The 144,179-nt window shown below is 35.1% G+C and overlaps 7 protein-coding genes, 2 long non-coding RNA genes, 1 other non-coding gene and 6 pseudogenes across 11 annotated transcripts; 5 read left to right on the plus strand and 11 right to left on the minus strand.

The window, feature by feature from the left end:
* Positions 1-909: 909 nt before the first annotated feature.
* On the minus strand, positions 910-2,622 carry LOC120158125 (annotated as a pseudogene).
* A 4,385-nt stretch (positions 2,623-7,007) lies between these two features.
* Positions 7,008-8,930, plus strand: LOC120158121 (annotated as a pseudogene).
* Positions 8,931-29,380: 20,450 nt separating this feature from the next.
* Positions 29,381-30,234, minus strand: LOC120158131. The gene is made up of 2 exons (XM_039169052.1): positions 29,881-30,234; positions 29,381-29,389 (listed from the first exon to the last, which is right to left on the minus strand). The coding sequence occupies exons 1-2, from the start codon at positions 30,232-30,234 to the stop codon at positions 29,381-29,383; spliced, it is 363 nt and encodes a 120-aa protein (XP_039024983.1).
* A 598-nt stretch (positions 30,235-30,832) lies between these two features.
* Positions 30,833-45,104, minus strand: LOC120158124. The gene is made up of 3 exons (XR_005519202.1): positions 44,972-45,104; positions 36,189-36,193; positions 30,833-30,845 (listed from the first exon to the last, which is right to left on the minus strand). It is a non-coding gene; the product is annotated as an uncharacterized LOC120158124 (long non-coding RNA).
* LOC120158122 (cell division cycle protein 48 homolog) lies at positions 42,204-68,913 on the plus strand. Of its 2 annotated transcripts, XM_039169048.1 has the most exons (12): positions 42,204-42,358; positions 42,447-42,612; positions 43,120-43,348; positions 43,638-44,404; positions 44,504-44,725; positions 44,826-44,897; positions 45,002-45,283; positions 45,412-45,771; positions 45,865-46,155; positions 47,440-47,449; positions 68,640-68,643; positions 68,902-68,913. In XM_039169048.1, exons 1-9 carry the CDS (start codon positions 42,330-42,332, stop codon positions 46,153-46,155), a joined length of 2,418 nt encoding a protein of 805 aa, XP_039024979.1. In that variant the 5' UTR covers positions 42,204-42,329; the 3' UTR covers positions 47,440-47,449; positions 68,640-68,643; positions 68,902-68,913. The 2 variants fall into 2 exon arrangements, with proteins under 2 accessions (XP_039024979.1, XP_039024980.1); XM_039169049.1 differs by lacking the exons at positions 47,440-47,449; positions 68,640-68,643; positions 68,902-68,913 and having other exon boundaries at positions 45,865-46,294.
* LOC120158123 lies at positions 54,921-57,751 on the minus strand (annotated as a pseudogene).
* TRNAL-AAG lies at positions 62,155-62,235 on the minus strand. Its single transcript has one exon. It is a non-coding gene; the product is annotated as a tRNA-Leu (tRNA).
* A 6,627-nt stretch (positions 68,914-75,540) lies between the features above and the next one.
* On the plus strand, positions 75,541-76,337 carry LOC120158128 (annotated as a pseudogene).
* Positions 76,338-82,040: 5,703 nt separating this feature from the next.
* Positions 82,041-103,764, minus strand: LOC120158132 (annotated as a pseudogene).
* On the minus strand, positions 85,323-86,234 carry LOC120158138. The gene is made up of 4 exons (XR_005519203.1): positions 86,150-86,234; positions 85,963-86,014; positions 85,802-85,873; positions 85,323-85,456 (listed from the first exon to the last, which is right to left on the minus strand). It is a non-coding gene; the product is annotated as an uncharacterized LOC120158138 (long non-coding RNA).
* An 8,213-nt stretch (positions 103,765-111,977) lies between the features above and the next one.
* Positions 111,978-115,527, plus strand: LOC120158130 (DEAD-box ATP-dependent RNA helicase 57-like). The gene is made up of 12 exons (XM_039169051.1): positions 111,978-112,128; positions 112,216-112,333; positions 112,422-112,549; positions 112,634-112,725; positions 112,817-112,913; positions 113,084-113,164; positions 113,247-113,479; positions 113,788-113,982; positions 114,061-114,151; positions 114,584-114,706; positions 114,826-114,976; positions 115,076-115,527. The coding sequence occupies exons 1-12, from the start codon at positions 112,048-112,050 to the stop codon at positions 115,282-115,284; spliced, it is 1,599 nt and encodes a 532-aa protein (XP_039024982.1). The 5' UTR covers positions 111,978-112,047; the 3' UTR covers positions 115,285-115,527.
* Positions 115,528-116,295: 768 nt separating this feature from the next.
* On the minus strand, positions 116,296-117,285 carry LOC120158133. The gene has a single exon (XM_039169053.1). It carries the CDS (start codon positions 117,283-117,285, stop codon positions 116,296-116,298), a length of 990 nt encoding a protein of 329 aa, XP_039024984.1.
* Positions 117,286-131,982: 14,697 nt separating this feature from the next.
* On the plus strand, positions 131,983-132,710 carry LOC120158136 (annotated as a pseudogene).
* A 466-nt stretch (positions 132,711-133,176) lies between these two features.
* On the minus strand, positions 133,177-136,150 carry LOC120158134. Its single transcript, XM_039169054.1, has 8 exons — positions 135,992-136,150; positions 135,528-135,620; positions 135,243-135,443; positions 134,824-134,858; positions 134,592-134,746; positions 134,413-134,522; positions 133,684-134,288; positions 133,177-133,566 (listed from the first exon to the last, which is right to left on the minus strand). The coding sequence occupies exons 1-8, from the start codon at positions 136,101-136,103 to the stop codon at positions 133,177-133,179; spliced, it is 1,701 nt and encodes a 566-aa protein (XP_039024985.1). The 5' UTR covers positions 136,104-136,150.
* A 1,194-nt stretch (positions 136,151-137,344) lies between these two features.
* LOC120158135 (60S ribosomal protein L4) lies at positions 137,345-139,494 on the minus strand. The gene is made up of 2 exons (XM_039169055.1): positions 138,303-139,494; positions 137,345-137,594 (listed from the first exon to the last, which is right to left on the minus strand). Exons 1-2 carry the CDS (start codon positions 139,407-139,409, stop codon positions 137,481-137,483), a joined length of 1,221 nt encoding a protein of 406 aa, XP_039024986.1. The 5' UTR covers positions 139,410-139,494; the 3' UTR covers positions 137,345-137,480.
* Positions 139,495-140,159: 665 nt separating this feature from the next.
* Positions 140,160-142,612, minus strand: LOC120158126 (ABC transporter G family member 20-like). The gene has a single exon (XM_039169050.1). The coding sequence runs from the start codon at positions 142,509-142,511 to the stop codon at positions 140,298-140,300; it is 2,214 nt and encodes a 737-aa protein (XP_039024981.1). The 5' UTR covers positions 142,512-142,612; the 3' UTR covers positions 140,160-140,297.
* Between the last annotated feature and the right edge of the window lie 1,567 nt (positions 142,613-144,179).

Raw genomic sequence — 144,179 nt, forward strand, 5'->3', positions numbered from 1 at the left:
TCCTTTAATTGAGTGATAAATTACATTTTTTTTTTGAAAAAAAACATAACTTGTTTGTAGCTGATTTAGTAATTGAATGACATGTAGTTCAACAAAAAAAAAAATTAGAAAAGCTAAAAATAGTTTTTGAGTTTGATTTGATTTAATCTTCACAGATCGCTAACTCTAATGTTTACCTAGCAACATTTTAATTTACATATTTCATATCTAAATAATTATATTTATTCAACATAAAAATAAATAGATATGTTTTTTTTAAAATATCTATAATTAAATTAAAAATCAAAGTGTTATGGTAAATAATTGAACTAAACCCAATTTTTTTCATGTATATAATTTACACTGAATAATATTTTATATATAACATTAAATGGATAATGAATTCGGGTCGTAAAATTAACTATACAATAATTCAAAAGAAATCAAAACCTCAGCCTGATTCAATCTATAGACAAGTCTAATGAACGATGTGATCTTTTAACGAGTATCTTTTTCTCCTTTTTTATTAATATGAGGTAAGTATAAGATAATATTTTTTAAAGGTAACTTTCAACTGAACACTCAAAAGTCATGATATTCATGATGCTCGAACCTAGAAAACCTCAAAGAACAACAACAATTATTTTACTATCGAAAATTTAAATACACGAAAATTTAATATATATATATATATATATATATATATATTGTGAAATATATACCCTTATCTATTTATTTTTTGAGAAAACAAAGCATGAAGTAAAGAAAAAAAAATACAGAATGAAAAACAAATTACAGATGTCACCTCTGATCTTAGTATGTATCAGTATCAGTATCATTACATATGCATATATGCATGTATGGATGGATGCATGCATGTAGGTACGTATGCCGGAATCATAGTTACGACAGTAAACTATTTGCAAACTTATGGAGCTAAGCCCGTGTTTGTGCCTTTGGTTTAAGAGGCTTAACCCCAAGTGAAATCCAGGTCATCGCGTCCGAAATGTCCGTAAGCCGGTCTTTTGGTACCTAAACTTGCCTCCTCTCTTCAAGTCAAAATTGGTAGAGATCATTCTCCTACTAAAATCAAAATCTTCTTGATTAGTCGCAAGATGTCCTTGTCCGAGGACTGGAATCTTGCCTGTCGTGTATGTGTCGACGACGACCGACAATGGTTAAGCGACACCAATAGCGTAAGAAACTTGCACGATACAGCGACGTGCAAGCCCCGATGCTACCACACTCTTTGCAGCTTGCCTAACAATATATGCACCACTACGGTCCACCTTTATAGGGTCCTTTCCTGAGAAGGCACCTCCACCATGAGCACCTCAGCCACCATTGGTATCGATTATAATTTTTCATCCGGTGAGTCCGACATCTCCATGAAATTCACCAATAACGAACCTACCGTAAGGGTTGAGGTGAAAAATGGTTTTGTCATCAAGATACTTTGCTGGAATAACAGGCTTAATGATCTTTAAGTCCCATGCAATTTTTTCATTGGTGAGGTCTCATCTTGTTGAGTATATCTCGTTTCGATACTTGACCGTCACTTGGGTCTTACTGTCGGGCTTCAACAATGGACATGTCCTGTCCTTTCTAATTTCAGTGAGCTTGGCACCAAGCTTAGTTGCAAGCACGTGTTAGAGGCATCAATAGAGGGTTTTCATATGTGGCATAACCGATCATGTGACCTTGGTCATCGGCTCCGATTTCCTCCGGTCTCTTCTGAGGTGACTGTGAACTTCTTGAGCGATATCGGGGCTCTGCTGTTCGATATTAACGAGAACGTTGCAATTGTCGGCATCAAGGCCAACATCCGCTGATGTGAACCCAATACCTCTGCAAGTATCTCGAACAATCTTGTCGTAGTCGACTTTGCGATTGGTCGTGATATCGCCAAAGACCATAACCATGTTTGTCTTGGTGCAAGTTTCACAAGCCACTTTGCTTTCTGGGTATTGTGTTTGAAATATTGATTATAAAATTACGTCGTTAGCACTAACTGAAAAATAAATAATAATTTAAATATTGAAAGTGTCCTGATAAAACCACTATCTTATAAATTAATTCGTTCCAATGTGTGTAATTTCTTCAATAGACGAATCGTCCCCTGAAGTTAGTACGGTCACTCCGAGATTTCGTACACCCGAAATCGAAGTGAACTGTCGGCGATATTACTCTTCTTGATTGAAAAGTAGAGAATAACTTAGAACACTTTTTGATGGTGGATTGTGAACTATGGAGAGAATTGAAAAGCTAATAAGGCTCAGGCTTGAAATAAAGGTATGAGGGTCTAATGAAAAATCAGAAATTAAAACCCTTATTATTATAACTTTTGAAATAAACAGCTTGCCTCTCCTTTAAATAAAGCTGGCAAATTAGGTTAGGTACATCTTAATGCATCGCACGGACGGTCAAAGTCACGTATTGCCACAGACAGTGGATTATGAAAGTCTTAAATATTCATTCCAATTGTATTCGCCATTCCGTGTGGGATTCAACATTACTAACATCCTGTTCTAGGCAAGCATCAAGGATTGCATATGAAACCTTGTCGCAAATCTTGTCGGGATGGTCTTCGTTCACAGATTCGGAAGTGAATAGAAAGGTACCCCATATCTGCAGTTCATCGCAACACAGAAGTCATACTATCATCATCAGACTCACATTTCACTTCAATTTCACTTAATGAATAACTAATCCTCCATTTCATTGCCTTATTCACCTCTTCAAACCTTACAATTTTGGACAATATAATTACATACCAGTATAAAATTAACTAAAACACGACATAATACAAACTAAAAATCGACGAGAATTCAAGCATCTGAGCGTACCTTTTGCTGAGATATTTGTTTGAAGCTTAGGTGGACACTCGAGTATTTTTTATAACTTTAAATATTATTAATACGAAGTAAAATACGTTACAATGACGTTACCCCAATATTACAATACTACGACATTAACTGCGGCTAGTTTACAAACACAACTTCGATATTCTAAGCTTTACCCTCTCTCTCATAGCTTTGCTAAGCTATTTCTCATTTTGGGTTTTCTAAGTTTTTCCTCATAATCATTCTCTTCTCACTTGTATTTTTTTCTTTACATTACATATATTTATATTAATGCTAAAGACATATATTTATAAGGGTATTTAACCTCCTTAATGAAAGATCTAGGCATTTCCAAATTCTTCTTGTATTACCACATGGAGTTCCTTGTCTTAATAAAATTCTCTTCCATCATCAATTGTCACATGTTTATTTTTCATGCTTAGTTCTTAAGTAATTCAAGATCATTCTTCATTAATCAAGAATCTTCTAGTTTTTGCCACCTTTTGCCAAGTGTGTTGTCAACTTTGATAATTTCAAACTTCATGCAACTTTATCATCTTGTTGCCTCTTTAATTTCTTTTCTTTTGTCAATATTAATTTTCATAATGTTAAAGAATTATCCATGCCTTGCCAGCTATTTGTCATATGCATATTTTCTAACATTCTAGAAATTTCTAGCACTCCCCCTCAAACTTGATTTTCCATTCCAAGCTTTTCTCCGCTTATCATCTCTAATCGATTCTTCATTTCCTGGCAAGTGCACGCTGCTACGGTTATGTATTCTTCTTTGTTTTTTCGGCACCTTGGAGAGATTTTTGTAAAATCTCTTACGCTTGTTTTGCAGTTTTCGCATCAATTTTTTTTCAAAGGTAGATTCGTCTACTCCTTGAAAAATAAAGAACAACGCTCTTTTATCTTTTTTCCAGGATTCCTTCAATGTCTTTTTTTATTAGTCAGGACTGCTTCTGCTGTTGTATTTTCAGGATCGGTGTAACCATCCTCGATGATATCCCAACAATCTTGGGAGCTTAGTAACGCCTTCATTTGAATGCTCCAATTGTCATAATTCGTCTTTGTCAATCTCATGATTTGAGGTTGAATCATGTTAGCCATATTCTCCACCACGTTAAACTCGAACCAAGCTCTAGATACCACTTGTTGGAAGCGTAGGTGGGCACTCGAGTAATTTTTATAACTAAAAATATTATTAATACGAGGCAAAATACGTTACAACGATATTACTCCAATATTACAATACTACGACACTAGTTGAGGCTAGTTTACAAACACAACCTCAATATTCTAAGCTTTACCCTTTCTCTCATAACTTTTCTAAGCTATTTCTCATTCTGGGTTTTTTAAGTTTTTCCTCATATTCCTTCTCTTCTCACTTGTATTTTTTTCTTTACATTGCATATATTTATATTAATGCTAAAGACATATATTTATAAGGGTAATTAACCTCCTTAATGAAAGATCTAGGCATTTCCAAATTCTTCTTGTATTGCCACATGGAGTTCCTTGTCTTAACGAAATTCCCTTCCATCATCAATTGTCACATGTTTATTTTTCATGCTTAATTCTTAAGTAATTCAAGATCATGTTTCATTAATCAATAATCTTCTAGTTTTTGCCACCTTTTGCCAAGTGTGTTGCCAACTTTGACAATTTCAAACTTCATACAACTTTATTATCTTGTTGCTTCTTTAATTTCTTTTCTTTTGTCAACATTGATTTCCATAATGTTCAAGAATTATCTATGCCTTGCCAGCTATTTGTCATATGCATATTTTCCAACATTCTAGAAATCAAGTTTGATTTCTAACAATATTGAAGAAACAGATGAATGAGAGAGGACGAGAGATGAGAAACGGAATTGAATTTCAGGAGGGAAAACTTGAGATTAAATTATAGAACAGGAAGACGAGTCGTTTTGACTCGGTCGTCACTGAGTTATTGAAGACTCGCCGTTCTTCTCGGTGGGCTTGGATCTTCCCTGCTTTTTAGTTAAAAGGCCATAATGTTAACGCTTATATTTATTGAATAAATTATATAAATAGTCACTTATGATTGAGTGTATTTCTCTTTTTTCCCACATATATAACTATACTACAAGACTTGGAATTATCAAATTAGAACAAATGAACGAAATATACAACACTTATATAATATAGAGATTAATAGCATAATTTGATTTAATAGATATCAAAAATTACAATTTGATTCAAGGTTAAAAGTTTAAAAATATAAAACATAAAATAATTCACGTTAATTTCACAAATATATTACCTTTTTGATTAAATGATTCAATTTGATAAAAGTAAAAATTCAAGAGTCAAAAACCAAAAAAAAAAATTATCTAAGTGAACAAATATCTTTTTCCTGATTCCAATACTATTCTATAAAATAATTATGGATAAGATAATACTAAATATATTTAAGATTTCAGATTATTTTTTAAAAAAAATATCTTTAACCGGCTAAAAACACTGAATTTAAGCTACTGTCAAACTCTCTAATTTTAATTATAAATATAACTAGAAAAACAACCGAAAAAATCAAAGAAAAAAAATCAACAAACAAAGTTTGTTTCCATCATTAACATGTATGTATCTTTCAGTGTTTTGATTTACTTTACCAGTTATATGGCACCTGGATGTTTAATTTATTTGAATATTTTTTAATTTAGATTTAGATTTAAAATAAAAAAATCGATTTAACTTGATTAGAATAGTTAAATATGAAAATTTTTAATTTTTAAATCGAGTTTAAATTAATAAAAGAATGACGATCGAGTTAAATTTTTAGATATGAACAAGACCATTTGTTTTTTTTTTCAGGTTAATTTATCATAGAAAGGAGATGAAGAAAATATATGACTGTAGGTGGATCGGTTTACTCTTTATTATATCAAGCGTGGTTTCTGGTGACTTGGTTTGCTGCTATATTACTCATGAAAGCATGTCTGCAAAAACATTCCTTGTGGTTTAGAATTCCGCTGGTGTTTGCCTCAACACTGTGTTTTATTGCATTAGTCGCCGTCGCTTCTTTTCCGGTCGCCCTAGCCGGCTTCCGTTCGCTCGGTTATATTTGTAATCACACGCGGTTTAAGAAGTTAAACACCCTAGTGTACTCCGGTCATGCCGGGACAAGAGAAACCAGGCTGCCGGTTCTGTTAACGGCCATGGCATCCGTTGTGTGTTGGATCTTGGTGTCGTTATCCGGCTGGCTGTTGTACGATGTCGTGGAGAAGATGGTGATTCTTACGCTCGGACAACAAGACATGTTTTTTGTGTTTGATCCTCGGATTATTTTTTGTTCTTTGGGGTTTAACGTCTGCTTTATCTCCGCTGTTTTCTTTTCGATGTGTAACCTACAAGAAATTAGGAAGCAATCCCTTGGGACTTCGGACAATGCAGAGAGCATTTAGCCTAAATCTCCGACTTAGAGGACTTAGTATGTGTCAATAATTTTCTTAACGAATTGATAATATACACACACCTTGTAAACCTAGTTATTCAAACTCAGAAGATTTTATATGATGAATTTCTTTTATAAAAGAAGAACAAAGTTACTAGAGAAGAAATAATGAAGAAAGAATTTCAATGAATGGAAGAGAATCTTAGTTTATAGGAGAAGAAAAGAATAAAACATTATCGTTTTGCCTCTAAAATCATAAATTTCTTATCATCACTAATTTTTCATCTTTAAAAAGTGTTGAGGTATGGTTTAAGATTGAACTTCTATAAATTTCTTGTTAAATAATTGGGATTATATATTAGATTATAATTTTTTAGATTGAATTTTAAAATAATTTTAAAAATATCTAAAATGTTAGAATAATAGAGACCGATGAAATATATTTATCAATATTTATAATAATCAAAATAAAAAAATGTAGTGATAACATGATATAATAATGAAATTTTAAAAATACTCTTTCGTTAAAAAATAATAGATAAATTTTACATTAACAAAAAATAATAATTTATGTTGTTTTTTATTTAATGTCTAAATGATGAAAATAAAAATAATTTAAAATTGTAATGATAAAATTTAATAATTTTAAAATTAACTGATCAATATAGGAGAATGGTTAAAGTTGAGTGATGAAAAAGAGTAGTTTAGCCATTAGTTAAACTAAAAGCTCTATAAATATTAACGAAAGAACTTTGAGTGCACCAATCCCTTCACTTAACCTCTCGAATTTTGATTTTGCTTAAATTGCCATAGTTTTCTATTTATCACATTTCCGTAATTTTCCCTCCATTTCCGTTGACCCATTTTTCCCTGGAAACTCTTAGAAACCTCTAGCTTCGTTTTCGTTTCCTTTTCGGTTCGCTTCAGAATCTGGCTTTGTTTCTTTGGTTTCAGCTCAAATTGTTATTTTTCATTGAAATTCTTGGATGACTGGTAAGGTTTCAAAATCTGGTATTTCTCTAAAATTTGATTCTTTTTTTTATGTAGAAGTAAAAATTAAGACCATTTCTAGGATTTCTTGGAATCAGCTGTTATTCTTCGTTCCTTTTCTACCTGTTTCCTGAGAAAATATATATTGAATGAAGTTATTGGTTTGTTTAGTTCTTGGGTTTTACGAGTAATTAGTTGGGGATTAATAGCAAGAAAGAAAAGACAATTGAGAATTTTGAGGGCAGAAAAAGAAAAACTGTGAGATTTGATATGAGTTTTTGAACATGAGCCATGGATGCGTGGAGAGTACAAGAGATACGGGGAAAGGCGAAGATGAGCCTTGCTCTTCGCTGGGAAGACCGAAAGCTGATGATTTTGTGAGATTGGTTTCGAAGATTGTGGTTGCGCAGATTTGCGATAGTGTCGGTTTTCAGGGATGTAAAGAGTCTGCGTTGGACGCTCTTGCGGATATTTTGATTCGGCATCTGTGTGACTTAGGGAAAAATGCTAGTTTTCATGCTAACTTAGCTGGTAGGACAGAATGCAATGCGTTTGATATAACTCGGGCTTTAGAAGGTTTTGGAGATTCACATGGGTTTCCGGGTGATTCGGAGATTTGGAATTGTCTTGTAGGCTCTGGCACAGTTAAGGAAGTAGTTCAGTTTGTGGATACGAAAGAGGAAATCCCATTTTCTCAGCCAGTGCCTAAGTTTCCAGTTGTTAGGAACAGGAAGCTTATTCCTAGTTTTGAGCATATGAATGAAACCCCATCTGGAAAGCATATCCCGAATTGGTTGCCTGCTTTCCCTGATCCCCACACTTTAACCATACACCTATGTGGAATGAGAGGGCATCTGATCCTTGTGCTGATAAGATCGAGCAAGCTAGGCAGCGGAGAAAGGCTAAGAGGGCATTGCTGAGGTTGCAACAGAGACTGGTGTGTAATGGCTCTACCGGAACTTCGGCTTCCATGGTTTTGGATGCTAAAACGGAGAACATACAAGAAGCTGGAAGTAACCCATTTCTCGCTGCCCCATTGCAACCTGGGGAAAAAGATGTTTCGGAGGTTTCTTTGTCAGTTAAGCTTTCCAATGAAGTGAGCAAGGGCGATCATGTTTCTTTGCTGGGTGCATTTGTTCCTGTCATTGAAGCAATGAAAAATGGCCTATCTGAACGAGATGGTGAAAAGACGATCGTGCCTGAAAAAAGGCCTGCTGTTCAATTCAAATTCAAAACTGGCAAGAAAATCTTGGGTGAGTCGCTGGATTTGAGCTTGCAGGAAAAGGGTGAGAGGAGTGCATCATTCTTTCTGCGTGACGACGAGGGACAATAAGAAGAGGAGAGCTGAGTTTATTGTTAGACAAACTACAGAATATCCGATAGAACTTAACCAGTCTTAAAAGTGTACGTTAGGTAGTTCTTTCTCGAAATCTCTTTTTTTGGCAAACAATTATTTTAACGGGCTGACGATGCTTTATCCTTGGATCATACTAACTATTGCTCTTGCATGGACTGTAATGACACTGTTGGGAGACTAACAAATTTAGAGGTATGAAAGCTATTGTTTTGACATCACTAGCTCTTGTTTCATTTTAATTCTTTGGGAATGACTAATGAGGTTCCGATTTCTTCACCATTTGTGTTGTACTGAATACTGATACACTGTCGTTTTATATCGGATTATGCACTGAAATATTTCTGCCTATGTTTTCAAGTAATATATTTTTAACTGATATGTACCAAATTGTATCCGTTCACAATATCATCATTCAAAGTTAGACCAATTCATGCTCTTAATATGCTCTTTTTTATGGGGACTAATTCATTTTCTTGATGTTGGTTAAAGAAGGTCGGATTCATCTCTCCATTTTGGTCAGCAGCAAAAGTAGTTATTTAAGATTTGCTTGAAGTCTAAATCTATTATAGTTGTGAATTTGAGAAGGGAAGATTGTTTGTTATTTAATTTTGTCGTAACGTCCTTTGGGTGGGCTCGTAATCGGATTCTAACTTAATTTCGATGTGATGGAGCAGCCATCAATCATTTAAAATTAGGTTGATCGGATATCATTTTATCTGATTTACGTTTTTACCAGAATTGAATCGGATTTGGAGTCGATTACAGTCAATGAATGATTAGCACCCCGTACATCCCTTTCATATTAATTTAATTTTTCGCTTGTCTTAATTGTTAAAATTAAAAGTTAAATTAAAATTTGAAATTCAATCCGAATTATTTATCATTGATCGGTTAAAATTGTCCTAAAAAAGTAAATATTAGGTTGTAAAAGTAAATAAATAAATGAATATTAAATAAATAAAAGATAAAAAAGGATTAAATAAGAAATTATTTAAATAGGGGTTAAATCGAAATGAATTGAAAGCTATAAAAAGAAAAACAAAAGGTTAGGGGGTTTAAATTACATAAATATAAAAATACAAATAGAGACTAAATTGAATTAATTTAAAATTCCAGAGCCAATGTATAACAGGTGACCAAAATAAATTATACATCAAAACTGTAGGGACTACAGAAATAATTTAAGTATTTACTAATTACACCAAGGTCCCCCGATTATAAATACCCCAAAAACAAAACAAAAAATCATTTTAAACCGATTCTAAAAAAACTCTCCAACCCTCTCAAACACTCTCCCTTCTTCTCAACCGGTCCCGATGGCCGACCACCATTCCGACGAAGCCCCATCATGCCGACCGCTGCTCTGGCCACCACCACCGGTGGTCGAAAAATCCAAACTTACCCACTAACTTCCTCTTGACCCCCGATACCGAATCTAGCCTCAAAACAATGAAATAATCTTTAGATCGGAGTAGATCTAGCCTAAAAGTCACGGGTTTTTACCTTTTTTGTGAAAAACCTCTCATTTTCCAGCGACCCTTCCTCTTCCGACGCTAAACCGAAGGCTATTTGTGATTATGGAGCTTATTGATTGCCTCGAATATTTTTTTTGCTTGATTTGCTTTGGTTCTTGTTTTGGGTATTTCGGCTTTTTATATGCTTTGCTGATATTTCTTGCCTTCTTTTTTGGATTTTGCTGCTCGATTGGTGTTTTGGTTTTTTCCGACAATGTCTTTTCTCTGTATATCTCTTGATGTTTTTTGGTGTGCCTCATTGGAGGTATTTATATGGCTCCTTCCATGGATTTGTTTCCAACTTTGACGAGGTTGTTTCCCTTGTTTCCGATTTACTTGGACTTACTGTCGTTCATGTGCCCGAAAATCCCAAGATGGTGCAGTCCCGGGTTTCTCGGCTGGCTGGTTTCTTTGACTAGGACTTGGTGTTGCGGCGCCTCTTTGCTGAACATAAAATCCTAATCGGTTTAGGGTTGGGTTAGGCCCCTTAACCAATTGGGCTTCTACGGTACCCCTTGGACTGTTGGACCCGGTTTAGGACCTTGACTCTTTCGGACCTAAAATAATAAAAGAAAAATAAGAATAAAGAATAAAATGAAATAAATAAATAAATATAATGCAACAATAATAATAAAAACTATATAATATATTTCAAAAATATGTTTTCAAAAATTAAATTATATGTTTCAAAAATCGCTTTTTAAAAACTATATATTATACGTTTTTAAAAATATTTTTAAAAACTATATATTATATATGTTTTTAAAAATGTTTTCAAAACTATATTATATTATCATTATATACTAAATAAAACTCGGACGAACCGAAGCAACACATCTGGAATGCTTAGAACCTACAAAATGGTGTATTCCAATATACTGATGTGAATTTTCAATGTCTAAAGCACCCTTTTGGTTGAATCCGTATGTATTCTTGTTCGGCTGCATATCTCTTGCGTTTGCCACCATTTTCGAGCCCTACAACTTATAGGGGTGTTTCTCATTCGAAGCTTCTGATTTTCTTCTCTTCTAGTGCTTCTATCATCCTTGGTGTTGCAAAAGGCGAGTGCTTCATTGCAGTCTTTTCAACCTTATCCATTTGCAATTGTGCTCTGGATTTTTGTTGTCTTGTCTGTTATGTGATCTTCTGTTGGAAATATACGTAAATGAGGCAAAGAATTCATTGTTGAGATGCATGTTGTCTTCCTCCATCCTGTGGGAAAGAATTTGTTGGTGCATTTTTATTCTTTTCCGGTTCAATAAATGATGTGACGATGACGACCGGAACGACGGTGGTAGTTGCATTGATAAGCCTTCGTTGTTTTTCTCGGTAATGGTTTGTAGTATTTCTTATGGAAATGTTTGAGCCCTCGTATGAGGAGAAGTATAAAATCGTATTTAGTTCATGAAACTTGCAGATATTCTGTTGAAGAAGCATTGTATTCTCTTGGAGGAAACATATGCATTTGGATCTTTTTGCTTTTATTTTAACACAGTTGTAATATGAAAAAAATACAATATAAATTTAGTAAAAATAAAAATTAACTAACTTAATAGCCATTTTAGCTCATACTTTTTAGAATATTTTGGACTTAATGTTTCATTTTAGGATATAAATATCTTTAATGTTTAACAAAATGATCACTTTGGTCTATTTTCATTGTTTTTGAAGTATTTTATCTCCAACATTTTATTTTATGGCAAAACCCTTCTATTTTAGAGTGTTAACTATTGACTAATGATTTCCATCAACGAAAGGGTTTTTTTGTCTCAACATGAAACGATGTTAAAACAATAAAAAAAAATTAACGTTCAACCTTACAAAATTATTTAATTAACTTTTGGGAATATTTTTTTGGGTATTATGCTAAATAATTTATAAGAATTGTTTACAAAATTAGAATAAATTAAATGGCATTTATCAATTATTTTTCTTAAAACATTATCGAAAATATTAAATAATAAATATTTTCATTATGTTGATAAAATAAATTTATCATAATTTAATTACAAATTATCTTTAGCGGTGATTAGTACTTATCAATGAAAACAAATAAATTCAAACTAAAATTGAAAATAAATAAACTAAATAAACGTTAATGAGAGGTTTAATTCTAAATTCAATCTTAAAATAAATATGTTATAAAAATAAATAAAATTGTCTACTATTTTTATATGAAAATAAAAAATTTAATAAACAAAGTAAATTACATAATTCAGATAGGTAAATATATAAATATAATAAAAGTTATTGTAAATATGTTGAAGAACAATGGTTAGAAATAGGGAATAGCGATCATGAGAGATCGTAACCTAGGGCTCAACGATATCCATGAAACAATGTTATCCGACAACCTACCCCAGCCAAACACAGAGAGCACAGTCGTTCTTGTAGGTCTTGAAGAGTTACGCGCCACTAAGAAAGTCAAGAATCACCAAGGAGACCAAGAAGCCAAGGGCGTTATCGATGGAATAGATGCCGTTGAAGGAATCGATAACAAGCAACCGCATGACACCGATATTCTAATGCAGTCTCTGGAAGGGACAAATGTCGGGGACAAGGAGAGAGCTCCAAAACATCCTATGCAGCGATGGTAAATGGAAATCAAGAAAACCAAACCAGGAATTTCATCGAGGAAGACATCACTTTTATTGGGGGGGGGGTGTAACTATAGACAACAGCGGCTCTTACCCGAAGATCAGGTTTTCCAACAGAGTGCATGACATCATAGATCGCAACATGAAGAACACAATTATCGTCCGACTGCTATGGAAAAAGATTGGTTACAGAGCACTCTCAAATAGGTTACAAATCATGTGGCAACCCCAAGAAAAAATAAACCTAACAGATATGGATAACGATTACTTTCTAGTAAGGCTAGAAAAAGACTACATCAAAGTTCTTACGGAGGATCCTTGGATGATTTACGGGAACTATCTCACCGTGCAACCATGGAGCAGGGGATTCTCAACATCTAAACAACATCCATCTCAGATAATAGCCTGGGTTCGTCTACCTGGATTTCCCTATAGATATTACTCGAAGATGTTAAAACAATTGCCAATACCATCGGGAAAGTCAACAAGGTTGACTACAACACCAAGTTAGGGTAAATAGGACCCTTCGCAAGGCTAGCAGTTGCAGTAAACCTTAACAAACCCCTAATTCCATGTCTCGGCATCGACGGATTTATTCAAAAACTAGAATATGAAGGCCTCAACCAAATATGCTTTCACTGTGTCGTGTATGGTCACTCCAAAGAATGCAGCAAGAACCCAGAAACGACAATTAACAAGGCTAATGTAGTGACCAATTCCAGCATGAATGTGGACCATACCGCAGAGGGCGATGAAAAAGACCTGTTTGGACCATGGATGGTCCTGTCTAAGAGAAATAGAAAACCGGGAAGACCAAATACTCGTCAGAAAGGTAAAGAAAAGAACATAGATAACAAAAGGACGTCGAGATACTCGATATTGAAAACTTTGGATGACCAAATCGAAGATAGTCCTCAAAATCAGACAATGGTGAACAACATGATGGAAACAAACTTAGATAAGGATCAAAGGCAGCCACTGAACAAAGCACAAAATGAATGCAGAAGAACAAGCAAAAAGATCAATAAGGAGAAAGAAATAGTGCAAGTCGTATCGCCACATCTGAAAAAAATTAACAACTTACCGATGATGTAAACAAGGGACTTGTTGACATTCCAATAATGTCGAGCTATTTTACAAACGAGGGTTCATCATCCAGCACACAAATCCAGGAGCACATTCGAGTTTTAAATAATGAGACAAATACAATCATAGAACATACACCAACCATAAAGAAAGGAAATCATAGAGCAATAATCATCAGATAAGAAGGCTTATCCCAAAGAGAGGCTAAAATTACAAGGGAAGCAGAATGACAAAACCAACATTAAAATGACCCAAGAAAAGGTTTACAAGTCAAAAGAGCCAAGGAATACATACCCCCAAAAGCTCCTATACTTTCTGAATGGATGCAAAACAACCTTTCTTCTCAGATTGATAAAATGAAACCACCTGATGGAAATAACCATATGATGATAGAGGAAACTGGCAAGGCAATAGAGGGAACCATGAAACCAGAATCTAACCAGGAAGAACTGGTGAAAATTACGGTCAAGGATGAAACGGCTAACATCCTATCCCAACAACCCTAAAGATCATCATGGTTGACATTATGTTTTGGAACACAGGGTGTAACTCACCCAAATTTCAGAAGACATTTAAAAGAGTTTACAAAAACCCACAAACCCAGAATAATTGCACTGTTTGAACCACAAGTCAGCGAAACTAGAGCGGATAAAGTCTTATCAACTTTCAATCCTCATAATTCATTTAGGGTAGAAGCTCAAGGTTTCAGCAGCGATATTTGGATCCTATGGGACAATGATACCAAAATAGAAATCATTAAGTTCTCGAATCAATTTGTGCACGGGAAATTCCGTAAAAGAGAAACAGCAGAATGAGCTTTCTTTATTGCAGTCTATGCGAGCCCTCACATCACCATTAGGAAGCACACATGGTCTCATCTATCTGAGCTAAACCCAGGTAACTATTGAAAGTCTTTGCACTTTCGGTGCATTGAAAATGGCAGCATAATTGGACGGCAAATGTGGTCACCAAATTTTGAATTTATGTAATAGGTAAATGACAAATTTAGTCATTGTAATTTAGGGTATTTATAAGATTAGTCTTAAGTTTTCAACTATAAATACCCTACCTCATTTAGCTTCAAAACCATCCCAAAGCATTCTAGCTTTCTTCCAATACTAGAGAGAATTTAGAGAGTTTCTTAAGAGTTGTTTTCTCATTTTTTATTAAGAGAGAATTATCATTGTTTTCTCCTTAGTAGATCGAGAGAGGTTGTAATTCCTATTTTCTCATAGTGAAATTCTTCTAACGTTGCCGGTGGTTTTTACCCTATATTATTTAGGGGTTTTCCACGTAAATTTTGTGTCTTCTTTATCTTCATTTTTATTTTCTCAAATTATCAGTTACGATTTTGCTCTATCCGATAACCGTCTTCCGCAACAATTGGTGTCAGAGCCAGATTTGAGTGTGTAATATCTTCTTATTGTCTTTGTGGTTGCCATCAAAAGGTGGATCCTCCAACATAAGAAAATAAGAAGTTATTACCCATTTTTTTTTGAAAGTTCCAGAGAATTATTCACGATAGTAAAATAGTGGGAGCTATCCGTAAAAGAAGCTATGGCAACGAAATTTGATATTGAAAAATTCAATGGGAGAAATTTCTCATTGTGGAAATTGAAGATGAAGGCCATCCTGAGGAAAGACGGTTGTCTAGAAGCTATCAGTGAAAGGTCGGTGGATTTCACAGATGATAACAAATTGATCGAAATGGACGGGAATGCTATGGCAAACTTTCATCTAGCATTAGCAGATGAAGTATTGTCAAGCATCGAGGAAAAGAAGACAACTAAGGAGATATAGGATCATCTCACCAAATTATACGAGGCCACATCGTTGCACAATAAAATTTTCCTTAAGAGAAAATTGTAACTCTCCGTATGCCAGAATTTACTTCAGTGACGGAGCATTTAAATACACTGAATACTTTATTTTCTCAGCTTACATCCTTAAACTGTAAAATAGGAGAACAAGAACGTGCTGAACTTCTACTTCAAAGTCTACCGGATTCGTATGATCAACTCATCATCAACTTGACAAACAATAATGTCACCAGTCTAGTCTTTGATGACGTTGCAGCTGCTGTTCTACAAGAAGAAAATCGGCACAAGAATAAGGAAGACAGACAAGTAAATCTGCAACAAGCAGAAGCATTGACAACAATGAGAGGGAGATCAATAGAACGTGGCCAAAGCAGCAGTCACAAACATGATAGATCGAAGTTAAGAAGCAAGAAGAATTTAAAGTGCTACAATTATGGAAAGAATGGTCACTTGAAGAAGGATTGTTGGAGTCTAAATAAAAACTCCAATCCACAAGGCAATACTGCAAACACTTCAGATGATGGAGATGCTCTATGATGTGAAGCGTCAACCATATCACATGACCTCAAGAAGAGAATAGCTCCATCATTATGAACCTGTCTTAGGAGGATCTGTGTATAGTTGCAATGATCATGCCTTAGAGATCATTGGCGTGGGAACCATCAAATTGAAGATGTATGATGGAACAATTAAAGTAGTTCGAGATGTGCGGCACGTGAAAGGCCTGAAGAAAAATTTATTATCCTACGGATTGTTGGATAATAATGCAAGCAAGATTGAAACACAGAAAGGAATCATGAAGGTGTTCCGTGGAGCGCTTGTGGTGCTGAAAGGTGAAAAGATAGCTGCAAACTTGTACATGCTGAAGGGAGAGACTTTGGTAGAAGCAGAAGCCTCTGTTGCCTAATGTAGTTCAGATTCAGCAATACTATGGCATCAGAAACTTGGACACATGTCAGAACAAGGAATGAAAGTCCTTGTGGAGCAAAAGCTACTTCCAGGCTTAGCAAAGGTATCACTTCCTTTGTGTGAGCATTGCATAACAAGTAAGCAGCACCGGTTGAAATTCAACACATCAAATTCTAGAGGCAAAAGTGTTCTAGAATTGGTTCACTCTGACGTATGGCAAGCACCAGTTACATCCCTAGGCGGAGCAAAATACTTTGTCTCATTTATTGATGACTACTCCAGGAGATGTTGGGTGTACCCTATTAAGAAGAAGTCAGATGTGTTTTCCACTTTCAAAATCTTCAAAGCACGGGTGGAACTTGATTCTGGAAATAAGATCAAGTGTTTCAGAATAGATAATGGAGGAGAATACACAAGCGAAGAATTTGATGACTTTTGCAGGAAAGAAGGCATCAAAAGACAGTTCACAGTGGCGAACACTCCTCAACAAAATGGAGTGGCAGAGCGGATGAACATAACCTTGTTAGAAAGAACAAGAGCAATGTTGAAGGATGCAGGCCTAGAAAAATCATTCTGGGCAGAAGCAGTCAATACCGCCTGTTATTTGGTGAATCGAGCTCTATCAACTGCAATAGAGCTGAAGACACCAATGAAGACGTGGACTGGTAAACCAGCTAATTATTCAAACCTCCATGTATTTGGAAGTATTGTGTACGTGATGTACAACTCCCAAGAAATCTCAAAGCTGGATCCAAAATCCAGGAAATGCAAATTCTTTGGATATGCTGATGGTGTAAAGGGGTATCGCTTGTGGGATCCCACTGCCTATAAAGTGATCATTAGCAGAGATGTTATCTTTGTAGAAGATAAGCTACAAAGAAAAGAAGAAGATGATAGTGCTGAAAAGTCAGAGACTGCACAAATACATGTGGAAAAGGAGTTTGAACAAGGAGATTCTTCTGAAGAACCAGCACATGATGAACAAGAACCATAGAGTTCTGAAGCTCCAACAACTCGTCAATCAGATCGTGTGAGAAGACGTCCCAATTGGCACTCAGATTATATTATAGAAGGCAATATTGCATACTGCCTTTTAACAGAGGACGGTGAGCCATCAACATACCAGGAGGCAATAAACAACTCAGATGCTTCACTATGGATGATGGCGATGCAAGAAGAAATCGAAGCCCTTCATAAAAATAATACATGGGACCTTGTGCCACTACCACAAGGAAGGAAGCCAATTGGTAACAAATGGGTCTTTAAAATCAAGCGAAATAGTGACGATCAAGTTGAGAGGTATCGTGCAAGACTGGTGGTCAAAGGATATGCTAAAAAAGAATGTATTGATTTCAATGAAATATTTTCTCTTGTGGTTCGACTAACAACAGTTCGAGTAGTTTTGGCAATGTGTGCTACATTGGACTTATATCTAAAGCAGCTAGATGTTAAAACAGCTTTTCTTCATGGAAATCTTGAAGAAGAAATTTATATGCTCCAGCCTGAAGGTTTTGAAGAAAAAGAAAATAAGAACTTGGTTTGCAGGTTGAACAAATCTCTGTACGGTCTAAAGAAGGTGCCAAGGTGTTAGTATAAGAGATTTGATTCCTTCATTATGTGCCTTGGATACAACAGACTTAATGCAGACCCTTGTGCTTATTTCAATAGGTCTGGTGATAACGATTTTGTTATATTGTTGTTGTATGTGGATGACATGTTGGTTGCAGGACCCAACAAAGATCATATTGAAGAATTGAAGGCACAAATGGTTAGGGAATTTGAAATGAAGGACTTGGGATCAGCAAACAAGATTCTAGGGATGCAAATTCACCGAGACAGAAGTAATAGGAAGATTTGGCTTTCACAAAAGAATTACTTGAAGAAGATCTTGTCACGATTCAACATGCAAAATTGTAAGCCAATTTCTACCCCTCTTCATATTAACTTCAAATTATCCTCCAGTATGAGTCCTAGCAGTGAAGAAGAGATGATGGAGATGTCTCGAGTACCGTATGCATCAGCAGTGGGAAGTTTAATGTTCACTATGATATGCACAAGACCAGACATTGTATAAGCAGTGGGAGTGGTTAGTCGGTACATGGCGAATCCAGACAAAGAGCATTGGAATACAGTAAAGAGGATCCTGAGATACATCAAAGGGACCTCTCAAAGGGACCTCAAATGTTGCATTATGTTACGGATGATCAAACTTACTAATCAATGGGTATGTAGATTCTGACTATGCAGGAGATTTGGATAAAAACAAATCTACTACAAGATATGTGTTCAAAGTTACTGGTGGAGCTGTAAGTTGAGTTTCAAAATTACAGTCAATTGTGGCTACGTCAACAACAGAAGCAGAATATGTAGCAGCTACACAAGCCAGTAAAGAAGCAATTTGGTTGAAGATGCTATTGGAAGAGCTTGGGCACAATCAAGAGTATGTCTCTCTATTTTGTGACAGTCAAAACGCCTTGCATCTAGCAAGGAATCCAGCATTTTATTCAAGGACAAAGCACATGAGTTCAGTACCATTTCATTCGTGAAAAGGTGGAAGAAGGGACGGTAGATATGCAGAAGATCCATACCAAAGACAACATAGCAGATTTCATGACGAAGGCAATCAATGCTGATAAATTTACCTGGTGTTGATCCTCTTGTGGCTTGACAGAAATATAAGCAACATGAATGTACAAGGTAGAAAGAATGGTGTGAAGATATGATTGTTCCAAATCAAATCTTAAGTGGGAGATTGTTGAAAGTCTTTGCACTTTCGGTGCATTGAAAATGGCAGCATAATTGGACGGCAAATGTGGTTAAAATTTGGCCACCAAATTTTGAATTTATATAATGGGTAAATGACAAATTTAGTCATTGCAATTTAGGGTATTTACAAGATTAGTCTTTAAGGTTTCAACTATAAATACCCTACCTCATTTAGCTTCAAAATCATCCCAAAACATTCTAGCTTTCATCCAATACTAGAGAGAATTTAGAGAGTTTCTTGAGAGTTGTTTTCTCCTTTTTTATCAAGAGAGAATTATTATTGTTTTCTCCTTGGTAGATCGAGAGAGGTTGTAATTCCTATTTTCTCATAGTGAAATTCTTCTACCGTTGCCCGTGGTTTTTACCCTATATTATTTAGGGGTTTTCCACGTAAATTTTGTGTCTTCTTTATCTTCATTTTTATTTTCTCAAATTATCAGTTACGATTTTGCTCTATCCAATTGCCGTCTTCCGCAACAGTAACAACAAAGCGTGGATTCTTGGAGGTGACCTTAATTGTAACCGAAAACTGGAAGAACAAAAAGGTGGCATCACGCGAAATATAGGAAGTAGCAAACTTTTCAACAGTTTTTACTTCGAAAACGGCTGTTGGATATAAATTACCAAGGGCAATAATTTGCCAAGAAATAGGAAAATATCTGGCAAAGACTTGATCGTTGCCTAATGAATATCAAATGGCACGAAAAACGTCCAGATTATTTGGTTATTCACTTTGAATGGGTGGGTTTCGATCACTGCCCATTGATCCTAAAACCAACCACCATCCTAATCCAATCGCGGACCAAACCTTTTCGATTACTAGCATCATGGCTGGACCACCCAGACTTTGAAAGATTCCTCCACGCAAACTGGGATAATGAGGAAAAGATCACAATCAACCTAAATATCTTCAAAAACAAAGTCAAAGAATGGAACAACCAAACCTTTGGCCTTATTGGTAAGAAGAAAAAAGAACTAAACGCACGGGCATTGACAAAGCACTCCAATCATACGACTCTGATTACCTGCTCCATTTGGAAAAGGAGCTTAAAGTCGAACTTGATACAACACTACAACAAGAAGAATACTTGTGGTCTCAAAGAGCAAGAAACGAATAGATTCAGAAAGGTGATAAGAACACTATTTTTTTCCACATCAGTGCTATCAATAAATATAAAAAGAAGCAGATCACAACACTCAAACTTCAATCTGGGGAATGGTGCAATAATCCAAAGTCCCCAGAACTACACGTGACAGACTTTTTCAGACAATTGTTTACGAGCTCCATGCAAACCCCGAAGGATTATGAGATCAAAGGATACTTCCCAACCATACGGCCTGAACTATTCCAATCACTTGTAAACCAGGTTAGCAATAGTTAGATTAAGGATGCGATTCATGTGATGGGACCGCTCAAAGCCCCGGGATCGGACAGAATCCATGTTATCTTACACCATACCATTGGAATCTTATGGGGGAAATATCTGCCACCTAGTAAAAAGAAAGCTAGAATGTGAACCTATTGAAGATGACCTCAACAAAACGTTACTAGTGCTTCTACCCAAAGTGGATAAACCAACAACAATCACACAATACAGGTCCATAAGCCTATGTTCCGTCCTTTACAAAACCAATACCAAAGTGATTGTTAACCAACTCAAACCACTTCTCCCGGAGCTGGTTGCTAGCAATCAAACTAGTTTTATCCCCGGTCGATCCATCATGGACAATATAATATTGGCTCAGGAAACAATCCATTCAATAAGAAACAAGAAATGCAAGAAAGGTTGGATAGCTATCAAAATAGACCTAGAAAAAGCCTACGACCGGCTCGAATGGTCATTCATTGAGGAGACATTACATGACATAAGACTGCCAAACAATTTAATTGAGGTGATAATGGGGTGCGTTAGCACGGTTTCAACATAAATCATACGGAATGGTTCCCTTACCGAACCTTTCAAACCATCAAGAGGTATTAGACAATGTGACCCTCTATCCTCGTACTTATTCATTCTATGAATGGAGAGATTAACACACGCCAGGGGATATGGAAACTGATAAAACTTTCCAAGGACCCGGTATAACACATCTCTTCTTTACTGACGACCTAATCCTATTTGCAGAAGCAGATATCGAACACAGAAATTATAAAAAATGTTCTCCAAAAATTCTGTGAAAGCTCTGGTCATAATGTAAGCGCAACTAAAACCAGTATATTTTTCTCGAAGAATGTTCCTGACCAACAACAAAAATATAATCAAAAGGGGATTTGGTTTCAAAGAAGTCCAAGACTTGAGCAAATACCTCAGGGTACATCTCCTCTACAAAAGGGTTACTAAGGTAACATACCAGCAAATTATTCAATGAGTGAGGGACAAATTAGCTGGATGGAAGTCGAAAACACAATCTCTAGCTAGAAGAATAATGTTAGCAAAATCGTTTCTCTATATCATTCCATACTACGCCATGCAGACCACACCCCTACCCAAAAGAGTTAGCAGTAAAATAGAACAAATAATCTGCAACTTTGTCTGGGGCCATAATAAGGAGAACCAGGGAACAAATCTAGTCAAATGGAAAATCATGTGTAATCCCATTAAGGAATGAGGGATGGGCTATAAAAACCTAGAAAATCATAATAAGGTTTTTATAATGAAAGTAGCCTTCAATCTAGTTACCAAGACTGACAAACTCTGGGCAAAAGCAATCTGGGCTAAATATAAGATGCATGAAAAGCTCCCAGAATCCTTAACTCGTAAAAATTGTTCACACCTATAGAAGGGACTATGCGCAGTGTTGAACTATATTTTATATTGTTTTGATATAACAAATTAAGGAAAAATGTTTTTGGACTTGATTGAATTTGTTCAAAGTTTTCAAAAATAATTCAAAGTCAATTAAAATAGAATTTGAGCACAAAACTATTTTTCTAGGTATGTGTACCGATATTGTTCTTACATATCGATATTATATGAACAATATCAATATTGTTAATGTGGTACCGATACCAAATGTAAGAGAAGTATCAATACTTTCTAGGTAGTATCGATACTACTAGTTGTTTTTCAACTTGCTCAAAATCCAGAATGCAAAATATGTACTGATACCCAAAGGGGTGCCAATACTGCTTTATACAGTATTACTGATACCATGAGCATAATATCGATATCGGTCAAGTCTAATGGCTAGTAACAACTAGTTTATTTAAATATTATAAAGGAAGTACCAGTACTCATTAAAGGAGTTTTGATACTCCCTGTCCTGAGCAGTTTTAATTTACAGAAAAATTATCAACAATGGCTATAAAAAATCCTCAACGGCTAGAAACGGCCATAAACTCATTCTAACATATAAAAACAAGTTGAGGACACTTGAAGAAAGGTTAGAACACCTATCCAAGCAATCAAACATAAGAGAAGAGTTTTCATTCTTATTTTCTTTTCTCTTGTAAATATTAGTGTTTTTTTAGCTTAATTTTGTAAACACCTACCTTGTAAGGGTTTTCTTGTATACATTTTTTTTTACATTTTGTAAAGAGAAGTGGTTCTATCTTAGCCATTGAAAAAATAGGGATCTGTAAAGGTTATCTCTTTATCATGTGAAAAGAAAGAACAAATTAGTGAAGTTGTTAGAAAATCCTTGGTGAGGAGCTAAGGTAGTGGATGTAGACTTAGTTGAGAAGTCGAACCACTATAAATCATTGTGTATCAATTTGTTTCATCTTTAAATATTTTTAATCCTTAATTTTTTCTCAAATCCACTTCAACCCCTTTTGGCAAATATCGGTTGTTCAATTGAGCTTCATCGAAAATCCCAATAATTTGTATCAAAGCTTAACTCATTAGAAGTTTTAACAACCTTGAGACGATTCTTAAAGAAGCTCTGTCCATTTCCGACGCAACCGAGAAGATGTTTTCAACTTTTGGGTCCTACTACATTGAATACTCAACTGGTCAACAAGCCACCTTATTTCAATGGAGCAAATTATACATATTGGAAGAATAGGATGATGCTCTTCATTCAAGCCAACAATCTAGGAGCTTGGAACACAATCACGAAGGGATACTCGATTCCAATCGATGAGATGGATGATTGGAGTGATGGAGAGAATAAGAAGTTCCAACTCAATGCAAAGGCTATGCATATCATCTTTTGTATATTAGGCCAGATGAATATGTAAGAGTCTCATCTTGTTCTAATGTCAATGAGATATGAGACAAACTTCAAGTCACTCATGAAGGAACTGATGAAGTGAGGGAAACCAAAATTAGTCTTCTCAACCATAGCTATGAGAAATTTCAGATGAAATCGGATGAAGACATCAAAGCTATAACAATAGATTTTTCGCGATTGTCAACAGTCTCAATGGATTTGGAGAAGTGATCTCTAATGAGAAGCTTGTGAGGAAGATGACCTACTCTCTTCCAAAGTCTTGGTAATCGAAGAAGACGACGATTATCGAAGCTAAGAACCTAAAGTCACTCACTCTTGATGAGCTTATTAGTTTTCTTTTCACTCATGAGTTGATGGTAAAGGAAGAAGATGAAGATGAAGAAAAGAAAAACAACAAGAAGGAGGAGGTAGGCATTACCTTCAAATCCACCAATAAGAGTGATCAAGACTCAAGTAAAGAGGTGGATGAAGATGATGATGAAGAAGAATAGATGACCAACTAAAAGATTCAAGAGATTCATGACTTCTAAGGAAGTGAAACATGAATCAAGGAAAAATAAAGGTCCCCTGGTGTACTTCGAATGTCAAAGAACGGGGCATGTCAAGTATGATTGTCCCCTCCTAAAGAAGAATGTATCAAGTAAGAAGAATGCATTTGTGTCGGCTTGGAGTGATGAAGATGACTCCAATGATGAAGATGAAGTAGTCAATCTATGCCTCATGTCCATCGAAGAAGATTCAATGGTAACTTCTAGCTCTAGTGAATCAAATTCTTATTCTTTTAATGAGTTACAAGTTGACTATGATGAATTGTATTTGGAATTCAAGACCATGAATTCCAAATATAAGAAATTGATTTCAAAATTCAAAGTTGAAAATGATTTCCTTTTGAAAGCAAATTTAGATTTTGAAAAGCAAAATGAAATTTTGAAAAACTATTTGGAGCTTTCAAAAACCAAAATTGAAGATTTGGAAAAAAAAATCTTGAATTGAAAGTTAAGCTTGAATGCTTAACAAAACAAAAAGAAATAATTTCTAAAAAATAATTCATCTATGTCAAAAATGGCAAGATGCTCACATTGCCATTTTCATGGATATATTTTTGACAAGTATGGTTGCTAAAGGAACAAGGGACATTGAAACTAATGTTCAAGGATCCAAAGAAATTTGGATACCAAAATCCAATAAATATCTCATGTAGGTGTGTGGGAGCAATGATGATGAAAGTGAAGATATTCAAATGATCTAGCCACTTTTGAAAAGGAATGTGTAATATCTAAGCATATTTTAATTATCTTGCATAATTGGTTGCTCGTTTAGTTTAAGCATGCATGAGTTTTGATTTTAAATAATTTTATGTTTTTCATCTCATGTATGTTGAAAACTGTATTATGATGAACATTTTAAAGTTTTAATAATTTTCATAAATGTTTGTTCATCATTGTCATAACCGTTTTTAGGCTGTAACAATTGTTTATTGTTTTTAAAAAACAGTTATGACTTTAATTTTGAGAAATTGGTGATTTTGAATTAATTTGAATTAAATTGAAAAGGAGTCGCCATCGACCTTTGGGTTAGGTGGGTCGGATACCTAAAAACGTCTTTTAAAAACAATTTTAAGAAAAATCATCTTTTAAGACAAAAGTTGGTATGCGTTTACCAAAGATTCGATTAAAATGGGTTCGGGAGTCTGTTACGCATAGGGAATGATTAGCACCCCCAATAGCGCCCAAAATTGGTACTGTGTCACTTACACGTTGTCGTAATGGTGAAATTTATAAATCGAATATAAAATTAAAATATAATCATTTTATTGAATGTGGATTAATTCGCTTCGAATTAAGTATTTAAAGAAAATCCTTTAACTTGATAAAAAATCTTGAAATTTGCAATCCTCCGTCGGGAAAGCTATTTCAATCATTTTCTATTGTTAAAGAATATTCCCTTTTCGATAAAACGCTAAGTGAATATAAATTAAAATTTGACATTTTACTTAAAATACAATGAAATAAATTGTGAATTAAAATAACACATATTGTATCAGTAAAATAAATTAATTAGTAAAATAAAATTGATTTATTTCAAGTTCGTATTTGTTCGAATGTCGTATTGGATTGTACCACTTCGATCAAGTGATACTTTCCACGCCCGTTCTACAAATCGTTGTTCTTGAAAATATTCAAATAAATAAAATATATTTAAGGAAATATGATAGAAACAAATACGATGTAAAATAAAATATTTACAACATATAATAATAATATTTACAACATGTACATACATAGGGGACTGAAATAAAAATAAACAAATATTACAAACCGAAACACAAATGAATAAAAGTAAGTATTTGAACTTACAAGGACTAACATGGTAATTACAGGAACAATGACTCTTTAATAACAATAATTATTATATTACTAAAATCATTTAAGTAAATTTAAATGTTATTTAAAAAAACCTAATACGTGATCTCATGAAAGTAAGTGATAGTTGGTAGAATAATAGTGTTGAATAGGTGCAAAGTTCCATATTTGGTAGCTTTTTCTTAGGATTCCATTTACTTGCGCATCATCATATTCTCACTAATCAAGAATTCGAAGCTTTCTACTTCGCTAAAATAACAAATAATATTAATAAAACTTAAAGGAGTAATATAGTATTAATAAAAATTAAAAGAACTAAAATGGTATTAACAAAATACACTAAAGCTAAAATCACAAACATTAAATAATACATGTACTAAATATAAAAATAACCCATTAATAATATATACTAAAATAAAATACCCTAAAAACATGGAGGATCAGATTATAATTAAACCTAAAACACTCAATATTAAAACAGTGACCAAAATAAAACAGACATAAATCCTGGGCCAAATTCGAATATTAGTAAATATAACATAAAACATAAACTAGTGACTGAAATTAAATTATTGAAAACTAAAAACTCGAAATAAAACAATAATGATTTCATTAATGACCAAAATATAAGGTTACAAGGGAGGAAGGACTTAAATAGAAATTACCCCTTGCGCATGCATCAGACCCTTAAACGGTGTCGTTTTGATTAATATATATATATATGAAATATAAGGCCAAAAATGGCCAAAGCTTCCCATTTGATTCATTTCCAAGTAGAGAAGAAAGAGAGAAAGAATGAGAGCTCCAGAGAGCTCTCGGGAGACGGCGAGCCTCCGTCGTGCCGGCTGCCACTTACTGGCGGTCACCGTCGTACGTCGGTACCGGAATGGAGAGAAAAGGACGCTATTCGACGCATCTCCAGGCCCTAAGCAAGGACCTGGCCTAAAGTGGCTCAAAAGTAATGGATCTAAGGAGAAACCTTTCGGTTTCTCCATCTCCGGCGACGAGGTATGCTATATCCTCTCTCTCCTATTTTCTTTTATTTTTTAAACTTTGTGTTTTGGGGTTTTTTTTTATTCACTCTATGTTTTTTTCGAATCCTCCTCTCACCGTTCTCCTTTTTTCGTTGTTGTCTCTCATTTATTTTATCTTTGCATACATCATTGGTAAAGACTAATGGGTTTAGGTAGATTTATTCGGATTTTCTGGGGTTAGGTATGACTTTGTTTTGATTTTGGGATGATTTGTCGGTTGTTGATGATTTGTTGGTGCAGATTTATCAATGGTTCGGTTAATGTCTCAGCAATGACTTCGGGATGGCTTGACGGTGATGAGGGCAGCTTGGCTTGAACGTTGAAGACGACTGGGTTGGTGGCTGGAGTTGGCTCGGCTGGAATCTGGATCATCGAAGGCGGCTGGAGGCTTTATTTTAGGGTTTTAAACCCTAATTGTGTTTAGGTCACCTCCGTGTCGGGTTAGATCCGAGCCTAAATCTTGTAAACGGGTCGATTTTTGGGTTTGCATATGTTAGGCTGAACCGGGTTTGGACTCCACATTTGGGTTTCTGAGTTATAATTGGATTGGGTCTACAAAACAGTGTAATGCACTAATTAATAATAAATAATACTAATAATAATATTTTTATTTCTAATAATAATATAATAATAATAATATATAATATATAATAATAATAATTTTAAAGTCTGGACAAAAACGGGTGTCTACAGCTGCCCCTCTTTGAACATTCTTGTGTTAACAAGAATAGGGCAAAGAAAAAAAAGACAACCAGTTTTTGTCTGATTTTTTTGTTTTTTTTAAGATTTGTTGTTTGATTTGGGAGACGACACTGCTCATACTTGATGAAGAGTTCGGGTCGTCTAAGGGTGACAAGACTCCTACATAATGAGGAAATATAGTTAGGGGATGACACTGCTCATACGTGATGAAGAGTTCTTGGCCATTTTTAGGAAGGGTGATAACTCGGTTCCTACGTGATGAGGACGACTGGTTATCTAGGTTGACATAGCTCCTACATAATGAGGAAATCTGATCATGTGATGACACTGCTCATATGTTCATGAGTCTTGGCCATCTAAAGGTGATAACATGGTTCCACTCTGATGGGACGACTGGTTATTTAGGTTGACACAACTCCTACATAATGAGGAGATCTGGTCAGGGGATGACACTGCTCATCTGTTCATGAGTCTTGGCCATCTAAGGATGATAACACTGCTCATATTGTGATAAGTCTTGGTTATCTAGGGTTTACAAGGTTCCTACGTGATGAGGAAATCAGGTCGGGTGATGACATGACTCATACGTGATGAAGAGTTCTGGCCATCTAAAGGTGATAACACGATTCCACTCTGATGGGGACGACTGATTATCTGAGTTGACACAGCTCCTACATAATGAGGAGATCTAGTTAGGTGATGACACTGCTAATCTGTTCATGAGTCTTGGACATCTAAGGGTGATAACACGGTTCCACTCTGATGGGGACGACTGGTTATCTAGGGGTGACACGGCTCCCACGTGATGAGGAGATCTGGTCAGGTGATGACACTGCTCATCTGTTCATGAGTCTTGGCCATCTAAGGGATTTTGGTTTCAAAAGAAATCGACTCAGAGATGATGCTTCAAAAGAAGTTGTCTCAAAAGAGACAAAAATTTGTTTCCTAAGAAACAAACTCAAAGGTTTTTTATGTCTCAAATGAGATAAAATTTGTTTTGAAAGAAAATTGTCTCAAACGAGACAATATTTTGTTTCGATAGAAACAACATCAAATGATACTGATAGTATGCTTGTTCCTGCTGGTGGAGGAAATGCCTTCAGAAGATATGATAGTTCGCATCAGGATGTTGAATCCCCAAAGATGCCCCAATATTCGATGTTAATTGCCTCAAAGATGCTCCAATATTCGATGTTGAATTTTTAAATATGCCCCTATTGTTCCTCATTGCTTGCTTCAGCGCTGATTCTAAACATGAGCTTTGTGTGAGAGAGCCACATGTCATTTACCAAGATTTACTCTAGAGAGTTTGTCTTGTTTGAAAAGTTTTTTCTTCTTCTTTTATTTTCAAGATCTGAAAATATCAGTTAGAAGAGTTTTGAAAAATGTTTAATCAAAGGTTTTGAAAATATTGCCCCTTTCTAGGTTTTAAATTTGACAAATCATAAAAATAGAGTTCATTGGATATCAAAGAATTAATTACACTGTTAATCCTTCAATAAATTATAGCTATTTGACAAATGTCAAGATCAAAGCTATCTTTGGGAAAAGTCTCATATTATTATGTTTGGTCAATGGTTTGAATGTCTCAGGTTTTTTTGGTCAATGGTTTGATGGGGTAGCTTGTATGCTCCTCAATTGGAAGTGTTCTCCGATTCCCAGCTCTCATGATCACACTCAATTGTGCGATGACTTATCAAGGAATTTGTGCGATCGTGTCAGCTGCACCATTTTTATATTCGAGCCACCTTTTCAGGTTTTCAACTCGAATCCTCCTTTGATTTCAAAACGTCATTCAAAATTTACGTCTTGAACTCTCCTTTGCTATTTTTCCTATCATGCATTAAAGATTTTAGAAAACATTTTGCAAATAAAGATTAATCCTGATGGGCGGGATGAAATATGAAGATAGTCTCTTTTGTTTGGAAATCCATGTATGATTATAAGGGACTTTTTAAGGCATGTAATGTAGGCCATGGTTCACGGTTATGAAAGAAAAGGATAAATAGGCCCAAACAAGTGTTTCAGGGTATTGAACCAAGGATCAATTCATTCTGATGTCTTCAATACTGTCTTGCTCAATTTGAATCTGCTCATATGTGTCTCTATCTTGATGCTCTCTGGATGCTCCATGATCTTCGAGTGAAGTGATTTAGTGATTCTAAATGATTGTGCTAAATCAATCTCATAGTAGACCAGTAATATCTAAACCTCATGATCTGTCTAACTATTGTGAATCCATTTGCATGTGTTCCACAAACCCCTTCATGCACTTCTTCAAGTATTTTCTTGGTCTCAATTCTATCTACACATCTCAAAAGAACCTGATCTTTTCCTTTTTTGTACAAAATGTTTCCATCGAGAACATACTCTATTGCCAATCTTCTCAAAGTTCGTTTGTCATTCTCAGTTGCTTCAGCTGGATAAGCTCGATACTTCACATACTGAAGAATATTGTAATACCAAGGGAGACCATATTCCTCATCTTTCTCAATGTTACAGCAATGAACTGACATTTCTCTTATACTCATTCGAATAGGCATCATCTGAAACTGATCATCAATCTTAAACATGGCTGCTAACGTAGCCAGAGCATCCGCCATTTGACTTTCTTCACGGGGAAGATAAGTGAAAGAAATTTCTTCAAACTCTTTGATCAAATTCATCACCAAGTCCATGTATTCTATCAATTTTGAATCTCGAGTCATCCATTCCCCTCGAAGTTGATAAATAACCAAAGCAGAATCGCCAAATACTTCCAGGCTTTTAATTTTACGCTCAATTGCAGCTTGAATACACAAGATACATGCTTCATATTCTGCCATGTTGTTTGTGCATTCAAATGCGAGCCTACTAGTAAAAGGATAATGATCTCCTTCTGGTGAAACTAGTATTGCCCCAATTCCATGTCCCACAGCATTCGAGGCACCATCAAAGTTCATTTTCCAAGCTTCATTATTCGGAGCATCTTCTTCTGTCGCAAATATACTCATTAAGTCCTCATTTGGAAAATCAAATTTTACTGGCTCATAGTCTTCGAATGTTCTACTTGCCAGGAAATCAGCAATATAACCTCCTTTTAATGCTTTCTGATTTATATAACTATGTCAAATTCGGACAAAAACATTTACCATCTTGCCATCCTTCCAGTTATAGCCGTTGATTCCATCAGGTATTTAAATTACCCATCTTGCACTTCTTGTTGAATATGAATTTTTGAACTGATTGCACTTGATCAACTTTGTAATTTGAGGTTCAATGAATCACCCATCTTGATTCAATTTCTTTTCTTTTTTCATCTTTTTTTTCTTTTCTTCTTTTTTTTTTCTTTTTTTTCTTTTTTTCTTTTTTTTGATGGATGAGCATAAGACTTCAATTGCCTTGCCTCCTTTTACTCTTGCATTTATTATTCTTGATTGAATTTGATCTTTAAGCACCTCATATTTGACATGCCTTGTGCTTCAAAACTCTCTTTACTTCATGGAGATTAGTGTTGGTAATAAAAACTCCAGGTGGTGTGATACATCAAATATTGTCTCAGCCTCTTAGTAGTACATGCTAAAGCACATTACATCTTTTCAATCGAGGAATATCGACTCTCACAGTCAGTGAATTTCTTACTGAGATAGTAAATAACTCGTTCTCTTCTTCCAGTTTCATCATGATGTGCCAGTATACATCCCATTGACTTCTCAAAGACAGTCAAGTATAAGATAAATGGTTTGTTTGGGATGGTGACATTAAAACCAGAGCAACATTCTTGGCAACTATCATCCCATTCTTCTGGGTTTTTCTTTCTCAATAATCGGAAGACTGGAACACACTTCCCAATTAACTGAGAGATGAATCTGGCAATATAATTTAATTTCCCCATAAATCCTCGTACTTTTTTTCGTTCTAGGGGTTGGTAATTCCAAGATTGCTTTGACTTTATCAGGATCGATCTTATCCCATTTTCACTGACTACAAATCCCAATAATTTCCTGAAGTAGCTCCGAAAGTGCACTTGGTTGGATTAGTTTGAGCTGGTATTTTCTCAATCTTAAAAATAGCTTCCTTAATACCTTCACATGTTCTTATTTAGTTTGTCATTTGGCAATCATATCATCCATATATACTTCTATTTCTTTATGCATCAAGTTATGGAACAAAGTAATCATGGCTCTTTGATATGTTACCCCAACATTCTTTAGTACAAATGGCATCACCTTGTAACAAAATGTTCCCCACATTGTCACAAATGTTATTTCCCCCTCATTTTTAGGGTTCATTTTGATTTGATTGTATAATGAAAAACCATCCATGAAGGAGAAAAGAGCATGACCAGATGTATTGTAAATCAATGTGTCAATATGTGGCAATGAAAAATTATCTTTGGGACTTGCTCGGTTGAGATCCCAGTAGTCTACACACATCTGGACTTGGCATTTATTTTACCTTTCGGTATCTACTCTGGATTGATGTCTTCACTCATGTGAGTATATTTCTTCCACCTTGTCCCCCAGTGTGGAGGGTGATCCTTGGTTAGGGTTGAATCAGAAGAAAAAAATATATTATAGGCTCAAAAGGGACAACAAGGGATATACATATACATATATGGATAAATGAAACAAAACCGTTCATCATCTCATACACAAAAGTCCTCGCAGAAGAGGTATCCCCAAGGGATAGATTTTCAGGATTAATTTTATTCACATAAAGAAATGTAATTAATGCATGATAGAATTATTTCGAAGTAATTCTCCTTTCTGCTTCTTGCTCCCAGCATGTCTCAATTGTTTAGGCTCATCTTCAGGAAGTTGATACCAGATGCCCCACGTTGTGTCTTCTGGTAGGAAGGTTCATGCTCAAGTGAACAACTCAATGCCTTAGGTTTTATTGGTATAAAGATGTCAGTGTTGCGTCTAAAAAGATTATGGTGTGACTTTATTGAATCAAAGGTATCGGTATGACTCTTTGTATCTCCATGGATTATTCTGGGTAAAGAATCAAGGGATTGTTTTTTGTTTTGGATAAGATAAGAAAGGTCTGATCTTACCATATGTCAAAAATCTATAATTCTAGAATAATTAAAAGAATCCTTAATTCATTCGATATTAAAAGAACTAAAGATTAAAATTTGTTTAATTATTCCACCTTAGAATGTATCATAAGTTCAGTAATTTAAAAGATTAAACAATTATGAAAAACATAACAAAAATGTGTTAAAAAAACAATGTTCTCATGGCAATGTGGTAAATGTCATGGCCCCATTATTCTTCGATTATCCATGCCCCTGAATCCATCAGGTTATGGATCTTGTGGTTTCATGCCTCACAGTTCTCAGAGGAATGTCTTGAGCTTCCTATGAGATCAATTTCGTAACCCTCGGGATATGGGGACTCTTTTATCAGATCATTCTGGAAGGCTTAGTCCTACAACCAGCTGAACAAGCTCCAACTTGATTGATTTTAGCATATCGCTTCCAAGTGGTATCATGTGGTTAGGATCACTTCATCGAATCCTCCATGAATTAGCTCTATGTTTTTTAAATGCTTAAAAATTAAAATGTAGATGCAAAAATGCAAAGATGCAAATGCAGATGTAAAAATATTGATCCCAACGATGAATATCGTAGAACAATTTTCACCAGTGATAAAAGCTTTCACATTACAAGATAGTCCATTTTACAGACATGCCTTCGCTTAGATGGTTAACTCTAAAGTAAACCACTATTTCATTTAGATCCTCGTCCTTAAAAATGATGACCATGGCAATCGGATCTCACAAGCTGTCTCAGCAAGGTGCTATTACCAAGCGAATGATTGCCCTTGAAGAAATGGCCGGTATGGATGTCTTTTGTAGTAATAAGATAAGAACATTGACTCTTAACAAACTTAGTGTTGATAGAAACTTAATTGAGGTGTTTGTAAAGGATGTCGATAAGGAGCATGTTGTCCTGCTGTAAGCAAGAGCCTCTAGAACTGAAAATAAAGATGACATTGATATTGCATTGTTGGAATGCTTGATTGATTCAAATGGTAACTGGCACCGAGCATGCAAAGGTGCTCATGAACATATCTTAACCCTTTGCAATGCAAAAGAAGATGTTAAGAATAAAGTTCATTCTATCAGTTTACAGATCGTGGACTTCAGTCATAGGGTGTTGCAAGACACAACTGCCAGAAAAACAATAGAAGGTGCTGGTACTCCTTGGTAATTTGTTGGTTTGTTGCCTCTGGTTGGTCCTCCAAGGCATGACAGTGTAGAGACCATTCGTAGAGCTCTTAATCCTAGTGTCAATGTTAAGATAATTACGGGTGATCAACTTGCCATTGCAAAGGAAATTGGCTGACGACTTGGAATGGGAACAAACATGTATCCATCTGCTTCTTTTCTTGGTCATGACAATGATGCAAGCATAACTGCCCTCCCCATAGAAGAGTTGATTAAGAAGGCATATGGGATTGCTGGCGTCTTTCCGGAACACAAATACAAAATTGTGAACAAGTTGCAAGAGATGAAACACATTTGTGGAATGACTGAAGATGGTGTTAATGATGCTCCTGCTTTTAAGAAGGTTGATATTGGTATCGCTATGGCCGATGATACTGATGCGGTATGGAGCGCTCCATATATTGTTCTTACAGAACCTGGATTAAGCATTATTATTAGTGCGGTGTTAACTAACAGAGCCATTTTCCAGAGGATGAATAACTACACTATCTATGCAGTCTCAATCACTATCCGTATTATGTTTGAGTTGTGTTTATTGTTCTCATCTGGAAGTTTAATTTTTCACCATTTATGGTTCTGATCATTTACATTCTAAATGATGGAACCATCATGACAATCTCAAAGAACAGAGTAAAGTCGTCTCCCTTGCCTGATGCTGGAAACTGAAAGAAATATTTGCCACCAGAATTGTGCTTGGAGGCTACTTGACATTGATGAGTATCGTTTTCTTCTCGGTTATGCATGATACCGACTTATTCTCAGAAAAATTTGATGTAAGGTCTCTAAGGGATATGGAGGATCAAATGATGAGTGCTTTATTTTACAAGTGAGTATTGTGAGCCAGACTCTAATTTTTGTGACTAGATCACGTAGCTAGTCTTATGTTGAGCATCCCGGACTGCTACTGGTCACTGCCTTTATTATTGCACAGTTGGTTGCCACTTTAATTGATGTATATACAAACTGGGGATTTGCAAGGATTCAAGGAATAAGATGGGTGTGAGCCGCTTTACAGTGTTGTTTTTTTTACATTCCACTTGATCTAATGAAGTTCACCATTTGTTACATCTTGAGTGGAAGTCAGTGCATAAATTAGTGTGTCACTCCTAGCGATTAGATGATCGTAGATAAGAATCTACTGTTGGGTTACTCCTCGGATCAGTGAATCATTATTTCAGTCTTGAATGCTGCACAATCTTCGAGCTCACTACTTCGTCTCGGATCTTCGTCCTTGAAGATGCCCCTCAAGTGTTCTGTAATATAATTCTGTTACTGCCCCGACGGTGCTGAAGTTAGTACGTCTTATTCTTGTAACATAATTATGTAACATAATTTTTGTACGATGCTGCATAATTCTTTTAGCTCACTGCTTCGTCTCGGATCTTCGTCCTTGAAGATGCCCCTCAAGTGTTCTGTAACATAATCTATTGTTGGATTACTTCTTGGATCAATGGATCATCATTTCAGCCTCGAATGTTGCATGATCTTCGAGTAAGTCTTATTCTTGTACTTTGAACTTCTTTTAGCCCTCAGTGCATGTCTGTAAACGCAACTGCTTGATTGAAATTTTATCTCTTCTTGTGAAAATTTTCTCTTGAATATCCATTTACGGATCAATACTTTTCGCATTATGTCATGTCGATGCAATACAATGTAAAGAAAGATGAAAAAATGACACAATCAAAAGAAAAGAAATAGGTTAGTGTATACAAACAAAAGAAGTGAAATTGGTTAGTACAGGTAAGATAATTGATACATATAAATGTTATTCAAAGATGAATATAACACCTACCCTGTCATGATATCTACCCGAACATGCTTTAATTAAATAACATTCCTATCCGACATGTTATCTACCCAAAATGATTGTATTTACAAGAAATTAATCCTAACCGCATGGTATCTAGTTCGCATGTGTTATTCAATAAAATTTAAAGTAAAAAGGAAAGGTTCAGAAACGCTTCTCCTTTGTGTACACTTAATTAGGGTACCTACTGACGGACAGAGGTTCGATATAACTATATCTAGGGTGACCATTCTACGGTTCACTATATGCATGGTTTCAGCTCTATGAGGGAAATATACTCGAATTATCCTTGATGTCAGTGCCCCCTTGGGCTGCCAAACCCTCGATCCTCACCCATTACAGGTTTCGAACGGAATGAGTTCAATTCGAGGGGATTCACTACCTTATACCCATACGAGGAATAAATTCCTACGAAGGTATAAAGTATGTATCCGTGGGTTATTTGCTAAAACTCATACGAAGAATAAATTCTTACGAGAGTAAAACATTAACCCCGACTTATTTGGATCGAAGCTCGTGTCTAGAGCTTATGTCATGCAAATGTTCGTGATGTGTGTGAGGAGAAACATACCTACCTTTGACTCAAAAACGACAAGGATAAAACTCGACAAAAACTTGGATCAATCTGAAAACAAAAATTCAAATGTTAGTATGACAATTAAAATGAAGCAATTAAAAACTTCAATAAATTGATCATAAGTTAACAAAAGACTCGAACTCATAATTTCGACCACAACTTGACTCTCTAAGATAATCCCCAGTGGAGTCGCCAAGCTGTCATAACCGTTTTTAGGCTGGAACAATTGTTTATTGTTTTTAAAAACAGTTACGACTTTAATTTTGAGAAATTGGTGATTTTGAATTAATTTGAATTAAATTGAAAAGGAGTCGCCATCGACCTTTGGGTTAGGTAGGTCGGATACCTAAAAACGTCTTTTAAAAACAATTTTAAGAAAAATCGTCTTTTAAGACAAAAGTTGGTATGCATTTACCAAAGATTCGATTAAAACGGGTTCGGGAGTCGGTTACGCATAGGGAATGATTAGCACCCCCAACATCGCCCAAAATTGGTATTGTGTCACTTACACGTCGTCGTAATGGTGAAATTTATAAATCGAATATAAAATTAAAATATAATCATTTTATTGAATGTGGATTAATTTGCTTCGAATTAAGTATTTAAAGAAAATCCTTTAACTTGATAAAAAATCTTGAAATTTGTAATCCTCAGTCGGGAAAGCTATTTCAACCATTTTCTATTGTTAAAGAATATTTCCTCTTCGATAAAACGCTAAGTGAATATAAATTGAAATTTGACATTTTACTTAAAATACAATGAAATAAATTGTGAATTAAAATAACACATATTGTATCAGTAAAATAAATTAATTAGTAAAACAAAATTGATTTATTTCAAGTTCGTATTTGTTCGAATGTCGTATTGGATTGTACCACTTCGATCAAGTGATACTTTCCACTCCATTTCTACAAATCGTTGTTCTTGAAAATATTCAAATAAATAAAATATATTTAAGGAAATATGATAGAAACAAATACGATGTAAAATAAAATATTTACAACATATAATAATAATATTTACAACATGTACATACATAAGGGACTGAAATAAAAATAAACAAATATTACGAACCAAAACACAAATGAATAAAAGTAAGTATTTGAACTTACAAGGACTAACATGGTAATTACAGGAACAATGACTCTTTAATAACAATAATTATTATATTACTAAAATCATTTAAGTAAATTTAAATGTTATTTAAAAAAACCTAATACGTGATCTCATGAAAGTAAGTGATAGTTGGTAGAATAATAGTGTTGAATAGGTGCAAAGTTCCATATTTGGTAGCTTTTTCTTAGGATTCCATTTACTGTGCGCACCATCATATTCTCACTAATCAAGAATTCGAAGCTTTCTACTTCGCTAAAATAACAAATAATATTAATAAAACTTAAAGGAGTAATATAGTATTAATAAAAATTAAAAGAACTATAATGGTATTAACAAAATACACTAAAGCTAAAATCACAAACATTAAATAATACAGGTACTAAATATAAAAATAACCCATTAATAATATATACTAAAATAAAATACCCTAAAAACATGGAGGATCAGATTATAATTAAACCTAAAACACTCAATATTAAAACAGTGAAGATTATAATTAAACCTAAAACACTCAATATTAAAACAGTGACCAAAATAAAACAGACATAAATCCCTGGGCCAAATTCGAATATTAGTAAATATAACATAAAACATAAACTAGTGACTGAAATTAAATTATTGAAAACTAAAAACTCGAAATAAAACAATAATGATTTCATTAATGACCAAAATATAAGGTTACAAGGGAGGAAGGACTTAAATAGAAATTACCCCTCGCACATGCATCGGACCCTTAAACGATGTCGTTTTGATTAATATATATATATATATATATGAAATATAAGGCCAAAAATGGCCAAAGCTTCCCATTTGATTCATTTCCAAGTAGAGAAGAAAGAGAGAAAGAGTGAAAGCTCCAGAGAGCTCTCGGGAGAAGGCGAGCCTCCGCCGTGCCGGCTGCCACTTACCGGCGGTCACCGTCGTACGCCGGCGCCGGAATAGAGAGAAAAAGACGCAATTCGACGCATCTCTAGGCCCTAAGCAAGGATCTGGCCTAAAAGTGGCTCAAAAGTAATGGATCTAAGGAGAAACCTTTCGGTTTCTCCATCTCCGGCGACGAGGTATGCTATCTCCTCTCTCTCCTATTTTCTTTTCTTTTTTAGACTTTGTGTTTTGGGAGTTTTTTTTATTCACTCTATGTTTTTTTTCGAATCCTCCTCTCACCGTTCTCCTTTTTTCGTTGTTGTCTCTCCTTTATTTTATCTTTGCATACATCATTGGTAAAGACTAATGGGTTTAGGTAGATTTATCCGGATTTTTTGGGGTTAGGTATGACTTTGTTTTGATTTTGGGATGATTTGTCGATTGTTGATGATTTGTTGGTGCAGATTTGTCAATGGTTCGATTAATATCTCAGCAATGACTTCGGGATGGCTTGACGGTGATGAGGGCAGCTTGGCTTGAACGTTGAAAACGGCTGGGCTGGTGGCTGGAGTCGGCTCGGCTGGAATCTGGATCATCGAAGGCGGCTGGAGGCTTCATTTTAGGGTTTTAAACCCTAATTGGGTTTAGGCACCTCCGGGTCGGGTTAAATCCGGGCCTGAATCTTGTAAACGAGTCGACTTTTGGGTTTGCATATGTTGGGCTGAACCGGGTTTGGACTCCACATTTGGGTTTCTGAGTTATAATTGGATTGGGTCTGCAAAACTGTGTAATGCACTAAATAATACTAATAATAATATTTTTATTACTAATAATAATAATATAATAATATAATATATAATATATAATATATAATAATAATAATTTTTAAAGTCCGGGCAAAAACGGGTGTCTACAATCATAATGAATTTTGGTCAAAATTATTTTTAATGTTTTATTTTTACAAATTTTAATATTGACCTTAATTTAAATGTTTATGCATGTGATTTATTGTAAATGATATCTCTCTAACAATTAATATCAAATTTTCAAATGCATAATATTTTTAGATAGCTTTATCCACATGCACTTAAATACTATAATTGGTATTGCATAAAGTTTATTAGACTTAGATATATTGAATTTCATGTGATACTAACTTGTTTATTCATTTTTGTTGAAATTAATTTTTTTAAGTATCAATCTTTTAAAGTCAATTTTTTTAGAATGCTTTTATTGAAGGGAAGTTTTGATTTTTCAAATGAATGTTAAAGTTACTACTTACTCTCCATTATTGTTTTGAACTTTAAAGTTGAATTATTTTTTATATAACAAAAGGGGGAGAAATATGAGTTTAAAAAAATCAATTTCTCAATGAAAAATGGGAGCTTTAATATTTTCCAAAATATGTATTTTTTTCATTAAATATTTTATTAAGGGAGAGTTTTGCCAACACAGTTTTTCAAATGTTTTGTTATATTAAAAAGGATATTGTTGAACAATATTTTGTAATGTTTTGATATAACAAATTAATACAAACTATTTTTGGACTTGATTGAATTTGTTCAAAGTTTTCAAAAGTTTTCAAAAATAATTCAAAGTCTATTAAAATAGAATTTGAGCAAAAAATTATTTTCTGGGTACGTAGTACGATACTGCTCTTGCAATATTGATACTATATGAACATTACCGATATTGTTCATGTGATATTGATACCAAAGGTAAGAGAAGTATCGATACTTTCTAGGTAGTATCGATACTACCAATTGTTTTTCAACTTGCTCAAATTCCAAATACAAAATAGGTACCGATACTGCTTTACACAGTAGTATCGATACCGGTCAAGCTCAACAACTAGTAACAGCTAGTTTATTTAAATATTATAAATCGATAGTCATTAAAGGAGTATCGATACTCCTTGTCTTGGGCATTTTTATTTTGCAGAAAAAATTATCCACAACAGCTCCAAAACATCCCAACGGCTAGAAACGACACAAACTCATTCCAACATATAAAAACAAGTTGAGGACACTTGAAAAAGGGTTATAACACATATCCAAGCAATCAAGCTCAAGAGAAGAGTTTTTCATTCTTATTTTCCTTTCTCTCGTAAATATTAGTGTTTTCTTGTTTACATCTTTTTACATTTTGTAAAAGGAGAGTGGTTCTATCTTAGCTATTGAAAAGATATAGATTTATAAAGGTTATTTATTTATCTTATGAAAAAGAAAGAATAAATTAGTGAATTTGTTAGAAAATCCTTGATGGGGAGTTAAGGTAGTAATGTAGACTTGGTCTCAAACACGCAGTGTGGGGAGAATTTCGAAAAGGAATAATCTGGATTATTAGGAATGGAAGATAAGTGAGCTTTTGGAATGAAGAATGGCTTGAAGGAATAGGGCCCCTCCGAAACGTATGCATCCATCCAGATGAACCATTGGACTTCTATACGAAAGTTCATGAATTAGTCGATGATAGAGGAGAATGGAAGTGGGATAAAATGAGAATTGTGCTTCCGAAAACGGCCTTACAAAGAATAGCAGCAATACCCCCAACCGACAATGTATACAGCGACATACCAGGATGGAAAGGTTCAGACAAACGAAATTTTACGGTTAGATCAGCATATAAGATGATGAACACCAACGAGGATCATATCGATGACAGCATTTGGAATACAATCTCGAAGCTTCAATGCCTACCAAGAATAAAAATATTCTTGTGGCTCACCAGCAGAGAGCGCCTTCTAACAAATAAAGAACGCGTTCGACGCCACATGTCAATGGATCCGGAATGTGGAGTTTGTGGAGCTGAAGAAGAAGATATTAGTCAATGCCTTAGAACTTGCCCATCGGCACTCTCAACATTGAATCAACTTATAAAGCCAGACATGTTTGAGACTTTCTGAACATGTGATATAAGAAGTTGGGTGAAAGGAAGCCTAAATGGTAACATATTTCCAACCAGAGACGAGGAAAAATGGGACACTTTTTGCAGCGCTTACGTCGATCCTTTGGGATAGAAGAAACAAAAAACTCTTTGATCCAAACTTTATTGAAAAAGAAATAGTCCTAGCAAAATCCAGAAGAATTTTGCAGAAAATACGAAGGGCGAATCTAGTACAACCAACGATCACATCAAACTCCGGGAAGAGAACACAAACTGGACTCCACCCGAACCAGGATGGTGCAAGGTGAACACGGACGGGGCACGACATATTTCAACCGGTGAAGCATCATGCGGGAGGTAATACGTGACAATAGAGGTAGATGGAAACTAGGATACGCAAAGAATATTGGAATCTGTTCAACTCTTGAAGCTGAGTTATGGGGCATCTATATAGGGCTCCGATGCACTTAGAACAGCGGAGAGAAACAGGTAATCGTGGAAGCGGACAGCAGCGAAGCCATCAAAATGCTGATCGTGAACAAACCAGAAAATAACCAGCTTGACATATCCAGGTGCATAAAGGAAACGATTGAACGTGATTAGAGAGTTTCATTCAAACTCATACGCAGGACTTTGAACAATATAGCCGATGCCTTAGCTAAACTTGCAAGAGGAAGTGGATTTCAAGAGTTTCAACGGCCTCCTGGAGTAGTTGCAGATCTAATACAGAAAGAAAGCCTTAGGACTCACCAGGACTAGTCAGCTCCTGTTTGTTTTCTATCATTCTAGAACCAAAAAAAAAGTTATTGTAAAGATCAAAGAAAGTCAAAAGAGAGAATGAAGTAAAGAAAACAGCAATAATTGACTATTTGTTTAAAATTAATGTTATTATTAATGATGATGAAAAAATATACGAAAATTAATGTTACTATTAGGTGAAAAAATATATTAATTTTATTGTTTATGATGACATTCAAACATTCCACTCTTTAAAATTTATATTGAAATTTGCACCATTTATTAAATATTTGTTTTATTTAATAATAAATATATTTATTTATATCAAAATGTATTGTAAAAATATTTTGTTGTTTAATTTAATTTTAAATAGTATTATGAAAAAACCAATACTTTTCTTTCCCAACAAGACACGGAGCTTCCTCTAGTTCCATCCTTAATAACAAATCTTGCTCCTTATTTAAATAACCCAACGCCCCCTTCCTCAGATCCCACGCATTGTTCAAACAAACCAACATCCAAAGCCAATTTATTCTTTTTGTTTCTCTGTTCTTCGATCAACCAAAACTATGTCAAACCAAGCTGAATCATCCGACTCGTAAACACTCAGATCTCCATTTCCCCCCTTTCCCTTCAATGGGTTTGTTTTAGATTTCGATAATCTGATTTCGATTTGTGTTTTTCAGGAAAGGGACTAAGAGGGATTTCAGCACTGCGATCTTGGAAAGAAAGAAGGCACCAAATCGGCTCGTTGTCGATGAGGCAGTCAACGATGATAACTCCGTTGTTGCTATTCATCCCGATACCATGGAAAAGCTCCAGCTTTTTCGCGGTGACACTATCCTCATCAAGGTTTCTATTTTAGGATTTGGGTTCTTTTGTTTCGCTCGATTAATGGGTATTTGTTCATGTTTGGTGTTTGTTGTGGTTTCACGTGATTATTCCCATGGGCTTTTTTTTTGCTGTTTTGAATTGATAATCGATCTGGGTCTCTCTTGCGCTAGGTTGGATGAATGATGAGAGTTTATTGTAGGTTGTTTATTAGGTTCTTTTTATTATTATTATTTGGTTAATGAAGATTTGCTTATGTTAATTGTTTGTTGTGTTTTAGATATTGGGGTTTTGTTTGACGAATTATGAGTCTCATTGGCATTTTATGTTGTCTTGTAATCGATATCTGATTTGGGTTTCTTTTGCTGTAGATTGGAATTATGATTATGTTGCTGGGTGGTCAATATTGTTTCTCTAGTTGTGTTATTGGAATTGCAAATTTTTCTGTACAAGTTTAAGAAGTTCAATGTCTTTAAGCTTACAAGTAACTTGCAACCACTGTTGTTTTTGTTTGTTTTTGGTCCATAGGGAAAGAAGAGGAAAGATACTATCTGCATTGCTCTTGCTGACGAAACATGTGATGAACCGAAGATCAGGATGAATAAAGTTGTCAGGTCAAACTTGAGGGTTAGACTCGGTGATGTTGTCTCTGTGCATCAGTGTCCTGATGTTAAGTATGGGAAACGGGTGCACATCTTGCCTGTGGATGACACTATTGAAGGGGTCACTGGGAATCTCTTTGATGCTTACCTTAAACGTGAGTTAGTTTTAATACTTTATTCCTGACTTATATATGGATTTGTCTTTTGTAATTTATTATTAGTAGTTTTGGTGATCTAAGCAGTTAAAGAGGTAAAATAGTTCCTTTGTTTTTTAATCGATCACAAGCCCACTGGTTCATTGAATAACATAAATTAGCCTATTGAGTGCATTTTTTCACATCATAGAGTACATTTGATTGTGCATTTTTAATTGATCACTTGTTTATGTTAATTGTTTGTTTATGTTGACTGTAAATACTGACTACGGTAGTTTTGCATTTACAGCTTACTTTCTGGAAGCCTATCGCCCTGTGAGGAAGGGTGATTTCTTCCTTGTCAGAGGTGGAATGAGAAGTGTGGAATTCAAGGTTATTGAGACTGACCCTGCTGAGTACTGTGTTGTTGCACCAGACACCGAGATATTCTGCGAGGGAGAACCTGTCAAGAGGGAGGATGAGAATAGATTAGATGAGGTAGGTTATGATGATGTTGGTGGAGTGAGAAAACAGATGGCACAGATCCGTGAATTAGTGGAGCTTCCATTGAGGCATCCACAGCTCTTTAAGTCAATTGGTGTGAAGCCACCTAAAGGAATTTTGCTCTATGGACCTCCTGGATCTGGAAAGACTTTAATTGCCCGTGCTGTTGCTAATGAAACTGGTGCTTTCTTTTTCTGCATCAATGGTCCAGAGATCATGTCAAAATTGGCCGGAGAGAGTGAAAGTAATCTCAGAAAAGCATTTGAAGAAGCAGAGAAGAATGCACCGTCCATTATCTTCATTGATGAAATTGATTCAATTGCTCCCAAACGAGAGAAGACAAATGGTGAAGTTGAGAGGAGGATTGTCTCTCAGCTCCTGACCCTGATGGATGGGCTCAAATCCCGTGCTCATGTTATTGTTATTGGGGCCACAAACCGTCCCAATAGCATTGATCCAGCTCTCAGAAGGTTTGGAAGATTCGACAGGGAGATTGATATTGGTGTCCCCGATGAAGTTGGCCGTCTTGAGGTGCTTCGTATCCACACAAAGAACATGAAGCTGGCTGAAGATGTAATGTCAAAAATCAAAACTTATTTTCTTTCCTCAATGATTGTACTTTTTTCTGTCTAAACAAGTATCGAATCTGATTAGTTTCCCAACTCAATGCAGGTTGATTTAGAAAAAATTTCTAAGGAAACCCATGGTTATGTCGGTGCTGATCTTGCAGCCCTCTGTACTGAGGCAGCATTACAGTGCATCCGAGAGAAGATGGATGTGATTGACTTGGAAGATGATTCTATAGATGCGGAGATATTAAACTCTATGGCAGTTTCAAATGAGCACTTTGCAACTGCTCTCGGAACAAGCAATCCATCTGCTCTGCGTGAAACAGTGAGTATAATGAATATGTTTGATGTACATATTCACTGTCAATTATGATCTTTTTGGGTTAATTTGGTTTTTAATATGTTTTTTCCTTGCATCTGGTCAGGTTGTCGAAGTGCCCAATGTCAGTTGGGAAGATATTGGAGGTCTTGAGAATGTTAAAAGAGAGCTTCAAGAGGTAATACGGTTCACCGATTTTGGTTACTGCTTATTTTACTCTCCCTTTTAAACTTTTTTAAATTTCATCAATACTGGGATTAATTTGTTACTTTTGGCAAGTAGACTGTTCAATATCCAGTGGAGCATCCCGAGAAGTTTGAGAAGTTTGGAATGTCGCCATCGAAGGGAGTACTATTCTATGGCCCTCCAGGATGTGGGAAAACTCTTCTGGCCAAAGCTATTGCCAACGAATGTCAGGCAAACTTCATTAGTGTCAAGGGTCCCGAGTTGCTTACAATGTGGTTTGGAGAGAGTGAGGCCAATGTCCGCGAAATTTTTGACAAGGCTCGTCAGTCTGCTCCTTGTGTCCTCTTCTTTGATGAACTTGACTCAATTGCTACCCAGGTATGTTCTAAGGTTAATTCATTTATCCGTTTCTGGCTTTGAACACGGATTACTCTAGCAATGAAATTATGCCTGTGGTGCACGGTGTCGGTTTTTCGAGAAATGCTGATTCATACTATATGTTGCAGAGAGGAAGCAGTGTTGGAGATGCAGGGGGTGCTGCTGATAGGGTTTTGAACCAGCTTCTTACTGAGATGGACGGCATGTCTGCCAAGAAAACTGTTTTCATAATCGGAGCCACCAATCGACCAGACATTATAGATCCCGCACTTCTGCGACCGGGTCGTCTTGATCAGTTGATCTATATCCCTCTCCCCGATGAGGATTCTCGCCATCAGATCTTTAAGGCTTGCTTGAGGAAATCACCGCTTGCAAAGGAGGTTGATCTCAGAGCTCTTGCCAAATATACTCAAGGCTTCAGTGGAGCTGATATTACCGAAATCTGTCAACGTGCATGTAAATATGCCATCAGAGAGAATATCGAGAAGGTATGACTATGCGTGTTTCCTCCCGGTTTAATTTACTATTAGTTCTTATCGATGAATATGATCATAACATGAGATACTGTTATGTTTTCCCAGGACATCGAGAGAGAAAGGAGAAGAAGTGAGAACCCTGAAGCTATGGAGGAAGATGAGGATGACGAAGTGCCAGAAATCAAGGCGGCGCATTTCGAAGAATCAATGAAGTTTGCTCGAAGGAGTGTGAGCGATGCCGACATCCGCAAATACCAAGCATTTGCTCAAACATTGCAACAGTCAAGGGGATTCGGAAGTGAATTCAAGTTTGCTGAATCCGGGTCCAGGGCTGCAACATCCGATCCTTTTGCAACTTCGGCTGGTGGAGCCGATGAAGATGACCTTTACAGTTAATTTTTATTTTTTTTCAATTATGGCAAAGACCTTTTTTATTCACTTATGATCTTTTATGCAACTGTTGAACCAAGAAGGGAGTCTTGCTTGGCTAATCCATGGAGTTCAAAATAACATTTTATTTAAACTTTATTTTATTTCCGGGACAAATTATATATTTTATTTTCTAATATTGTTTTATTCTCTTGATTTAGATCATACACGATTAAGGTGGAAACAGATTTGTTTAAAAATTTATTTACATATTAACAACTCAAATTACAAATATGTTAAAAATTATTTTTTAAGCATACACACGTTTTTAATATGTATCATATGACACGTTTTGAGATTGTAAGTATTTGGTTTAACATTTTTCTTTCATAATAAATCAATGCTAGGGTAAAATCAAGACGATATATATTAAGCTTTTATGTGAGACTGTAAGACAATTGAGGAACATTTAGAGATAATGAACCTGTGCTAGGTTCTGTCTTCTCCTCCTATTTTCATCACAACTTTTCTCATTTTCGTCCGTTTTGACCCACTTCTCTTCCATGTTCTATTTCCATATCTTTCTCTCAGTTTTTTTATAGCTAGTCATAAAAATATCTGATAAATCATTTTCATTAAATTGTTTAAAATTTTATTTTTATAAATATAGATAAAGCTAAGGAGTATTGAAAAGTCGATCGTATCTTTTCTTAAAAAGTGATTTTATATAAACTAAAATATATATTTTTTGTTGTTGATGATCTTATTATTATTTGAACCGATAAATGTTTAAATTTTATTTCATTGATATTTAGTACATACACGTGCATTACATTTCCACATGAAATACGTCATGGAAAAGCGTCAATTCTAAGAAATAAACATGGGCTGGCAGCTGTTGTTATTGTCAACGGGTCTGCCCCGTAGTCCTACAACGTTGTCGATAATTATATGCACGTGTTGAATTGCCTTTGGTTATTGTGCCCTTTGCTATTTTAATTTTCAGATAATTACATAAGATGTTCCTGAATTATGACTCATATTCTAAATTAGTCTCTAAATGCTATGTCATTCAATATTAGTCCCCAAGCTATGACAGATTTTAAATTAATCTCTAAAGTTTAAAATATTATATATCAATCCTTAAACTATCAATATTATTCCATTTTGATCCTCTCTTTAACTCAACTGGTTAAAAAATTAATATGTTTTTTAAAGGTATTGGGAATTAATGTCTTAATCTTCTTAAAAATTCTTAAATCTATAAAAAAAATAGATTAAATTTTGTAGAAGGTCGCGAGTTCAATTCTCATTACCTTCAAAACTCAATTATTTCTTAAAAAAAGGTTATGAGTTCAATTCTTGTGACTAAAAAAAACTAATAGAGTTAACAACATGTTATCATGAGGATCGAAATATAATTATATTGATAGTTTAATTTTTTTTATTTTGATCATTAAGGTTTAAAAAAAATTAATTTACTTATTGAACTTTCGATTTGTTGTTATTTTGGTCACAATATCATTAAATTCTTAAAGGCGTTATGACTAGATATTTGTCTTTAAAAAATATATGAAGTACCCCCCCCCCAATTTTTTTTATAAAAAAAGCTAATTTCATATTCTCTTTTCATTTCTTGTGATGAAGCATTTTCTTTCAAATCTCAGCGATGGAGAGGTGGTGTTGGGTTTTTCGGAAGCTCGAATCGACAACCGAAACGATTTGCAAAGAGGGGTCGGAATGGTTTTGTGTTTAGGGAGTAAGGAGATTGAAAGATAGAGAATTGCACAACGATTTATAGTGGTTCGACTTTCTCAACCAAAGTCTACGTCCACTACCTTAGCTCCTCACCAAGGATTTTCCAACAAATTCACTAATTTATTCTTTCTTTTAAGGACAAAGAGTAACCTTACAAACTCCATAGTTTTTCCATGCTAAACTATAACCTTTTCCCTAGCTTTTACACGGGATAAGCTAGAACATTTCCCCTTTACAAAAGGATAAAATAAGTAAACAAGAAAACCTCTCTAAGGTAGGTGTTTACAAGATTGAGCTCACAAGAACAAAATATTTACAAGAGAAAATGAAATCACAAGAACAAAATATTTACAAGAGAAAGATGAAATAAGAATGAAAAAAAAACTCTTCTCTTGTGTTTGATTGCTTGGATAGTTGTTCTCTTACTTCTTCAAGTGTCCTTAGCTTGTATTTATAGCTTGAAATGTGTTTGAAGTCATATCTAGCCGTTGGGGATGTTTTGGAGCCGTTTGGGAATGATTTTTCTGCAAAAATAGGCTGCCCAGAATGGGGGGAATCGGTACCCCTTCATAGGGAATCGATACTCCTTCATAATATTCAAATATTATGATCGTTGGGCTGATGAACATGAGGGAATCGGTACCCTAAAGGGGGGGAATCGGTTCCCTCCGAGTAATCTGTTATTTCTCGAAGTCAAACCATGCAGGGGGAATCTGTACCCGGGGAATCAATTCCCCTGGGGGAATCTATTCCCGGGGAGTCGATACCCCCTGGGGGGAATCTGTTCCCCCTGGGGGGAATCTGTACCCCCTGGGGGGGTAATCTGTACCCCCTGGACAATCTGATTTTTCTTGAAACCCTTTAAAAAGAAAATATTTTTGGCTCGATTAAGGCTTGAAATACTTTGTAAAATTGTTTTAAAATAGTTTAAGTATAAAACACAATTTTACACTTTAGTAAGGATTAAAATGAACTTTGAAAGACTTGGAGTAATATTTTGATATTCGAATAATTACATCGAATATACTTAGAAAATCTTTTGTAAAATCTTAAAATTCATTTAACTTAATTTGTTATATCGAAACATCAAAATGTTTTCAACAATCTCCCCCTTTTTGATATAACAAAACATTTGAGTAATTTTAAGATTTTGAAATCAAGTTTGAAATTACTCCCCCTTATTTTAACACTTCTCCACTTTAACACCTTAACACTTCTCCCCCTTTTTGTTAAATCAAAAAGACTCTAATCTTTGAAGTTCAAAATAACTTTGAGAGTAAGTAATAAATTTGACATTTTAAAAATTATTTGAAAATCAAAGCTCCCCCTCAATAAATACATTCCAAATAAAATTTAGCTTTAAGAACAAGACACTTAAACAAAATTGAATTTCAACAAAGAATAACAAACATGTTAGTAGCACATGAAATTCAATATATCCAAGACTAAAATACTTTATGCAATACCAATTGTTGAAATTTGATATCAATATCAATTGTTAAAATTAAGTGCATATGCATAAAGTTTTCCAAAAATGCTATGCATTTGAAAATTTTGATATCAATTGTTAGAGAGATATCATTTTCATTTAAACCACATGCATAAACATTCAAATTTAGGTCAAAAATTTTAAAATTTGTAAAATCAAAGTATTTGAAAAATTGATATCAATTGTTAGAGAGATATCAATTGCATTAAAACCAATTTTGACCAAAATTTTATTATGATGAACTAAAAATTCTTAAAAATTAATATAACTTTAAAATGTTCATCATAATCATCTTTTCAACATACATGAGATTAAAACAATGATGCATAATCATTTAAAAACAAAACTCATGCATGCTTAAAATCAAATGAGCAACCAAATAACCAAAATTAAAAGCATTAAGCTTAGAGGTTACCCATTCCTTTTTCATGTGTGGCTAGAGCATCTTGAATATCATCACTCTCATCACCATTACTCCTACACACCTACAAGAGACATTTAAGTAGATTTTGGTATCCAAATTGTTTTGGATCCTTGGACGTTAGTTTCAATGCCCCTTGTTCCTTTTGGAACCCATACTTGCCTAATTTTAAAACGTTTTCCTTTCTTCAAAGGACAAGTATGTTTCAAATGACCATGATAATGACAATGTGAGCATATTGTCATTATTGAACTAAATGAATTATTTAAAATGATTTCTTTTTCTTTTGTTAAGCATTCAAGCTTAACTTTTAAATCAAAATTTTGTTTTTCAAAACTATCAACTTTTGTTTTTGAAAGCTCTAAATCCTTTTTCAAAATTTCATTTTGGCTTTCAAAATCTATTTTTGTTTTCAAAAGAAAATCGTTTTCAATTTTAAATTTTGAAATCATTTTTTATATTTGGAGTTCATGGTCTCAAACTCTGAATATAACCTATTAAAAACATCTTGTAACTCATCAAATGTATATGAATTAAATTCATTTGAGTTGGAAGATACCTCGGGCTCTTCATAAGCCATTAGAGACACCACCTTTGTTGGTTCTTCTTTCTTGTTTCCATGGATTTCCTCGAGTTTATTCCAAAGCTCCTTGGCACTTGAACATGAAGAAACCCCTTCATAGATTTTAGGACCAAATGCACAAAACAACATGTGCATGGCCTTGGCATTAAGTTGAGCTTTCTTATGTCCTTTGTCACTCCACTTCTTCTCCTTCTTCTTTGGAGAAGAGTAGCCATTCTCGATTATCTCCCATACATCAAGATCATTGGATTGGATGAATACCTTCATTAATTTCTTCCAATGATGATAGTTGTCTCCATTGAAGTATGGAGGTTTGTCGGTTGGTAGGGAGTCTTCCATGTGGAACGAGCCGGAGGTGGAAGCCATCTTCTCGGTTGTGTAGGGAATTGATAGAGCTTTTTTTAGGATCGTCTCAAGGTGGTTAAACCTTCTTAACGAGTTAGGCTATGATACCAATTGTTGGGTTTTTTGAAAGCTCGAATCGACAACCGAAACGATTTACAAAGAGGGGTCTGAACGGTTTTGTGTTTAGGGAGTAAGAAGATTGAAAGATAGAGAATTGGACAGCGATTTATAGTGGTTCGACTTTCTCAACCAAAGTCTACGTCCACTACCTTAGCTCCTTACCAAGGATTTTCCAACAAATTCACTAATTTGTTCTTTCTTTTAAGGACAAAGAGTAACCTTACAAACTCCCTAGTTTTTCCAGGCTAAACTATAACATTTTCTCTAGCTTTTACACGGGATAAGCTAGAACATTTCCCCTTTACAAAAGGATAAAATAAGTAAACAAGAAAACCTCTCTAAGGTAGGTGTTTACAAGATTGAGCTCACAAGAACAAAATATTTACAAGAGAAAGATGAAATAAGAATGAAAAAAAACTCTTCTCTTGTGTTTGATTGCTTGGATAGTTGTTTTCTTACTTCTTCAAATGTTCTTAGCTTGTATTTATAGCTTGAAATGTGTTTGAAGTCATATCTAACGTTGGGGATGTTTTGGAGCCATTTGGGAATGATTTTTCTGCAAAAATAGGCTGCCCAGAATGGGGGGAATCGGTACCCCTTCATAGGGAATCGATACCCCTTCATAATATTCAAATATTATGACCGTTGAGCTGATGAACAGTGAGGGAACCGGTACCCTAAAGGGGGGAATCGATTCCTTCCGAGTAATCTGTTATTTCTCAGAGCCAAACCATGCAGGGGGGAATCTATACCCGGGGAATCGATACCCCTGGGGAATCTGTTCCTGGGGAATCGATACCCCTTGGGGGGGGGAATCTATACCCCTTGGACAATCTGATTTTTCTTTGAACCCTTTAAAAAGAAAATATTTTTGGCTCGATTAAGGCTTGAAATACTTTGTAAAATTGTTTTAAAATAGTTTAAGTATAAAACACAATTTTACACTTTAGTAAGGATTAAAATGAACTTTGAAAGACTTGGAGTAATATTTTGATATTCAAATAATTACATCGAATATACTTAGAAAATCTTTTGTAAAATCTTAAAATTCATTTAACTTAATTTGTTATATCGAAATATCAAAATGTTTTCAACAGGTGGAGAAGGAGGAAATGACTATATCTTGAGTTCACGTTGATTGGATGGTGGAAATTATGGATCAAAGTGAGTTAGGGTTTCATGAGTGGTAGATTTTGGGTTGAGTTTCATGAGTTTTAAAGTAAAATTAAAAAAATCTAAACTGGTTGAGTTGAAGGAGATGATGAGACGAGTTCGTTAACGTCTTGAGTGGTTAGAGAAGACACTAGAGAATGGAGATTTTAGCACTAAAGTGACACAATGATAAAATTTTCCATTTTTAATTTAATGTTTAAGTGGTCAAAATATAAGCAAATCAAAAGTTCAATGAGTAAATTAAAAAAATTAAGCCAATGACTAAAATAAAAGTGAAAAATTTGAATGCTTATATTTACGAATACAAGATTTTAGTTTGGGGTAAACTTCAAAAATTTTAAGAGATAATAAATTTATAAAACTCTAGAGGTCAATGAGTAAATTTATGGTTGTTGTTATTTATATAAAGTTACATGATATTAAATTTAGGTGATGTATAGCAAAAATGAAATATGTAAAATATCAATTAATCTTAGCTAAAGAATGGTAATTAGCGGCGTTTGTATCCAAAAATGCCGCTATATGTATGACCTTTTGCGGCGTTTGTGTTAAAAAACGCCGCTATATATCTAACCTTTTGCGGCGTTTGTTCCAAAGATGCCGCTATAGATCTCGACCTTTTGAGGTGTTTGTTCTAATAACGTCACTATAGATCTCAACTTTTTGTAGCGTTTTTATTTCACAAACGCCACTAACATTAGAGGCGCTGGTATGGCCAGCGCTTCTTGCGGCGTTTTTGCTATTGCCGCGAGTGCTTTTAGCGGCGCTTAAAAACGCCGCTATAGGACTAAAACAACGCCGCTAAAACTCTATTTTGCTGTGGTGGGCTGCACTTTTCGCCGACTGATCTGCAAGACTCGCATCTGCCTTCCCTAATGTGACGTCTCGTCACTATTTCTCTACCGTAGCCCATTGCTTCACCTACCTTTGCCGCTAAAATAAGTAGGAAATATAAAAAGTGTGGAGGGTGAATGAATCCACGAGGTTTAAAGTTGTCATTTATATAGATTTCTTGAGATATTTTTCTTCAACTACGTGTGAGATAAATAAGGGTGTTCTTTTATTTGAGTCTCTACACTCTATCCAAAAAATATATATGTATGGATTACGTGTCTTTACTTTTACTGATAAAAATGTTATGGTTGGGAGTGCTCATAGAATCTTTACCAAAGATCGAGCCATTTCCACAACTAGCAACTGTGGAATTTGTGGATAGATAGGTGAAACATCGGACCATCTTTTTCGCCAATGTCACATGGATATGGCTATTTGGTCATCATTCGTTAAAACTGAAAAGTTAGAGGATTTTTATACAAGGGATATCAAAAGCTAGATGCAAATCAATATTGCTTCCCCGGGATTTTATACACGTGAGGAGAATGATTGAGACTTATGGTTTGATTCAATCCTTTGGTTAATCTGGAAGAATCGGAATGGAAGAATCTTTGATCCGGATTACTTTGAGCATGAGTATGTATTAGAGAAGAGCAGGCGCCTCACTCTTGAAGCTAACCGTGCAATGGAATCATCTTTATCAACGATTCAACTTTCTCACCGTCCATGTACTATCCATGATGCTTGGCAACCGCCTCCTCATAATTCGTGTAATGATGGGTCCCGTAACATAGGAAGCGGATTTGCGTCATGTGGAGGTGTTTTTCGATCTTCAAATGGTTGGTTGGATGTTTGGATTCTCAAAAGTGATCGAAATATGTTTTATAGTTGAAGCGGAGTTATGGGGTATCCATGAAGGTCTTTCTCATGCTTGGAATATAGGAGAGCGGCTAATCACGGTGGAAACAGATAGTTTGAAGGTTGTCCGGATGTTAAAGGTGAACAATAAGAGAGGCTTGATTTTTACTCTTATTGACCGTGTGAATGAGTTGATTAACAGAGATTGGAACGTTGTTTTAAAACACATAAGTCGGAATGCAAATAAGGTGGCGGATAGACTAGCTAAGATTGTCGCGACTAGAGCAGAAGTTCATATGGTTTTCTCCACCCACCACTGGAAGTGATTGATCTTGTCCTACAGGAAGTTGAAGATTACACGTTGACAGCAGGGGCTTAATCCTCTGTAATTTTATCCTTTTGTTCACCAAAAAAAAATTGAGCCATTTAGAAGTAAATAATTTTTTTATCGCTTCTAATATTTAATTTTAGTTCCGTCTTTAATTTTTAAAATATTTTAATTTTCATGTTATTGAATTGGTAGACTACACAAATGATAGTTAAAGTATGAGTAAATTTTCATTTTTTTAATGAAATTTCAAAAATAATAAATTTTCATTAACATTATCGATTTATAATAAATTGATGAATCACCATTAACAACCATTAATATTAGTGACGAAATACTGATGCGGCGCGTTACAGCCACGTTGACCACTCTTTGATTCAAAAAAAATTAATAATGAGAACCCCCGTTTTGTTTTTCTTGTCCTCCATCTTCTTCCATGTGACTCTGTATTACAGCCGTGCAAACTCATCGTTAACATGATAAAAAAAGATGTCCCACCAACACCATCCCCACTTCCCAAGCTTCAGGTTGTCAGCAGAACGCTCACAAATAGTTGAATTCCTTTCTTCAAACTCAAATTTATCTCTATTTTCATAAATCCTTTCTTCAATTAGGGTTGGAATGGGAAAGGGTCTGATTGACTCGTCGTTTCAGTAGCTGAGTCGCCGTTGATGGTAGCTGGCTCAGTCCCGAGTTATTTAGTTCGGTTGAATAAAAACAGAAATTGTAAAACTGATTTTGTTGAAGTAAAAGTTAATTTCAGATTTTGTTGAAGTAAAAGTTAATTTCACTACAAATCCTGAAACTATCGATTATATTCTAATTAATCCCTAAACTTCAAAACGTTCCAACTAAAATCTCAATAGTATGAATTATCACTCGATTATTTTGAAGGTTAAATTTTCACATAATTAACTTCTTTTACAAACAAACAAACAAATATTGGATAACAAATTTACAAGGACCAAATTGAAAAGATTTCAAAACTAGCATATCGAGAGAGGGGCACCATTCCATTCTTTAAGACATTCAAGCATTGGATCAATGATCTTCCCTTGGCACATAGCAACGAACACCTTATCAAATTCCTCACCAGGTGACTTCACTTTTTCCCCTGTTAGCAGCTCAGTTTCGATCTCTTCCCTCACGAATTTATATAATGGATACGATCGACATTCGGCAATCTTGTTCGGTATCGCTGGATTCCCGTTCTCAATCAAAACCCTCGAGTTCTCGACCTCCTTTGGCAATATCGCCTTTAATTCTTCTTCGAAAGCCTCTATCTTTTGGAAGATTGATGTGCTCGCGTCATTCTCCTTGTCACCGTTTCTCAATGCGTGCTCAACGAGTACTTGCCGCAGCTTTTGCATCAACGGGTACGTAGTGCTGCAAGGGTCATCGATGTATGCAAAAACGTATTCATGATCCACTGCTTTGAGTAAGTCCTTCTCACAGAACCGCGAAGGATGAAACTCACCGTTGGGGCCGATTGTGAGGATCTTCTTAGCTACTTGGCTCACGATGTTCTTCACTGTTCCGTAAGTTCTCTTCCAAATGCCTCAAATCAATAGCTTGGCAAAGGGCCACCAAAAACGTCGAAGACATAAGCTTCAAGATATCGATGGCTTCGGCGGTTTTCCGGGATGAGATTAGCCCCAAAGAGTTCACATCTTGGTTGTGCTGCTCGGCACTTTGGACATGAGTTGTAACAGGATTAGCCAAGTATTGGAGTTCGGAACAGTAGGAAGCCATTGCAATTTCTGCACCCTTGAAACCATAATCGAGACTCGGGTTCGGACCACCAGAGAGGTTCGACGGGAGACCATTGTTGTAGAAATCATTAACAAGTTCCGAGAATTGGGCGAACATAAGCTTCCCTATAGCAGCAATAGCCAATCGAGCATTGTCCATTGAGAACCGATTGGGGTACCCTGGAAGTTGCCACCATGTAAGGCCTTGTTCCTCGAAACGTCAATCAGGGGGTTATCGTTGACAGAGTTAATCTCTCTTTCGATCGATTTGGTCGCAAACCTGATCACTTCAACCTGTGGACCAAGCCATTGTGGAGAAGTCCGTAGAGCGTACTGATCTTGTTTCGGTTTCTGCAACGGATCCATTTCATGCAACTTCTCGGCTGCTTTAACATAAGAGCTCCCTTCAAGGATATGTTCCATTATCGCAGCAGCTTCGATTTGTCCCGGATGATGCTTCAGTTTATGCGTCAAATGATCTGTAAACTCGGGTTTACCGTTCATTACTTCGGCGAAAACTGCAGACAAAATCTCGGACAGAACAGCAAGTATGTTAGCTTCAAAAAGAACCATGGAAGCCAAGCCTGAACCGACTGCAGTGCCATTGACAAGGGCCAGCCCTTCTTTAGGCTGCAACACAAAGAAACCGGAATCAATACCAGCTACATGAAAGGCCTCCTCGGCATTAAGATATTCTCCGTCGGGTCCAACGGCCTTAGAATTCGGCCTGCCCGTGAGCAATCCGGCAATGTAGGAAAGCGGAACGAGATCACCAGATGCTGTAATGGTGCCACGAAGGGGCAAACATGGGGTGATGTTGCGGTTTAAAAGCTTAGTGATGGCTTCCAAAATCTCGAATCGAATACCAGAGTATCCCTGAAGGAGAGTGTTGATTCTAACGAGCATGGCTGCTCGAGTTGCTGAGTGAGGGAGCGTGTTGCATGACTCAGTTCCATTGCAAAAAATTCCAGCATTCAAGAACCTGCAGACGAAGCAAACAAACAGAATTAAGATATGAAATTTAATAATAATAAATGAAAGTAAATTTTAATTTAAAGTATCATACTTTTAATATCTTATAACTTAAATTTTAATTAATAATATATAAATATATTGTAAAACGATATTTTCATAATTATTTCGAAATGAATTACTCTTGAACAATAATTAAGTTTAACTCGATCAAACTATCTGACTTAATTCAAATCCAATTTTCAAACATAATTCTAATATTATCGAATCACGTAGCATCAAAACCCGTCGACCATAAGTTTTTTTCTTCATACAGCAATGCTACGAGTTAAGAACTGAGTCAAGACGGGCGGTTCAGCTCAGTTCGAAACCAAAGTTGCATATTTGCATTGCTAATTAAGTATACGAAAAATAAAAAAGAGAAGTTCGATCAAACTCACCTAATCAACTCTTTTTGAAGCGCAGCGCCTTGTTTAGTTCTCCGATGAGAAGTGGCGCCAAATCCAGTGGTAACACCATAGCTATCGGTACCTTTATTCATCCCGTCAAGCACCCAATCAGCGCTCGCCTTAACGCCGGTCCTCGCATCATCGGAAAGTTCAACCTTGACGCCGGAGTTACTCGAAGCTATTGCGGCGACTTGTGAAATCGTCAGCGTCTCACCGCCGAGCTTCACCAATGGCTTCCGATACTCAGCCACCATGCGTTTCACCTCGTCCAAATGACTCCCCTTCAGCGACTCCGCCGCGACGTCCCAGTTCAAAGGATCGGCGCCGCCTCCATTTGTTGTGGCGGCGGTGCAAAAACTCTCGGAAGACGAACCGTTTTGAGCGATTGCAGCCATGTTAATAACAGGATTGATTGAGAAATGAAGAATGATCCAACAAAGGAGATTTATAAGCTGTTGAAATTATGAACGCTTGGTTTCAGAGAGGAAATGAGAAAGGATCAGCTCAAAGGAAGAATTTTTTCTTTTGTGTTTGGCTTTCGTTTAGCTACCTTCCTGAGGAGGAAGGAAGACAACAGCCGTTTAAATAGAGGAGATTAGAGGAAGGAGCCGGTAGGCAGAAGAATAATTAAAATTTATATTTAAAAATCAAACATAATATTAATAAATTTAGGTAAAAAGTATTTATCATTTTATCTATATTTTTTCGTAAACTCAATTTTAAAATATATTAAAATAAAGTTTATATTTTTAAAAAAATATTCTGAAAAATAAAAATAACATCTCTATATAGTCGATTTTAATTAAATTTCAAATAACCTTATTAACTCTAATTTAAATTCAAAATATAAATTTAATTTTCAATTACGTTGTATTTATTGTAACTTGTGAAGGTAATAAATATTATTATAACTTATTAACCATTACACATTAAAATCTTTAGCTCAAAATGAACGAAATATATAAAATTAATATAGATATAACATGAAATTTAATTAAAAATACAACAATGTTATTGTGAAATCATTTTAATACAAATCAAGAACGTTTCGAAATATAAAATATATTTTAAACACGATATACGATACCATAAAATACACGAATATGAATAGATAAACACAATTTTTTGGATGGATGCAGTTGGGAGAATGAGTTGGACATATTACCATGCACGAGTCGGTTGACGTTGCATTAAATATTTTGCCTATAAGATAGAATTTTGCCATGTATGCAATGGTTTCTCATAGGCTACAAATTTGACCAAAAATATCAATTTGGGACACATTTAGAGCATGTTTCACAACGAAGACAAGTTTCAAAATTTATTTATTAGCATTGAGTTGTTGAAACTTGAAACAGTCTTGTTATTGCCAAACATTTAATATTCCATAAATAAATATTTTAATGCCAAGTTGTATGTGTTTTAATGCATTATTAATAAATGATATAGTAATTAATGTTTTTAAATCGGTTGATATTTTTTATGCAAATATAAGCTGTTAATTTTATTAAAAAGCATTAAAATTATAATGAAATTTATAACCATAAATGTAAACTAAACATATAATTAAGATATTTTAACTATTAACACGAGAAACTAGTCACTTTATAAAGACCATGCAAAGAAAAGTTTAAAACTCGAACAAAAGACATACAAACAAACCTTGTTGCATTGACAAATGAACCAAAATATGAGATCAAACTATTGAAGATTATTGAACCGAATGTCGTGAGAAAATTATTTATGAACGTAAACAGCGTATCAAACCCCAATTCGAAGGTCCAAAACAATGAATATCAACATGATAACAAATAAATGTCATATTGATCAGTCGAGATAATGTCAAATTCAATCCTAAAAAAATCAAACAAAAAAATCAGTCAAGCAACCAATAGAAAAGAAAGACAACATGTCAAAAGACAAAAGAAAGTGTGTCATAAAGGAAGAGTTATTAAAAACAAAAAAATAAAGGGGGAAAAACAAATACACAATATAAAAAAAATAAATGAAAACACAATGAATACTAACTATCGATGACCGACACCAAGGTTGATCATTGCGACCTACCAAAAAAATGAAAAAAATGGAGTATAGGCCGTTGAAACTCAGTTGATGTTATTATTGTTATTGTAGTTATGTTAGAATTATGAGTTTGAGTGTGTTTAAAAGCATTGAAGGATAATTTATCAAGTGACTTTAATAATAAAATAGAGTATTTTTTATAGAAATCTCGGATTCAAGCAATTGTGTGCGCAAGGTGTGTATATTATCAATTACTAAAAAATATCTTAAATAGATAATATATTAATTATCTCGTGCTATTTAAAAAATTGTGTGTTAATAATCGCCTGACATTAATTATGTTAAAATATGTTATGTCGTATTTTGTGTTAATTTTATATATTGTGAAACGTATTATATTCGAATGTAATATTAAAAACCCGATCTCATAAAGTAGATGTGTCAAACTCAAACATTGAAAAAAAAAAAAAGAAGGTAGCTAGCAATATGTAGTTGTTAAGCAAAAGTTAGATATAATTCAGGCCGCATATTCCACCTACCAGCGTCGGTCGACAACCATAATTCATTACCTACAAAAATAGGGAAATTGGAACCAAAACAAATGGACCTTTTAACCTATTCTAATTTTTCTTTGCTTTTATGGTTTAGGATTTTTGTTTTTGCTTAAATATAAAAAGGTGACCAATGTATGTCATTTTTTTCACTTTAGTGTCTAACGTTTTTTTCATTCTATTTGGTGCATAATGTTTCATTCCGTTACATAAAATGGGTCACGTCGTGATGACCGTTAGTTTTTCTGTTAAGTGACATGTATCAAAATCTGGTAATTTTAAAAATTTTATTTAAAATAAAAATAATAAAAATATATATTTTAAAAAAAAACAATTTTTTTAAATAACCCCAAAACTTTGAAAACCTTCATTTCAACCCATTAACCTTTAACCGCATCACCGAACCACCATTCTCGACCTGTGGTGGTGTACACCGCCGCTATCACTGAACTCAGCAGAAACCGGTGACTTCAACCTAGTCCTCAGATCACCTGAAATCAGTCATCGAGCTTAATCGCAAGAAACCATTTGGTCGTCCACCTCCAACCTCGGCCACTGCTCATAGGGAGTCATCACCGCCTAGCCCAGCAGAAGCGCCGTCCCGAACCATTCATAGCCAAGTCATCCACTCGCCTCCAGTCACCGCCGTTCGTGGTGGAGTGACGTTTGAAAGTCCGACGAAAAGCCCCATCACTGTTCGATTTTTGCGATTTTCGACCGAAACAATTGACTTTCCGCCTTACCGCCATCGAATTTGAGCTCGCTGGTCCTGTCTGACCAAAACCCAACCGGTTTGGTAAGCCACCATCGCCGAGCGAACGAGCTTGGAAGAGGGGCAGTCGAACGATTAGGGGTTATTGGGTTGAAATGAAGTTTTTCAAAGTTTTGGGGTTATTTCAAAAATTTTGTTTTTTTTAAAATATATAATTTTATTTTTAAATTTTAAATAAAATTTTTAAAATTATCAGATTGTGGCACGTATCACTTAACGGGGAAAATTAACAGTCTGTCACGATGTGATCCATTTTGAGTAACGAAATGAAACGTTAGGCATCAAACTGAAACGAAAAAACGTTATGTACTAAACTGAAAAACAGACCTAAGTTGGACGCCTTTTGTATATTTAACCCTTTTGTTTTTTAATCATTATTAAACCGATTGAACACTAATCAGTATAGTTTTCCATTTGATTCTTATTACGTTATATTAATAAATCAAATCAAATTATAATTATTTGATTTAAAATTATTCAGCAACTACATATCTCCATTAAACAACTTTCAGCCCTATGTTTATATAACTTGTAGTACACATTAACGGGGTTAGAAAATATCTTACTTGAATTATCTGTTTCGTCGATCGATCTATAAATTCAATTAAAAATTAATGATTTATATTTGAATTACAAATTAGGTACTTGACTCGTTATTCTTTAATGATTTTTGGATAAGTCACAAAATATCTCTTAATTAGACACCCGACAATCCGAAACACAATTCTTTTTTCATTTTAATTTTTTATATCATTTTTATATTTTTCATGGCTGCTTACTGAGGATGTTGGCAGATTGCATCAAACTCGAGCAATTTTTTTTTAAATGGAATATGGTGCAATAACTTCGTTGCTTTCACATTCTTTTCATTTTTTTTTCGAACTAAGAATCTTATACGTTGCTTTGCACTGGTTTAGTGTCTTTCTCTGTTTCCAGAATGGTGAGAGACCCTGTAACAGGAGCATTGAAATATAGTTTTTAGTTGCATTTTTTAATTTTATATTTGGATTATACAATTTAAATTTTTAAACTCTATATTTAATTTACATAATTCCTATTTTTAAATTTCTAAGCGTGTTCATTTTTTTAATTTTCAGAAACATTAATATAAATTTAATTTTAATTTGTGAAAAAATCCGGGTAGCATGTTATCCGAATTTATGAGTGTTTGATTATTGCGGGTCGAGACACGAGTCAAGTTTTTGATATGCGCAAATCTCATGTATCCATATTTCAGGTATTCAAAAAAGTTGGTACCTAGGTATGAACGCCCCTACTTGTAATCACTTGAACTATCTAAATTTAAAGAGTTTAATTCTGATTTTGGTACCATTATTGTGTTTAAATTTGGAATTTAGTATATATGTTCTAATTTATCAGTATTTTAAATTGAAATGGTTAATTGTGTTAGTTATTCAGATTAACGAATGATGTTATAAAAGTAGAGAAGTCAATTATGTCAAATAAAACAGGAGCAAATCTTAGATACTTGTATAGTAAAAGGACTAAAACAATAATTAAAACAGAAGTAGATCTTAGATTCGTGTATAGTTAAAGGACCAAAACAATAATTTGACCGGTTAGAGATAACATAAAATATTGTTGAGAGTGGGATTTGAACCCACGCCCTTTCGGACCAGAACCTTAATCTGGCGCCTTAGACCAACTCGGCCATCTCAACATTCTTGATAGCAATATGTCTTCAAAAATGTTTTGTAGATATATTAACTATTTCAATTATAAAAGCAAAGAGTTAAAATATGCCTACTTACTAAATTAAAGTATGGATTTTGTTTATTAAACTTGAATATAGTAGGAGGACCAAAAGTAAAATTTGAGCAAATTAAAGAATGAAATTAACCAGGCCTAATTACACATATGGTTAGTAAATATATGAAAATAATTGTTTAGTAAGTTATAAAATGGTGATTAAAATTTTCAAACAAAATTTATCAAACTATTAAAAAATTATTAAATATATCATAACATTATAAAATTGTCTTTAGCCTTAGTAAAATTTCTCACTATACACGAATCAAGCTACCTTAGTGGTTAAAGGTCTTAAATTCAAACATTAGAGATTACAATGATGTTTGAGTTTTTTTTTTTGTCAAATAATTGAGAATCTTTAGAACAAATACAATTTTGTAATCACTCTAAATTAATAATAAAATTAATAATTTTATAACTTATGAAATTCCAGTGATAAAAAAGAACATTTCAACATGTTTGAGTAGAGAGGGGAGCATAACTATATTATGAGGCAAGAAATTGGTTTGTCGTGAATAGAGTTGACCAATCGAGTTTATGTAAGGGAAAGACTACTGATTAGAGAATGATAGTCGAGTAGGATTAGGGTTTCATAGTTTTGGATTCAAATAGTTTGAATTTGAATCGGTTAGAGCGTTTGGGGATCTTACATGATTTCGGTCATATATTGGATAACATATTACAAGGGCTGATTAGGTAAATATAGATTTGGGCTTGTCTGGATTACGGATTGATTTTTTTTTTGAATCGACATCTGACTCGACCTATTTAAATCGATTTTTTATTTTGAAAAGTTAGATTCAAGTCGGGTTGGATTCAAGTTTAAGATGAAAAATATGATTTGACTTGACATAATATTATAGTTATCCTTTATATATTTAGGAATAATTGTAATAATACTATTTTCTATTTTTTTAATTTAGATCCTTATTTTACCTGATAAAAATAAATATTTATATTTATATCAGGTCGGATCAAATTGAACGTGAATTTCAACCTAAAAATTCAAGTAGAATTCCAGGTTGAGTAAGATCCTCATAACCCCCAAGTTACATCAAATAAAAATATTTAATTTATGAGTCGATTTGAGTGAGTTAAAAATCCAATCAGTCCGATTCCTATTACAGGCCCTAGTTCGGATTGTATCACGGGCAAAACAAACTTGTTATGGTTAAATGTGGATCCGGATAGAAATTGATGCCCATAAACTGATTTAGCTCCTCTAATTATCTTATTCGACTCTACCCAATGTTATACCAAATATGGGATTGCATGTATTTTTTATTTTACCTTTTGTGTTATTACATGTTTGCATTTATTAGTCTCAAGCAACAACCTTTACTTTACGCTTCTAATCAGAAAAGTGTTGTAATTTCAGTCATCACCTTTTTGTAAATAGTTATTCCCTTAACAAGCAACAGAAAACACGACATTCAACAAAATTTGTCATTTTATCAAAAAAAATTAGATTGAATAATGTCGGAACCGTCTTTCGGGTTGGTCCGGAATTAAGATTCGACTTAGGAAAATAGATTAGGTGTCGCCACCGATCATTTATTTTAAAACAAATGGGTTGATCGGATACTTTATTTCTTACATGATCTGCATCTTACCAAAGATATGTCGGATTCGGTAGTCGGTTATAGTCAAGGAAGGGTTAGCACCATTGCACTGCCCTTACGGTACGACGTAATTTCCAGTTATCTTTAATTAAGAAAATTAAAAGTTTAAATGAAAGTTAAAAATAACGATCCGAATTACTTACTCTTGATATTTTAAAAGAGTACCCTTAAGAAAGTCAAGAAACGGATTAAATAAAAAATAAAAATAAATAAAATAAATAAAGTAAAGAAAACAAATGAAATAAAGAAAAAATACAACAAATAAAAAAAATAAAGTAAAGATAAAAATGAATAATATAAACAAAATAAAAAAAGAATAATAGTAATAGTGATATATACATAATGAACAAATAAGAAAATAAGAAGAAAATACGAATAAATAAATAAAGCAAATATAAAGGAGATAAAAAATAAAGAATAAAAATAAATAAAATAAAATAAGAATGGAAAAAATAAAAGGTAAAAAACGTAAAAATATAAAAAAAATAAGTAAAATAACAAATAATAATAATAATAATAAAATAGTAATAAAAAGAAGGCAAAAAAAAGAGTCTAAAAAATAAAAATAAACATATATATATATATATATATATATATAATAATAATAATAAAATATAATATTTACATAAATAAAATGAGAAATAATAAGACAATTAAAATGCGAAGGGGACGAATTGAAAGGAAAAACAAATCGATGGGCAAATTTTGAAGTAAAAACAATATTAGGGGCGCAAAATTAAAGAGTTTAAAAACAAGGGAGACCGAACATCAATTCCCCCCTTTATTTCTCAAAACACGCGGGTCTACAGGCATCTGGATCGGGTCGTGGGTCACCCATCGGGTTGGGTATATAGCCCAACACTCACAAACACCCAACCACATTTTCATTTGCCCCAAATTAGATCAAAACGCCCCCTCTTTTCTCTAAATTGTTCTTGATGAAGAACACCCACCATAATTTTCCAGAAATCGGTCGGTCACCGCCTCGCCGGCCGCCATTCATCGACGGTGGTCGAAAAAAAATTGTATTTTTTAAAAGCTTTTTATTCCCTCGGTTCGAAAATCAAAACCTTTTTTTTCTAAAACAGGCCTCGAGAGGGCTAGATTAACAAAGATCATTCGAATGCCCCCTCCGGTCATCGGCCAAATGCTTTTTTGGGGTTTATAAAACTTTGGATTTCGACTTTTTCCTCTAAAAAATTTTATGTATTTGCTCTCTATTTCGTGTAAACCGTGTACCAAAATTCCCCCTTTATGGGTTCGATTACATCCAATATTTATAATGGGAAAAACTCTATTTTTAGTCTCAAGTCTAGAGTCCTAATCGCATTGATCTTCTGTTTCTTGGTTGTGGATGAGTCCTAGGTACCTGAGCTGTTGATGTGCTGTGCGAAATGGTCGGAGGGAGATGCGTGAGTGGCGAGGAGTCCTCGAGGGACTGTTGCGGCGCTGGCTTTCTAGGGTTCTGGAAAACCCTAGCTAATTCGGGCGGTTCGGGTTCAGACCAGTTTACGGGTCTGGGCATTCGGGTCGCGTGCATGCTCGGTCTGAGCTGCGTGTAACTTGTTTGCTGGGCCACCTCTGGATTTAGGCCTGTAAATAAATAATAATAAAAATGTTTGTTAATAATATAATAATATATATACATAAAATAATATATATATTATAATATATATATATATGAATGCTTTTAATTAGGTCAAAAAAATGTGTCTACAGCTGTCTCTCTTTGCCCATAGTCGTGTAACAGGGATAGGACAAAGATTAAAAGACACACTTTTCGTCTCATATGAACGTATTCAAATTTAACACCATCCATATAGGCGTCAACCCCCATCGAATATCCTCTGTTGTAGAGTTGAAATCCGACGTGGTGGCTGGTTTGTCAATTTGGATTGAATCGCAAAATGCCACTCTCGTCGAGAGGTTGAGTTGAACTGAAAATTCTGAGTACGATATCCTTCATCGTGAAGTTGAAATCGAACTCAAGGCAAGTGGCCCCTGAATTGTCTTCTAGCTCAAGATACTTCATCGTGAAGATGAAACTTAACTTGAAGACTTCAGTGTTGTTGTGTTACAGATGACTCCTTCGTCGTGAAGTTGGGTCAATCATTTGGGTACGATATCCTTCGTTGTGAAGTTGAAATTGTAGACTGCTCCTTCGTTGTGAAGTTGAGCTTTGAATTAGATATCCTTCGTCGTGAAGTTGAAATCCAATCTTGTGTAAGTTGTTGTTTTGAGTCCAATATCCTTCGTCGTGAAGTTGAAATTGACTCTGAATGAAACTGGAAAGCTCATTCGCTGTGAAGTTGAGCTTTGAATTGGATATCTTTCGTCGTGAAGTTGAAATCCAATCTAGAGGTGGATGCAGCTTGTGGGCACGATATTCTTCGTCGTGAATTTGAAATCGTGGATAGCTCATTCGTTGTGAAGTTGAGCCTTGAATTGGATATCCTTCGTCGTGAAGTTGAAATCAAAGTATTGTATGTTGCTGGTGAACACGATATCCTTCGTTGTGAAGTTAAAATCGAGGATGGCCCCATTCGTCGTGAAGTTGAGCCTTAAATTGGATATCCTTCGTCGTGAAGTTGAAATCCAAGGGTTGCATTGTTATTTGTGGGAACAATATCATTCGTCGTGAAGTTGAAATCGTAGATGGCCCCTTCGTTGTGAAGTTGAGCCTAGAATTGGATATCCTTCGTCGTGAAGTTGAAATCCAAGTATTGTATGTTGCTGGTGAACACGATATCCTTAGTCGTGAAGTTGAAATCGTGGATGACCCTTCATCGTGAAGTTGAGCCTTAAATTGGATATCATTCGTCATGAAGTTGAAATCCAAGGGTTGCATTGCTGTTTGTGGGCACGATACCCTTCGTCGTGAAGTTGAAATCGTGGATAGCCCCTTCGTTGTGAATTTGAGCCTCGAATTGGAAGTCATTCGTTGTGAAGTTGAAATCCAATTTAAGAAAGAATGTTGATGGTGGACACGATATCCTTCATCGTGAAGTTAAAGTCGTGGATGACCCATTCATTGTGAAGTTGAGCCTTGAATTGGATATCCTTCATCGTGAAGTTGAAATCCAAATTGGTTTTGAGTTGATATCCTTCGTTGTGAAGTTAAAATCCAATCTCAAGCAAATTGTGTCACTTCGAGTCCAATATACTTCGCTGCGAAGTTGAAATTGACTATGAATGAAACTAGAAAGTTGTTTGTTGAATCCAATATCCTTCATCGTGAAGTTGAAATTGGCTCTGAATGAAACTGGAAAGTTGTTTTTTGAGTCCAATATCCTTCGTCCTGAAGTTGAAATTGACTCTGAATGAAACTGGAAAGTTGTTTGTTGAGTCCAATATCCTTCGCTGTGAAGTTGAAATTGACTCTAAAAGCTACAAAATTATATATACAAAAAATGATGAATGTGATGCTCTTAAGTATGTCTAAGATGCATGCAATATTAATTAGCCCTTGTTTTATCTCCTAGGTAGAGTCTCGTGCTTTGTCTAGCGATATGGTCCTCAAAATCGATCGTGCCCCATTTTCTTCTCGGGTTTCAGCTTCAGGAACCTTTCATATTTGAGACTGTCCTGTTTGAAAATGTTTTTATCATTTCTCTTATTTTAGGAGGGAAAAGGATATGAGTATATAAAAAATTCTGTAAAATATTGCTCCTTAATTTAGGCTTGCAATCGAATCAAATCATAAACATGAGTTCAAAGTATATCAAAGGAATCAATAGCTCTTTTAATACTTTCAGAGTTATAAGCCTTTGACAAATATCTGAATTGATGAGTTGGTTTTAGGTTGGCATTCTATTTTCTAAGGTTTCAGCCATCAAAATGCCCCTATTGGCTTGGTATTTTAATCGGATGCGGACAAAATGACACAACAAGCATAATCAATTACTAGACTTTCTATTTCGATTCTCTGAAATCTTCCATTTGTTCAAGCTTCATAGGCTCTTCTAACAGAGGTAGTACGGAAATATCAGTCTAAAAATGAAATTCCTAAGTGCTCGTGTGAAATTTACTATAACAGGTGTTCCTTAACTCCCTTAGTCCATCTTTACTGAAACTCCTTATTTAAATAAATTTAATTTGCCCTTGACTGGCTAGTTGAATCCATAAAGTCGGGGCGTTTAACCAATTGCTCTAGAGGGACATCTCAATATATAAACACCTTTATCAGGTTAGCTGAATCTTATCCATAAAGTCGGGGTGTTTAACCAATTGCCTTAGAGGGACAGCTCAAGCTTTATTGTATAGATATTATAATCACCTTTATCAGGCTAGCTGAATCTTATCCATAAAGCCGGGGTGTTTAACCAATTGCTTTAGAGGGAGAGCTCAAGCTTTATTGTATATATATGCTTTTATAATCTAGGTATACAGATCCAATTTCTTAAGTTTGTCAAGAAGAACCTGTTATAGTCTAGGTGTTGTTGAAAGTCAAGGAATCTCATCTTTAGAGTTCAATTTTCAAGCAACTGACCTAAACTAGATTCACCTACTCAACTATTCCATCTATGAAGATTATTATCATCATTGAACGTCCTCAATGAAAGTACAATAATGTCATACACAAGAGATGCCACATGTTGTCCGCTCTTATGCATACCTAATACCAAGCCTCCTGAAAGGAGAAGGTTATATCGGTGCTTTGTAAGAGAAGGGTACGATGTTTGAGCGTATCTTTTGGTGTAAAACCAAATGTCGTTTTCATGTCACAATGTCAAAGGTTTGTAACTCTGATCATTTACAAAGTTTTTGATTTAGTTGATATTCAAATAATCACACGTTTGCAAATTTGATTTATTGCTCGCCATCTTTAAAGTGACATAAATTTATTTAAATGTCCTTACAAAAACTTGAGAAATGATGAATAACAAATTCAAACAAAGTGCTGCAAATGATGAAATGATCTTCCTCCTCACTTGGACGACCCCGAGTTATTGAAGTCGATCCGGTTCTTGTCATGCATCTTCTACACGATTCTCTTGAATGCATAACAGTTCTCAATAGTGTATCCGGGACACCGCCATGATATTCACAATGAGCATTCTCATCATACCACTTAGGGTATGGGGGGCTTCATTGGTTCCACCAGATATGGTGACACTACGTGGGCGTCAAAAAGTTATTGGTAAAGCTCTTTGTAGGTTATGGGAATAGGGTCGAAATGTTCTCTTTCTTTCTGGGTTCTCTAGAATCTTGTTTAGAAGTACCTATCAGTACAGCTGCAATGGATTTTGGGCTAAAGATTGTAACACATTTATTGACTGGTTGATTTTGTTAATTTCTCCATCCCTCATTCATAGGAGATTTCTTACTGGCTTCGTCATCCTTAATCTTGCCTTGTTTTATGGCCGACTCGATCATTTCTCCGGCCATAACTAAGTCTGAGAAGCTTCCTGATGTGATTGCAAACAGGTGTCCGAAGTATGGAGCCTTCAGGGTATGTACAAAAAGCTTCCGGGTTTCTTTCTCATCCAAGGACGGATGAACTTGTAAAACCAAATCCCTCCATTTATGTGCGTATTGCCTGAAACTCTCGTTATGCTTCTTTTCCATGCTTTGTAACATAACTCGATCTGGACCTCATGTCGTTGATATGCTTGTATTATTCCATAAATGACTTGGCTAAATCCTTCTAAGTTTTGATATGAGATTGGCTTAACTGATTGTATCATCGGATGGATGAGCCCGACAGACTCTCCTGGAAACAGTGGATCAAAAGTTGGTCGTTTCCTCCATATCCAGTCATCTTTCGGCAGAACATGGTAATGTGAGCAGATGGGCAGCTGTCTCCATCAAACTTCTCGAATTCTGGGACTTAAATTTTGGAGGAAGAACCAAGTCCGGGACTAGACTGAGTTCCGCGGCATCGACTCCATGGTAGTTATGGTCTCCTTTAGCTACCTTCATTTGGTCCTCCAATTGCTTGATTTTCTCCTTCATCTTCTTTGATTTGTCCTCTTCGTCCAAATCTGATATATGGTAATAACACGGATTATTCTCAAGGATAGATACAATGGTTTGTATCTTTGTAGCAGACAAGGCCTTCGTTTTTGCAGCATATGAGTCCCCTTGAAGTTCTGGTAAGATTCCAGGTGAGACAACCACTTGCGGGGTATGTGGTATAGTTACCATTTCCGATGAACCTGCCCCAGGTGCAGTTGTTTGATGTAGCCCAGATAACTTGGCCATAATTTGATCGACCAAGGACTCTTGGTTCTTTATGATTGCATCCAAAGTACTTTGACTACTCTGGTTTATCTTGTCTTCCAACTCTCTCTAGAGCTTCAACATGTTCTCCTCGATCTGAGCAATCCTGGCTTCCATCTTCTTCTTTTTTGAGCGGGTGTTATACGGATGGGGCTTGTCAAATACTTGAGGTGGTATATCCTGTATTTGTTCTTTTTTTGAGGAGGCATTCTTCTGTTAGTTAATGTGAATGTAAAGAAATGAAAATAACAAAATGCAAAATATGTTTAAATGTATAATGCATGCAATGTTAGGCATTGATCCAAAAATGTGTATGTTATTATAAATAATCCTTATTGGGGCACAAAAGTGTTACGTCTTAAGAGACAAAAAACATTTTAAAGGTATAGACCCCAAACAACTTTGGACTGGTTAATTTACCTTCAGCCTTTTTCTGTTGCTGGTTGAATGCCCTGTCGAACTATTCCGGCTTCTCTGGTTAAACTGTGCAAGGGACGAGCTGTTTGCTCCATAAAAATCTTGAATGAATGCATCTCGACTTTCACTCTCTGCTGAGCTTGTTCCTAACAAAAGCCATTGGAGCCCTCCATCCGAGGTTTATCTGCTTGTTTCTTGAATTCGTCAATAATGGTCTCCAGCTTAACTAGGGTTTCGTCATCTTGTTTTTTTTGTTTTTGAAGGGATTCTCCAGGTCAGCAACCTTTGCCCCTGCAACTTTTGCTAACTCAAAAAGTTGACTTTTGGTATGCTCGGTGTAATCCCAGTCTGTTCTGAATCCTTTCTGACCATTACTAGACTTCTGAGCTTTTCATCTCTTGTATTATAATCCCTTTGTCCATTAATATAAATTATTTAGGTTTAATGAACACGTTTTTGGTGGATCAACACCTCTTTTGAATGATGTGAATGATAAAAAAACAAACATGAAAGCAAAAAAGTTAGTAAAATAAGAAAAATAATAATGAAAGTAAAAAGGTAAAAAGAAAAAAAAGCAAACAACATGGTTAGGGTAAAAACATCATAGAGTTTGAAATGGGGTTTCGGGGTAGGCTCTAATTCTCCATAGTCTCCCGGTTTAGGTTCTAAAAACAGTACCCGAGTTCTCCTTGCTGGTGCCCCTTGGCTTGTCAGACCCTTAGTCCTAAGCCCATTACAAGCTTGTGTGGACTAAGTTAAACTCGAGAGGAAACATTCCCTTATGCCCATACGGAGAATAAATTCACACGAAAACATAAGGTATATGAATCCCGAAAGTTACTTGCTAGGCCCATACGGAGAATAAATTCTCACGAGAGTGTCACTTTCACCCCCACTTAAAAACGAGTTTGGAGCCCGGGTTTAAAGCCTTATGTGGAAAAAAACTTTAAGGGCTGAAATCACTGAAAAGAGACCTTCAGTACAACTATTTATTTGAAAAAACATAATCAAAAGTATGTAATAAGGATCGAAAAATTACCTCGAAATTTAAACTTACCCTTTTCATTAAAAAGTCAACTGGAAATTATCTTAGCCTAACTCACTTACTTGTCCCCAACGGAGTCACCAAGCTGTCGGAGCCCAATTTCGGACCCTTCCCAAAAGACGGTTCCGAAAAATAATAATGATGATGTAACACCCCCAACCCGTACCCGACCCGGATACGAGTCCGAGGTGTCACATTGACTTTTTAAAACATGTACTTGTATAAAATGGTGAGTAATTTAAAACTTTTATAACATATAAATGACTAATTTACATAAAAGACATTTTCATTATTACAAAATCAATCAGAGCGTGCATATTTCACTTATTTATTTACATATAACTATTCAAAGCATTTATAAAACTGTTCATAGCTTAAACAATATATTCTTTTGAAAACATGCCAACTAGAACTTTATATGCTAAAATCCATATTATTCACATCTTTTCTGATCTGACCTTTAGTAAGGAGAACTGGCCTGTCTTGCTCCACATTGCTCTTTACTCTTCTCGAAACCTATGTGTAAATCACTTACACGCTAAGTCAAAGACTTAGTGAGGCAATAAACATATAAGGTAAACGGTAACTAATAATCATACATAAACAATTACTACTATCATTTCATACAACTCATACTTTTACATGTAACAAATATATATATACATACATATATGTCATTATCATTCATATCTCTTATCTCATGTTCCTATGATCTCTTATGTTCATATCATATATCTTATAAACTTATTATTATTTCATCATTTCAATCAATTATCTCATTCACCTATACCTTAACATGTACTCATGTATATCATAAACATATGCCATATATACTATCATAAAACACGTACACCCAGGCAACTATAATATCATCTTCATTTTTATTAATATTATCTATTTAATAGCCCATGGTACACATGTGAGAACTAAAGATATGCGAGTACATAGAGGTTATGCACTAATGTTGTCACCACAACTCATATAATTGCACCGAAGTGCCACATATAATTGCACCGGAGTGCCTCGTAGAATTACACCGTAGTGCCCTATAATAATGTCCATAAGGACCACATATCATTCCTTAAGAATCATATACATATACTAGGGATCAAGTATGTGTCTCACCAGACTTCATATATGTTCCAAAGAATACATATATGTCCCGAAGGACCACATATCATTCCTTAAGAATCATATACATATGCCAAGGATCAAGTATGTGTCTCACCAGACTTCATACATGTTCCAAAGAATACATATATATCCCGAAGGATCACATAGACCCTCGACTCTTGGCATGCCAACTATACCCCTAGCTCTCATGACACATAACATGGGCATTATCTTTTATATCCTTTTTCGTATTCATATAACCATATCATATATTCATATAAGCTCATGGTTTCATTCACATATACATGTAATCACGTAGTTCATGTAAATTCTCATATGAGTTCATATTCATATAAACATATGATTCACCTTCACGTATCACATATACTTTCTCTTTCATATAGCTCATAACATTTATCATGTGTTCATATGATATGTAAATCATTGTCATCTCATCATGTTATCACATAAACATATAATCTTACAATACATACAAAAACACCTCAATACCTATATTCACATATACCTATAATTTCATTATCCTTATTATTATTCTTATCATCACCATTAATCCCTTTTACTTACCATATTCATATCAATAATACATATACTCATGCACACATATAAATCATAATAAATACATATTTCTATGAATTCATGTTTTTCACTATTGGAAATAGACTTATCGCAAGTCTTATTTTCCCTTGAACCTCATATACTAGAGAATGTGCACTCACCTAGATTTCTTTGTCTTTCCCTCGATTGATCCTACTTGTCGATGGTTCCGGAACTCGATTAGGCTCAATATCTACATAAGCAAAATTTTCAAGACGATTATCAGATGCCTAAGTCTTGAAATTAACCTCTAATAGCCTAGCAATTTAAGGGATTGATAGTTTAGTCTCTCTTCTTTCTTCTTTTTTTATGGGGGAATCGGTTCCCCCTGGGGGTATCGATTCCCCCTAGCATTCTGGAAATTCATATTCGTTTGAGGGGGGATCGATTCCCCTTGAATGGTACCGATTCCCCTAGCCCAGAAATCCCATTTTGAGCTTGAAAATCACCTTAATTCAGCTCAAACATTCTTTTTTCACTCCTTTTAATATTCCTAACTTTAATACACATACTTAAACTCATTTCTACTCCATAATCACTTCTTTAAACTCCAAATCTAGTCATTCCTATGTAATTGCAAAAATTATACTAGTTTTGCAACATGTTCAAATTCCTATTCTAACACTTCCTATCCCTTAATTAACTTGATGACAAGTCAAATCTCACTTCCAATTCTATTATGAACTCTAATCTAATATTTCACTGTTCTACTTCATTTCTTTAATCTCTTCTAACTCTTCATCTTTGAGTTTTCACTTATCTTTAGACTTCCTTAAGCTTTCTTACTTTCCAAAGAATCAAAACCAACTTAGAATTCAAATAATAATCAACTAATAAAAATTCTCACCTTAGCTCTTGGCTTCCATGTGAAGAAGAAAGGAGAAGAAGAAAATCTCTCGAAACTCATTTCCCTCATTTCCCACGTTTTATATCCCTTAAAAGAGAAATAAAAATCTTCTCTTAGAAAAGACCATAATACCCTTATTACTTTCAAACTTTACTATTAAATCCAACCTCAAAATTCTCCAATTAAAATTCTAAACTTTTTAACTTATTTCAAAATTGAACACAATACTTTCAAAATTCACCTTTAAGTCACTAGCCCGATATTGAGGATGTTACAATGATCTAAAAGAAATTTTCTTAGTGTGTATATATATTAACAATATTTTTTTAAGTAGATGAGTATAAATAAAATTTTAGAGTAAAAATAATTAAGAGAAGAAAATTTATATTTCAAGGGGAATATTTAGTTACCTTAATTATATAATTCATCCACCACTGTAAAATAGAAAAAAATTTAAAAAATAAAATTGAACGTATTGAGTTACCTTAATTATATTAACAATATCTTTTTTAAATTTTGATTTCTTTGATTAAACGTATTGAGTTTAATTTGATATTTGATTCATATTTTTTAAGAAAAAAATTTTAAAAAATAAAATTGAACGTATTTAGTTACCTTAATTATATTAACAATATCTTTTTTAAATTTTGATTTCTTTGATTAAACGTATTGAGTTTAATTTGATATCTGATTCATATTTTTTAAGAAAACAATTCTTTAAACAAACTAAATTATATATTTACTTTATAAAAATAAATATTTTATTTTTAAATTAATAATATATTTTAAATACATTTTTTATAAAAGAAACAATTAAATTAAACTGATATTTTTAAATAAAATTCACTAATTTTATTAATCAGGTAAAATTTGATTTGATTTTATCTATGTAAACTTTTACCTAAAAATTTAAATTTAACATTTATCTAATAAAAAAATTGAATTTAAATACATAATGGAACGTTAAGTTAAATAATTTGAGCTTCTTAATATTTAATTCTAATTATATTATCATTTTTTAATTCCATTTTAATTTGAATATGTAAAAAATCAAAATATTATATTATACTATATTATAATATGTTAAAAAAATTGATCCAATTATGGAGTTTGAATAAGCTCACATTCAAAGCTCAAATTAGATCTCAACAATTTCATGTTTTTCTTTCTTTCTTTCTCGTAAAGCAATCTCCCAGCATTAACTGTACCCTTCCACCAAATACGTACATTAACAACCCATCTCCCATGTATAATATATATATATATACCCATATATATATATCAGTTGAAGAAACAAAAGCAAAGCATAGCAATTAGCGAAGGGACATGGAAGAGCCTAAAATGAGAAAGCAAATGGTATTTACCTTTGTTTTCCTGATAGTCTTCTTGTTTTGTGAAGAAACTTTAGCTCAAATTGCTCCGGCGCCGCCGGTAAAGGTGGACAACATCACTTCGATACTCGAAAAGGCGGCCAATTCACCACTTTCATTAAGCTGCTACAAGCCACACAGGTGGCTGATCAACTAAACAACGAGCTGAGCACTCCCAACCCCAACGACGGGCTAACGATCTTCGCACCAAGCGATAACGCGTTCAGCGGACTCAAAACCGGGACGCTGAACTCGCTCTCCGACCAACAAAAGCTCCAGCTGGTCCAGTTCCATATCCTCCCCACGTTGATGTCGACGTCGCAGTTCCAAATGGCGAGCAACCCTCTGCGCACGCAGGCGGGAGATGTTAAGGGCGGGAAGTTCCCGCTCAACGTTACGGCGGCGGGGAACCAGGTGAATATAACGACCGGCGTGGTGAATGCGACGGTGGCGAACACCGTGTACTCCGACCGACGGATTGCGGTTTACCAAGTGGACCAGGTTCTTCTTCCGTTGCAGATTTTCGGAACGACGCCGGTACCGGCGCCTGCACCGGATGTGCCGGACAAGGATGTTTCGGTTTCGAGCCCGAAAGCATCTAAGGGTGCTGACACTGATTCAGGCGGTGCAGTGAGCTTGAAATTCAGTTCCATGGCAATGGTTTCTTTTGGATCTGCATTTTTTGGGACAATTTTTTGGGGTTTTGAGGTTTGTTGTGTTTTTGGTATTTGCATGGAATGCATGTGTTCTTACTGTTTGTAATTTGAAGTCATTTCATATGATTAAATATCAATTCTTTGTAATATAATGCCTCCTCTTCATTTACTGATATTGAAGACGCGATGAAATAAATATTGGGCCCGGCCGAGATATATAGATTCAGTTTAGTTGATGTACAACGAAGATGTTTGTGGATATTAAGGGGAAAGTAAGTCCAAAAATCTATCATGTCGTTAACAGTAAAATTTAATCGATTGATTATCATTTTATCATATTTTTTTATATTTTTAGTCACTTTAGACACTCACAGATTTATCTTATTATAGTTTATCAATTTAATTTTTTCAAAATATTTATAAGGTTTACGAAATCTTAATACTTATCTTTCTTAGAAGGTTGAGACTTTCTCATATTAAAGGGTTTGGATGTGGTTAACCAAAAATCTAAACAATAAGAAGCATTCTTTAAATAAGAAAAAGTAACATATTAGGAAACTAACATCTTCAAATTATGTTAATAGAGATTTAAGCATTAAAAGTACAAAATTTTTTATTTAATTTTTATTGAGTTTGAGTGAATTTTTAAGAAAATAAAATGATTGAGAATAAAATAGGAAAAAAAAAGTTAAACATCGTGGTGTCATTTATGTGACCAACATTAGTAAGTGATAATTGAAAGGGTTTAAGATCTATAAAAAGAAAAGAAAAAGAAAAATATCACATCCTAAGTGGTGTTAAATTTAATGGCTAAAAAATAATTAAAAAAAATCTTAGTATTATAATTTAACCTTTTATAGTTCAATGATCAAAATAAAAATATAGTCAAAACTTAATGATTAAAAATGAATTTTGCCCTTTTAAAAACAACAATCATAAGATTAGCATAATAAAGGGACTAAAATGAGAATTAGACCTTTAATATTTATATCAAATTAGGAGGGAAAAGGCGGTCAGGCGGAAAAAAAATAGCAAATTCTAGAACTCGCCTATTAATACCTTTCTCAAACTCGAACAGTCCGATGTTTCTCTTCCTTTCTCACCTTATCTTTTTGTGATTCTACAAATTCATAAAGGTTCGTTTCCCGATCCAAATCTATTTCCTTGAAATGCTTGTTTCCATCTTTTAAGAATTGTCGAGTGTTTGAATGAAATCGAGCTTTTCCTTATATGTTTCTGCGCATCGTTTGATTTAAAATGAAACGTGCTTCACTTTTTTAATTATTGGATCAGCTAACGTTTGAATTTTTAAAAATTTCCATTTTAGATAATTCGAGGTTAGAGATATTTTAGTAATTACGAGCAGGGGGAATTGACAAACTCGGCAGTCGAGGAAAACATGAGGGTATTATCCGCTGGGTAAATGTGAGCACTAGGTATAGTCAACGTCATGGGGAGCCGAGACAGGTTGTCCTCGATGGATCAACTCACATTCAGAGGTGTAAGAGGAACAATGATGCTTGGAAATAGATGACACGTCGGGGAAAAAGGAAAATAAGATAGAGGGAAACTTAAGGTTTTATTCTCTCCTTTATCCTTTATCATCGAACTATTGTGACCCTTACATTGAAGTTTTTCTCCTTCAAATTACTCAAACCATCCGTATTGTCACCCTAAGACAATTGTTCCTGGTAGCAAAAAGATGTCCGAAGAAGTTGCTTACCTAACACGGAGGAAGAATCCGTGGAAGTTGAAACACCGAGAGTCATAAGAGAAGAAGATCTGGAGATAATGGATCGATGTGTCATGGTAAAGCTCATCTCCTACAAGCTAGCGGATTGCGAGGTGGTTCTTAAAGTCTTCAAATCCAAATGGGGGAGTTGTCGCATTGAAGATTAAAATATTTTACGACCTAATATGTTCCTGTTCAAGTTCAAATTGCTAGATGATAAACAATCAATTATGAGGCGTACTCCTTGGAGTTTCGATGGTAATTTTCTTTCTCTTGCGCATTATGATCCAATTCTGAGTTTGGAGGAGTATGATTTTGCACCTCTTGTTATATGGGTTAGGATTCATGAACTCCCTTTAGGGCACATGCATAAAATTACGGACATAAAAGTAGGGAATACTATTGGAGAAACTATTGTGGTGGATCTATGAACGGGGGAAGGTTGACTTGGGGACTATCTAGGGGTTTGTGTGGAGATAGATAGCACAAAACCCCTGAGGAGATGTATCAAAATAAGGAAAAAGGCAGATGGTCAACCCCGACGTTGTTTGCTCAAATATGAAAGGCTACCATCCTTCTGTCACTGGTGCGGCATCATAGGACATACCTTCACGGAATGTTCGGGTTACTCCTCATATCACCAGGAGCCCCTAGAATATGAGGATTGGATTACAGTGGCATCTACGAGAGTAGTTGGAGAAAGTAGTCGTCCAAGGCGCGAATGAGTGGTTTTTTTGGAAATTGATTCAACAACTAACACTCTCCCATCAACGGAGGAAAACTCAGCTCCGGTCAGAACCCGTAGAAATACAAGAGCACGATCATGGATCCCTGGAAGGGATCTCCTTCACTCCTCAAGCTCAAATCTGGAAGATGAACTACAGACTACATAATCGGACAACATCCCACATCACATATGCGTGGTAGGAGATCCCCCAAGAGTGGAGGGGCTTTCCCAAATTCCCAACCAAAGTGTGGAGTGGAAGTATGATCATCAAGCTCAGGAAAGCGGAAAGTGTGAGAGAAAAGAAATGGGAAAAAGAAGAGCAAGCGGACCCATAACAAATAGGATTTGAACGTCACTTTGTCTACAATGAACTCTAGAGTAGGTACCAGTGTAGAAGAGGACCCGAGTGAACTCGAGAGTGCTCAGGCAGGTGATATTGTGTTAACAGCGGAGACTGTTATGCAGCCCCGCTGATCTCCATAATCGTAATGAGCTGGAACTGTCGTGGGCTTGGGAACCCAACGACAGTTCATGAATTACGGTGACTTATCTTGAGAAGGACCGCTGGTGGTTTTTGTTGCTGAAACCAGCTTCAGAAAAATAATATAACCTATCAGAATTTCTTCCAAGATGTCAAGCTACTTGTCGGTAGAGAGATCAGATAATTATGTGGGATTGTTGTTGCTTCGGAAAGGAGTTAGTGTCTCACTCAAAAGCTTCTCCAACCTTCACATTGATGTTGAGGTTTGCTGGTAATAGAACAAATTTAGATTCACGGGTTTTTATAACCGTAGCACATGGACGGGTAAACGTGGGAATTGAGAATCTTGCCTCATCTTCTTCTCTTCCGTGGTGTATGGAGGAGACTTCAATAAGATTTTAGATGCTTTGGAGGATGGAGGTCAAAGATGGGTTAATGTTCATATGGAGGATATCAAGAAGTGTCTTCTTGATGCGAATCTTTGGGACATTAGGTGGAGCGAGGGGTGGGCAAGATTCGTTATCATTTCCCAATTCTCACGTTTACCCGTCCATGTGCTACGGCCATAGAAACCGTGAATCTAAATTTGTGTTCTTCCCAGCAAACCTCGACATCAATGTGAAGGTTGGAGAAGATTTTGAGCTAGACACTAACTCATTCTTTCAAAGCAACAACAATCCTACGCAATTTTCTGATCTCTTTATCGTCAAGTAGCCTGACATCTTGGTAGAAATTCTGATAGGTTCTACCTTATTTTTCCGAAGCTTGGTTTCGGCAAAAAAAACCACCAGTGGGTCCTTCTCGGAGATAAGCCTCCGTAGTTTATGAACTGTCATTGGGTTCCCAAGCCCACAACAATTCCAGCTCATTACGATCATGGAGATCAGCGGGGCTGCACCACAGCCTCCGTTGCTAACACAATATCACTCGGCTGAGCACTCTCGAATTCACTCGGGTCCTCTTCTTCATTGGTACCTGCTCTAGAGTTCATTGTAGACAAAGTGACGTTCAAATCCTATCTGTTATGAGTCTGCTTGCTCTTCTTTTTCCTATTTCCTTTCTCTCCCCCTTTCAGCTTTCCTGAGCTTGATGATCATACTTCCACTCCTACACTCTGGTTGGGAATTTGGGAAAGCCCCTGCACTATTGGGGGATCTCTACCATGCATCTGTAGTTCATCTTCCGGATTCGAGCTTGAGGAGTGAAGGATCGCATTCCTACGGGTTCTGACCGGAGCTGAGTTTTCCTCCGTTGATGGGTGAGTGTTAGTTGTCGAATCAATTTCCACATAAACCACTCCTTCGCGCCTTGGACGACTACTTTCTCCAGCTACTCTCGTAGATACCACTCTAATTCAGTTCCCATATTCTAGGGGCTCCTGGTTATGTGAGGAGTAACCCGGATATTCCGTGAGGGTATGTCCTATGATGCCACACCAGTGACAGAAGGATGGCAGCCTTTTATATTTGAGCAAACAATATCGGGGTTGACCATCCGCCTTTTCCCCTATTTTGATACATCTTCTCAGGGGTTTTGTGCTATTTATCTCCACACGAACCCGTAGATAGTCCCCAAGTCGACCTTCCCCCGTTCATAGATCCACTGCAATAGTTTCTCCAACAGTATTCCCTAATTTTATGCCAGTAATTTTATGCATGAGCCCTAAGGGGAGTTCATGAATCTTACCCCATATAGCAAGAGGTGCAAAATCATACTCCTCCAAACTCAAAATTAGATCATAATACGCAAGAGTAAGAAGATTACCATCGAAACTCCAAGGAGTACGCCTCATAATTGACTGTTTATCATCCAGCAATTTGACATTGAGCAGGAACATATTAGGTCGTAAAATGCTTGAATCTTCAATACGACAACTCCCCCATATGGATCTGAAGACTTTAAGAACCACCTCGCAATCCGCTAGCTTGTAGGAGATGAGCTTTGCCACGATCCATTATCTCCAGATCTTCATCTCTTATGACTCTCGGTGTTTCGACTTCCACGGATTCTTCCTCTGTGTTAGGTAAGTAACTTCTTTTGGACATCTTTTTTGCTACCAGGAACAATTGTCTTAGGGTGACAATAAGGGATGGTTTGGGTAGTTTGAAGGAGAAAAACTTCAATGTAAGGGTCACAATAATTCGATAATAAAGGAGAGAATAAAACCTTTAGTTTCCTCTATCTTATTTTCTTTTTTCCCCATCGTGTCACATCTTTCCAAGCATCATGGTACCTCGTACACCTCTGAATGTGAGTTGATCCATCGAGGACAACCTATCTCGGCTTCCCATGACGTGGACTATACCTAGTGCTCACATTTACCCAATGGGTAATACCCGCATGTTTTCCTCAACTGACGAGTTTGTCAATTCCCCCTGACCGAGTAATTATTGGAACAGTATTTGTTTGCTATTAATCGTTCCAATAATTATAACAATTCGTTCCCATAATTATAATTGTTTGCATAATCTCAACTGTCATTTTAGGGTGAAGTTATCGGATTTCGTTGTTTGCTCTATTTCTATTTCATTCCTCTTTTTGTCACATTGCAATCACTCTGGCTTTGTGAATCGTCCGGTAAGCACTAGCCATTTTTCTTTTAAACGTTATTGCTTGTTATTTGTGAGGTAGATCATAAATGTGCTTCTCTACATACTTAATTTCTTAATGGTGGCCCACTCCATATGCTTTAATATTGTTCATTGTATAAACTTTTTATCAATGAGCATATGACAGTTTTCTGAAGCTGATTTCTGAAAATTTTCTCTAAATTTGAGCATGAAACTAAGTAATTATAACCCTACATGTCTTCTCATTACAGGTTATACAAGGAATTTTACATTTCCCTACAAGTCAAATTAGAGTTGTAAAATGCAATTCCATTTCTTCATACATGGTTATTCGGTCAATGTTGACTTGTATGGATCTTACTACTATCATTTACTCATCTTCTCCAGCACCCTTACCTTTTCCTTTGGCCAATCTACTGGCTGGGAAATGTAATATGGCCATTAGAGGGTGAGATGCTCGTGATTTCTGGTCAAATCCCCATACACAGACATATCCTGCAATTTATCATCAAACATAATTTAAATTTTTTTAAGAATTCGTTATATGATTTGAATTCTCTCATAAACGACTGATCGTTTCCAAATTGTTCAGGAATTGGAAAACTTGGGGTAACTATAGAAAAACAAAGAGTGCGAATAAAAGAACAGGGTATGGCAGGTATTCAATTGTTGAAGGCTATATTCGAGATTGTTTAGCTAATGCTTGCAGTTTTGGTTAGTCAAAATTTTTGAGTCTATGCCGTCTGATAGAGCTAATGCAATAGGTCTTCTTCACAACTTACAAATGATAGTTAGTGGTCCAAGGAGAATATTTCAGGATAAAATGGGGTGAGCCAATTTGTTAGTTATTTGATAACTATTTTGTCATATTAATTGGTAAGCTACACTACTAGAAAAACCCCCTTTAATGACGCGTATTACGCGTCATCTATGGGTACAGATGACACACAAATGTTTGTCGTTGAAGCCACCGTCATGAATCTTAGATGACGCACAATTGTGTGTCATAAATCTATGACGCGCATTAATGACACGCATTTATGACTCACATTTATGACGTGCATTGAGCGTCATTGAAGCCCCCATCATAAATGAAAATGACACACATTTGTGTGTCATAAATTTATGACACGCATGTATGACTCACATTGCGTGTCATTGAAGCACACATCATTAAAAAGGATGACACACATTCGTGTGTCGTGATTGTATTTCGTAAATTATATATATATATATATATTGTAGATTGACAAATAATCAAATTAAATCACATTTAATGCCTCATAATACTAAATATATATCATATTATATATAAGCAATCCATTTGTATACAATATATTCACATTAAGTTATCAAAAATATTGTAATCATATGTACTATCTATGCTGCACAAAGAAGAATTGAAACCAAAGCCTATAAATTCAACAATATAGTCCTAGTTCACATAGAGTGATTTCGTTGGATGTAATCAAATAATGCACTTTGTTTTCACATACTTAGAGCTTTGAGCATCTGGATAAGAGCCACAGATATGTGCAAATAGGCAGTGTTGCCAAACCTGTATTGACAACAACAAAAATGAGGATGCTTAGAATATGCAAAAACAATATCAACAAAAGGTAAGCAAAATAAAACAAAGATGTCAAAATTTTACACAGCCAGTACATAATAAGCTCCATATCGTATAAGAAATTTGCAGCCTATATCATACACCTTTTGGCAACTCAACATCTTAAATTCATTTAAAATTTAATTTTCATTAAAAGTATAAGAAAAACAAATTAGTGTTGTCAGAACCAGTTTCAGGGCAAGGCATTAAGATATGAAAACACGGAGCAAGACAAATGGCAGTAATTCAACAAATTAGGATACTGCTTAATTAAGAAACTTCATTATGCAGAGAAGGCAACTTGACCACTACGCGAAATCCCCTTAACCTTAGTTCAAGTTTAAGAAACAAAATAAAAGATAAAATAATACATGTAGCAGGTACTGCTACTGCATCTATACTTGATTTGAGCTTAACAATAATCATCCAGGTTTATTTAGTTGAGAATTTTCACAAACTCAAGTCAACCTACCAACTTGGGTGCAATAACTCTTTAACAACCATTAGGATAGGAAAGCAGACAGATCATTGAGGAACAATATTATACTTAAAACAAAAAAGACACTACTAACAAAGAGTATATAACTTAAAGAGTAAAATGACAAATTTATACTTATTTAAAGTGAAGTATATAACTATCAAAGAGTACTAAAATGACCAATTTTAATCATAATAATAAGATTATTACAAGTATGGAAATAAATAAAGTAGTTTGAAATAAGCAGACATATATATACTAACAAGTGAATATTACAGTAATATTAACGAGTTTATCATATTGTGACCCGAATTCCTCAACAGACAGCATGTAAATTTGGCCAAAGGCAAAATATGTCAGTAAATGATGCCGAATCAATACACGTTGAAAAATAATTATTGTCAAAGTGGGAACTATAGCAATATAGGATAGCAGTAGTAGTAAACTTTATAGAACTGAAGCAACGAACCTGATCATATTGATGGATGGACGATAAACAAGTGGTTAGCCTACCTTCTATTCTATACATAATGTCGGAGTGTATCAGCCGAATAATTCGTTAACCTACAGTTGTCCCAAATGGACATCCCCGAAGACATACCTACATCACCAAACAACAGGTAATGAAAATTTGATACTAGTAAGAGGAGGAAAAGCCGGAGATAAAATAAAATATGGAACTTGTATTCACAGTATTCAAGCCATGCACACCGAGTTTTTCCAGAATCCCAATAGAAGTCATCATTCCTTAAGGGCCCTCGCTTAGCTATCAGTATTATTATAATGAGTAAAACTCAATTAACCTTTGAGAAAAGAAGTAAAACAGTACGCCATTTTTGTAACAAAATTGGATGGTGCATCAACATGAATATCATGCCAAATCTGGAGCCATAACTCTCGCATTAGAGCTGGTAATCTAACTATGTTCCTGTGATTTGCTACAAGAAGATGATATCAGTTTAACCCACTTGTAGTGATAAGGTGGAAGTCAAAGAATGTTACTTAACATTGTTAACTTAATTTTCTTGTAAAAGAAATGGTAGAAAAATAGGAAGAATGCAACTAACTCGAAAATGGTAATAACGCTCCCTCAACATAAAGAAATGGGGAATACAAAGTAATCAAGCTAAGTAGCTAAACCTTGAATGGAAGACAAGCTTTTAAATATTTATTTTGATTATCGTTTAGCAGGAATGCACAAGAGGTGTTCCCCAGTTACCATAACTCTGATTCTTATAGATTATGCAGGAAGTTGAAAAAAAACGTTTTTTAAACCAGAGAGAACCATTTTTGATAAGATCCCTAACCGGACGTCGTGCCATAACCACAAGAACCATAATGTTGGGTTATTTAATATTCTTAAAAATGAATAGTAGCATGGAAATTCAATTCATCATAATCTGAAATCATACTTCTATGAAAGCCATTTATTAAGAAAAGCATCAAAGGTAACGTCACCTACCTTTATCAAGCTCCCAAACTGCTATCTTCCTTCCGGGAATACTTTCCGGGTCTTCATAATAAGTTATGCATTTGACTCTGGGTGACCTTGTCATATTGGGGACTATATCTTCATTATGATGCTCAACATTCAACTCCACTTGTACATCTGACCCATCATGCTCTGACTGCAATATGCAAGAGGAAGTTTACTATTTCAAACTCTCAATAATTATGTCATACTTAGGATATATAATATTAAAACCTAGCAAACATACTCATCGTATCATATGGATAATGCCTCACATGTTTTACCTATCCGGTACACAAATAAATACCATTTTTTATTATAAAATGGTTTGAGAGAAACATGGAATAAAGAATGTTATACAACTCAGCTCAGATAGCTCATCAAACTCCCACTCATATACATATGATGCGTTGAATATCCAGAAGATTGAAAGCTTTTCAAATCATCATAAAAATACAAAGGTGCTTGCATCCACAAGATTTACTAACTTGATCAGGTATACCTTTGGAGCTCTTGTTATGTTCACTCTGGGCCCAAGCTAGTTCTTGCACCAAGATAAGGAATGATATGGTACCTGTCACAATTACGGGTACATTATGTAAGTTTTAGACCTTAACAATAAAATACAGATCATCGATCGTTATCTAGTAGCAAAAAGCTTACTGTCTCATCTCCGCTCGTAGCTCCTGGATTTCCTTCAACCTGATTCCCTGACCTACAAGAATAAGTGCTACGCTAGTTAAAAGTAATCACTGTTAGAGCAGTTTTAATACTGATTACAGGGAAAGAGATTTATTCATGTATACATGTTGTTGAACAAATTAAATGGTCCATAGTGGACAATGCTTACCGCGAGAGCAGTGATCCTTCAACTTCATATATGATATCATTAATTATCCAGTTATCAAGGTAAGGTTTGCCACTTGATACAAAATAATAACCAACCTACTTGCAGTTTAAGAAGAAAACAATACACACTTCAAGCTTTAAATCATCTCCTTGACCATAGACCTCACCTTATAAGAAATCACAAACAATATAATATCATCATAAGAGTAACAAACGAAATTTAAAATAAAAATCTGAACAAAGGTTTTCATGTGTCAACAAAGTCATAAATTTTATGAAATTAACGACTATGATAGCTTTAGAGATATATAAACCAACTAATGAGGAAAAGAAACAAAAACAGAAGATACTAAGCAAGATTATATTAGTTCAAACCAACAATTATAAGGTATAAGCCTATATCACCAGAAACAATTCTTCAATTATATTCACACATGAATAAAATGTAAAAAGGTTTCAAAAGTTTGAACCAAACTTACATTAGAAAGTATAAATGGACAAAACTTAGGCTTTCCCTTGCGTCCATATTTCAGAAGCTGAGGTCCATTCTTCAAAGCTATTAATGTCAACATAAGGTACACAGATTATTTGTAGAAGGATAAAAACATCAAGAAAGTAATTTCATGATCAAGAAAATTTGCAGCCTAATAAATCATGCACCTTCCAAATTCATTAACTAAAGCTGCCAACCATTTTTGCCCGGTTCTAATAACCAATAAATAACACAAAATTTCAACATTCTCAAGCACATTGCTCCAGATTCTCCTAAATCAGATTCCAAAAAAAATCTTCCAAGCAATGTGAAGTCTCCAAAAATCTAGAAATAAGAAACCAAATGCTACACTTAAAGATTCCAAAAAATAGAAGAAAATCCAAAATTTCCTCCAGATAACTTCGTTTCTTCCCATGATCAGAAAATTTGAGGGAAATTTTGAAAGTGAAACAAAGTTAACAACTAAAAATTGAGAATAAGAATAAAGTATAAACAAAATCTTAAAGGTTAACTATAAAACAAAGAAAAGTATAAAGGTAAAAGGGAAGACCTGGTCGATGTCACGTTGGGCATTATCATAGCTAACAAGATCTGCCATTCCATGTGAGGAAATTACAAACGCCACCGCCCTTTACGATCGCTCCCCGGAGCTCCATTCATCATCTGCAACTACCACCTCTCCTATTTTCTCTTCACTTCGCTCCTCTTTCCCTCCGACGCTTACTATCCAAAATAAAACAACGCTTCAACTCTCCATTCCGAAATAGCTAACGAAAACCGGAAGCAATTCCTTTAGCAGATCTACCGTGATATCTAGTCCTTCAACACTGAAATCCCATCATTCACCTCTTTAAATGAACCCTTCTTTACACCCTTCTTTATGAAGAATAGCAGAAGAAAAAATGTGAAAGTGCAGCCAGAAACCGTAGAAGTAACTAAGTATCAATGGCAAGTGACACTCAAAACAGAGAAACAAAGGATGGATTAATTGAAAAAGATTAAAAAGAAGTTTCTTACCCTATGACATTTTATATCAGCAAGCTTCTTTATCAAATGTGGTTTCCCTTCGAGTAAAGTTGTGGTGAATGGATAAAGCAGTGGACTGATGCAAAGAGAAAAAGGGAAAAAGAGAAGAAGGGGGGAAGCATGCGTGCGTGAACTGTTTATAGAGGAGGCCAAGACTAGAAGCGGGAAAGGATGAAAATAATGGGGGGAAATTAAAAGACGACTTTTACAGATGACACACAATTAAAAGTGTACTCCATGTTTTTGCAAATTTTTTGGATTATGACTATTAAATATGACACACATTATTGTAAGTCATAAATCGTTCAGATTTTAAAAAACATGACATTTTTTTATGACACACATTTTTTGCAAGTCATAAATTAACGTGTGTCATTAAAGGTATATTTTCTTGTAGTGCTAACTGATGAGTTGGTAACTCATGGTGTGTCCTGTGCGTTGTTACCTTGTGGAAAATATCAAAGGGATTAGATTCTTATTTGAGAAAGATAAAGGTTTGTGTTGCTGAAAGGGCTAGCTCGTGGTTGATTCAATATAAACTAGATTGACTGGCTTCTGTGAATTCCTATCTCCTATCTTTTGCTAGAATTCTGAGCCACTTCAATCTCTACTTTGGAAAATATATTCGAATTGGGCTATTTAAGGCAGTTTGGTATCCATTTTGGCTCAGAAATTGAAAGAGGGCTACAATTGCATGATTCATTCAGCCCCCGTGTTCATAGAGATCTTTATATGGATAACAGGAAATGAACTAAGTTGGAGTTTGAAGCTGCTACAAGCCCAAATATAACAATATTGTTGTTCCTAGGAAGTTAAGTACTGTTTGCATGGCAGTTTCTGGATATAGATTTTAGTAAATGGTGTCGGGGAGTTATTGAGAACTGCTTTGAAGTTCTTTTTTAGTTTTCCAATAATGTGTTCATCAGAATCTTTATATGGATAACATGCATTAGTCATAAGCCCAACGTTGACAATATTTTGTTCCTAAGAAATTGGGTACTACTTATGTGTGTTTGCATGGCTGTTTCTGAATCTAGATCTTAGTACAGGTAGTGATTCTAAAGTGCTTTATCGTTCTTTTTCAGCTTTCCTACAATGAGATGTCATTCTCTATTATTTTCAATAAGAAATCCCTGACGAGTAAATGGTTCACTTTTTGAATATCTTTTTGGGCTTTACTTCTATGGACAAGTCCTTGGCAGTGGAGTTTGATTCCTTGAATTAGAGAAATTTTTCTTGGGGAGTTGAGGTCAATTCAACTCACGCACTTGGCAAGTTATGTCAAACAAAAGAAGAAAGTTCTGGCTATAATCAAAATGATCTCTTTGTGATGCAATAAAAGTTCAATGCCATAGTATGATCTTTTGTTTTCTACGGCTAGATGACCACATGGACATGGTTTTGATTCAGATCCCAAGGCTATTCCTGTGCACTTGATGCTCCTGGAACCTGGAATTCAAAGATATTGAAGGGTTGATCAACTGTTGAATGTTTCTAAAAATTTCAAAGTTAGGAAGTTATGTGTACTCCAAAAGTAGGATCAAGGTTAGTTATAGGTAGCTATTCAAATAAATGCAAACAGCACAACATGAAGTTACAAAGATTGATAATTCTCACCTCTCCAGAAGCAGTGTTGAATTCTCTCTGTTGTTAAGCCTAGTTATCAGTAAACATAGTCAGTCAGTTTTTTATCTTGCTACATTTATCAGCACAATCCTTTCTATTGAAATCTTCTAACCTTTAAATATTGAAGGTATGGAGGTCCCAAAGTAGACCATTCTCCTTGGCAGGTTCCATAGCCATTCCCTTGGAACAGCAATCGGGTTTAGACTAGAATCATGGTCAGCAAATACCTTCATAGAAATATTATTATTTTTATCCGTTATTTCCTTAATAAAGAAGAAAACTATAAATCTCGAAGGAACTGGTTCAACCAGCATGTTCAACTTACCTCATTAACTTGCAAGTATGTGCCATTTAGGGGAAAGCTTCCTCTCGTTGCTGTTCGACATGGTATCTGTTTATGATGTTTTACCATATGGGTTAGCTTGTAATATTCTGAATTAAGATCCTGAATGCAATATTTATATTTATTCATATTATTTATCAGGAATTTTCTTACCAAAAGTGTTCCCCTGACAATATTTATATTTAATAACATGTTTCTGGTACCATTTTTGGAAGAACGTTTCTATTGTTGAAGGTTGCATATCTTTCTTTAGCATACTTCACTCTATTCGTAGATTGTTCCTATAAGTACAATGGTATTATGTCCATATTACAATTTTAAACATTTTGGATTTTTTAAAAGTAGTTAAAGAGATAGGACTTGAAACTCTTACGCTATTAATTTAGGGTTAAGCTACACATTTAATACATAAACTATTAGTTTTGGTCCGTTTTAGTACCTAAATTTCCAAAATTTTCAAAATCATATCTAACATTTAGTTTTTGTTTCATTTTAGTATCCGTTAAAAACTTAACTCTAAGTTTTGAAAAAAACCAGAAGTTTAGTACTAAAGTGTACCAAAATTGATAGTTTAGGTACTAAACGCGTTAAGTCTTTAACGGAGGGTACTAAAATGAAACGAAAACTAAACGTTAGTTATAATTTTAAAAAAATTGAAAGTTTAGGTATTAAACGGACCAAAATTGATAGTTTAGGTATTAAACGTGTAGTTTACCCTATAATTTAACCTCAATTCTGAGCACTTATCTAGACTAGTGATACTTATAGCAGTTTTCATGAAATAGGCGACTTTGGTCTCTGTTTCCAAGTCTTCAGAGATATAGAAAGTTCCTACTTACACTTGGTGCTCTGTTCTTAGCCGGTTGACATTCTTTAGTCTGGGCGTTGGAATAGATGCAGCTTCTGCTGTTAAAGCAACTAAAGCCTTTGACATATCCCCTTCTTGAAGTTCCATGTTATTTTGCATATAATTCTGCAAAGTCTGGGTGAACTCTTCCATGTTAAGCTTGATTGTAGGAATTTCATCAGGGTCTTCAGAGAACATGTCCTCAATGTTATTTTCTGCTACTTGTGTGCACTCAGGTTCTGGACTTGCTGGCTCTTCAATGATAGGATTGCATTTATTAACCCCGGATACTGTAACTGTTGGTTCGCTTCTGACTGACAGTTCCTATATGATAGTTCATTTGGTTGTGATAAGGGTAGAGCCAGTTGATCAATTATCACAGTATGATTTGGTTCAGATGTTCCGTTTTTGCTAGCACTGACAATGCTCGTCCTCGGGCCCTGGCAGAGCAAGCCTTGCGCTGCATTAATATTTTATATGGGTAAGTTAATTTGTCTCCTGGGATGAATTTGGGGTTCTCTAAGTAGTCACCGCTATACTCTATTATCTTATCAGCAGAGCATGCTTAATGCAAATGACTAAATAAATAGGTTGGCAATAGCCCTAGTGATGATAAATACTGCTTATCTAGGGACATCTTCCTGTCAAACTTTTTCTCTGTATGACGACTTTATATTCCCCATTTTTTATCAGCAGAGCATGCTAAAAGAAATAACTAGGTTGACAATTGCCCTATTCATGGAACTGCAGCTTATCGAAAAACCCGCATATCTTGTACTTGTCAAATTCTTATCTCTGTACGATAAATTCATATCTTGATTTCATATATTCAGTTTATTATTTGGCTTCCTAGGGCTCGATGTTTAGTCTAAATTTTAGGATGAGTACAGAAACTGTTCTAGATGGTTGCAGACTGACAAGGGGATCTTGCTATACTGGAAGTACAATTGAAGTTTAACATTGAAATATTTTACAATCGAACCTTGCAAATGCACTGGCAAAATGTCTGCATTCTCCTCTCATTGGACATGCATTGCAGTTTGGTTTGCCTTTTGCACAGAAAACCTGCATTAACCTCAGAGAATGTTTTTGCTGTCAGACTTAAGAGTTAAGACTGTTGCTGGTCAGAAAAGGAAGTAAATTTCTGCACTTCAAGCACATATACAACACACCTTTCCAAATGTGATCATCTGATAATGTAGCTCATATCTGTTTAGTAGATAGTTTAATGAGTTAACAAACATGAAGCTCTGATAAAAAAATCATTTTGTTTTTGGAAAAAATGCAGTTGATCGAGTCAAATAATAAAGTAAAGTGACTCTTTACAGTGTTCTTTGATCCAGCTTGCATAGTTTGGACCATAGATATTTTTGGATAGATTCCAGGATAGGGTACCTATGTAGGCAGAACAAATTCAGCAGCTTTCTTGTAAAGTGTATTGTTCGTTTATGAATTTGTTGCTTGATAATTCATAATAATCACAGCTCTAGGAGATGCAATTGAAGGGACTCTGGCAGCGGTTGAAGGGGGACCCATCCCAATCTTACTGCTATGCGTCCAACATTTCTGTCAACCTGTCAAGCAAATATGGAAGTTGAATTCTGCTTTTTCTGCCATGGTTATTTACACAATTGATTAACTTACTGGAAAAGCGAGATGGTGAAGTGTTAGAAGCCGCACACACTATACACTTTTTAGCCCCAGTCCTCTTATACTTGGCAAGTACTCTCTACATCAAAGAAAAAAATGTTTAAGCCGCTTTCCATTTTGTTTAAAAGCATATAAAAAGGGTTGACAAGTAATGTTCTTTGATTTAGATATGCATAAGGCATACTGATATGATACATTTCAAAATTGGTCCTGTGACTGCATTTAGGTACACTTTTTGGTCCCTTTGGCTTACTTTGCTTTCTCTGGCGGAACATCCCTCAACCACTCCATGTCAATGCTTCCATGATCTCTAATCAGTCGGTTGAGGAAATCCTGTGTCAAACTCATTTACAATCAGCTGTTATGCATTAAACTTACTGGTAAATTTGTTAACTTAACCTCAATGTCATACTTTTACCTTTATTCTGAGCAAGCACGTTATTCATCCCTCGTTCCTTAATTGTGTCGGCAATCTCATTAACTTCTGCACATCTCACTGCTTCCCAGTCCAGTGAATCCATTTTTTTCTCTGTACTTTCTCTTTTTCTTCCATTTGCTTCTGCCTGTTTTTTTAGTATATCCCAATCAAAATCCTCCTTTTTCTCTTTCTTGACTTTTCTGCCTTCTGATTTTAAGCCCCAAACCATCGAATTGAGCTCATTATTAGACGAAGAGTCATGTGTATGCAAGTTTGACCTTTCTGTAAAACCTAAGGTTTCATTTGAATGTTTTGACATATTTTCATGCCTCAACATTTCTTTGTTTCGTGCATCATTCAATGATTCAATAAGATTTATAGTGTCTTGATGCGGCCCCGTCTGACAGTGTGAATCTGTCTTCTCATCTGCTTGAATGTTGTTTTTTGTTTGATTATTTTCAAGGGAATACTGTCGGGCCACCTGCACACACATGGTTTTGTCCTTTTGATACATTGCTTGACATGCAGATTCTTGTGTTGAGGGACTTTGTCTTTCTATCATGTTCTCATCTTTTGTCTTAGAAGCCTCAGACAATCTTGTTTCTTCTTTGAACTTCTCAAAGTGTCCAATTTCTCTTATTTCTGAGTTTAGACCGAGACATGGATGGTAATTAGCTGATGGCATAAGGTCTTCCCCGTCGAAACTTGTAGGACCTTCTGAGTTGCCGCAGTTTTCTCTTTGGTGATTTTGGGATTGGCTTGTTTCTACCTATGAGTTCTCATTAGTAGACAAGTTTTGATGACTGTACACTTCATGCAACCTGGCAGATCCAACCATCTGTAAAAGCTGTACAAAAGGAGAGCTATTCAACACGTCAAACATAGGCCGCTTTGTATGATCACCCACTTCCGAGTTGCTCTCTGAGCATGATCCCGTTCTTTCAGCAGTTTGAATCATTAAAAACTCCACAGAGGTTTCAGATGAAACCTCTTAATTTTGAGATGAGAGGACATCATGTTGAAAACATTTTGATGTTTCGATATAACAAACTAAGTTTAAATGAATTTTAAGATTTTACAAATGATTTTCTAAAGTATATTTCGATATAATTATTCGAAATCAAAATATTACTCCAAGTCTCTCAAAGTTCAATTTCAATCCTTACTAATATGTAAAATTATGTTTTATACTTAAAATATTTTTGAAACAATTTTCACAAAGTATTTCGAACAAAAAACGAGCCTAAAATCAATTTTTCAGGTAAGTGTACCAATGCATGAATCAATGCATCGATGCACCCTTGTTTTAATTGAACATTGAATGACTTTGTGTACCGATGCACATACCATGCATCGATGCACTCCATATATATTAAAACATCGAATTGATTTTATGCACCGATGTACAAGCCATGCATCGAAGCACCCATGCTTTTTCAAAACATCGAAGCATATTTATGTATCGATGCACTATCAGTGTACCGATGCACTAAGGGTCCAACGGTCGAAATATTTGAATTTTACACATAGTGTACCGATGCACTAGCCTTATGCATCGATGCACCAGACGCTCCCACTTATTTTATTAATTGATTTCACACTTAAACGGCTCCATTGACTCCACTAATCATCCCCAACGTTCAGAACCAATTGAAGAGTATTTAAACAATCTTAGAAGCCATTGATCAATAACAAGAAACAACAATCAACAAGAATCAAATAGAAAACATCAAATGAATTTAAAGAAGCATTAAATGATGAAAATTGGATTATGCTATGCAAGAAGAGTTAAATCAATTTGAGAGAAGTAGTATGAAAATTAGTTGAAAGGCCTAGTAATAAGTCTACTATAGGTACTAGATGGGTATTTAGGAATAAGCTTGATGAAAGTGGTAATATAGTGAGAAACAAGGCTAGACTTGTTGCTCAAGGGAATACTCAAGAAGAGGGCATAGGCTATGATGAAACATACGCTCCCGTAGCTAGGATGGAAGCAATTAGAATGTTATTAGTATTTGCATGTTTCAATGAATTTAAATTATATCAAATGGATGTTAAAAGTGCATTTTTAAATGGTTTAATAAAAGAATAAGTGTATGTGGAACAACCTCCTGATTTTGAAAATTCAAAATTTCAAATCATGTTCTTAAATTGACAAAAGCGTTTTATGGTTTAAAACAAGCTCCTAGAGCTTGGTATGAAAGATTGTCAAACTTTTTAATTGAAAAATGTTTTTCAAAAGGGAATGTTGACACTACATTGTTTTTAAAGCATAAAGGTAAAATTTATTAGTAGTTTAAATTGATGTCGATGATATAATATTTGGTTCTACTAATGATGTTCTTTGCCAAGAATTTTCTAAGCTAATGCAAAGTGAATTCGGGATGAGCATGATGGGGGAGCTCTTATTTTTCTTGGGACTCCAAATCAAGCAAAGAAAAGATGGCATCTTCATCAATCAAGCTAAGTACATTAAGGATATGCTCAAGAAGTTTGGACTGGAAAATGGGAAACCTCATGGCACTCCAATGAACTCATATACAAAGCTTGACAAAGATGAAGGAGGTAAATATGTGGATGTTAAATTATATAGGTCAATGATTGGCTCTTTGCTTTATTTAACCGCAAGTAGGTCGGACATTATGTTTAGTGTTTGCTTATGTTCTAGATTTCAATCATGTCATAAGGAATCACATTTACTAGTTGTTAAGAGAATCTTTAGATACCTTAAGTACACTCCTAGTTTAGGACTTTGGTATCCTAGAGACTCTAGCTTTAGCTTGCATACCTTCTCGGATGCGGATTATAGAGGATGCAAATTAGATAGGAAAAACACCTCCGGTTCTTGCCAATTCCTTGGAAATATGTTGATTTCTTGGTTTTCAAAGAAACAAAATTGTGTTGCATTATCTACCACTGAAGCAGAATACATTTCAGCTGGCAGTTGTTGTTCACAAATTTTATAGATGAAACAACAAATTTTTTATTATAGAATTGAAGTATGTACCATTCCTATCAAGTGTGACAATACTAGTGTTATTTGTCTTACTAAAAATCTCATCCAACACTCTATAACTAAGCATATTGAAATTAGACATCACTTCATTAGAGATCATGTCGCTAAGGAATATGTAGTTCTAGAATTTGTTGATACTTTGCACCAATTAGTATATATTTTTACAAAACCCTTAGACAAAGAAAGATTTTGACACTAATGAGAGAATTAGGTTTAACCGACCTATCTTCAATTAGTGTTTAAATTAATTTTAGCACTTTTAAGAATAAATGAAAAATGTTTATAATAATAATAATTTTTTATTGCATTCTTTGCTATTAGTTAGGGGAGTTTATGATTCTTAGTAAAAATTAATTTTGTGTTCAAATGTAGTTTAAAGATAAAATTGATTAATTGAACATGATTAATTTTCAATATATGAGTTGTCAATACCACTAGAGTTAAATTATTTAGCATTTTAAGTGTTTAAAGCGGATTTTTGACATTTTTGTGCATAATACATCGATACACTATGAAAGTGCATCGATACATCCCTTTGAATGTGCATCGATACATCATGAAGATGCACCGATGCACTCCTTGAATGTGCATCGATGCATCCATCGAGTTTTTGGTTAAAAACCCTATTTCTTCTTCATTTTCTCAAACTCTCTCAAACTGCCACCGCTCCTCTCTCTCAAAATTGCTCCAAAACCTACACTTTTTATCGAAAATCATTCATATTACTTCTCCAAATCCTGCTAACATCATTAAATCGTGCAAAACCTCATCACATTCCACTCAATCCGAATTTTTCAAGGTATTTTTCCAAAAACCTCTATTTTATCAAATTTTGATTTTAGAACTAGTTTAGATTAGTTATAGGATGAACATTATATTGGGCATTGATTATAGTATGATTCTAAACTATATTTTACAATCAATTTCGTCAAAAACAAACAATTTTGAAAAAATTTCTCTGAAATTTCAAATAAAAAAATTATTATTAGTTTAAAAAAATATTGATGTTTTGGATTTAATTGTGTTATTTCATGAAAACTATACGTATTATGATTTCTTAAATATTATTTTCAAATAGTTTTCAAAATCTTGCCCATTAGGATTCGGTTAGAGAATCTTGAATTATTGCGGACTCTTTTGAGTTTTGGGATTGATTATATTGCATACATGTTTTTAAATTTGCAGGTTACCCATCCAATTCCGATTCCTAAACCATGTCTAACCCGAAACGCCCTAGGACTTCTTTGAGTCGTTTTAACCGACATCCTAATCTTATTCCTCATCACCCTCCAAATCCAAACGATCTCAATATGACCATTCTAAACTCCTGTTTTAATACATCTGGTCGTCATAGAGAAGAACTCTACCATGGGTACATGATTCTTTCCAAAAATACAAAATTCGGGAAAACATATTCTCTCTATTCAAGCCATGGTAGATATTAACTTTAAATACCTTTCGACTCTCAAATCCTGGAAGTTTAATAAACTATTTCACCTTAAACCAATTGTCTATCATCAATTAGTCCGCATTTTCTACTCTAATGCGGTATGTATTCAAAACGAGAGTCAATGTGAGACTATAGAATCAGATCCTACCTTTTAGGACAATATATTCATATTGACTCCGACACTATAGCTAAACAGTTCGGGATAGATGACATGGTTTATATAATGAGAAAGAAACTGTGGCATATTCTATCTTCCTAATGCTAGTGTCAGTACCTTACGTGCACATCACGATCGTTTTCTGCATTTAATGATCTCTTGGTGGTTTTGACCATCCGGAGGTAGGTACCCCACTCTTCGTGTCAGAGATTTATGGTGGATACATTGTATCCAGCAAAATAGAAAGATAAATTTGACACATATCATTTTTAGTGAACTAGTAATACCATAAATGTAATCTCATCCAAACATGTAAAAACTTTAGTTTATAGGTGTCTACTTAGTAATCTTTTTATCAAACACGGTCTTAGAGTCTCTCTAGACAATCTCATCCCTCTTCAAAACCAAATCAATCTCACTTCCTTGAAGAAATCTGACTGGAAACAGGATGAGAGACTGGCCAATGGTTTATAGACCTAATAAGCAAACTCCAAGAGCTAGTTCCTCGTGAGCTGCTCCTAGCTCTTTTCATGCTCCTCTCTTTCTCCGACACCGGCTGCTGACAATGATCCCGAGCTTCAACAACTTATGCAAGATATTGACAATCACGTACCAGACGATGAGCCAGCACCGGATCCAGCACAACAAGAAGATCAAACGCCTCCATATTTTCGATCTTTCCTAGAATCGTTTGATCTGAGGTTTGCTTCCATGGAGTCTCATCTAACTGAATTTCAACGGAAGATGCGTGAAGTATGGACGCTCTCACTCTTGAAGTACGAGCATTATCCTCCTCCTCCCGACCCTCCGATGGAGTAGATCTTTATTTTTCCATGCTTTCTTAGTCTTAAAACTTGGATTGATAAACATTTTCCTGTTTTTGAATTGTTTTACTTTGGTTGTTGAATGTTTGAATTTGTTTGGATGCTTGGATTTTAGAACTTATTATATATATTTGATTGTTGAACTTATATTGGTTTTTGCATCATTTACCATATATGACCAATTTTCCATTACATATCTATTTATGAATATTGATTATGAAACTAATGGCTAACTTTCTCTTGATTGTGATCTTAGCAGCTTCAACTTTTAATTAATAAATCAATTGGCTAAGTTTTTCAAATCATTGTTTACAAACCATTTCGAGTCTTTTTTATTTAACAAAAAAGGGAGAAGTGTTAAGGGGAAAAATATTAAAGTAAGAGGGAGTAATTTTCAAAACTTGATTTCAAAATCTTAAAATTACTCAAATGTTTTGTTATATCAAAAAGGGGAATATTGTTGAAAACATTTTGATGTTTCGATATAACAAACTAAGTTTAATTGAATTTTAAGATTTTACAAATGATTTTCTAAAGTATATTTCGATATAATTATTCGAATATCAAAATATTACTTCAAGTCTTTCAAAGTTCAATTTCAATCCTTACTAATGTGTAAAATTATGTTTTATACTTAAAATATTTTTGAAACAATTTTCACAAAGTATTTCGAACAAAAAACGAGCCTAAAATCAATTTTCAGGTAAGTGTACCGATGCATGAATCAATGCATCGAAGCACCCTTGTTTTAATTGAACATCGAATGGCTTTTGTGTACCGATGCACATACCATGCATCGATGCACTCCATATATATTAAAATATCGAATTGATTTTATGCATCGATGCACCCATGCTTTTTCAAAACATCGAAGCATATTTATGCATCGATGCACTATCTGTGTACCGATGCACTAAGGGTCCAACGGTCGAAATATTTGAATTTTACACATATTGTACCGATGCACTAGCCTTATGCATCGATGCACCAGACGCTCCCACTTATTTTATTAATTGATTTTACAATTAAACGCTCCATTGACTCCACTGATCATCCCCAACGTTCAGAACCAATTGAAGGAGTATTTAAACAATCTTAAAGCCATTGATCAATAACAAAAAACAACAATCAACAAGAATCAAGAGAGAATCAAAGAGAAAACATCAAACCTCAAGTTTGAGTATTTTCAAGCCTATTTCATTCAATATTCATTTTTGCTTTCAAGAACACTTATTGAGCTCAATTGTATTATTCTTGAGTGTTCTTTCTTTATTTTAGAATTGTGCAAACATCTTGCCTTGTGAGAATTTTCTTGTAAGTTTTAAAATTTGTATTGTTCTCTTTGGGAGAATGTCTCAAGAATTTGAGGTATAATTCTTGAGGGATTTGTAAGATTACTCTTTGTCCTAAAAAGAAAGACAAATTAGTGAATTTGTGGAAAATTCTTAGTGTAGATAGCTAAGGTAGTGAACGTAGACTTTGGTTGAGAAATCGAACCACTCTAAATCGCTGTGCAAATATTTTCAATTTTCTGCAAAAGCTTCCACCGAAATTTTTATTGTCAATTCACCCCCTCTTGGCCTATTCTATCAATTGATTAACTCAACACATCATTTTCTTCTTCACTTTGGAACATTCACTTTTCCCCCCTGATAGTTTCCATGTTCATTCTGCTTATAGTGCAGTCACAATATGTACTCAAACCACTTCCAGAAGAGCCCACAACTCGTATTTTGGTTCATTTATTGAGCTTACAGTAGCAGTACTATTTCCAGACAATTCCTTGCTGTTGACAACCTCTTTTTCTTCAAAGTCTTGATACCCATCAACATCATCGAACTTTGGTCACCAACTGGTTGAACTGCTATATTGTCTTCTGGCTCCAAGACATAGAACTCTTTCACATTTACTAAGCTTGTTCCCTCTTGATGATACTTGTCCTTGCCTTTTGATTTGAGAGGAAAACGAGCGGCAAGAGTCATGAATGCAGAACTGTCAAAGGTTGAACAAAAATTAAAATATTTCCTTTTACTGTGGCGGGTCATTAAAGGTTCTTAGGGGCTTTAGCTTACCTAGAAAGATGGTCAGAGACATTCTGAGTTAGAAAGACTCCAACTACAGAGTCCAATACTGATCCTTTCCATGGAGAGAAGCGTCTATCCCCTGCAAAATGATATTGTACTATCATGAAGGAAACAAAGGTAATAATTCAAGAAAGAGAGATAATGCCTTCTAAATTCTAATATATAAACATGAAACAAGTTCATTGAGATACATGCCATGGCAGATCCCATTACACTTTGCTGTTATACAGAAATAATTTGTGCAATTTATGTTTTTATAGAGAAATTCCCCACCTTTCCCCCTCTATTCCCTTTTTCTGAACACCACTCTGTATAGAGTACAATCCTTCTATTTCTGTTTATATAGACATTGATAAGTGGGATAGAAAGGTTAAACAGTGTCTTTTATAGCAATAATATTTACGGGAACCTCATTTCATAGCATTATAAAAACTATTATTTATTAAAATAATCTATCTAATTAAGTGTTTTAGCAAATGCTTTAAAACATCTCCTCTAAGAGTGCTATCAAGGAAAATATTAGAATTCCTCAAAAAAAAAGGAAAAATATTAGAGAACTATGTTACCTTGTACAAGGTGCATGCGTGTAATAAATGAGTCTGCACGTCCACTGAATACTCTCCTTTCTTCCTCCCACCATTTTGCCTTCTCTTCGTCAGTTCCATCAATACCTTCATTATTGATATTTTCTAAGAGAAGCTTCCAAACTCTAGTTGTTTCTTCATCCAGGTTGACCTTAGGCCGTGGGCGTTGTTTTTTAGTCGGCAGAAATAGTACAATGGTTCCATCTCTATAAACAACAAGTGCATTCTGCTCTTTGTATCTCATAATATAAGGGACAAGTGCATTCTGCTCTTAATATGCAATTGCGCTACCTTCCCTGTTAATGTCCAACTGGTTAAACTGTTCAAGAAGTGCATCAACAGAGAAAAACTGTTTCCATATTTCTTCTGGAGAGGAACCTGCATCAAGTTGATTATATGAGTTAAAAGGGTTGGCAGATAGGGAAAATTACTCAAAAGATTGAAAAGTTACTTGAACAGATGAAGTTAGTACTTTATTGAAATACCTAGAAGTTTGTAAGAAAACTGGTTTTGATTAGATAAGGCAAGTTTCTTGTGCATTTGTGCTTCACTCGTACCAGAAAATGCTGAATTTACAAAGCAGTTTCTCTTCTTTGTTCTTTATTCTTGCCAATTTTGCATGCATTTCTGTGGCAATGGCTTCTATGCTTGTATGATATTTCCCTGTGTTTCCAACTTGTCTTATGTCATAATCACCAGGTGACTAACTGCTGCAGCCTTCTGGTGCAATTCCATTAAGTGAAACCAAATCTCGAATCCCTGTGGTTCCTCTGGCTGTCTTTCTCTTTGGACTCTCTGTTTGATTTGGAGCTATGATGCAATTAAAAGTTTGCAACTTATTCAGAGAAAAGTTCACTCCTGCTTCAAGTTTTGTTGAAACAATACCGTGGGTATTTAGTTCACCCTTATCTGCCAGACATGCTTCTGCAGGAGTGGAATTTTCTGCAGCAGTGATGGATGATGGAGCACTAGATGCAGCCAAAGTTTGTTCTTTATCAGCTTTCTTTCTCCTGTGAACTTTTGAATATTGCATCCCTAGAATCATCTAGTATACAGAAAAACTATTGTATTGACTCCCATATGAATTTACTGCACTGGTGTGTGTTTGTTGAGTGGCTGCTGACTTATTTGCTTTTCCTCCCTCCCTTTGCAAGCTGCTTCTGCACTAGTGTCCATCGGACTTCTTGCTGGAAACTGAGCATTGGATTCCAAACAGTTTGTTGGTTTACTTTTAGTCCATCATGGGCAGTGGCTTTATCTTTTCCTTTCTCATTATTGAGCCTCTGGGGATGAGTATTTCGTCTTCTATGGGAAGGAGTCTTCTTGGTAGGAAGTGGTGTGCAAGGTGCTTGATCTTCAGGCAAAGATAAACAATCTTTCAGCGTTTGATTTACAGATCGGCTTAGTTCAAAGGCAATGCCTGTTTCTGTCTTTTTTGCTGTCACTTCAATTCTTCCAGAAAGCTGAATCATTGACTTTGATCGACTTCCTTCCTTCCACAGGTTTTCTGTCCCTGAACTAGAATTTAAATTACTGGCTGGCTTGCCTGCAGAAGTCTCATCTCTTTCTTGCCCTTCTATGTCAAAAACTAAGGCCCTTCTGCACGTTTTCTTAGTATGCTCAAGTGTCTCTGGATGAGTAGTCCCCTTTTCACTTTCTTCTTGTGTGGGAACCATGGAGTCTTTGTTGAGTCCCTTTCTTCGCACATACTTCCTCTTCCCTGTTGGTTTCTCTGCGTTTGCTTCTCCTGGGGGGGGTTGATGTGTTGTTTTTTATGGTTTTTTTTCATACGTATTTCCTCTTACCAGTTGGGGTTTCTTGAGGCATCAGGCTTAGGAGTCACCGGCTTTCTAGGCTTTTGAGGTTTGCCCTCCGTAATTACCTTAGGCCTGTGCTTTCTCTTCCTTTGTTTCGGATGTGGTGTTGTAATTTCTAGTTCAGTAAGATGGCTATCACCATGTTCAGGATTCTGATTTTCCTTGCTCAGTATAGTTGTCAGCGATGGCTCTAAAACAGGCATTTGGAACTCTTTACTGCATTGAACTCCATCCACATCGGCTCTAGCATCAACCAGCTCATTTGCTTGCTCATGTCTCTTCTCAGTTCTGATCTCTATGTATAAATTTCCTATTTCTGAAACATCTTTTGGTTCTACTCTTGGGGCTTTTCTGGTGTGATTGGGGCAAAATCAGAGATGCCTGTCAAAGAGAGTGCTCCCCTCACCCCAGTAGGCAGATTAAAGTTGTAATCGTATAGATTCTTCGGAGGAATGAAATCTGTTAACAATGCAAGTTTAACCCCATTTATGTGATTCGACTACAAAATTGAACTTTCAACATTAATAAAAACGAGACATTTAGTGTAGAAATTCTTAAAAAAAAATTGTTTGTTCAATAAGTTGCAGAAGTGTTAGAACATTTCCATTGCCATAGACTTCAATTGTTAATTTGTTTATTTCGATTTCATATTTTATCTCTAATACTAATTTTAACTCTTACAAACATATCGACAACTAGTTGATTAATTGAACATTAGAATAGCTTACATTGATGTTTTCTTGGCATGCAATCGCCATCAGTCTATATTCTGTCTTGAGCTGAAAATTTTACATGCACAGGAAAGAGTCTTGCAGAGCCACATCCAGCACGGTGCCTTTCAATTCCCTCTGACGCTGCACTTGAAGATGCAGCCGATAGATCTGCAGAAGAAACATTGCCAAGTGCAGTCGGTTTCAGGTGACATTGCTGAGGCACGCTGGTACCACCTGAAATGCACTCACTCTCAACTGAAGCTGCCTCCAAATTGTTATCAGCGCTTTCGTTCACCACAACGAAACTATCGGAACATGCAATTACTCCATTGGTTCGAGATTCTTGAGCAAACCCAAAGATGCATCTTTCGGACTCCATACAATTTGCCCGAAGCATCATATTTTCCTCCATCCCAGCACGGTTCAGTGGTGGTTTTTGGCATTGTTTGCTCATTCTGTTCACTCCTTGCTCAAAGTTTCAGCTATATTCCCTCACTCGAGAGGCAATTTTCTCGAGGTAATCTCCCTTTCACTGTTAACCTCATTTTATTGAACTTATTTCTGCCGGGTGAAAAGAAAAAACAATCAGCATAGCTAATATAGGCAGTAACAATAGTCTCTTGTTTGAGGTTTAAGCAGCACCTAAAAACCTAGAATCCTTAAACCCCTAAAAACTTTCAAGAAACAGCCCATTAAACTGATAGATCTCAAACAAATTTTCTAGAACAAATCATTCACTGGCTATTAATTCTCTGTCTAGGGGATAAAAGATATCAACAACAGAAAAAAGAAGGAAATCTTAACAGATTCTTCCTGTAATCTGCATTAGATAAGTTTTACTTTATATTCCTTTTGCTGGGTTATATATTTCAACTTAAAAAATAAGATAAAATCCAAACAAAAAATCCTTGGAAAATCTAAGAATTACCAGAAAAAAGTTGTAACTGCTGGAGATCTGATTCAATTACTCGAAGCCTTTTAGAAATGAGAATAAAGTCGTTCCTTAAGTGAGAGAGAAAATAGGGAAAGATAAAACCATATAGAAAGACCAGTTCATTTGCATAATATTAGTTACATATTAGCTTTGAAACTGATATCTCCTTTTTCCCGGTTGTTTACCGTTATATTTCATGTTCTATTCTTTTAAATTTTTAATAAAATGATATCGATTGAATTGATATTTTTAAAACATGTTTCATAAACTGTCAGGGATATAGATGTCATTTCATAGTTAAAAGTAATAAAATCTTGATTAATAGAAACCTTTCTTCATTAAATGTGAGCAAATGGGTATGTCAGAATCGGAGGAGAAGATGAAGAAATCGGAAGAGAATAGGAAGAACGAAGGAATGAGGAGGAATTGGGAAGAGAGGAACGAGGGTTAGGGATTATGGAGAGTAATTTGGGAATTGAAATGAAAGAATGAATTGAAGCACAAGGAGAAAAGGGATTAAAGTTACCTGATGAAGGAAGAAGCGGGCTGAAGATATCCCAGGGCAATGTGGAGTGGCCCAAGCAGAATGACCCAGTACCTGTAACAGCCAAAGAATGATATAATCAGTTTGTTAGACAGTTTGTTAGCATAGAATGCCAGCTGGCATTAGTATATTCTCTAGACCAGCTTGTAACTAAATAAAAACTGTTGTGTAATCAACATTTCTCTTTTACAATGAATGATGAATTCTTTTCTACTATCTCTTATTTAAATTCTTCTCTCTCGTGACTACTCTTTCTTTTAATCTATAACAATTGGTAATCAGAGCCTCGATTCTGGTAAAAGTTGAGTGGGTATGCCAAAGAAGAATCAAGTTATGGCGGAAACTGATTTGTCTGGGATTCAAAAACAAATTGAAGATCTAGCTGCGTTGGCGAAGAAGGCCAAGATGAAAATGATCCACCTAAATGGTGGGAAAATCAGGAGAATAGAATCACTGCTTTGGAGTCAGAATGGCTACTAATCAAGGTTATGTTGAGAAACTGCTTAGAATTTTGACAGGCATGACAAGGAGCAGGAGCATTCTACTGATGAACTGGTACAATCTCCTGATACTTCTAAAAATAAGGAAAAGAATCCTGTTTTGGTGACTGTGGTGAATGACAAGTCTAGATTTACTTATAAACCGGATGAACCTGGGATATTAAAGACTAAACCTGATGCTTGTTTAGTTCTTAAGAACAGTTTTAGGCCTGAAATCAAGAGGGTGAAAACAATGATTCTAGACCTAATCTGTTTGGACGGGAAGTTGAAAAAAGGGGGCCATGGGGTTCATTTACCAGTTCAGGAACTATGTGGCACAGACCTAAGATAGAACTGCCAATTTTTGATGGGTTAATCCTAGATGATGGATTCAAAAATGATTGAAATATTTCTCTATTTGTAGTGTTCCTGTTGAGCAAAGAGTAGAGGTAACTACTATGTATTTGACAGGCAAAGCAGAAATATGGTTTGATGGATATATAATGCAAAAGCACCATGTAACATGGTATGAATTTGAAGCTGATATCTGTCACAGATTCAGTGACAGATCTTTTTGTGATATTGTGGAAGAGTTCATTAAATTAACTCAAAATGGGTCAGTTGAGGATTATCAAGAAAGATTTGAGGAATTATAACCTCATATGCTGTTACAAAACCCCACTTTAACTGAGGAATTTTTTGTCTCACTTTTTATTAGTGAGCTAAGAGATTATATCAAACATAGGGTCAAGGCTTTGGATCCTAAGAATTTGTCTGAAGCATGTAAACAAGCAAAACTTTATGAGTTATCAGTTGAGTTTGAAAATAAAAGGTTGAGGCCTATTTTTAAATCCCCACCCTACCCAAGCCCCATTATTAGTTCTAAACCTGCTTCATTGCCAGTTAATTCAAAACCTACAGCAGAACAAAACCCAAGGCAGAATCTTATGGATTACAGGAGACAGAATAATCTTTGTTTTAAGTGTGGTGATAAATTTATTCCAGGTCATCAATGTAAGAACAGACAGCTGAATATGATTACTGAAGATTCTGAAAATCCATCATTGGAATTTTTTCCTACTGATTCAGAACAGTCTCCACAAGCAGAAGAGGAAACTCTAGAAATTTCTATGAATGCGATTACAGGATCTATTGGACATACTACATTGAGAATTCAAAGATCTATTCAGGGCAGATCATTGAATATCTTAATTGATAGTGAGAGTACACATAGTTTTTTGACTCTAAAATGGGCTGATGCTGGCATACAAGTTACTACCCCTTATCCTTTGGCCATCACTGTGGCTAATGGCCAACAATTATTTAGTTCTGCTAGATGCAACAAGGTTGAATGACAAATGCAGGGACACACTTTTGTACATGATTTCAGATTGCTTAAATTGGGTGGTAGTGATGTGGTATTGGGAGTTGATTGGATGAAATTGTTTAGCCCTATATTGATGGATTTCAATAATATGACCTTGAGTTTTGACCATCAAGGAGAAAAGATATGTATTCAAGGACAACAGCCTTCATCAGAATTACAGTAGATTTCTGGGGCTACCTTACTTAAAATGACTGCTTGGGATTCAAATATTTTGGGACACATTGTTTTATTGACCATGTCAGGGAATTCTCCTCCTATTCCTACTGAAATACAACAATTATTGGACAAGTACAATAGTGTTTTTGCTGAACCAGAAGGATTACCACCTCAGAGGACTCATGACCATGTTATTCCTCTAAAGCCTAATGTTACACCTGTTAATCTAAGACCTTACAGGTTTCCTTATAATCAGAAAGTTGAGGTGGAAAAACAGATTACTAGTATGCTTTCTTCTTCTGTTATTCAGCCTAGCAAAAGTCCTTTTGCATCACCCTGCCTTCTTATTAAAAAAAGGATGACACTTGGAGATTTTGTGTGGATTATAGACATTTAAATAGTATGACAATCAAGGATAAATTTTATATTCCTATATTGGAGGATTTATTGGATGAGCTGCATGGACAGTCTATTTTTTAAGATTGATTTGAGGTCTGGATACTGGCATATTAGAATCACACCAAAAGATATTTAATTCATAACTAATGCTCCTGCTACATTTCAGGCTCTTATGAATGATTTATTTAATTCCTTCCTTAGGAAATTTGTTTTGGTTTTCTTTGATGACATTTTGGTTTACAGCAGAAATATGGAGGATCATATGAGGCATTTGCAACTGGTTTTAGAAGTTTTACAAGTTAATCAATTATTTGCAAAATTGTCCAAGTGTTTTTTTACAGCAGCAGGTGGAGTATTTAGGGCACATTATTTCTGCTGCAGGGGTGTCTACTGACCCTAGCAAGGTAGAAGCAATGCAGAATTGGCCAAGACCCAAAACCATTAAATCTTTGAGGGGATTTCTTGGATTAACAGGGTATTACAGGAGGTTTATCAGAAATTATGGTATTATTAGTAGACCTTTAACACAGCTTTTAAAGAATGATGGGTTTCAGTGGAATTCTGATGCTTGTATTGCTTTTGAAGCCCTTAAAAGAGCTATGTGTTTGCTCCAGTTTTAACATTGCCTGATTTTTCTAAAACTTTTTATCTAGAAACAGATGCAAGTTCTGGAGGTATTGGGGTTGTCCTTTCACAGAAGTATACCTATTACTTATTTGAGTAAGGCTCTAAGCCCTAGACATTCAGCTCTTTCTATTTATGAAAGAGAATATCTTGATATTCTCTTGGCTGTTTCTAAGTGGAGACATTATTTGGAGAGTAAACCCTTTGTTATTAAAATTGATCATGAGCCTTTGAAGTTTCTGCTAGAACAGAAATTGACTACCACTATTCAGAAGAAGGGATTAACAACACTTTTGGGTTTGGACTATACTATACAGTATAGAAAGGGGAAACTGAATGTTGTTGCTGATGCTTTATCTAGAAGATGAGAAGACCAAGCTCAGTGTTTTGCTTTAGGAGTGATTGTTTTGATTCCTACTTGGGTGCAGGAAGTAGAGGAGAGTTATCAAGGTGATACTTTAGCTCAGAATTAGATTTCAATTTTGGCTATAAATCCTACTAAAGATAGTAAATGGAAATTTTCTAAATCTGTTCTTAGATACAATGACAGAATCTATATTGGGGCACATGGAAATCTTAGGTTAAAAATTATTCAAACCTTACACGACTCTCCACAAAGAGGTCATTCAGGAGTACAGACTACTTATTACAGGGTTAGGTCTAATTTTTATTGGCCTAAACTTAAACTATGGTTGCTGCTTATGTAAGGTGTTGCACAGTTTGTCAACAAACAAAGGTGGAGCATATTTCTAAGCCGAGTTTATTACAACCTTTGCCTGTTCCTAGTCAAGCTTGGAGGTCATTACTATGGATTTCATAGAGGGTCTACCTACCTCATTTAAGAAGAATTGCATTCTGGTTATAGTGGATAAATTTACAAAGTATAGTCATTTTCTGGCCTTATCTCATCCCTATTCAGCAGCAGAGGTTGCTAAATTGTATTTAGACAATGTTTAGAAGTTACATGCCACCTAAGATGGCCATTTCAGATAGAGATAAGACTTTTACCAATTCTTTTTGGAAGGAACTGATGAAACAGTTGGGTACTCAGACAGTTTTCAGCACTGCTTACCATCCAGAGACAGATGGTCAAACAGAAAGAGTTAATCAATGTTTGGAGTAGTATTTAAGGGGTTTTTGTTTCTATCAACCTAAGAAATGGGCTACATGGCTATCTCAGGCAGAGTGGTGGTACAATACCACTTATCACACTGCTATTAAGCTTACTCCTTTTCAAGTTTTATATGGATACAAACTACCTATTATGGTTTGGTATACTGACACTACACTACAAGCAGTACATAATATTAATACAAGCAGAGAGCAAATCAGACAATTAGTGAAACAGCAGTTAGAAATGGCTAGTAATCGGATGAAGCAACAAGCAGATAAGAAAATGTCTGAAAGATTTTATGTTGGAGATAGGGTTTACCTGAAGCTGTAGCCTTATAGGCAAACCTCGCTTGCTCTGCGAAAAAACCTCAAGTTAGCAGCTAAGTATTATGGTCCATATACAATTTTGGAAAAAAATAGGAGAGGTGGCTTATAAACTGGACTTACCAAATTCTTCGAAGCTCCACCCAGTGTTCTATGTGAGCCTTTTGAAGAAATTCATCGGGGATTATGCTACTGCTACCACTGATCCTCATGCAGTTGATGAAGAAGGGCAGTTAAGCATTAAACCTTTGAAGATTATGGGAAGGCGTATAATAAATCGACACAATCGACCAGTCACTCAACTTTTGGTTCGATGGACGACTATTCGGTTCTCAGGGGCCAGTTTCCTGATTTTGATCCTTGGGGACAAGGCTCATCTCGTAGGGTGGGTATTGTCAGAATCGGAGGAGAAGAGGAAGAAATCGGAAGAGAAGAGGAAGAACGAATGAATGAGGAGGAATTGGGAAGAGATGAACGAGGGTTAGGGATTATGAAGAGTAATTTGGGAATTGAAATGAAAGAAGGAATTGAAGCACAAGGAGAAAAGGGATTAAAGTTACCTGATGAGGGAAGAAGCGGGCCGAAGATATCCCATGGCAATGTGGAGTGGCCCAAGCAGAATGGCCCAGTACCTATAACAACCAAAGAATGATATAATCAGTTTGTTAGCATAGAATGCCAGCTGGCATTAGTAGATTCTCTATACCAACTTGTAACTAAATAAAAACTGTTGTGTAATCAACATTTCTCTTTTATGCAATGAATGATGAATTCCTTTCTACTATCTTTTCTCTAAATTATTCTCTCTCGTGACTACTCTTTCTTTTAATCTATAACAGGGTAACGTGGAGAAAGTTGGATTCTTTGTTATTTGTGAAATTACACTCGTCTTTCATGTAATTTTATCTTCTTCTTTTCTTTGATAAGCCAAAACACTCGAAAGAAATAACAAACGATGAATCACATCTGCCATGTCAGGTCATTTTCTTCTCGGGAGATTGACACCTGTTTTGACACATGGCTCTTTCTTGTCGTGCGGTCCTGAAAGTTTCCTCTTTCTACCATAAATATATTTATTTGAGTCAACAAAACTCATTTTTTGAGTGTCGGTCTCTTCGTTTTGATCGTGGTTTTTGGGTAAAGCACTAAAGCCTCTAAGTTGTTTCTTCTCATTCCTGTTTTTGGGCTCATAAGCTCTTGATTTTTGGATTTATTCTCTTTGTTTTTGTATGTGTACAAAGGAACTGATCTATTTAATATTGTTTTAATTTGTAATCACACCCCTTAAAAATTATGTGTCGGTACAAATATCTTTAGATGAAATCAATAACCTACCAAATCCCAATTAAAATAATATATATATATATATATATCATTAATAATGAAATGATTATATATCAACTAAATTATAAATGAATAATTATATATTTTTGGTATATTTCACGTCGATAAGCAGTGAGGGTGAAGGGGCCATGGTCTGGTCCACGGAAGGAAGCAGGAGCAGGACAGTTTGAGCATCGAAGCCTGGATGAGGCAACCTTCGACGAAGCTTGCGGCCTACTTGGAAAAGAGAGAACATACGTGGCAGATTTTGTTCGGCGCCACAAAGTCACACCTGGCCTCGCACTGTTTGATTCACTTCATCTTCCACGCAGCTGCCCGACATCCACATGACCTATTCAGTGTTTCACTCCTTTAATAATTTAAAGTGATTATAAAATATCTCTTCTAACAAAATTAGTCATACATCATATAGATGTAATTTCTCCACCATCTGATATCGTATTAAGATCAATAACGATGGTGTATGTCGTGGATAAGATAGTTACTACTTGCGGTGGCATTGCTCGAGATAGTTATGGTTCTTGAAGGTTTAACAAATTTATTGGTATTTGCTTGGGGTCGGTGTTGAACTTTAGAGTGTTTATGTTGGTCTTTTGATCGCGTCGAAAGCTAGTTTTAGGTATATTGTTCTCGAAATTGATAGCTTAATTTTTTTTTGATTTCTTTGAAACGATTACAATAGACTTCACCCTTTGAATAAGTATATGTTCGAATTTCAACACCAACGTTTGATCATTAGCGTTTAGATGTTAGTGGTGATGGTAATAAAGTGATCGATGCTTTAGCTAAAAGTGCAAGCTTTGTTTCGTTTGATCCTATTTTTCTCGCTACAACTTCAGCTTTAGTGGAGCCGCTTTTGTTAGTTGATAATGTAAACCTTTAAGTTTTGGGTTACTAGTTTATTTTGCTTTGAGTAATGATTATCAGATTATTCGTTTGCTTATAGGTATTTATTTCTCGATTGTTTTCATTTGTATTACTCTCTTCCTCCGATTAAGGTTAAGGGAATTTTTAACAAGGCATGTGATAATACTCTCCTATATATGCTTTCATCTACAAACTCATACCATTTTACCAAAAATATAAATTTAAATGAACTAATAAATTTAGGTATCAAAACATATATTTATCTTTAGAAAAAACATATTATTTTATTTAGTATAGTTGTTGGATTTATTTTGCACCAAAATAAGTCCTTACTATTTAATGGGAAACAAGTAATTCCTTATTTTAAAGGAGGTGTTGTTTAGTCTTAAAGGACGTACTTCTAGGTATATATTACTAGATTTAAGCTGGAAGACTTATTTGGATATATAAATCAAAGGTGATGGACTTATTTGAATATAAATTTAAAAATTGAGGGTCTATTAAAATATACAAAATAAAACTTATGTACAATTATTTCGCCCTTCTTTTGTACTTTTGCAGCAAAAACAACTAGAGAGAATGTGTGAATTTAAAGGGTGAATCGTTAAACCCCAAAACAAAAACAAAAACCCTCGCTTCACATAGCCGCCGTATTTGAAAGAACTTTCACAGTTCCGATCATGGAAGACGGCGCTTCTTTCTTGTTCGCCGGAACTAGCTTCAATAAAAAGAAGTACGCCAGCGAGATCGCCCGGTTTAAGGTTCGTCACTTCTCCCTTTTTCTTCACAATTTTACTATGGAGTTTCGGTGTTTAATCGAATATTTTATTCTCTTCGGTTGCGTTTAGGAGAAAAAGGAAACTGAAAACAAAGTGGATTATTTGAGCTCGTTCGAACGGGAAAATCCAGATTCAGAGGAAGCTACCGTTTCTACCAAAAAACGAAAGCGTAGACAAGCGGCTTCAGGTATTTCTTTTCCTTGTACTTTTTTTTAATTTATTAGCTGCTATATTGATTATCATATTCTTTTATTTGGTGATTGATTGTTACATAGAAGCGGTGGAAGGATTTAATGTCTTTAAGAGTTCAAAAAAAACATCGGTAGTAAGCGAAGAGAATAAAACAGATGAGGAAGAAGATAAGCTTTCCAAAGAAAAGAAGAAATTAAACCGAAAATTGGAGGTTCGCTTCTTAAAATCCATGCATTAATTGCCTTTTTACGTAGTATCTTTGATATAGTTTTCATAATTTTGATGCTGAGATTAGGCGGATTCGATTCTGCGGAAAAAGTATAATATTCATGTCTCCGGGAATAATATTGCAGCTCCACTGAAGAGTTTTGCGGAGTTAAGCTCAGTGTATGTGCTCCTCTGTGTTCTTTTTAAAATATTAGACGACATTGACTTCGTCTTTTGGTTGCATGAATTGAGCTTTTCTTGAATTATGCAGATATGGATGTGAGTCTTATTTGTTGCAGAATTTTGCTAAACTTGGATTTAAAGAGCCAACACCTATTCAACGGCAGGCTATCCCGATTCTTCTGTCTGTATGTTCTTTTATTTACCTATTACTACTTGTATTCCCTACATTTTTAATTTTTTGTTGGCGATTAGGCTATGCAGTAAGAAGATCAGTATTTGGCTTTTTTGCTTTATGTAGATTCACTAAAGTCTCTTATAGGCTGAAAACTGAAATGTTTTGTCATTGTTTGTGAAGGGCCGAGAATGCTTTGCTTGTGCTCCAACTGGATCTGGAAAAACCTTGGCTTTTGCATCACCCATGCTTATGAAACTCAAGGTATCTTTCCTTTGAATACATTTTAATAATTTTTTGCGAAGATTATTGCCAAGTTTTCTGATCAGCTTCCTTCATCTATCAGCATGCATCAACTGAAGGCGTTAGAGCTGTTATATTGTGTCCCACTCGTGAGCTAGCTGCCCAGACAACCAGAGAGTGCAAAATGCTTTCAGAAGGCAATAAGTTTTATATCAAGTTATTGACTAAAAAGCTCATAAGAAGTGGGGATTTATCAAAGCTGCGTTGTGATATACTTATATCCACACCACTTCGCTTGCGTTCAGCTATCAAGAAAAAGAAACTTGATTTGAGCAGGTTTGGGTTATTAATTGTCCTGAAAGATACATTTAATTTCTCATTTTAGATTGTAGAGAGATCAATAGGATGAATATGTAGGTAAGTGGATGCTGAAAGCTCTTTAAACATTACTAATTATTTGATTAGTTCTGGTTTATTATAACTATTTATTTGAATGGTTTTTAGTGCTCATGATTTTTGGGAAAACTATGCTTAGAACATTTTGTTTTTATCAGAATGGATAGAACAGTCTATGAATGTCTCAAGGTTGAACATTAGTTTTGAATCTAAACTGCTTTCTTGGCACAAATTTTATCTCTCTTCAGGGTTGAATATCTTGTCCTGGATGAATCTGACAAACTGTTTGAGCTTGGCTTGATAAAGCAGATCGATGCTGTGGTTAAAGCATGTTCTAATCCTTCAATAATACGTTCATTATTTAGTGCTACTTTACCTGATTCTGTTGAGGAACTTGCACGCACCATAATGCATGATGCTGTTCGAGTGATTATTGGCCGAAAGTAAGTATGCTATTATTACTTCTCAACAGTGAAGATGAATCCTCTTTGACATGCTTCAACTTTTTTATATTTATCCAGGAATACAGCCTCTGATTCTGTTAATCAAAAGTTAGTTTTTGCTGGAACTGAAGAAGGAAAACTCCTTGCACTTCGTCAGAGTTTTCAAGAGGTATGCTGCTTGATACGATGTTGAGAAAGCTATTTCTCTTGCAATTATGGTCACTTCCTATCATTCTGATGTTATAACATAGACAATCCACCTTATATACCCTTAGAAATTGTGTTCGGTTATCCTGTTCATGGACTCATGCCTGACTTATGGATATGGGGATAAGGATCCTCCAACATGGAAAATTAAGAAAAGTCTAACCATACCTGTTTTGGATACATACCCGTTTCCGACACACACACACGTCTGAGCGACATAGGTTGTACCAATATCCCTTATTTTATTTATTGCATTAGCAATATTTTGCTTGATGTTGTGGAGGATATGATCATAAAAAATCCATTTTCTTTTCTTGTTATCCATTTAGATGTTTTTCATCTGGAATGTGTCTTAACCATATTCTTTCTTTTGTATTAACATGCTTGGCAGTAGAAATTGAATCCACCGGTTTTAATCTTTGTACAAAGCAAAGAACGAGCAAAGGAACTGTATGAAGAGCTGAAATTTGATAATATTAGAGTTAGTGTCATCCATTCCGACTTATCTGAAATACAGGTAAAGGCTATTTCCATGCTTATTAACTCAGCTGGATCCGTTCTTGTTTTGCTTTCCGCCTGCACCAACAAAATAATTCTAAATTTACTTGGTCCCGACATCTTATAATTTGAATGCAGCGTGAAAATGTTGTTAATGACTTCCGGGCTGGCAAAACATGGGTTTTGATTGCTACTGATGTCATTGCCCGTGGTATGGATTTCAAAGGTGTCAATTGTGTGATTAATTATGATTTTCCAGATTCCGCTGCTGCATACATTCACCGAATCGGTATGCTGCAGACCTTGCTTGTTAAATAGATGGAAATATATTGTCTTTATTTTATTTTGTGTGGTTATTTTAACAAAGTTTAATTATTGTCTCAAATAGGTCGGTCCGGCAGAGCAGGGAGGACCGGAGAAGCTATTACTTTCTACACAGAAGATGATGTTCCGTTTTTGCGTAACATAGCTAATGTGATGTCAGCGTCCGGATGTGAGGTCCCATCCTGGATCATGGCTATGCGTAAGCTAAGGTGGAAGAAGCATCGGCCAAAACGAGAGTCGATTTTAACTATACCAGATAATGCGGAAGATTAAACAAATAGGGAACTATTTGCACCGGATTTCTCTTACTTTTATCGCAGAGCTCTTTATTTCGTAACTTGTCGTCTGATTGGACTTTTATTGTCGAGGCCCTGTTTGGTGCACCAACCAGTGCGGTGAAGATTATTTATGCCTCGATCGAGACCAAAACAGCACACGGACATTGATTGCTGTAGGTTTTGGGGTCAATGTTCCTACAATTTTTAGAGACATTGGTTTATTTAGGCTACCGTTATCCAAATGCAAAACATAGGTTAAAGGCTTCCTGCTTAAAACTATGGTCGGGTAATAACTACCATTATTATAACGGTTAATATATATACGTATTATTTTGTTTTTTCATTGAAAAATAAGTCCATGAAGTATGTTGTAATTTTTTTTTTTTGAAAAATATTTTAAGTTAAAATTAACAGATAACATATTTTAAAGACATTGTTTAGATAAACTAAAAATGTCAGATTAACAGATAACTTTAATTTTTTTTTGAATAATGGATTTGGATATATAATTCATTTTCATTCTTTTTAATTTCAACCGGTTTCAAAGTATATTATTTTTGCAAATAACAGAATGGGGTATCCAATTCATTTTACACTTTCTAAGATTTTAGGTAAGCTTATTTTTCTCATATTCAAATTTAGACATTTTAATTGTTATCTATCATGAATTTGGAGTAGATTACTTATGCAGTCGAAAATCAAAGTTTATTTCACTTTTTAAAATTTTAACGAATATTCACTTAATACATTAATTAGTTCAAGTTTCATACAAATAATATTTGGATTTTGAAATGTTTAAATTCAAATTTTACAAAATAAAAAAAAGGAAAATATCAAATTTATCATTAACCTTATAAAACACTAAATGCTTCTAAGGCAAAAATCCGAAATCAACTTGCTTAAAGAAAAAAAAACCCCTTAAACTATTCATAATCCTTTTTAAATCGATTTAATAAAATATTTAAATCAAGAATAATCATATCTAAATACATTTAAATTGTGATTTTTAAAAGATAAGAGTTGAATTAAAACTCAGATTAAGACATGCTAGATTTCGACCTAAAATATTTTTGTGTGTGACATTATATAAAATCACAAAGCATGGGAGCATAGCCCTTGCATTCAAAGTAATAAGTTCTTCGGAGCCTTCCAATGGATCTTTAGACAAACTTGCCACCGAATCGAACCCGCCTTCTCGTCCTTCAACGAGTCCGAGACCTTGTCGGCAACACCGAGCGACCCTTCCGGCAATTACTTGGCAAACAACAACAGCTTTCCTAGCACAAATCTTATTATTAACACCGTATTCCTTCGTAACTCTCCGAGCAATCTTATTATTAACATCGCATTCCTTCGTAACTCTCCGATGTGCTCGTCGGCTATTGTTGCTTAACACCACCGATTCCTCACCCGTCGACCCGACTAACTGGACCATTCTGCAAACCCCACAAGTTTCCCTGCTACAAATCCTTGACAACTCATTGTTACCTAAGGAACAAGTAACAATGGCACCATGGAACCTTAACAGTTCATTGCCATCAACAGCCAATCTCCGAGAAATATTTGCAGACTTGGATTTAACAATCTCCCTATACTCTTCAAACCTCTTGAGAACACCGACGTTATGATTGATCTTCAATATTTTCTCGATTTTGGGTCCGGCTTTACCGTCCCAACCGGACATGAACATGGTTTCGACAACTCGAAAAGCCGGGTCCTTTTCGCAGAGTTTCGAAACCAGACACGAATCTGTGCTGTTCGTTGAAGGGACAGGACTGGGGTGTGTTAATGTTGTGTTCATGTTGGAACAATGAGAAAAGACAGAGGTTATGGGAAGAGAAGAACAGGTCCAAACATCTTTTTTGCTGTTGGATTTTGATGTATTTTCTCTTTGTGAGGAAGATGGTTTGGGTTTGGGTTTAAAGCACTTAATGGAGGAACTGGGATGACAGACCAGAGCAGCCATGAGAGCAGCCATTAAGATCTTTTCAGACATTTTTGTTTTTCTAAGAACACAATTTCCTTTGCTAAAGTGTCTGCATATATATATATATATGGAATACCCACGAAATCTGCAGAAACTTTGCATTGAATGTAAAAACAATGGCATGAAACTTGTATGTTTAATGGGAGATTTTAATTGCTTGAATTTGATTTTATTCTGATTTGATTATAATTATAATTATTTAATTTATCAATTGATTAATTTAATTTTGATTTTATGAGGATTTATTAGAAGGACATTCCTTTGTTATTTTATCCTTTCCCATTCAAATTAATTTAAAAATTTTAAATTTCAAAATCTTTAAAACTAAAATTAATTACATTAAAACACATAAATTACAACCACACCTTAAGATTAATAACAGAACTGGACTGTTCTAACATATATGATAATAACTCTTAAAGGCAAAATATCAAGAAATATTTATTTGAATTGGTGTTACAAGTTAATCAAATATTAATTTAGTTAAAACAAATTTAAAAATTAATCTTTAAATGATCATAAATATTATAACATTTTTTATATTTTTGTATAATATTTAAATCAAAGGATTAAATTAATAATTAAAGGTTAAAGTATGTCATTAGTCTATGTATATTTTTTTGTGAATTTAATCTTTATACTCTGATTTGGTTTTAATCATTTTATATTTTATATTTTAAAATTTTAAATTTTAACCACAATGTGTCGCAACCGCCTCTCGGGTGGCCCGAAATTTTCTTCGACTTAAATAAAATATTGGGAGTCTCCACCGATCATTTATTTTCGTAAAAATTTGGTTGACGGAAATATCATCTTACTTGATCTGCGTTTTTACCAGAAATATGTCGGGCTCGGGAGTTGGTTACAGTCAAGGAATGATTAACACCCTTGAACTACTCTTTCGGTACAATTTAATTTATCGGTTTTCTTAATTACGAAAATTGAAATTAAAATTAAAATTAAAAAATTCGATCATAATTATTTACCTTTTGATCAATTAAAATTATCCCTAAAAATCATAAATAAAGTTGCAAAATAAAACATACAAAAACAAAGAATTAGTATTAAGATCGAAATAAAAAAAATAAACATGGATCAAAATACAATAAATACATGAGCCTGAATTGTAATAAAATATAATTATATGGATTAAAATGCAAAAAATATATAAGATAATAGCTAAAATGAAAATAAACAAAGATAAAAAAATAAGAAAAACAGTACCAAATCAAAAATAAATAGTTACTAAAATAAAATAAACATAAAATAAAGTGCCAAAATTAGAAATAAACAAAACAGAAAATATAACATGTTAGTGACTAAATTAAAACTAATGAAATTAAAGTACCAAAAATGAAATAAATAAAATATAGAATTTTAGGGACTGAAATGTAAAAGCACGCAACATTTAATGGGGTTTAATAATTTGTACGCATATATTTGGGGTTATTATGCAAAATACGGTAGGAATTGAGAGTACTTGAATGCGAATCACCCAACACTTTAAGCGACCAAAGTAAAAGATAACCAAAATATAGGGACCCTAAGTTAGATTAAACCAAAATATAAAGTAAAACACTCCTCCTTCCTTTCATTTCCAGAATGCGTGAAACCCACAAAGCATATCCCTCCATTTTCTAACTCTGCTCGACATATCAGATCCAATTTCTTCATCTCCCTCAAGTAACGCCGCTCATCTCCTCAAATACTCAAACACCGACCATTGCGATCGGAGGCTATTCACGCTCTCAACTCCGAACAAAGACAACACCACCCCAACAAATACCATGGCATCTAGGTAGTTATAAATCCCTAACTCATATACATTTTTTTGAAACCGTGAAAAATTTGTATATAAACCACGAACAAAAATTATACTAACCGGTTTTTTAGTTTCAATCTAAGAATTAAACAAATAAACTTAAAACTAAGATACAAATTGAAATACCTTATGATTCAATTCTGTTTTGATTGCTGAAAATTTTCTTTTTTCGTATTTTATTTTTGTTCATTTTTTCTTTTGAAAAACGAAAGGAATATGGCCCCCCTTTTTTTCTCCTTGTTTACATGGTTTCGGGTTATATACCCTTACAAAGAAAGAAAAAAAACAAACAATTATGGAGCAATATGGGTGAAGCGGTATGGGCAGCGACACATTATGGTGGAGCTGAACATGGGTGAAGCGTTAGTGTGTTGTGTTGGTGGCCGACAAGTATGGTCACGAGATGAGTGTAGGTAGCGTGGGTAAAGCTGGCGTGGGGCACTGCAGCATGGACAAAAATTGGTTATTACAGCTGCCCTTCTTTGCACATTCTTGTGTTAACAAGAATAGGGCAAAGACGAAAAAGACAACCAGTTTTTGTCAGGTCCTTTTTTGTTTTTGAGGCTTGATACATTTGTTAGGGAGTAACTGTAATTGGGCTTCAGGCTGAGCCTGGAATTAGGCCTTGGTCTTCTTCTCGATTAAAGACCTCGGCTTGAAAATTCTTCCAGAATGTAGTTCCTCGTTGAGGTCTTTGATGACAGATAACCCTTCTTGCCTTGAGCTATGCTTTAAATTTGATATGCCTAAGTGTAATCAAACTTGAAGGTCTTTGTTGACAGATAACCCTTCTAGCCTTGAGTTATGTTTCAATTGATATGCCTTTGAGCTGAGTGTAGTTAAACTCGAAGGTCTTTGTCGGAAGATAACCCTTCTAGCCTTGAGTTATGTTGTAAATGATGTGCCTTGGAGCTGAGCGTAGTCTAACTCAAAAGTCTTTGATGAAAAATAACCCTTCTCGGATTGAGTTATGCTGCAAATGATGTGCCTTGGAGCTGAGCGTAGTCGAACTCGATGGTCTTTGGCAGATAACCCTTCTTGCCTTGAGTTATGCTGCAAATGATGTGCCTTTGAGCTGAGTGTAATCGAACTCGAAGGTCTTGGTTGGAAAATAACTCTTCTAGCCTTGAGTTATGCTGTAAATGATGTGCCTTTGAGCTGAGTGTAATCAAACTCGAAGGTTTTTTGTTTGTAGATAGCCCTTCTTGCCTTAAGCTAGTGCAAATGAGCACGATATCCTTCGTCGTGAAGTTGAAATGTGAATGACCCATTCATTGTGAAGTTGAGCCTCGAATTGGATATCCTTCGTTGTGAAGTTGAAATCCAAGGGTTGCATTATTGCTGGTGGACATGATATATATTTCGTTGTGAAGTTGAAATCATGGATGACCCCTTCGTCGTGAAGTTGAAACTTGAATTGGATATCCTTCGTCGAGAAGTTGAAATCCAAGTTAAGTTGCATTGTTTCGAGGCCAATATCATTCGCCGTGAAGTTCAAATTGACTCTGAAACTGGAAAGTTTATTGACATACACTCATTCTTTGAGCTGGATATCCTTCGTTGTGAAGTTGAAATCCAATCTAGAGATAGATGTTGCTTGTGTGTATGATTCCCTTCGTCGTGAAGTTGAAACCGTAGATGTGTGGGCACGATATCCTCCGTCGTGGAGTTGAAATCGTGGATCCGTTGGTACGATATCCTCCGTCGTGGAGTTGAAATCGCGGATGACCCCTTCATCGTGAAGTTGAGCCTTGACTTGAATATCCTTCATCGTGAAGTTGGCTTCGAGTTAGATATCATTCGTCGTGAAGTTGAAATATACTCTCGAGCAAATTGTGAGTTCAATATCCTTCGATGTGAAGTTGAAATTGACTCTGAATGAAACTGGAAAATTGCTTGTTGAGTACAATATCATTTGTTGTAAAGTTGAAATTGACTCTGAATAAAATTGAAAAGTTGTTTGTTGACAGACGCTCCTTCGCTGTGAAGTTGAGCATCCACCATCAATTTCTGAATGTGATTTTGAATCGAGTATCTTTCTTCTTGAAGTTGAAACTTGAATCTAAAAGCTGAAAAAAAAATATGTATAAAAAATGATGAATGTGATGATCTTAAGTATGTCTAAGATGCATACAACATGAATTAGTTTTATCTCCTCGTGCTTTGTCTGCTTGTTCCTACATGTGGAGGAAATGCCTTCAGAAGATCTGATCGTTTGCATCATGATGTTGAATCCCCAAATATGCCACAATATTCAATATTGAATCTCCAAATACCCAAACATTTACTGTTGAATCTTTAAAGATGCCTTGTTGTTCCTTATTGCTTGCTTCAGCACTGATTTTAAGCATGAGCTTTATGCCTGAGAGCCATATGTCAAATACAAAGATCCACTCTAGAGAGATTGTCTTGTTTGAAAAGTGTTTTTCTTCTTCTTTTATTTTTAAAAGTTCTGAAAATGTATTAGAAGAGTTTTGAAAAATGTTTAATCAAAAGTTTTAAAAATATTGCCCCTTTCTCAGTTTCATAATTGAGACAAATCATAAAACTAGAGTTCATTGGACATCAAAGAATTAATTACAATGTTAATCCTTCAATAAATTATAGCTATTTGGCAAGTATCAAGATCAAAGCTATCTTTGGGAAATGGTTAAGAAATGAAATAATAAGAAAGTCTCAGGTTATTGTGTTTGGTAAATGGTTTGGCCTTCTTATTTCTTTGATGTTCATTGATATGATGGGATAGCTTGTATGCTCCTCTATTGGACGTGTTCGCCGGCTCCCTGCACTTATGGTCACGCATTGTGCAATGCCTTATCAAGGAATTTGTGCGATTGCCTCAGCTGCACAATTTTTACATTCAAGCCACCTTTTCAGGTTTTCAACTCGAATCCTCCTTTGGTTTTAAGACGTCATTCAAATTTACGTCTTGAACCCCATTTATTATTTTTTCTCTATCATGCATTAAATATTTAGAAAACTTTTTACAAATAAAGATTAATCCTGATGGGCGGATGAAATCTGAAGATATTCTCTTCTGTTCAGAAATTCATGTGATTATAAATGACTTTCAAGGCACGTAATGTAGGCCATGGTTCATGGTTATGAAAGAAAAATGATAAATAGGCTCAAACAAGTGTTTCAAGGTATTGAACCAAGAATCAATTCATTCTGATGTCGTCAATCATGTATTGCTCAATTTGAACCTGCTCGTATGTGTATCTCTCTTGATGCTATATGATCTTCGAGTGAAGTGATTCAGGAATAATTGTGATTGATCAATCTCATAATTTGAAGCTTGATGCGTCATTTGACTTGAGAGAATCTTTACATGTGATTCTTAACCCTTTGTCTTTGTTTATTTGCTTCTTTTCTTTTAATTCTTGTTTATTTCCTCTTTGCATTTGGCATTTGGTTCACCTTTCGGTATATCCTCTGATTTGATATCTTCACTCATGCGAGTAGATTTCTTCCACCTTGTCCCCTAGTGTGGAGGGTGATCCTTGGTTAGGGTTGAATCAGAAGAAAAAATATTATAGACTCAAAAGGGGACAACAAGGGATAAATATATACATATATGGATAAATGAAACAAATTCGTTCATCATCTCATACATAAAAGTCTTCGCAGAAGAGGTATCTCTAGGGGGATAGATTTTCAGGATTAAGTTTTATTCACATGAAAACAATGTAATTAATGCATGATAGAATCATTTCGAATTAATTCTCTTTTCTGCTTCTTGCTCCCGGCATGCCTCAATTGCTCAGGCTCATCCTCAGAAGATTGCTTCGAGATGCCCCACATTGTTTATTCTGGTATGAAGGTCATGTTCAAGTGAACAACTCAATACCTTAGGTTTTATTGGTAAAAAATGTTGGTTTTGTGTCTAAGAAGACAATGGTGTGACTTTATTGACTCAAAGGTATCGGTATGACTCTCCATGGAGTATTTTGGGTAAAAAATCAATGGATTTTTTTGTTTTTTGTTTTTTGTTTTTGTGTTTTAACATGATAAGAAAGGTTGATCTTGTCATATTCAAAAATATATAATTCTTGAAGAATTAAAAGAATCCTCAATTCATTTAATATTCGAAGAACTAAAGATTAAAATTTGCTCAATTATTTCACCTTAGAAGGTAGCATAAATTCAGTCGTTTAGAAGATTAAACAAATATGAAAGATCGAAAATGTGTTCAAACAAAACAATGCTCTCAGTGCAAATGGTAGATGCAATGTCTCTTTCTTCGATTATCCATACCCCTGAATCCATCAGGTTTTGAGTCTTGCGTTTCAGTGCCTTGCCGTTCTCAGAGGAATGTCTGGAGATTCCTATGTGATAACTATGCACGATATCAATATCGTAACCCTCGGGATATGGGGACTCTTTTCTCAGATCATCTTGGCAGCTTGGCCATACAATCAGCTGATCAGGCTTCCACTGTACTGATTTCAGTTTTAATTGATAAAATCTTTCTTCCATGTAGTGTCACGTGATTAAGAACACTGCATCGAATCCTCCATGAAGAAATTTATGTTTATGAAAATGCTTAAAAATGAAATGTAGATGCAAAAATGCATGACATGCTCGAGGCATTGATTTGAAAACATGCTTGTTATTATAAAAATCCTTATTAGGGACAAAGTGTTTCATCTTTTAAGAGACAAAAATATCTTGACAGCTTCTGACATGTTGACTAGTCTTCTGCCTTAGTCTGTCACCGGTTGAATAACATGTCGAACCGCTATGGCTTCTCTGGATAAACCGTGCAAATATTAACCTCTCCAGATTCTCTGGATGAACTGTGCAAATGTTGAGTTACTTTTTTTGCTGTCCAAGAAGTCTCAAATGACTGCATCTCTGACATTTATCTTTTGTTGAACCTGTTCCCAACGAATACGTCATTGGAGCCCTCAATTGATAGGAACTATGTGAAAGTCATTTGTCTATTTCTTGAATTTGTCAGTAATGGTCTCCAATTTCAGCTATCATTTTGTCATTGTTGTCTTTGAAGGGACTCCCAAGATCAGTAACCTTCATCTTGCCCCTGCAAACTCTGCCAGTCAGTTCTTCAAAGATAGACTTTCATTGTGATTGATGTAGACCCGGTTCATTCTGAGTCCTTTATAATGCAGCAGAGTGATATACTCTTCAATTGTGAGCACAACGTCTTCTAGATCGAATGTGACACATAATCGCCTTGTAGATTGTCCCCTGTATTTTCATCTCTTGTATTACAACCCCTTTATCTATTATGCAAATTATTTACGTTCAACGAACACGTTTTATGGATCAACACCTCTTTTAAATGATGCAAATGATTAAAATAAAATAAAAGAGAACAAAAATGAAAAGAGTTAGTGAAGTAGAGATAATAATCAAAACAATCATGAAAATAAAAGTCCTACCCCACATGCTTATTATTCCTACCCGGACATGATCTATCCCGCATGCTAACAAATCCTAACCGCATATTTGTCTAGTTCACATGCTTTGAACAGAAAGTAAAGCAGGAAATAAAGTATCCTAGGGTTTGGAATGAGGTTTCGGGGAAGGCTCTAATTCTCCTAGTCTCCCGGTTTAGGTTCTAAAAAACGGTACCCGAGTTCTCCTTACCAGTGCCCCATTAGGCTTTCTAGACCCTTAGTCCTAAACCCATCACAGGCTTGTGTGGACTAAGTTAAACTCGAGAGGACACATTCCCTTATGTTATGCGGAGAATAAATTCACACGAAGACATAAGGTATATGAATCTTGAAGGTTACTTGCTAGGCCTATGCGGTGAATAAATTCACACGAATACGTCACTTTCACCCCCACTTAAAAACGGGTTCGGAGCTCGGGTTTAGAGCCTTAAGTGAAAAAAGAACTTTGATGGCTGAAATCATTAGAAAACGATTAGTACAACTATTTACTCGAAAATATAATCAAAGATAAATAATTAGAATCGAATAGATAAATTAAAACTTAAATTTTATTTTCGCTTAAAAAGACAACCGAAAATAATTATGGCCTGACTCACTTACCCTCGTCCCCAGCGGAGTCGCCAAGCTGTCGCAACCGCCTCTCGGGTGGGCCTGGAATTTGGCTTCGACTTAAATAAAATATTAGGAGTCACCACCGATCATTTATTTTTCGTAAAAATTTGGTTGACCGGATACCATCTTACCTGATCTGTGTTTTTACTAGAAATATGTTGGGCTCGGGAGTCGGTTACAGTCAAGGAAGGATTAGCACCCTTGAACTGCCCTTTCGGTACCATTTAATTTATCGGTTGTCTTAATTATGAAAATTGAAATTAAAATTAAAATTAAAAAATTCGATCATAATTATTTAGCTTTTGATCAATTAAAATTATCCCTAAAAATCATAATAAAGTTGCAAAATAAAACATACAAAAACAAAGAGTTAGTATTAAGATCGAAATAAAAAAATAAACATGGATCAAAATACAATAAATACATGAGCCTGAATTGTAATAAAATATAATTATATGGATTAAAATGTAAAAATATATAAGATAATAGCTAAAATGAAAATAAACAAAGATAAAAAAAAGAAAAACAGTACCAAATCAAAAATAAATAGTTACTAAAATAAAATAAACATAAAATAAAGTGACAAAATTAGAAATAAACAAAACAAAAAATATAACATGTTAGTGACTAAATTAAAACTAATGAAACTAAAGTACCAAAAATGAAATAAATAAAATATAGAATTTTAGGGACTGAAATGTAAAGCATGGCAACATTTAATGGGGTTTAATGCAATTTGTACGCATATATTTGGGGTCATTATGCAAAATACGGTAGGAATTGAGAGTATTTGAATGCGAATCACCCAACACTTTAAGCGACCAAAGTAAAAGATAACCAAAATATAGGGACCCTAAGTTAGATTAAACCCAAATATAAAGTAAAACACTCCTCCTTCCTTTCATTTGAAACCCACAAAGCATATCCCTCCATTTTCTAACTTTGCTCCCAATTTCTTCATCTCCCTCAAGCAACGCCGCTCATCTCCTCAAATACTCCAAACATCGGCCACTGCGATCAGACATGGCATCTAGGTAGTTATAAATCCCTAACTCATATACATTTTTTTTGAAACCGTGAAAAATTTGTATATAAACCACGAACAAAAATTATACTAACTGGTTTTTTAATTTCAATCTAAGAGTTAAACAAATAAACTTAAAACTAAGATACAAATTGAAATACCTTATGATTCAATTCTGTTTTGATTGCTGAAAATTTTCATTTTTCGTATTTTATTTTTGATCCTTTTTTTCTTCTTAAAAACGAAAGGAATCCGGCCCCCCTTTTTTTCTCCTTGTTTACATGGTTTCGGGTTATATACCCTTACAAAGAAAGAAAAAAACAAACAATTATGGAGCAATATGGGTGAAGCGGTATGGGCAGCGACACATCATGGTGGAGCTGAACATGGGTGAAGCGTTAGTGTGTGTTGGTGGCCGACAAGTATGGTCACGAGATGAGTGTAGGCAGCGTAGGTGAAGCTGGCGTGGGGCACTGCATGGACAAAAATTGGTTATTACACAATGCAAATGATACAAGAAAATGACTAAATTATAAAAATTTAAAGATATCAAATAGAAGAATAAGAACTAAACCTACATATTACAAAATTTTGTAACGTATTTGATTTAATAGATTTAACAACAACGGTTTAGATGACTAAAAATGAATAAATTATAGTATAGTGATTAAATTCATAATGTCTTTATAAAAGAATATGACGATATTGATATGATAATATTTTATGAAATTTGTGTCATTCTTATGGAGTAGACATCGGGCCAGTTTTAGAATCCAAAGATGTCCCAATACACTTCAGCCCAATTACATGTATGAAGTCACAATCTTATCTTCAAAAAAAAAGTTCAAATCATTATTTTAATAATTTGAGAATTAAATTTAGACTTAATATAGAAAATCATTTAAATTTGACTTTTTGTCTTATTTAAGTGATTGAATTTTTTTCCAGTAAACGTAAATGTCTAATATTATCATTTAAGTACTTCGATCGTAGCAGTAGTTAAACAAAATCATTATCTACGTGTCAAGTTTATATATTTTAAAAAAAATTATTTAAAAAAGCTTTAAAAAGATCTCAAATTTCTTTACAATTAACTGACTGTCACTTTTGTTGCCATCTTAAATCCCTATATACATAAATCTTTAAATCCCTATCCCTAAATTTAATAGGTGGAGAATTTAGTTAAGATTTATACTGGAGGGAGGGGACGATAAGGGAAGCGAATTTGAGACTATAGGGGAAAGGAATTTGTACATAAGAGAATTTGGAATTATTAAGGAGAGGGATTTGCGTATAAGAGAATTTGGGATTATTAACGGGAGGGATTTGCACATGAGGGAAGGGGACGTCAAGAAAGGAGAATTAAAGTATTAGTTTTTTTAACATAAAAATTGATTTTTTTTAAATAAATTTTTTTAACTGGGCGAGGAAAGACCGACATCGACTCGAGATTTTTCTCTTTGAAAAGTGTTTCGAAATGTGAGGAGTCGCCACCAATCATTTAAGGTGCAATTGAGACACCATGAAAACCGGGTGATTTTAATAAAACATTTTATTTTTATCAAAATATCGAGTTTTGGGGTCTGCAAAAATCCAGAAATCGGGTTCGAGAGTCATTACGCGTGGGAAGTTTTAGCACCCCACAAGTGCCCAAAAATTGGTACATAGTTAATTACCATATATTTAAAATCAGAAAATTTGAGGTCGATCATTGTTTAATTTAAAAATCATTACGGATGCAAAGTTGAAAAGGTTATTCATTTATTGATATCGATAACATTCGTTCCCAAACATAAATGCGGGAGATCAACTATTGTGTATAATAACCGAATATTACCTCGTTTTAAAAAAATCATGATGCAATCTTTAAAAAGGATGTCGACCTATTTCAGGAATTACCAGTAGTCACCCTCGGAGCATACTTGCGGGAGATCAACTATTGTGCCTAATAACCGAATATTACCTCGTTTTTAGAAAATCATGATGTAGTTTTAAAAAGATGTCGACCTATTTCGAGAATTACCAGTAATCACCCCGGAGCATACTTGCGGGAGATATACCATTAATTCCCTAATAAGTGAACATTGCCTTAGATTTATAAATAAAATACGATTAGACAAAATTTTATTCGTCCAAATTAAACTACAAGTAAATTAAGGCTTTTTTCTAACTTAAGTGTCAAATTATGAAAATTAAGGAACCTAGGGGCTTAAACCTAAATGTGTAGGTTCTAATATTAATCCTATTTGATTTTTTACTCAATTATTGAACCGAATAAACGAGATGGTCCCTCAAGCATTTATGGGAGGGTCGACTCGAATTATCTCATAAATTAAAAGACTAGTTTGAAATCTAACCTAAAATGGAGGCTCTATTTAACCTATTTAATCATGTAGATATTAAGAATCTAATTGAAAATCGGGGACTAAAAGGTTAAGATCTAAAAATACCGACTTCTAAAAGATCTAAAAGCTTAGGACATAAATTGATAATTTCTAAAGTTGAGGACTAAATCTAAACTAATTATTATCTAAATTATTAAACGTAGAGCTTTTAGAAAATATTAATTATTAATAAATTTTAAAAGCCGAGCAATCGATTCGAGTAATCGGACATCTTATGTGAAAACTTGACTCGAATCGCTTCCTAATTATTAACTAAAGTGTCGTCCTAATTTCTAAACTTGATTCGAATATTAGTCTAATTTAAAAGCTAAATCTAGAAAATTAAAATTATGAAACAAATTAAATAATAATAAACTTAATTAAAATAACAAGTAAAAAATAAAAATAAAAACAGTAAAAACAACATAAATAACAAATAAAAATAAAATAAGTACAAGGACCTAATTGCATAAAATCTAATTACATTGACTAAAATGGAAGAAAATAAAAGCTAGTAGTTAAATAAGAAATAAACAGGGATCAAAATGCAAAAATTAAAATAACAATAGCTAAATCATAAACGAGCAGTGACTAAAATGAATAAATTACAAATATCACATCTAATTCATAATAACATGATAAGCATAATCCAATCAGTGACTAAAATAAATAAATATAAACAACAGTGACTAAGTTCGAAAGTTAATAAAATTAATATGCATATTCGAAATAAATAACAAAGTAAATTACCAGATTGCAAAAGAATCTAAAATAAGGGGAGCTTAAAGATGGTTTACCCTGATAGTGACCAAAATATAAAACACGCTGAAACTTGAGGACCTGAAATGAAATTAACCCTAAAATAGGTAAACAAAGTAAAAATACCCTAAAATTGGGGACCTGATACGTGGTTTACCCTTTTTCATACAAACATCATATATCCCCCTGTTTCACGTAAACTGCTGAGACTTTCCAAAGTTTCAACAGCCTCACTCGGCCACCGCTCAACGGCCCCCACACGCCGGGTACCGGGTCGGTGACCGATCTACATCACGACTACCTTTACCACGGTCAAAGGAATCCCGAACGACTGCTTAAATGGCCGAGAACTTTTCCCGTTATCCTCCTCTCCCATTCTTTCTCTTCACAACGCCGAGGGACGTAAAACTGACCCCAACGCCGGCCACCGAGACCTTGTGACCCCCTCACTCCCTCACGATCGTATTCGATCGGCCGGTGAAGATCTAGACTACATAAACGGCCCTCACCCTTCGCTCATCACTTACACAACTGAAACCCCGAAAACCACCCTCATACCATCGACCTCTTAGTCGAAACTCCCTGGACTTCGCCGACCACCAACAACCGAAGTTTCCTGCCGTGAGAGGACCTCTCTCGCACGCCGGCCACCACTCAACGGTGGCCACTCCCTCTGCCCGTGATCCCCCGAAACCAAAAGAAAAAGCCAAAATCAAATGGAAAAGCAAATGAAAATGACAGAAAAGAAAGTAAAACTGGAGAGAGAAAAAAAGTCATTTCATTACTTTCGGGACAAAGGCATGGTTTTTAGAATCGGACCGGTTAGCGAACCGGTTATGTTATCAGTTCATTGGTTTAACCGGTCGAATCAGTTTGACCGGTCGGAAGAACCGGATGACGTCATAATTATTTAAAAAATTAAATAAAAATACTGAAAATATTTAATAAAAAATAATTTTTTATATCATAAGTTATATTCAAAGTAAGTCATAACATATATAAGTTAAAAATCATAAAATCAAGTGAAACAAAATGATTCAAATTAACTACAATATAATATTTAAGGTAAAACATATTAAATAATAAATATAATTATATAACTATAATTAAAAAAATAAATTTGGGGTTAAAAAATAATAACAAAATGATATTGTTTTGTTTAATTTTTTTTTTAAAAACAATCCCACATGGCTAAGAAACACAAAAGAGCATCCCAAAAGTCTAAAGAGTAAAAATATGAGAACAAAACAATCTCACATTGCTAAAAAACATAGAAGAGCATCACAACTAACTTCTATAAATAATAGAGGTAATTTGGCATTCAAAATCATGGAGCCTTTTGGTGAGCATTGAGTGAACTATTTTACTTCAATCGAGCTCGAATTTTTTTTAGTTTAAATTTTTTGAGTTAAAGTTTTAATATTATATTTCGAGTTTGAGTTGAACTTGATAATTTTTAGCTTGTGAGTTTGAGTTGAGTTGATCTTACTTTTAAAGTTTTTAAGTTCGCGTCGAGCTCAACAATACTCGAGTTCGACTTGACTCGTTTAACAAAAAACGTTGTTTGTTTATTTTTTTAAAAAAACAAAAATTCCGATTTTTCTTGGTTTTTTCCGATTTTCAGCCGATCCGATTCGAACGGTTCAACGATTCAACCGATTTAGATTAAACCGAACTAAACAACGATTTCCGATTAAACGGTTGAACCGACTGATCCGATCCGATTTTTAAAACAGAGGACAAAGGCTCAGTCCCATTTTACAAGGTTGTTGGGGTATTAATAACCCCAACCATTTAATATTATAATATATATTTTACATAAAAAAATGTGTTTACAAAATTATAACACAATATGTGTTAATTAATATTTTTTTAACGTTTGTTATAACTAAAACACTTAAAATAATAATGTTTATTTCTTTAAGCACCTATATTGATAAAAAAGTTTAGACACCTAAATAATAAAAATAATATAATTTAGACATTCTTTTGTGATTAAACCTTAAATTTATTATTTTTATATAATATTATAATGACCATTTATAATATAAAAATTAATAATTTTTAATAATTAAAATAATTATTTAAACATGATTTAATCTCATTCGATGTACTTTACAATATTATTTTTGAAATATGTTATTATATATGGACCATCGTTTCTAGGGTTAGTCTCTTCAAGTTTTAAAGTTATAATACTTAGCGGCTGCTTCTTCCTACTTACAACTTCAATCCGTAACAACAGTTTCTAATTCTCAGCCAACATGGGGTATTTTTCTTCTTCTTAATTTTTGCTAAAATCGTAGCATTTATTCTCTATTGCTTAGCATGTCTATGTTTTTTTCTCCTTTCGAAGTGTTTAAGCTATTCCTGGAATGATTTTTTTCACGAGAATTGTTGGTTTTTAAATTTGGGTTTGGGATCTTTCAGTTCTTTGCTAATTGTGTTCTTTTAGCTATGATATAGATTTAGGTGTAAATAGTTATGAGTATTTTAATATATGTTGTTCGAACTTGGGTTTTGAGTATGGATGTAGGTATAATCAATATTTACAAACTTGTTTTACTTTACTTGGAGGGTCATAATTTATAGTAATATCAAATGTGTCGGACACGACACGAATACTTCAAAGAGAAATTAGAAATTGGAGTGATATAGGTCATATTTTATTTCAGGAAGACACGTGGAATGGGAGCCGGACGTAAGCTGAGGACCCATCGCCGGGGCAGCGGTGGGCCGACAAGGCATACAAGAAGTCCAACCTTGGAAATGAGTGGAAGAAGCCATTTGCTGGTTCTTCCCATGCCAAAGGCATTGTCCTTGAGAAGATGTAAGACTTAGGTTCTTTCTATTTCGTGTTCATTTTTACCTTAAACTCTAATCCGATTACTGTACTGATGGCTTTGAAACATGGACAGAGGTATCGAGGCTAAGCAGCCGAACTCTGCTATCAGAAAGTGTGCTAGAGTTCAATTGATTAAGAATGGAAAGAAGATTGCGGCATTTGTACCGAATGACGGTTGCTTGAACTACATCGAAGAAAACGTGAGTGTTGATCAGACTCATGTAACTTTTAGTTGTCATCCTTCTTCCTGCTTCTCTTCTGATGATAATATATTGCTGTAGGATGAGGTGTTGATTGCCGGATTCGGACGAAAGGGTCATGCTGTAGGTGATATTCCTGGTGTTAGATTCAAGGTTGTGAAGGTCTCTGGTGTTTCACTCTTAGCACTCTTCAAAGAGAAGAAGGAGAAGCCAAGATCATAAGTTTGCTAAGTGACTCTTTGTACTTCTTAGAACTGAAGTAATTGTATTTCTCTGAAGCTTTTTCAGACTGGGATATCCTATCGAATTTATGATGTCATCTTAATGAAAAAGATTTTGGTGCTTTTGCATACTGTTTTCTCTTCTACATGCTGTATGGTTTCAAGTATTTATTTATTAGAACTGTTTATGTTTCTTCTAATCATAAAATACTATAAGAATTAATACCCGTAAATGATGATACAACGATTCAGCCCTTTAAATACATCTTTAAAATGTTGAACATACTTGTGTCATCAACGTACTAGTAGTATATACTAGTAGTATGTGATATTTATGCTCGAGTTCAAATAACATGCAGTTTAGAACTCACAAATTTTCAACAAGTATATTTTGGAGAGGTTGTACCTTTAAAACTCTGGGAAGTCTCTCTTGAAGTGCATTTGTTGATCCGAATGTGTTATGGATTCTTTCATGGTGTCCGGATTTATATCAGCAGTTGATACTCATGAGTAGCTTACCAGTCTTATGATGTATGTGTGTTTTGTGTCATTTTTAGGAGCTTCTTTTGATGTGATAATGTATAGAACCTCAGACTAGGGAGCTAGATCATCAGTACTCTGGTACTGCAAGAGGAACGACCTTGGTATCTTTAATTCGAGAGCCATCCTTGCCTCCTACTTTCACAACAAGCTTTGGCAAATCGGAACCAATGGGTTTTTCTGCAGAACGAATGCCCTGAGCCTTTGAGTAACTTTCTCTGCTAGTTTTTTGGGAGAGTTTATTATGAAGTTTAAGGGACATGCCAGGGCTTATTTTTGGGTTTCTTGAAGCACTTTGTGCCTTTGTTGCAATAGTTGTTGATCTTTGAAGAGCTCTAGGAGATGCCTTGTTTGAGCCATCACTTGGATTAGTGCTTTTTTCTTCAATTTTAGGCATGCCAATAAGTGCAGCTGGGAAGGAGGGTACACTTCGTGTTCGATTGTGTCTGGATAACCGAACCTGTATTCATCACAATTTCTCATTGGCTATTGACCAGCGAAGCTAACTAGAGCTAAAAATTTGTTCATTTAGTCTAGGTAAAAGTCACTTCCCATAAGGAATAGAGCATTAACTAACCCCATTGGAAAAGGCAAGCTTTGGTGATGGAGGTCGAAGGCCTGAGGGTTTTATTGCAGCTTGATGAAGAAGCCAGGTTCTTCCATCTGAAGCTTTGCTTTCACTTTCATCCACTGAACCAGTAACCTCATCACCATCTCCCAGTGAGGGCTGATGTGTATGACGCAAATCTGAAACTTGTTGGGCATCACTTTCTGTAACGAGTCCCTTTAGAGAGCTAGAGCCAAGACTAACTCTTACGACATTAGACCTTTTATTAGCATTGGAGGTTGGTGATGACAACGATCCCTCCGAGGACCATTCACCGGATGAGCTACTAGCAATCGATATACTGGAATGGAGCTTGGTAGGAGACTTCAACGAAGTTGAGAGTGTTGAATGTCCTGTTCGACGTTTACCTTTGGCTGCACTTTTGGATGCATTGGTGGACGTGTAACTGGAGGAAGATGAGTTAACTAAGTCGGAGTTATTATTTTGTTTAATCATATCCATGGAAGAATTAGATGAAGAAGATAGGGTAGAAGATCTGGAAGATCGTGGAGTCCTAGGCAAAATATTTCTTGAACCATCCATAGCAGGAGTCTTTGATATTGTGGTCCCTCTACCTACAACAGATAAATGGAAATTAAACAGAAAACGTGATCAAGAAAGCAGAGAGCCGTCCTAAACCGCCACAACCACATCCTTGTATCAAGGATCCTAATCCAAAGAAGGTGTAGTCTGAATTACCAGTCGGACTTTTTGCATCCTTTTCCATTATGAAATCCTTAGCACCCAAGGAAGCCCTCCTGGCCAGTACATTCAGTGGCTTACGAAGAGATGGAGTTGATACCGCTCTTCTACACACAGACTATAGGATCCGGTGTTTGTAAAACGAAAAACATCATCAGCATTTGCTGTAATATAACTCGTGGTAAAGCATATTCAACAGTAGCAGTAATTGAATGTTAATACGCAGAATACATGCCTGAGAAGTTTGTGGTCGGGCAGAAGCCTGCTTCATTGTCTTACCAGGATCTTTCGTAGCTTTATTTGGCTTCTTAGGGGCAGCTTTCTGCTTCACCTGAAACAACAAAATAATGTCATTGGAGAAACAATACGAAAAGTAGTGCAACAGTGGTAGCCATTTCTTGAATGTACCTTGTCGGGATTAGAGTATTCTAACCTCTTTGAAGCTGAAAAAAGAAAGACAGGGCATTGTCAGTTTGAGATATTTCCTCAATCATGGCTAACAAGCTATAAAAGAAGTATGGCATGGACTAAAAAGAACTAGTTTAATATAATTCTATGTTATGTGGACTCGTGTATCGATCAGATACTAATAAGGGGTCATCGTGTCCTTGTATTGATGTTTGAAAATGCGTTGGATACATGTATTTGAAGAAAAACGAATGGAACAACATAAATAAATGATGCATTGGGTGCATCAGATCACACATTTTCCCATCTAAAGATGAATCGTTATCCTTTGAAGTTATAGTTTGTGGCATCAAAGCAAACCATTGGGAACATCAGCATTAAAATAATCCAAGAGTCAAACAGAAACAAACTGAACTTACATGACACAATCCGAGAATCTTTTCTTTCCAATTCCTTGTAAACTGCATTGTCGGACACACTGTTAGATTTCTGGATTGAAGCTCCATTATCCTCATCAAAATCAGCCTCGAGATGTTCTCGCTTAGACGGTGACATTGTAGACGAATCAGGAGATCTGTTCACATACTCTCGACTGGAGAACTCCTCTGGCTCAAGAAAAGCTATAAAAACAAAATCAAAACAGGAAATTATAGAACTATGAAGCGTTAATTAACCGCAGGTAAAAAAAAAAGATGAATTCATACCTGCACTACTAAAGAAAGAGCTATCCCATGTCATACTTTTGTGTAATTTTTTTCTTCCATTTCCTTTTGTCTCGTCTTCCTCCAATTCTCCACCTAACTTTCCATATTCATCAAAACAGCCTAATCAGATTTCTATACAATACAAAAAATCCAATTTTTTTCAGAAAAATAAAAACGATTATTGATCAATGTGAAGCTTTATTGGAAAATGTTTGCACAAAAATTATCCAGAGAAATCAATGAAATATGAAAATTTGGCATGTTACATGTGAATCCGAAGCTTTGTGATAAACCGATTAATTACATTACTAAATCACAAAATCCATTATTAATTACGTTCAGAAAATTTTAAAAGATCCATTATTGATCAATTTCAAGCACCATTGGAAAAAAATTGTACAAAAATGTAGAGAAATCAATTTAACATGAAAAATCAAGAGCAAATGATGATGATAAATGGAAACCTGAGAGAGTATCAAGGAAAGGCGTATCGATGAGGCAATCGTCTTCGGCCGTAACGTCGATGAGGCACAATCCTTTTATATCGAAATCGCTTTGTAAATCATAATCACACATTTTACAAAAATAAAAATGAAGATTTAAAATTAACAAATTGAATCAAAGAATTTGAGGAAGGAGATGGAGAATTGGAGGAGAGACGAGAGAAGAGAGAAAGGAGAAAACGGAAGTTAATTTAGTTTTATTTTTGAATTACGGGAAAATTAGGCGGTTCAAAATTAAATTAACTAAGTAAAGGATTAAGAAAAGAATTAAAGGAGAGTTGACTGTAGCCATGCATACATTGCGATTGCGTTGTAAGTTTGCGGTGATTTACGAGTTGGATTTTTTTTTTGTTTTAATAGGTTGGCGATTTCATACTTTATTCCTTTAAAGTACTGTTATCATATAGGATGATACCCCTTTTGGTTCTAAAACCAAATTCAATTAAAAGTAGTATTATGTACAAGAATGACATACTCTGATGTACACAATCAATTTCGCATGTATAGCTAATAATTTCAGCTAGAACAGTGAATTAAAGAATCTGATGAACTCAGATACGCACTCTTGAACGGTCTATTTAGCTACAACGGTCCCTGCATTGTAGTTAAATGTTATATATTATCAAGTTTACTAGATTGATACATATATGCTGATATTGATGTAAATAAAGCAAATTAATAGCAGCCTTTGTGCTTATTTCGGTTATGTATGGGGACTGGAGATATTGTATAATGAAGTTGAAATAGGTTGTTCAGGTAAAGATATAAAAATAATGAGCTGAAATTGAATTATAGTTTCTTATGGAAGTCAAAATGTTTTTTTTCTTCATTCTATCAGCTTATAATTTTATAACTTCTGGGGCTAAATTACAATTTTATCACTTTCAGAGAAACTCGTGTACAATTTCATCACTATAAGTAGACGTGAGTCGAGTAAAAATATTGTTATCAAGAAAAAGAATTTCACAAGTACTCTAAAGTTAAGGAAGTTGTAATTTAAATTTGATTAAAATAAAAGAGTAAATGAACCAAAAAAAAGGGACTAAGAACAAAAGAATTAAATTACTTAAATAAGAATAAAATGACATCATTCTAATCTGCAGAATTTTAGTAATTTGAAATTCATAAATTTAAATTAGATTCGAATAATTCAAAATTAGAATAACATTTTTTTTGAGTTAAAATCGGATTTTGCTTACCCCTAAAATACAAGGGGAGTCAAAATCCTTCCTCTTAACTTCAGCCTTGTTAACTTCAAAAATGAATTTAAAAAAATAATAACAAACGATGAACAGTGCAAGGCAAACATTTCAATAACATAACCATCTGACCAACCAGTCTTGTTAAGTATTTCATACTTCTCATTTAAAATAAACAATCAAAAGGAAATAGAGATGCCACCACCAAAACAAAACTGATACAATCAATCGTCTAAAGCAGAAAACTAAATTCACTGAGACACGCCCAACCACTTTGAGAAGTTCTCGAACTCGGTGTAATCACTGTCCGAGATCATGGTTTGATACCATGCCTTGCCAGCCGACTTGATTGCCGATGCTTCCTCCTGAAAGGTACAAGATGAGGCAAAAGGAAGAAGAATGGAGTCACCTTGAGAAAACATCAATCTCGCCCGAGAATGTAAACAAATGCCGGAACCAACTGAAATCTTAGAAAGAGAAAGATGCAAATATTCGACTTCATAATTTGGCCACCAATATGGCTCAAGTGAGAAAGAAAACCAAAGGGTGCCATTATAATTCACTTTGAGCCTCAACTCGTGCTCAACATAAGGAGCAAAAGCAGTTCCTAGTATTCATCTAGCATATGACCAAATGAAATGGCTCAAATCAAGTAAACAAATACAAAAATCTAAGACCCCTACCACTTCCATTAACACGGAGAAGGAGATGATACAGGGACACGCCACTCAAACAAGAGAAAGAGAACCACTGGGTGCTATCACACAGCTCCCTTCGAGCCCAAAGTCATGCTCAACATAAGGTGGAAAAACCAATGCATAATAATACTCATGTAGCTATGACTTATAAGCAATGGCGTGAGTCGACTAAACAAGTAGCACAAACTAAGCATTAAGCATTAAAATGCAATAATGGGTTCATTGGTCATATAAATCACAATCAAGACCAGCAAACAAAGCATCCAATGACATTAAGCATTAAATATAATTCTATAATGCATCAGCCTAACACAGAAAAGTGCAATTATAAACAATAAGAAATCGAAAAGCATATCAGAAACAGAATCTGTATACCTTAGAAATAGGCTTCCTCTTCTTATCGAGCTTCTCCTTCTTAGCCTTAACACGTTGTGCCTCAGCCAAAAGAGACATCCTTTTAGCAGTCTTCGCATAAGGGTTCAGCTTCAGCATAACATTCAAGTTCTTGAGTGGATTCTTCTTCATTGGTGCCCTCTTGACCTCATTCTTGATCGGCTGAACGACCGACTGAACCTCATCAGAGTTAATGATCCTACCAAGGTCAGCATTCACCATTTTAGAGCGAGGCAAAACGTACCCTTTCTTCTTCTCAGATGGCTTATCAAATGACCCGTAAATAGAGTCAAGCTTCTCGTAAGCAGATTTGGTCCAAATAATGAACCTTCCAAGGTGTCCACCAGGAGCGAGTTTCAACAGATTAAGCCTCTCTACATTGACAACTTCGACACCGGGAATGTTTCTGAAGGCTTTAACGAGCTTCGTCCCTTCAGTTCCGTAAACAATCAATGGACCTTTACGGGAAATGTACCTCCGGTTCCTCATTTTCCCTTTTCCAGGTCGGATCCCTTGGCTATCCTTAGCCTTTTCCACATCAGGATATGCTCCGACCTGTTTCAAAACTTTAATTGCAGCCGACGTCTTCTCCACGCTCTCCACAGCATCCGATATGACCAGAGGCATCTCAGGGACAGCCTCAATGCGGTGACCACGTGCCATTACGAGAGAAGGAATAGCGGAGGCAGCGATGGCGGAAACCACGGCGTACCTCTTCTGGTTAACGTTGATTTTCCGGTGCCAGCGGCGCCAGATCTTAGTAGGAGCAAACATGCGGCCACCACGACACATGTTCCCGAAAGCACCTTGGCCGGCACGGTGAGTACCGCCACCAGGAACACGCGGGATACGTGAGACGGCACGTCCGGTACCCCACGATTCAGCTGAGGTTTGGTGACCAGCACGCTTGGAGACGGCATAGGGTTGGCGTCGGTTCTTGGAGATGTTGTCGTGGACGAAGGTGACAATGTCAGGTCGGATCGAGGCTTTCATGACATCAGCGAGAGGGACGGTAGGGGTAGCGTCGGTGGCCATATCGGATTCCATGGTTTGAACCGAAACCAGAGGTCGGGCGGCAGCGGCTGCCATTGTTAGGGTTTAGGCTGTGGGAAAAAGGGGAGATGGGAAAATGAAGTAAAATGCTATAAAGTCACCACCAAGCAGCAGCTAGGGTTAAGGAGTGTGGATGCGTTAAGTAAAAATGGTAGGGTTGGTGTTGTTTGGATACAGAAACTACTCTATTCCATAATTGTATGGGCTAATTACGAATAGAGCTCAGCTTATGGGTCAGGAATATGTCAATATGGGCAGCCTAACCGATAAACAAAACGACTGAATATTGAGCCCATCTAAGCTCTCTGTTTTTCTTTACCTCGAAAAAAAATCAGATGGAATATGAGGTCTTAAGATTTTTAGTGTTTTAAGTTCAAATTATATAGTAGATAAATTAATATGTATGAATTTGTATCTCATTGTTTTAGATTAGTTTGTATCTAGATTATTATTTTAATTTAGATTAAGGTTTGATTTTTAATACAATCATACTATAATGATCAAGGATTTAAAAAGTGTTTGTGATCGTGATCGCGATAGCGTATGTTATATAGGTAGCGGTGCCTTCCGCAACCGTTATTGTATGAATGTGATACTCACAATAACTTCTACAATCGCGGTAAACACGACGCAACTAAAAATACGATCGGATCATAATTTGAATAACCGACACAATGATTGATTTTGATTATGTACAGAATCAGTTTCATTATTATGTTGATTGTGAATGTTTTTATACTTGTAGTTTAGAAAGAAAAAAAAGAGGAGCTATAAGCTTGATTCATATGTATAATGATGTGGCATGCAAATATACTTGAGAAAAATGAAGTATGTTTTACAGTGAAATTAGACAAATATTTAAACTTGAACTATAAAGAAAGCGGCCACAACATCTTCTTCTGAGTGTTTGAAGAACCAGAGCTTTCATTTTCTCTTGTTCTTGCTCCCAAGCAACAATGCGAAGTAAAACAAAATCCTGAAGAAAAATCCCCATGCAATGATGATCCACAAACAATTCCATTTGCTTATGTCGGTTACACCTTGCTGCACCAAAAGATCTTTGCCGGTCGTCACACAGGTGGAGCCGGTGATGTTAACACCCAACACGCCGCTCATGCTTTGCAACAGCCTCAGTTTCAGAGACGACGGCACCGACCCCAGAGGTGTGTTGTCGAACAATTGAACCCCTCGGACGAAGCATTTAGTGGGATCGTCGAACTCGTTTTGCAGAACAGCTTCGTAAGGGTATTTAACTAAAGAGATGTAATGGAACCAGATCCAGTATACGGGTATTCGATCTCGAGAAATGAAGAATCCACTGAATAACAGGAAATAGGCTAAGATGGCGACGACGACCGTGAAGCCTAACATAACATGGGAGACGACGCCCGACAGGAACGTTACGAACGAGTTTCCGGCCCAGAAGGAGGCTAAGATTGTAAAGAAAAAGAAGAAGAAACCGGAAAGGCCGCCTGCAAGTCCGACCGCCCAAAAGGTTATTGCGGCGAAGGCCATGGAGAGGATGATGAGAGATGGGATGGAGATTAGAGAGTGAGCCAAAACGTATGACGATCGGCGATAAGCATTGTAAGCTGTTTCTCTCATGAAAATGTAGCGTTCTTGGAGGAAAACCGGGATTGCTTCGGCGCATGTGTAGAACGTCGTCGACATGGCGAAAGCGAAGAAGCCTAAACGTTCTTGGACGCCCTTTGGTGAATTGTCTAGCTTCCAAAACATGGTGGCTAAGATTATCCCGGTGACGACAACCGCACCTAATCGAATCCCGAACAGTTCAGGCGTTCTTCTCGAGTTCAACATCGATCTTTTTGCGATAACTATCATTTCGATCCAAAGTGGATTTGCAAAAGTAGGCACCGAAGATGTTAAATTGGAATCGTTTGTTGCACCGGAGACTAGTTTTCCTTTAGAAATGCTTGCACTGATTGCATCTTTGAGTGAAAGATTTGATTTCATGGAGAATCCGTTTCTTTGATTCTTTCTAGCCTGCCATGACTTGTTGAATTCAACTAATCCTTTGGTTCCACCTGGAGTTTCTTCGAGCTCGCGAATCAGGTCAAGAGCGAACTCGGTCTTATTTTCGTTATCCGGTATCGGATGCCCGAATTCGGAAAAGAAAGATGGTAGCATCTCCGGCGATCCACCATAAACAGTGTTTCCATGCGAAAGGAAAATCAAGCGATCAAGCAAGTTCAAAATCCTGTAACTCGGCTGATGAATCGACATGATAACAATGCTTCCACTTTGAGCAATTCGTTGTAAGACCTTAACCACCATGAACGCGCTGGTGGAGTCCAAACCCGAAGTTGGTTCATCGAGAAACAAGACGATGGGGTCATGGATTATGTCGATCCCGATCGAAACCCGCCTTCGTTCTCCTCCGGAAACACCTCGGTGCCCTTCGTCCCCAATCACCGTCTTAGCTGCGCTTCTCAACCCGAGCTGATCGATCAAAGCTTGCACTCTAGCCTTCTTCTTCGTCTTCGAAAGCGACCTCGGAAGCCGGAACTCGGCTGAAAACATCAGCGTCTCTTCAACGGTGAGCATCGGAAAAAGAAGATCATCTTGCATGACATAAGCCGAAATCACCCTCAAAAGCCTCGACTCCAAAACTTCACCATTCAAAGTTAAAGTGCCCTTTAAGCTATCTTTATCAATACGATTCGCAAGTGCATCGATCAACGTCGATTTCCCAGAGCCACTTGCACCAAGAACCGCCATTATTTCACCTTCTCGAGCTTCACCCGAGATTTCATTCAACAAAACCTTCGTATTAACCGCATTAGCATCAATCTCATCGCCTTTCTTCCCACAAAACGGGATCAATCCCATCTTTTTACGAACTTTAACACTGTATGTCAAGTTATTAAAACTAAGAACAAAAGGGTTGGATGACGGGAGTGCACCACACCCATAGCCGAGCTCAACGACTCGGTGGTCGACCGGAGAATTCTGGGCGTCATCGACGTGCATTAAGAGTTCGGCTAGCGTGGGAGAAACCGTGGGCTTTTTGGGGTATTTTTGGACTTCCATTTGTTTGGAATTGTTAAACAATGGGAGGTCGTCATCGGTTGTCATTGGCTTCGCCGGCGATTTCATTGAGTCTCCGACAAATGACATAGTGAAAGAAAGAAAGAAAGAAAAAACTGTCAGTTAAGAGAGTTGCCTGGAAAATCTGTAAAGGGAAGGGTTTATAATAAGGAGAAAATGAGTGAGAACAACAATGGTCAATAAGTTTGGTGACTCATGGTGTCTAACCCCCTCGTCTTAATGCGTTTAAAGTTTGTTAGGTAAAAGGAGTTGCGCCGAAGCAGCCGCTTTGCCTAAACATTTATTTACCAATATTTAAAATTTAATCTTTATACTTGGTTTTAAAACTTTAATTTTATTTACTTATTTGATAAAATTTTTAAAATTTAAATGCTGATACGTATTAGATAATTTTTTAAAATTTACGTTTATTATTTTTTTAGCAAAAGATATATTTATCCAATAAAATAATCAATGGTAAATCCAAAATATTTTTTTAGGATGAATACATATGTATTAATAACACAAAGTTTTCGTACGAGTGAGTACAAATAAAATTTTAGGTTGGAGATAATCAATAAAATAAGTAATTAATCAAATAAAATTTAAATTTCAAAACAGACACATACTTACTCTAGACTGAAGATGAATCCACCATTAAATATAATTATATCTAATACTTAATTTTAAGTAATATATCAATCCTATTTGCTAAGTTAAATTTAGTACTTGTATTTTGATATTTAACCTTTTTAACATTTAATATTTATCATATAATATTCAATTTGATGATCCAATTAATTATTTAAAATAATAAAATCATATTTATATATTGTTGTAATTAATTATTTGGAACAGTTTGATACAATACCTATACTATAAGATCTCTTTCTATCTATAAATTTAATAATATCATATTTAAGCATGTTCGATCTTGTGTACTCATATAAATTATCATAATTGCACGAATCAACTTATCACAGTGGTTAAATAAATCGTTGTTGTTCCTGGAGATCAAGGGTTCAAGCACCAACGACTGCAAGGGTGATTGAACGTTAATTGTCAAACGATTGGGAGTATTTATAACATATATTATTTTGTAATTACCTTTAGCTTAATAATATATATATATATATATATTATAATTAATTATATTTATAAATAGTTTTAATTTTTTTTCATTATTGTTTCTGGAAGATTAATTATTCATGTTATGTCATGCTTCACTTATATATATGGTTTAGGTCAAAATCATTTCACCCAAAGAAATAAAATCGCAATCTCAATTATCTTTTTCCTTTCATAGAAGTTGAGTTTGTTTACAAGTAAACACCGAAAACAAAGGAAGCCCAAAAGTCTGAACAAACTAAGCTAATCGCCATTGAGATTAAACTAATCCATAATTAATTTATATTTATTGATCTTACTATTTTTGTATGAAAATAATTAAAAATAATATTTTTTTATTACAATACTTATTTATGATTAATTCTAAAAAATAACGTAGAGCAGGTCAGGCTAAATTTTTAGCTTACCTAAACTCGACCACAAGTATTATATTATTTCACCCGTCATCTAATCTAACCAAAGTTTAAGAAAGTTTCATTGAACTCGAAATTTTACTAGATTTTAGGGTAAAAATCCACATTCGACCTAACACACACATGTATAATTTCATTTTATTAGGTAAAACGGATACCTATTTAAAAACATAGAGAGAAATATTATTGAAATTATCCTTAAATATTTAGGGATAAT

The sequence above is a fragment of the Hibiscus syriacus genome, unplaced genomic scaffold (genome assembly GCF_006381635.1).
Source record: "Hibiscus syriacus cultivar Baekdansim isolate YM2019G1 unplaced genomic scaffold, ASM638163v2 tig00111305_pilon, whole genome shotgun sequence".
Classification (NCBI taxonomy): domain Eukaryota; kingdom Viridiplantae; phylum Streptophyta; class Magnoliopsida; order Malvales; family Malvaceae; genus Hibiscus; species Hibiscus syriacus.

Bases quoted from the DNA above. Each gene is read 5' to 3' on its own strand.
- LOC120158131 (XM_039169052.1), bottom strand. From the start codon at position 30,234: ATGGACTTGGTGATGAATTTGATCAAAGAGTTTGAAGAAATTTCTTTC.
- LOC120158133 (XM_039169053.1), bottom strand. From the start codon at position 117,285: ATGTCTGAAAAGATCTTAATGGCTGCTCTCATGGCTGCTCTGGTCTGT.
- LOC120158134 (XM_039169054.1), bottom strand. From the start codon at position 136,103: ATGTGTGATTATGATTTACAAAGCGATTTCGATATAAAAGGATTGTGC. The intron at 135,444-135,527 runs GTATGAATTCAT...TTGTTTTTATAG, and splicing joins CTCTTTCTTTAGTAGTGCAG to CTTTTCTTGAGCCAGAGGAG. The intron at 133,567-133,683 runs GTTAGTTAATGC...TGATGAATACAG, and splicing joins AGCTTGCCTTTTCCAATGGG to GTTCGGTTATCCAGACACAA.
- LOC120158135 (XM_039169055.1), bottom strand. From the start codon at position 139,409: ATGGCAGCCGCTGCCGCCCGACCTCTGGTTTCGGTTCAAACCATGGAA. The intron at 137,595-138,302 runs GTATACAGATTC...TGTACCTTTCAG, and splicing joins AGAGGAAGCCTATTTCTAAG to GAGGAAGCATCGGCAATCAA.
- LOC120158122 (XM_039169048.1), top strand. From the start codon at position 42,330: ATGTCAAACCAAGCTGAATCATCCGACTC. The intron at 42,613-43,119 runs GTTTCTATTTTA...TTTGGTCCATAG, and splicing joins GTGACACTATCCTCATCAAG to GGAAAGAAGAGGAAAGATAC. The intron at 45,284-45,411 runs GTATGTTCTAAG...TATATGTTGCAG, and splicing joins TTGACTCAATTGCTACCCAG to AGAGGAAGCAGTGTTGGAGA.
- LOC120158126 (XM_039169050.1), bottom strand. From the start codon at position 142,511: ATGTCATTTGTCGGAGACTCAATGAAATCGCCGGCGAAGCCAATGACA.
- LOC120158130 (XM_039169051.1), top strand. From the start codon at position 112,048: ATGGAAGACGGCGCTTCTTTCTTGTTCGCCGGAACTAGCTTCAATAAA. The intron at 112,129-112,215 runs GTTCGTCACTTC...GGTTGCGTTTAG, and splicing joins GCGAGATCGCCCGGTTTAAG to GAGAAAAAGGAAACTGAAAA. The intron at 112,334-112,421 runs GTATTTCTTTTC...ATTGTTACATAG, and splicing joins GCGTAGACAAGCGGCTTCAG to AAGCGGTGGAAGGATTTAAT.